The 135,796-nt window shown below is 43.5% G+C and overlaps 7 protein-coding genes and 1 long non-coding RNA gene across 18 annotated transcripts; 3 read left to right on the top strand and 5 right to left on the bottom strand.

Moving 5' to 3' along the window:
• Positions 1-8,108: 8,108 nt before the first annotated feature.
• On the top strand, positions 8,109-10,130 carry LOC139546967 (uncharacterized). The gene is made up of 2 exons (XR_011669300.1): positions 8,109-8,900; positions 9,296-10,130. It is a non-coding gene; the product is annotated as an uncharacterized lncRNA (long non-coding RNA).
• A 12,061-nt stretch (positions 10,131-22,191) lies between these two features.
• LOC139544432 (histone acetyltransferase KAT8-like) lies at positions 22,192-34,563 on the bottom strand. Its single transcript, XM_071351557.1, has 11 exons — positions 34,152-34,563; positions 33,778-33,852; positions 33,469-33,647; positions 33,265-33,318; positions 31,447-31,611; positions 31,154-31,243; positions 30,751-30,891; positions 30,057-30,150; positions 29,513-29,663; positions 24,787-24,941; positions 22,192-22,467 (listed from the first exon to the last, which is right to left on the bottom strand). Exons 1-11 carry the CDS (start codon positions 34,480-34,482, stop codon positions 22,403-22,405), a joined length of 1,500 nt encoding a protein of 499 aa, XP_071207658.1. The 5' UTR covers positions 34,483-34,563; the 3' UTR covers positions 22,192-22,402.
• Positions 34,564-37,739: 3,176 nt separating this feature from the next.
• LOC139563448 (carbonic anhydrase 6-like) lies at positions 37,740-40,238 on the top strand. The gene is made up of 4 exons (XM_071382170.1): positions 37,740-37,761; positions 38,376-38,552; positions 38,733-38,884; positions 39,976-40,238. Exons 1-4 carry the CDS (start codon positions 37,740-37,742, stop codon positions 40,096-40,098), a joined length of 474 nt encoding a protein of 157 aa, XP_071238271.1. The 3' UTR covers positions 40,099-40,238.
• A 3,956-nt stretch (positions 40,239-44,194) lies between these two features.
• On the bottom strand, positions 44,195-50,697 carry LOC139544283 (E3 ubiquitin-protein ligase RNF25-like). Of its 3 annotated transcripts, XM_071351267.1 has the most exons (10): positions 50,600-50,697; positions 47,803-47,871; positions 47,138-47,234; positions 46,643-46,710; positions 46,449-46,518; positions 46,149-46,220; positions 45,804-45,950; positions 45,536-45,625; positions 45,218-45,355; positions 44,195-45,100 (listed from the first exon to the last, which is right to left on the bottom strand). In XM_071351267.1, the coding sequence occupies exons 1-10, from the start codon at positions 50,614-50,616 to the stop codon at positions 44,297-44,299; spliced, it is 1,572 nt and encodes a 523-aa protein (XP_071207368.1). In that variant the 5' UTR covers positions 50,617-50,697; the 3' UTR covers positions 44,195-44,296. The 3 variants fall into 3 exon arrangements, with proteins under 3 accessions (XP_071207368.1, XP_071207526.1, XP_071207447.1); XM_071351425.1 differs by lacking the exon at positions 45,218-45,355; XM_071351346.1 differs by lacking the exon at positions 47,803-47,871 and having other exon boundaries at positions 50,600-50,647.
• An 8,202-nt stretch (positions 50,698-58,899) lies between these two features.
• On the bottom strand, positions 58,900-64,713 carry LOC139546345 (ras-related protein Rab-35-like). 4 transcript variants are annotated; one of them, XM_071354755.1, is made up of 8 exons: positions 64,276-64,713; positions 62,676-63,462; positions 62,363-62,522; positions 61,833-61,883; positions 61,543-61,666; positions 61,136-61,260; positions 59,826-59,950; positions 58,900-59,446 (listed from the first exon to the last, which is right to left on the bottom strand). In XM_071354755.1, the coding sequence occupies exons 3-8, from the start codon at positions 62,421-62,423 to the stop codon at positions 59,297-59,299; spliced, it is 636 nt and encodes a 211-aa protein (XP_071210856.1). In that variant the 5' UTR covers positions 62,424-62,522; positions 62,676-63,462; positions 64,276-64,713; the 3' UTR covers positions 58,900-59,296. The 4 variants fall into 4 exon arrangements, with proteins under 4 accessions (XP_071210856.1, XP_071210932.1, XP_071211019.1 ...); XM_071354831.1 differs by having other exon boundaries at positions 64,272-64,708; XM_071354918.1 differs by having other exon boundaries at positions 62,676-63,448; positions 64,272-64,708.
• Positions 64,714-65,037: 324 nt separating this feature from the next.
• On the bottom strand, positions 65,038-70,819 carry LOC139545475 (THO complex subunit 6 homolog). Its single transcript, XM_071353324.1, has 13 exons — positions 70,636-70,819; positions 70,208-70,299; positions 69,910-69,974; positions 69,599-69,702; positions 69,430-69,467; positions 69,214-69,262; positions 69,045-69,116; positions 68,730-68,832; positions 68,543-68,592; positions 66,608-66,670; positions 66,167-66,277; positions 65,666-65,794; positions 65,038-65,277 (listed from the first exon to the last, which is right to left on the bottom strand). The coding sequence occupies exons 1-13, from the start codon at positions 70,648-70,650 to the stop codon at positions 65,197-65,199; spliced, it is 972 nt and encodes a 323-aa protein (XP_071209425.1). The 5' UTR covers positions 70,651-70,819; the 3' UTR covers positions 65,038-65,196.
• A 3,596-nt stretch (positions 70,820-74,415) lies between these two features.
• LOC139543301 (serine/arginine repetitive matrix protein 2-like) lies at positions 74,416-88,189 on the bottom strand. 2 transcript variants are annotated; one of them, XM_071349518.1, is made up of 14 exons: positions 87,915-88,189; positions 86,429-86,683; positions 85,593-85,688; positions 80,726-80,911; positions 80,513-80,599; positions 80,356-80,418; positions 79,613-79,645; positions 79,412-79,525; positions 79,065-79,203; positions 76,861-78,902; positions 75,926-76,663; positions 75,698-75,793; positions 75,401-75,508; positions 74,416-75,086 (listed from the first exon to the last, which is right to left on the bottom strand). In XM_071349518.1, the coding sequence occupies exons 2-14, from the start codon at positions 86,674-86,676 to the stop codon at positions 75,032-75,034; spliced, it is 4,005 nt and encodes a 1,334-aa protein (XP_071205619.1). In that variant the 5' UTR covers positions 86,677-86,683; positions 87,915-88,189; the 3' UTR covers positions 74,416-75,031. The 2 variants fall into 2 exon arrangements, with proteins under 2 accessions (XP_071205619.1, XP_071205641.1); XM_071349540.1 differs by lacking the exon at positions 79,613-79,645 and having other exon boundaries at positions 87,915-88,144.
• Positions 88,190-119,721: 31,532 nt separating this feature from the next.
• On the top strand, positions 119,722-127,056 carry LOC139543500 (nuclear pore complex protein Nup214-like). 5 transcript variants are annotated; one of them, XM_071349994.1, is made up of 8 exons: positions 119,722-120,573; positions 121,208-121,303; positions 124,142-124,375; positions 124,548-124,707; positions 124,960-125,001; positions 125,109-125,714; positions 125,751-125,786; positions 125,892-127,056. In XM_071349994.1, exons 1-8 carry the CDS (start codon positions 119,986-119,988, stop codon positions 126,758-126,760), a joined length of 2,631 nt encoding a protein of 876 aa, XP_071206095.1. In that variant the 5' UTR covers positions 119,722-119,985; the 3' UTR covers positions 126,761-127,056. The 5 variants fall into 5 exon arrangements, with proteins under 5 accessions (XP_071206095.1, XP_071205838.1, XP_071205928.1 ...); XM_071349737.1 differs by having other exon boundaries at positions 125,751-127,056; XM_071349827.1 differs by having other exon boundaries at positions 125,109-125,786.
• Positions 127,057-135,796: the final 8,740 nt, after the last annotated feature.

Raw genomic sequence — 135,796 nt, 5'->3', positions numbered from 1 at the left:
CTTCATGTAATAATTTTCATATTATGAGCTGTTTGACACCATTTCTTCCACTGCAAATCTACCATTCCAGTGTTTTACTTGCTATATTGTATTTACCTCGCCACCATGGCCTTTTTTTGCCTTTACCTCCCTTATCTCACCTCATTTGCTCACATTGTGTACATAGACTTATATTATTGACTATGTTTTGTTTATTCCATGTGTAACTGTGTTGTTGTATGTGTCGAATTGCTATGCTTTATCTTGGCCAGGTCGCAGTTGCAAATGAGAACTTGTTCTCAACTAGCCTACCTGGTTAAATAAAGGTGAAATAAAATAAATAATGACGCGGTAGACTATGGAAGGCTAAATTACATCCTACTTCAAACATTTCATGTTTTATACATAGTTTCACTTATGCCTACATGGTATGCATCTTGTTTAAATCAATTTGGATGTTTAGTGCTTGTACATATGATGTTTATGGTTGTCAAACACCGTTGTATGCACATGCACTGGATGTCTGAAGTCTAGTATATCTACATATTTACTGCATCTTTGCAAGTTTCTGTAGGCTGGGATGTTTTGCGGCCTATATGGCCAGCAGTAGTGAAGCCAGGGTGTATCCTAGTACACAAGCCACACTGGCTACTCTCTGTGTGGTTCCACCTACGAGCTGGGCCTCTGGCTCTTATGAAATCATCGAAGGCAAACATCTTGGCGTAGACTCCAGGCCGGTTGCACTGAGCACAGCCCAGTCCAAAACTCACCACCCCAGCCTGGATCCATATCCCGTTTCCTATGGAAGAGGGCCTCCATAGACAGAGAACAAAAACATGTTTAGAGACTAAAAAATGTGTGTGACTGTGTGTTTGCCAAGGGAATTGGAATGTTTAGCTTGGTGTGTCTGGTTGTGTGTCCACAGGATGTCTACCGTCTCAGAGTCGTAAGACTGGATCTGATACATCCTGTGACAAGTCTGCTCCATGATGGGCACTGCCACTTCCTGTAGAGCTCCTGCACCTGACAGGGATACTGTGGGCATGCAGGGTAGGGGTTTGGGGAAATGGAAGGGACAGTTATAACAATGTTACTATCAGGGATGTGTACCGGTAAAGAACGTGGGATAAATCCTAAATGCTGGGTGGTGAGTATTGTAAACGTTAACAACACCAAGGTGTATGGCGTATTCCCTTTCCATCATCCACTATAATGTTTAGGGTGTGTGTCGTGACTCACCCTTTTGGGTGAGGATCATTGGCACCAGAATTTGTGAGAAGATGAAATGCAATCTTAGCCTTCTAAATGAGAAAATGTTTATCCAGTCAGTAACCACGCCCACGTGAGCACAGACATTATGCCAAACGTCATGAAACACCCCTTTTTCCAGAGTGCATAAAACCCCTTGTGAAGAATTAACATATCAGACCAAGCAGGCGGACATCACGAATGGTTAGACTCTACAAGACCAGTACACGGACAGCGTGAGCTGAAAGGTACAAAATGGTTAGAAACTCTGAAACTTTCTCGAGTGAAGAAGATGAAGACTACACAGGAACATTCCGTCTGCAGCTGTTTAAGAACTTTAGTCTAGTATACTTGACCGAGAACCATCGGTTGGTTCTCTGAAAGATCCATTTGAAAGAAAATTCCCCTATCAAACGACCATTGGTATGTCTGACGTATACATAATAACAGAGCCCACTGTACACGCTAAAACTACGAAAGACTTTGATCTCTGCTGGACAACAAGAGACTTTCTGTCGAATTACTCCCCGTAGATGGATAGAGCGTTTTCCACTTAGAGACAGCAAAGACATACACACGTAAATATGTACATTGCAATTCTTTCGAATGAGCGGCCATTCATATATGCAAGGTATTCGCATTTCCATGAGCATAGTTCTCAGCTGTATGTACGTTAGTGAAGTCCTTTATTTTTTTCTCCCTCTCTTTCATACATGCCCCTCGCATTCACTGTTGCCAACTCATTTTCAGGGGAAGTTGCTAGAGGCAGGTCGATTTGTTGCTAAAAGTTGCTAAATGACGTTGTGATGAAATTGCGTGATGACGTCATTACGTAATAACGCAAATCTGCGTCATTACGTAGAATAAACAATAAAGTGACTCTAATTGACTGGCCATCTCTGCAAAAAATATGATTTGACATTTGTTAGTTTAGATTTGTTTGTTTATTACATATTTTTATTTGTAAAAGTAATTTAAACACAACACATTTTATATGATCAGATATTTTAAATTTTTAAACACATTTTATTTATTTTCTTTTTAACTAGTAAACCTACACATTCTGAACAATTATAGTTTTAAGCAGTATTTTGGTAGTTAGTTAACATGCTACCTAACTGATCAACAATTATAGGTACAAGTTAATAACAAGGTATATTTATGCTATCTTATTGAACAAGCAATTCAACACAAATAATGATGTGTGCGCTAGGCATCTCTCTCCAGCTCTCTCCAGGTTGTTGTGCTGCTTGGCTGGCTAGCTGCTCAATGGTTTCCTCCAGATATTGCCACTGTTCTCGCTCACACTGCAGAGATACACTGTGTCTCCGCCAGTTCCAGAAAGTCCACTCTTTGCATACGTACTGTAAATATGATGAATCATTGATTGGCAAGGAAATCCTCTTCATCTTCACTGTCCAACTGCATTGTCACGGAGCTGGAACCAGCAGAACAGGATGGAGTGGCCTTAAAGCCGTATGCTGCTATGGTGCCAAACTGCTGCAGAACTTCACTTGGTAGTTTATGCTGGTAGCGGGTATCACCATTCCCTCTCTTTTGAATCCGCCATTTGGTGTTACAAGCCTTCATATCGGTTTAGTTCACTAGGGACTTTTCATTGCATTATGTAGTAATCAATGTGTAAGCTATTCTGTTTGTGTATTTATGTAATTCTGTGTGACTAGTTAGTTAGTTAGTTAGTAAATAAATAATTAAGCCTATTTGTCTATCGCTGATTCATCATTTATGCTTGGGTTCGTGTGTCACGTCCCTGACCTGTTTTCTTTTGTCTTGTATTTATTTAGTTGGTCAGGGCGTGAGTTGGGTGGGTTTGTCTATGTGTGATTTTCTATGTTGGGATATTTGTGTTCGGCCAGATATGATTCTCAATCAGAGGCAGCTGTCAATCGTTGTCCCTGATTGAGAATCATACTTAGGCAGCCTGGGTTTCACGTGTGTTTTGTGGGTGTTTGTTCCTGTGTCAGTGTTTGTGCCACACAGGACTGTTTCGGTTTTGTCACGTTTGTTGGTTGTTTTGTATTTTGAAGTGTTTTGTTGACTTTCATTAAATAATGAACACTAACCACTCTGCGTTTTGGTCCTCTCCGTCTGTCAGCGAGGACAGCCGTTACATCGTGCAAATATCCAAGAGTTTTGGGACATTCAGAATGAGACTGATAGAAGGTAACAATTAATTAATGACTGATTGATGACTGAAATGTAAGAGCTCTTTGTATCTTTTAGAGTTAATTCGGAAAACGGTAACTCGTTAAACTTTTTCCGTGGTGCCCCAAGATTGCTAATGAATTAATTGTTACAGGATTAATTTAATCATCGTAATAATTAAGCATAGTTAATTGATTTGATAAAATAATCGTCATCACATTCATGATAGTAAAGATACGACAGTATGTGTTATGAAATGTTTATTGGATCTGTCTAGGCCAGCATTGCTCCACCTCTTCATGTTACAGTGAAACCATTCTTAAGGTGTCAGTATCTTGATTAAATCAAACAACCCAATTCAAAATTCACAATAAGTGAATTTAGCTGATTTAAGATTATCTAACAGAACAAAATATATTCAGATCTCCTTAGCCTGTGTTTCCCACAGATCTTATTTTCGGCATTTATCCAAACCCCCTACAAAAATGGCATTAATTTTTCCAACGAACCATGGCGGGGTTAGTGCCTATAAAATCTCTATTTCAACTTGTCTAGGGATCGATATAATATTGGCTTCCAGTTCAGAGAAAGTCAAAATAATATGCAGACATTTAAGTAACTGACATATTTGTAAATGTATAAATTAATTGGGGCAATATCATCCACTTAATCTTTTAAAAGAAAAATAGGCACTGGGAAATTTGATAAATGACAAAACAGATCATTCATTTGTATGCTAGTGTATAGCACTTTAGTTTAAAGATGCACTATGCAGAAATTGCTCTGCCATTTCCTGGTTGCTAAATAGTTTGCCTTTCAGTTTGTGACAAAACAAGTAGTTATTGTGTAGAGAATCATTGTACTATCCAAACCGCTGTGAAATATCTTTTCCATAACCAAAAAGATTGTCTTTTCAGCTGTTTGAAGCTGTTGTACAAAACCAAAAGACCCAATAACGAAATTGATGTAAATTTGGTCGTGTCGCCCAAACAGTTACATATTGTAACTTTAAGCATCAATTTGTTCTCATGCTCTTATCCAAACTGCGTGCAGCACCTGTTAAACCTTGTAATATCCACAAAACATAGGGATATCGATTTGCACTGGATAAGTATTATCAATTGACCTGGAGTTGAAAAAATTATAATATTCAGATAAGGCAAATTCGTACGGGACTAAAATAAAGCATGTCGTGATTTGTGATCGTACACATAATTATATTACCCGACCTCCCCCAGTAAAATAGGGTTTTGCTCTATGCACGTAGCCTACAGATAAATTATCTGTTTTGTCATATAAATCAACTTTCCCAGTGCCTATTTCAATTTTAAAAGATTAAGGGGGTGATATTGTGCCAATTAACTGATAAATTGGCAAATAAGTCAGTTAATTAAATGTCTGCATGGTGATATTATTTTGACTTTCTCCAAACTGAAAGCCAATATTAAACCCTATTCCGACGGGACTAGATTTACTAGAGAAGCAGTGGCATAAAGTACTTTAAAGTAACTACTTTAAAGTACTTATTAAGTCGTTTTTTGGGTTATCTGTACTTTACTTTACTATTTATATTTATGGCAACTTTCAATTGACTATATTCCTAAAGAAAATAATATACGTTTTACTCCATATATTTTCCCTGACACCGAAAAGTTCTCGTTACATTTTGACAGGAAAATGGTCCAATTCACAAACTTATCTAGAAAACATCCCTGGGTCATCCCTACTGCCTCTGATCTGTTAAATTTATGAAAACACAAATTCTTTGTTTGTAAATTATGTCTGAGTGTTGGAGTGTGCCCATGGATATCTGTCAATAAAAATAAAATTGTGCTGGTCTGTTTATTATAAGAAATTTGAAATGATTTATACTTTTACTTTTGATACTTAAGTACATTTGAGCAATTCCATTAAATGTTGATACTTAAGTATATTTAAAACCAAATCAAATACTTAGACTTTTACTCAAGTAGTATATAAATGGGTGACTTTTACTTTAGTAATTTTCTATTAAGGTATCTTTACTTTTACTCAAGTATGACAATTGAGTACTTTTTCCACCACTGTAGAGATGTAAAAATTTCATAACCAACCACAGCATATCAAATCAAATAAATCAAATACAATTTTATTGGTCACATACATGTTTATCAGATGCTATTGCGGCATATGCGTTATTCCAGAACATAATTCAATAAGGATTCGTTTTTCCAAACTGCCCCCTGTAATTGCTTTTTTTTATTCAATTGATTCTTGATGGAAGCCTATTTATTTTATTTTTTTTCAGGCTGAAGATATTTCAACTTCATGTGTAGACGATAAAGGCTACACTTACAACTTTGCTTGGCTGCCAAATGTATAGGTGTCCCCATAATAATACAATTGAGGAAGTGTGATCATAATCATTATTTTAGCGATCCACAGTAGACATCCTTCCTAATGAAAATGCCCCTGATGTGAGCTGCTGAACAGCGCACTTGTACTTGACATGTGTTTATGGATGAGAAAGTGAACTTGCCATTTCCCAAAAAGTTTAGCTCAGTGGGGAATCGAGAATGCCCTAGTTATGTACTGTACATCTTCTGTGTGTTTGTTATGGTTTATGACAGTGTGCTGCTTTATGTACGAATAGGTTGTCAGAATGAGTGGCACATTATTAAATGTCAGAGTGATGTACAATGTGAAACCATGCAGACGTGCATTTTTCTACAGCGAAAATAGGCATAACATTGGCTGAATTAAGTTTACATCCACCGACACCATTTCTTGCTGTGCCTGGCGAACCACCAGTCCCGTGAAATAACTGGCTCGAAAGTTAACACTTTTCTCGAAGCTAAGGACTTTTCTACAATCTCTGACAAGCTGAGGACAGCACTGTTCCTTGACTGTCTCGGTATGGAGATACAGAGGATTTGCAGAGCGCTTGGATCGGCTCCTACATTCACCGCTGCAGTCAGCCTCCTACGGAACCACTTTGCCAGGAAACAGCGAGTGCTCTTCTGACGTTACCGGCTACGGAAAAGACACCAACGGCAGGTGAGCCAAATCAAAGCAACATGGCTAATCTGAGGGACTTGGCTAGCTCTTGTAACTAGGGGGCACTTCAAGATGAGATCATCAGGGATCAGCTGATAGAGGGGATGTTATGCAAAAAGACAAGGGAGAAACTGCTTTTGAAATTGGGCAATTTACAACTTGGAGCTATTAAAATAGCACTCCAGGTAGAAAGCGGCTTTAGAATGGTTTACAACAGAGTTTGTAAACCCAGAGGTGCAACGTATAAAAACTTATTGCAAAGCAGACCAGGCCGCGGTTTGGGGTTAGAGATGTCAATGAGAGGAGTTAAACATTCCTCCTTAGTTGTTCATTTTCTCAAAATCAACAGGCGCAACCTAGATTCGAGCCAATGTCTTAAGTAGTTGAAGATGTTAGTACTCCAACCTCGTGAAAGTGAAATTTTCGTCAAAAACAACTTTATATCGAAGGCGTGCCTTTGAGTTGACGGCCTGCACATGCGCAGTTCGGCGCAAGACGACCGTTGGACCCGGTGGCGTGTTTCTGTGCATGAGTTTAGCTAGCCAACGTTGCCATGACATCGCCTACAAGCGTGATTGGGGATTTGTATTGGAGAAGCAGTTTCTACTTATCTCCATACTGTAGGTTTTGGGCTCGCTATGCTAACAGACAGCTCTGCAGCATACACTCATACCCCAGCCATTCTCACACAGCAGCTTCAGCCCGCGCAAGTGCACTACAGCGATCACAAAGGTCACTTGGGAATAGTGAAGGTCAAGCAGCGATGTCGAGACCTCGTGTAGTGACAAGGCTTCGACCACGACATTGAAGCCCTGGTCAGGGAGTGTACTGTGTGCCTCCCCACCGCCCCTGTAGCCTCTCGCATGGCCGTCCCTCCCCTGGAAAAGACATCCATTTGGACATCTGTGGTGAGATCCATGGGAAAGCAGGCCCTCACCACCAGCGCTTCCTGGTGGTGGCATATGACCATCCTGTTCGCAAGGTGGGTTCTGCCCCTCACCACGGACAATGGGTCCCAGCTAACCTCTGCCGAGTTCTCCTCCTACCTCAGCAACAAGGGAATCAAACGCATCCGCACGGCCTACTACAACCAACAAGCTAACGGAGGGGTGGAAAGCTTCAACAAAAAGCTGAAGAAGGGCATCAGAGCACACCTAGTCCATGGGTGCATGTTCCAAACCGCTAATGCGGTTCCTGAACCAAACGCTAATGCACTACAGAGCAAGCAAAAACACAACACAGGTTTCATAGGGCATCTCTCATCACATCAGCGGTGCAACAAAATGGCCTCAATCTGGTCGGAACCCATCCAGGTTGCTCGACAACTGGGGCCCACCACCTTTATGCTGAGCAATCGATCACGCTAGCACGCCAGCCACCTCAGGAAAGTCCCGGCCCCTCATGGAATGTAAAATGCCCACTCTTCTCTCATGGGCATGTACAACACAGACATACAGAGAAACCACCTGATGCCCCTCCTCCACCACTACCACCCGAGCCCAAGTCTCTGTGGGCTCCCCAAGGGCCAAAGACACAAGCAGTGGTGGCTGAAGACAGGCCTGTGCGGGCACAGATTCGCCCTGCTCATTTGGACGAATACACAACTTCTTTTCACACTTAGGCTCCGTTAGGCTTCTTAGCTAACACAACAGGTTAATGAACTGAACTGTTGTTTAACCCTTTCATGCGTGAGTTCCAAATATCTCTAACGGTCACCCCGGCGTGAGTTTTTTTATGCACGTGATATTAGAACGTTCTCTCCATTCCAGAATGCGTTTGTTATGTAACAGTACATTTCATCCGCGCTGCCCTCAAACAAAAGCACGCAGCCTGTTTTTATTTGTCAATTTTAAATTATTTTCTAACAAGTTTTTTATTTTCTAATAACAGTTGAAATGAGGTGTGTTCCGCCTCATTCATTCACAAAAAAGTAGTCATTTTTACTTTTGCGGACCAATTAATTTTTTTGACATTTCTGACCCGGACAAAATTCCCCAAACACTTCTCAATTGTTTGTGCAGGACATTTACTCATCTGCCGTCCTGCATACACGTGTTCATATTATTCCACCTGTCGACTGCATCGAAATCAAAGTTGTTTTCGTTACCAATAATACCTTTGGAAATGTGTGCGTTTCTATCAAAGTGCCTTATTACGTTATAATAGTTTCTGCATGTCGTGTTATGTCGTTTCTACTGTAGCATCATGTTTTTGTGTATATTCCTTATAACCGCGGACACGCGATGTAACGTTACTCATTTTATAACATTTATGGTGTTATACTCAATGCTTGGGTAGCTAGCTACATTCTCCTATTAGCTCTGGAAAACAATGCTAATTGCGTCAGGGAAGTATTAGCATGTGTTGTATTTTGAAGCTACCCTGGCCTTATGACTCCCAAGTAGCACAGCGTCTCAGTGCTAGAGTGCTAGAGACACCCATCTTCAAATCAAGACTGCGTTTCTATCAAAGTAAGTGCCTAATTACGTTATTGTGTCGTGTTATACCGTTTCTACTATAGCTCACTGTGTGAATGGAGCATAATATATTTGTAAATATTCCTTATAACCGCGGACACGCGAGATAACGTTACTCATGTTACTCACCTTTTATGGTGTTATATTCAATCGTGCTTATGTAGCTAGTTACATTATTCTATTAGTTCTGTAAAACAATGCTAAATGCGTCAGAAGTATTGGCATGTTGTATTTTGACGCTACCCTGGAAAAATATCTTATACCACTTGGTCGTTTTGAGTGCATTCCACAAAGCTGTTTATCATCCACTGCCCCCATTTTGAGGTAATAGTCAAGCACGCAGTCTGGTTTGATGTTTCTCTGTCTGGTTTGTTTCTCTCTCCCGTCAGGTGGTCCACCTTCCCTGTGGCCTACATGGTTGCTGTATGGACAGTGGAGAGGACATGGACGTCTCGTTTGTCATGCCACTTTACTGCCAGCTGTTAACATTTCTTATTTTGTATAACGGGTCATTTAGGATGGTAGTAGCGTTGATGAAATGCAGTCATAGCAGCAGAACTAGAAAGCAGTCTTTACTGTCACCAGGAATGTATACATTTCACTAATTGTGGTTGTCCCCCACTCCTGGCTCTCTCTTATCCTGTAGCTCCAAGGCATAGCGATTGGTCTCTACTATGTCTCCCACCAGCTCCTCTGTCAAACAACTTGAAGCACTCTGCCTCAGTTGGAAATGGCAAGGGGCGTTGCACTCCAGACTGGGACTCATCAAAGCAAACAGCAGGGCCAGGAGGGGTGAAACAGCAGGGCCAGGAGGGGTGAAATGACTGGTGGCCTTCCAGCTACCACAGAACTCCTGTACTTCATCCACTGTTGGTATGCCTCCATCACTACCAGCATCTTCAAAGGGAACTGGGACTTTGTCAGTGGACAAGGGAAATTCAGATTCAGGGTTCTCAATGGCTACAAGGTTGGGGGGCAGCTCCTCACTGTCACTGTCAGAATCTGATTCCTGAGTTTCATACTCAGACTCATTGTCAGAATTTTAAAAAATCTCCAGAATTTCCACATTTGTTTGTTGTCTCCTTTTGAAAGACATTGCTAATGCTTCAGCTCATCTCACTAGCTACATACATAAACAACAACACTGAATGGTTTAGAGTCAGAGGGTACGTGGTTGACTGCCGGCACGTGCCACTTGTATCAATAAATCACTATCAGAAAATGTTTTGTGTGGCAATTATTTGTGTATTTACGGTTTTATTCACATGTTTTCAAATCTAGGTGACAAATCATGCATTCCGATTCTTGCACAGATTGTAATGGGCACATATTATGTGTGTAAAATACTTTTTTGAAGGTTGTACTGATTATGATGAGCTAAGCTAATTCCAGCTGTGTAGTCATGTTTGTTGATATTCAATGCATTCTGGGTTCACGTAATCGTCTGTTTGACCAAAGATGTTATAACTAAATGAGGTGAGTAAGAGTTCACTCGTTTTTTGAGGACTTCCGGAAATGAATGGTGGGATGTGAACGACGGTAGACGACACACCCCTTCAACATGCATACTATAAACAGACCAATCTCGTCTTCTCTTATTATCTTCGGTTTCTGTGAGGAAAAAAAATGCATGGCTGCGCGCTGAAACTAATCGTCGGATTACTTTCGATTTCTAAAAAGTGCTTTACCTAATTATTTCGATCAATGGTGTGCTCACCCGTGATGTGATTAATTATACATAGTAATTGCTATTAGCTAATTCATATTGTAGTTTGTCAGCCGAGAGTTAGAAAATATGACTGCTTGTGTTGGGTCAATCTTTCCTCAGTTAGCGCTAGGACAAATGTAGCCTACATTTTTCCGGTTAGGATGATTGTATTTTGCTATATATTCTTCTGTGAATATCTGAACATTGAATCCAAAAATAAACTGCTCACATTCTGGACAGAACTTTGTAAGGACTGTGTTTGTGTAAATAGTTTCTGAAAAAAGTGTGGCCAGCTCAAACGCTGATTGTTGCGTCATTCGAAACTGGCCGTTCTAAACGAGCGTTCTAAATGAGTGTTCTAATCACACGGGTGTGATCGTACGCTTCAGGGACCACTGTAGAACGATCACACCCATGTGATGGTACGTGTGAAAGGGTTAAGGGTGTAGTGTACGTCAAACTGTGCGGTTATTATGGTTTACAATGTGAAACTGTGCAGACGTGTGCTCTTCCACAGCTAAGCTAGATATAACAGCCCTGATTTGTGATCTATTGCCTACATCAACAGCTAGGGTTGAATTAAATAGGACCATGCCTAGGCACAACACTTTATTGCACATTTAACTATAATTAATTGGAACAAAATGTAGCATATAAACAAAAGTATTCACTGTGAAATTTGATAGGGGCTTTGTCGCACTGGATAAGAGCATCTGCTTAATGACTAAAATGACTAAAATGTCAATTACTCTCCTCTCTCCCAACTGGCCCAGAAACCAACAACCTTGATGTGATTTGCATGAGGTCAACTTTGCATGCCCGCTGTTTTGCATTGACAGGTTCTAGACAGGTTCAGGATTACTCCCATTACTGATCTGTAGCTTAATAGGAACAAGTAACCCCCACTAAGTTGATCTTTCATTCACTTCCTCTGTTCCTCTACAAAGCCCTTTCTCAACAATACTCCTCCCTGCAGCATCACTCCATCCTATACAAGAACTAGCCTAAATGTTCACTGTAATCACAGAAGTTTTTGGCATTGTTTAAATGTGCCCTGAGGTTAGGAAGTTGGGAGATCAACTCCATATTAATGCCCATGATTTTGGAATGAGATGTTTGGTCATGTAGTGTATGTGAATTATTCCAGGTAAATATTTTGTATATTTCGGACAATATTTCTAAAATAGGCGATTCAACCAGGATAAACTGCTGAGACAACCCAGGTTGGATCCCCGCCAATCCCACAGGCAGTAAGTAGTCTTACTTGGGGAAGCAGTGAACGGTGCACGGGTCCCAGTCCCTGGTGATGAGGGAACCCCCACATACATGTCCACTGGCCCCCATCTGAATGTACAACTGCCACGGCCATGCTCCTTCTCGAGCTGCACTTCCTCCCACAATGCGATTCCCCAGGGGAGGCTGTCCACACGCTGAATCAATCAATCACATTTATTTACTAAGCCCTTTTAACATCAGCCCGATGTCACAAAGTGCTATACAGAAACCCAGCCTAAAACCCCAAACAGCAAGCAATGCAGATGTAGATGTAGAAGCACGGTGGCTATGAAAGGCAGGAACCTAGGAAGAAACCTAGAGGAACCAAGCTCTGAGGGGTGGCCAGTCCTCTTCTGGCTGTGCCGGGTGGAGATTATAACAGTACATGGCCAAGATGTTCAAACATTCATAGATGACCAGCAGGGTCAAATAATAATAATAATCACTGGTTGTAGAGGGTGAAACAGGTCAGCACCACAGGTGTAAATGTCAGTTGGCTTTTCATAGTCAATCGTTCAGAGTTAGAGACAGCAGGTGCGGTAGAGAGAGAGTCGAAAACAGCAGTTCCAGGACAAGGTAGCACATCCGGTGAACAGGTCAGGGTTCCATAGCCGCAGGCAGAACAGTTGAAACTGGAGCAGCAGCACGACCACGTGGACTGGGTACAGCAAGGAGTCATCAGGCCAGGTAGTCCTGAGGCATGGTCCTAGGGCTCAGGTTCTCAGAGAGAAAGATAATTAGAGGGAGCATACTTAAATTCACACAGGACACCGGATAAGACAGGAGAAATACTCCAGATATAACAGACTGATCCTAGCCCCACAACACAAACTATTGCAGCATAAATACTGTAGGCTGAGATAGGAGGGGTCGGGAGACACTGTGGCCAACCAGGCAGGATATAACCCCACCCACTTTGCCAAAGCACAGCCCCCACATTACTAGAGGCATATCTTCAAACCACCAATTTACTACTCTGAGACAGGCCGAATATAGCCCACAAAGATCTCCCCCACAGCACGAACCCGAGTGGGGCGCCAACCCAGACAGGAAGATCACGTCAGTGACTCATCCCACTCAGTGACGCACCACTCTTAGGGACAGCATGGAAGAGCACCAGTAAGCCAGTGACTCAGCCCCCGTAATAGGGTTAATAGGTTTTTTTGAGAGACCATGCTCTTACAATGGGAAGTATAGGGGCATACTGAATTCTAGCTCCCAGGATGCAATTCCTATGGCTTCCACATGGTGTCAGCAGTCTATGTTCAAGGTTTCAGGCTTGTAACTTCCAAAACGAATAAGAAATATACGTTTTAGTGCAGGGACACAGTCTTGGAAATTAGTGTTTGGGTGCGCCATGAAGACAAGACGCACCTACTAAAATTCCTATTGAACATACTTCTTTCCGTAAGAAATATTATAGTTTGATTACATTTTAGGGTATCTGAGGAGTAAATAGAAACATATTTTGACCTGTTGAAACAAATGGGTAGATTTTCGGATTCTTTTCTCTGCATGTTGAACAAGTGGATTACTCAAATCAATGGCACCAACTAAACAGACGTTTTGGGATATAAAGAAGGATTTTGTCCAACAAAACGACACTACATATTATAGCTGGGACCCTTTGTATGACAAATCAAAGGAAGATTTTCAAAAAGTAAGTGGATATTTAATCGCTATTTGTGAATTTATGAAACCTGTGCCGTTGGAAAAATATTTTGATGTGGGGCGCCGTCCTCAATCGCACGGCATGCTTTCGCTGTATTAACTACTGTAAATCGGACAGTGCAGTTAGATTAACAAGAATTTAAGTTTTCAAACAATATAAGACACTTGTATGTACCTAAATGTTTAATATCCATAATTTTTATGATTATTTATTTGAACTGCACGCCCTCCAGTTTCACCGGATGTTGTCCCGCTAGCGGGACGCCTAGCCCTAATGAAAGGGATACTTCGAATACCCATAGACTTACAGTCATTGCGCTAACACTGCCTTCAGAAACTATTCACACCCCTTTACTTTTTTCCACATTGTTGTTACAGCCTGAAAATAAAATGTATTAATTGAGATTTTGTGTCACTGGCCTACACAAAATACCCCATAATGTCAAAGTGGAATTATATTTTTTGAAATGCTTACAAATTAATAAAAAATGTAAAGCTGAAAAGTTTTGAGTCAATATTTCTTCAACCCTGTCTTATGGCAAGCCTAAATAAGTTCAGGAGTAAAAAAGTTGCATGGACTCACTCCGTGTGCAATAATAGCGTTTAACATGAGTTTTGAATGACTACCTCCTCTCTGTACCCCACACATACATATAATTGTAAGGTCCCCCAGTTGAGCCGTGAATTTCAAACACGGATTTAACCACAAAGACCAGGGAGGTTTGACAATGCCTCGCAAAGAAGAGCACCTATTGGTAGATAAAACATTTTTAAAAAGCAGACACTGAATATCCCTTTGAGCATGGTGAAGTTATTCATTACACTTTGTATCAATGCATCCAGTCACTACAAAATATATAGGTGTCCTTCCTAACTTAAGTTGCCAGGAGAGGAAGGAAACCACTCAGGGATTTCACCATGACTTTAAAACAGTTGGAGTTAAATGGCTGTAATGTAAAAAAAATTGGGATGGATAAACAACATTGTAGTTACTCCACAATACTAACCTAATTGACAGAGTGTCACGTTCCTGACCTGTTTTCTGTTGTTTTGTATGTGTTTAGTCGGTCAGGGCGTGAGTTGGGGTGGGCATTCTATGTTATGTGTATCTATGTTGGTTAATGGGTTACCTGATATGGTTCTCAATTAGAGGCAGGTGGTTTACGTTTCCTCTGATTGAGAACCATATTAAGGTAGGTTGTTTCACATTGTTTGTTGTGGGTGGTTGTTTCTTGTGTTTGTATGTTCGTACCACACGGGACTGTATCGTTTGTTTGTAGTCTGTACCTGTTCGTGCGTTCTTCGTTGTATGTAAGTTCTCAAGTCCAGGTCTGTCTACGTCGTTTGTTGTTTTGTAGTTTGTTTAAGAGTTTTTCGTCTTTGTCTGTTTTGTAAATAAATTTCATTATGTCAAACTACCACGCTGCATATTGGTCATCTGATCCTTCTCGCCTCTCCTCGTCTGAGGAGGAGGACGAAGTAGACGTTCGTTACACAGAGTGAAAACAAGGAAGCCTGTACAGAATATAAATATTCCAAACATGCATCCTGTTTGCAACTAGGCACTAAATTAAAACTGTGAAAAAGTGTCAAAGAAATTAACTTTATGTCCTGAATACAAAGTGTTGTTTGGGGCAAATTCTACTTACAGTAGTACCACTCTTCATATTTTCAAGCATGGTTGTGGCTGCATAATGTTATGGGTATGCTTGTCATCGGCAAGGACTAGAGTTTTTTTTAGGGATAAAAAGAAACGGAAAAGAGCTAAGCACAGGAAAAATCCTAGAGGAAAACCTAGTTTAGTCTGCTTTCCAACAGACACTGGGAGACAAATTCACCTTTCAGCAGGACAATAACCTAAAACACAAAGCCAAATATACACTGGAGTTGCTTACCAAGACGACATTGAATGTTCCTACGTGGTCTAGTTACACTTTCGACTTAAATCAGTGTGAATATATGGCAAGACTTGAAAATGGCGGTCTAGCAATGATCAACAGCCAACATGACAGAGCTTGAAGAATAAACAAATATATAATCATGTGCAAATATAGTACAATCCAGGTGTGCAAAGCTCTTAGAGACTTAGAGCTCAATTCCTTGTTAATCATTGGCTCATTGGTGAAATTAGCATTATGACAATATCTCTAATTAAATCATTTAAAAACCTTTATTAATGCAATTGCAGACAGAAGTTGACAACAGGAACATAACTTATGTTTCCGAGTAAGTTCTGCATCATAGAAAAGGTGCAATGTTATTTTATTATTATATTATCACCAGCTCTAGTGATGTCACTGCCTACGTCATTATCTTTTACTTATGAGACCAAAACCATGCCTGCTCAACACTAAAACTATTGTTTATATAGCTATCTAAAAGCTTAGCAGTAAATGTCCAAGTTGATTTATGGTGGAATGTCTAACTAATCTCTTACACTGCCCTGCAGAGTTCTGTCTTACATTTACATTTACATTTAAGTCATTTAGCAGACGCTCTTATCCAGAGCGACTTACAAATTGGTGCATTCACCTTATGACATCCAGTGGAACGGCCACTTTACAATAGTGCATCTAAATCTTTTAAGGGGGGGGGGAGTGAGAAGGATTACTTTATCCTATCCTAGGTATTCCTTAAAGAGGTGGGGTTTCAGGTGTCTCCGGAAGGTGGTGATTGACTCCGCTGTCCTGGCGTCGTGAGGGAGTTTGTTCCACCATTGGGGGGCCAGAGCAGCGAACAGTTTTGACTGGGCTGAGCGGGAACTGTACTTCCTCAGTGGTAGGGAGGCGAGCAGGCCAGAGGTGGATGAACGCAGTGCCCTTGTTTGGGTGTAGGGCCTGATCAGAGCCTGGAGGTACTGAGGTGCCGTTCCCCTCACAGCTCCGTAGGCAAGCACCATGGTCTTGTAGCGGATGCGAGCTTCAACTGGAAGCCAGTGGAGAGAGCGGAGGAGCGGGGTGACGTGAGAGAACTTGGGAAGGTTGAACACCAGACGGGCTGCGGCGTTCTGGATGAGTTGTAGGGGTTTAATGGCACAGGCAGGGAGCCCAGCCAACAGCGAGTTGCAGTAATCCAGACGGGAGATGACAAGTGCCTGGATTAGGACCTGCGCCGCTTCCTGTGTGAGGCAGGGTCGTACTCTGCGGATGTTGTAGAGCATGAACCTACAGGAACGGGCCACCGCCTTGATGTTGGTTGAGAACGACAGGGTGTTGTCCAGGATCACGCCAAGGTTCTTAGCGCTCTGGGAGGAGGACACAATGGAGTTGTCAACCGTGATGGCGAGATCATGGAACGGGCAGTCCTTCCCCGGGAGGAAGAGCAGCTCCGTCTTGCCGAGGTTCAGCTTGAGGTGGTGATCCGTCATCCACACTGATATGTCTGCCAGACATGCAGAGATGCGATTCGCCACCTGGTCATCAGAAGGGGGAAAGGAGAAGATTAGTTGTGTGTCGTCTGCATAGCAATGATAGGAGAGACCATGTGAGGTTATGACAGAGCCAAGTGACTTGGTGTATAGCGAGAATAGGAGAGGGCCTAGAACAGAGCCCTGGGGGACACCAGTGGTGAGAGCACGTGGTGAGGAGACAGATTCTCGCCACGCCACCTGGTAGGAGCGACCTGTCAGGTAGGACGCAATCCAAGCGTGGGCCGCGCCGGAGATGCCCAACTCGGAGAGGGTGGAGAGGAGGATCTGATGGTTCACAGTATCGAAGGCAGCCGATAGGTCTAGAAGGATGAGAGCAGAGGAGAGAGAGTTAGCTTTAGCAGTGCGGAGCGCCTCCGTGATACAGAGAAGAGCAGTCTCAGTTGAATGACTAGTCTTGAAACCTGACTGATTTGGATCAAGAAGGTCATTCTGAGAGAGATAGCGGGAGAGCTGGCCAAGGACGGCACGTTCAAGAGTTTTGGAGAGAAAAGAAAGAAGGGATACTGGTCTGTAGTTGTTGACATCGGAGGGATCGAGTGTAGGTTTTTTCAGAAGGGGTGCAACTCTCGCTCTCTTGAAGACGGAAGGGACGTAGCCAGCGGTCAGGGATGAGTTGATGAGCGAGGTGAGGTAAGGGAGAAGGTCTCCGGAAATGGTCTGGAGAAGAGAGGAGGGGATAGGGTCAAGCGGGCAGGTTGTTGGGCGGCCGGCCGTCACAAGACGCGAGATTTCATCTGGAGAGAGAGGGGAGAAAGAGGTCAGAGCACAGGGTGGGGCAGTGTGAGCAGAACCAGCGGTGTCGTTTGACTTAGCAAACGAGGATCGGATGTCGTCGACCTTCTTTTCAAAATGGTTGACGAAGTCATCTGCAGAGAGGGAGGAGGGGGGGGGAGGGGGAGGAGGATTCAGGAGGGAGGAGAAGGTGGCAAAGAGCTTCCTGGGGTTAGAGGCAGATGCTTGGAATTTAGAGTGGTAGAAAGTGGCTTTAGCAGCAGAGACAGAAGAGGAAAATGTAGAGAGGAGGGAGTGAAAGGATGCCAGGTCCGCAGGGAGGCGAGTTTTCCTCCATTTCCGCTCGGCTGCCCGGAGCCCTGTTCTGTGAGCTCGCAATGAGTCGTCGAGCCACGGAGCGGGAGGGGAGGACCGAGCCGGCCTGGAGGATAGGGGACATAGAGAGTCAAAGGATGCAGAAAGGGAGGAGAGGAGGGTTGAGGAGGCAGAATCAGGAGATAGGTTGGAGAAGGTTTGAGCAGAGGGAAGAGATGATAGGATGGAAGAGGAGAGGGTAGCGGGGGAGAGAGAGCGAAGGTTGGGACGGCGCGATACCATCCGAGTAGGGGCAGTGTGGGAAGTGTTGGATGAGAGCGAGAGGGAAAAGGATACAAGGTAGTGGTCGGAGACTTGGAGGGGAGTTGCAGTGAGGTTAGTGGAAGAACAGCATCTAGTAAAGATGAGGTCGAGCGTATTGCCTGCCTTGTGAGTAGGGGGGGAAGGTGAGAGGGTGAGGTCAAAAGAGGAGAGGAGTGGAAAGAAGGAGGCAGAGAGGAATGAGTCAAAGGTAGACGTGGGGAGGTTAAAGTCGCCCAGAACTGTGAGAGGTGAGCCGTCCTCAGGAAAGGAGCTAATCAAGGCATCGAGCTCATTGATGAACTCTCCGAGGGAACCTGGAGGGCGATAAATGATAAGGATGTTAAGCTTGAAAGGGCTGGTAACTGTGACAGCATGGAATTCAAAGGAGGCGATAGACAGATGGGTAAGGGGAGAAAGAGAGAATGACCACTTGGGAGAGATGAGGATCCCGGTGCCACCACCCCGCTGACCAGAAGCTCTCGGGGTGTGCGAGAACACGTGGGCGGACGAAGAGAGAGCAGTAGGAGTAGCAGTGTTATCTGTGGTGATCCATGTTTCCGTCAGTGCCAGGAAGTCGAGGGACTGGAGGGAGGCATAGGCTGAGATGAACTCTGCCTTGTTGGCCGCAGATCGGCAGTTCCAGAGGCAGTTCCATCAGTCTTCAGTCACACATTTCTCAGACAGTTTCTTCATAAGAGGCAGAGAGCCTAGAAAAGTACTGTGGAACAATTTTAAACCTCATAATGTATATATATTGTTCATCTGTAGTCTAGGACCCTATAAATGTAAGGAGGAAGGGTCTTCTAACCCCTCCCCTTCTATTAATACAACATGAGCATAATCAATTATTATAATACATCAAACATTTGGTACAGCCTCTATCATGACCCCTAGGTGAACCACCTTCAATTGCCAATGGTGATTCTAACATGTATTGACTCAGGGGTGTGAATACTTATGTAAATGAAATATTTCCAGATTTCATTTTCAATACATTTACAAACATTTCTTAAATCGTGTTTTCACTTTGTCATGAAAGGGTAGTATGTAAATATGTTTAAAAAAGTGATTTATTTATTTGGGCTTTAACAATGGGACTCCCTAAATCTTTCTCAGATTATTACCAATCCCAGAAAAGGCTACTCTCCTCGATGTTATCCTCACAAATAATCCTGATAGGTATCAGTCTGGTGTTTTCTGTAATGACCTTAGTGATCACTGTTTTACAGCTTGTGTTCGTGATGGCTGCTCAGTGAAACGACCTGTCCTGATTTGTCATAGACGCTTGCTAAAAAAAAATTATGAGCAAGACTTCCTTCATGAACTAGCCTCTGTAAAATGGTATAGAATCAGCTTGATCCCCTCTGTCGAAGAGTGCTTGGACCTACTTTTTTATATTTTCAGTGGTATTGTTAACAAACACACCTCCATAAAGAAAATGAGATTATTAAACAGGTTCAGCCCCTGGTTCAACCGTGAGTTACTCCACCTCAAGAATTGCATTTGGCAAAAGGCTAGGCACATGCATGCTCAGGCTGACTGGATATTGTTCAGGCAAATGAGAAATAAGTACGCTCAGACTATCCGGAAGGTCAAAGTTAGATACTTTTTAAGGAGCAGTTCTCTCTCTGTGGGTCTAACCCCAAGAAGTTCTGGAAAACGGTTAATGACCTGGAGAATAAACTCTGCTCCTCAAAGCTGCCCATGTCCCTTAGCACATGGCGGAGCTCTTTAAACACCACTTTGTTAAGTCAGGATTCCTATTTGACTCAGCCATGCCTCCTTGCCCGCCCAACATTTCCTCATCTCCCACCCCTTCTAATGCGACTATCCCCGATGCCTCTCCCCCTGCACCGCTACAAAGTTTCTCCCTGCAGACGGTCACTAAAGGAGCTCCTTAAACTTGATCCCCCAAAAAACATCTGGATCAGATGGTTGAGACCCTTTCTTCTTTAAGGTTGCTGCCCCTATCATCGCCAAGCCTATCTCTGACCTTTTAACATGTCTCTCCTTTCTTGAGAGGTTCCCATTGCTTGGAAGGCAGCCACAGTTCGTCCTTTATTTAAAGGGGGAGATCAAACTGATCCTAACTGTTATAGGCCTATTTCTACTTTGCCCTGTTAATCAAGTGTTGGAAGAACGTGTCAATAATCTGACTGACTTTCTTGATGTCTATAGTATTATCTCTGGTAAGCAATCTGGTTTCCGCTCAGGTTATGGATGTGACACTGCAACCTTAAAAAGGTCCTCAATAATATCACCATTGCCCTTGATTCTAAGCAATATTGTGCTGCTATTTTTATTGACTTGGCCAAAGCTTTTGATACGGTAGACCATTCCATTCTTGTGGGCCGGCTAAGGAATATTGGTGTCTCTGGCCTGGTTTCCTAACTACTTCTCTCAAAGAGTGCGGTGTATAAAGTCAGAAAATTTGCTGTCTCTGCCACTGCCTGTCACCAAGGGAGTACCCCAAGGCTCGATCCTAGGCCCCATGCTCTTCTCAATTTACATCAATAACATAGCTCAGGCAGTAGGAAGCTCTCTCATCCATTTATATGCAAATTATATTCTTATACTGAGCTGGCCCCTCCCCGGATTTTGTGTTAAATGCTCTACAACAAAGCTTTCTAAGTGTCCAACAAGCTTTCGCTACCCTTAACCTTGTTCTGAACATCTCCAAAACAAAGGTAATGTGATTTGGTAAGAAGAATGCCCCTCAGGTGTTATTACTACCTCTGAGGGTTTAGAGCTTGAGGTAGTCACCTCATACAAGTACTTGGGAGTATGGCTAGACGGTGCACTGTCCTCTCAGCACATATCAAAGCTGCAGGCTAAAGTTAAATCTAGACTTGGTTTCCTCTATTGTAATTGCTCCTCTTTCACCCCAGCTGCCAAACTAACCCTGATTCAGATAACCGTCCTACCCATGCTAGATTACGGAGACATAATTTATAGATCGGCAGGTAAGGGTGCTCTCGAGCGACTAGATGTTCTTTACCATTCGGCCATCAGATTTGCCACCGATGCTCCTTATAGGACACATCACTGCACTCTATACTCCTCTGTAAACTGGTCATCTCTGTATACCCGTCGCAAGACCCACTGGTTGATGCTTATTTATAAAACCCTCTACGGCCTCACTCTCCCATATCTGAGATATCTACTGCAGCCCTCATCCTCCACATACAATACCCGTTCTGCCAGTCACATTCTTTTAAAGGTCCCCAAAGCACACAGATCCCTGGGTCGCTCCTCTTCTCGGGTTCGCTGCAGCTAGCGACTGGAACGAGCTGCAACAAACACTCAAACTGGACAGTTTTATCTCAATCTCTTCATTCAACCGGAATTCAGGTGTGTTAGAGCAGGGGTAGAGCAAAAGCCTGCAAACCGAACACTCTAGGAGGAGTGTTGTACACCCCTGCCTTCCCATTCAATTCCTTTAAAAACATATTATTATCCACATGACAATATAGACAAAGTCTTACGGGAATTTGTTGAGAAAATACCTAACGCCTCCATGTGAAATCTAATACCAACTGCTTTCTCTCACTTCATGTCATATATCAACTTTACATAATTGAGTAACAACTGTGCGCCATATAATACAATTGTAATTTTAAAAAAAATCAATAACAATACTGACGTTTTTTTTATTTATTGCATCCATGATTGTTATTACCAGTATTTTCAAAGCATATAGGAGTAGTCTTCACTCAGTCTTCATAGTAGTTGCTTCAGGTGCCTTTGCACCCCAAAGGAAAAATATAACTAAGAGAAACACTGCTATTGAGTCAAGTAGAAATTGCCAGTACAAATCACTAAGTTAAAGGAAAGAAAAAAGACCACCCAAGTGAATATCACTATCCTTGTTTATTAAAAAAAAAAATTAAAAAAATGAAAAGACTGAAAGACGTTAGTTATGTACATGTTGGTTCCTCTTTACAACAAATAGCTTAAACTGGGGACAAAGAACAAGGGGAGGGAAGGAGGCACTTCGAGAACGAATACCATGCGTGTGTGGGTTGGTTGGGTAGTCTGGCATGATGTCACTAGCACCTCCCCTCACTTCTTTGAGAACTTGGCTTGCTTATGTTTGGGCGGGGCCCACTTCAGACACACGGTGTCAACTGAGGAGACAGAGAAACACTCTGGTCAGGCTCACACACACACACACACATTGTGACAGTGTTATTACTATGATATCATCCTCACGAGACAACTGCATACTGTATACTAGTGCTGAGCGATTACTGCTTTGAGGTTGGTTTGGTTTTGGTACAATTACAACAACAAAAAAGAACATATTTGTTTAAACATTGAATGCTGTAACACAGAATAAAACTATTAATAAAAAAGTCTCATGATGGTAGTGACAGCCCATTACCACTTATCACACACACACATAATTTATTCGCATTACTTTACTTCAATAAAATATTTCAATTGTATATATTACATTTGTTTTATAACTTTATCATTTAATTCCAAGTCATCATCTCATCTCTAAAGAGCTGCTGCCTATGCTGTCTGAAAAAAAAAAAAAAAGGTTCTTCAAAGTACAGTGCCTTCGGAAAGTATTCAGACCCCCTTGACTTTCCACATTTTGCTACGTTAGACTAATTCAAAAATTGATTAAATAAAAAAATCCTCAGCAATCTACACACAAAACCCCATAAAAACAGTTTTTTTTTTATATATACCTTATTTACATAAGTATTCAGAACCTTTGCTATGGGACTCCTTTGCTATGGGACTCGAAATTTAGGTCAGGTGCATCCTGTTTCCATTGATCATCCTTGAGACGTTTCCACAACTTGATTGGAGTCCACTTGTGGTAAATTCAATTGATTGGACATGATTTGGAAAGGCACACACTTGTCTATATACTGTCCCACAGTTGACAGTGCATATCAGAGCAAAAACCAAGCATTGAGGTCGAACGAATTGTCCGTAGAGCTCCAAGACAGGATTGTGTCGAGGCACAGATCTGGGGAAGGGTACCAAAGCATTTCTGTAGCATTGAAGGTTCCCAAGAACACAGTGGCTTCCATCATTCTTAAATGGAAGAAGTTTGGAACGACCAAGACTCTTCCTAGAGCTGGCCGCCCGGCCAAATTGAGCAATCGGGAGAGAAGGGCCTTGGTCGGGGAGGTGACCATTGGGTTCCAAACCCAATGGTCACTCTGACAGAGCTCTAGAGTTCCTCTGTGGAGATGGGAGAACCTTCTAGAAGGACAACAGTCTTTGCAGCACTCCACCAATCAGGCCTTTATGGTAGAGTGGGCAGACGGAAGCACATGACAGCCCGCTTGGAGTTTGCCAAAAGGCACCTAAAAACTCTCATGACCACGAGAATAAGGATTCTCTGGTCTGATGAAACCCCCACGGGTAAGATTTGTTTTTGCAAAAAATAACTATTTTTGTGGCCTTGATTCCATCTGAAATACACAGCAAAATTATTGAATACTTTATAGAGTTTACCTCCCAGATTTGAAAAATGTGTTTTGCTATTGTGTAGGAAGACATGACTTTACAATATAAAATTAAGGAAAATGTATGAATTCTGGGTATTGTTAGTCGTTTAAAAAAAATATTGTCTAGGTTTAGACCTATACGATCAGGACTATTTTCTAAGAGAGAGAACATTAATCCTTCAACATTTTATCTGTCTTCATTACAGGCATTTCATTTGATTTATTTTTTGAATACATTTGCAAAATTTTCAAAAACCTGTTTTCGCTTTGTCATTATGGGGTATTGTGTGTAGATTGCTGAGGATTTGTATTTATTTAATGCATTTTACAATAAAGGATGTAACGTAACAGAATGTGGAAAAAGTCAAGGGGTCTGAATAGTTTTTTTCATACACAATAGCAAAACACATTTTTCACATCTGGGAGGTAAACTCTAAAAAGTATTCAATCATTTTGCTGAATATTTCAGATGGAACCAAGGCCACAAAAAAAACTATTCAGTCCTTTCTGATAAGTAATTACAAATGAGGGGACTAGGGTGCTATTGTCCCAAATAGCACCCTATTCCCTATATAGGGAATAATAAAAAACTGTGTGCTTACATTTGTTCTATTTCACATGTAGTGTATATTATATGCATGTTAAATCGGACATTTGTTTTTTGCATATCCCTGAAACACCCTCGGAGAGGGAGGTCAGAGCCAGGGATTCGCCATTATTGACTGCAACCCTGGAGCAACTAGTGCCATGCTCAAAGGCACATATTTTTAATGTAGTCGGCTCAGGGATTCGAACCAGCGACCTTTCAATTACTGGCCCAACATTCTTAACCGCTGGGCTACCTGCAGCCCTGGGGGGGGGGGGTGCATTAGGGCTCTGGTCAAAAGTAGTGAACTATATAGGGAATAAGGTGTCATTTGGGACGGAGCCTATGAGACGTGAAAAGGAGAAGTGAAAAGGAAACATGTCTACCTGTGATTGGCGGCTTCTTGTACTGGGCGCTCTTGAGGTGTTCCTCAACCAGTTTGGGAGTGACACATATGACATGCTGGCCCTTCCAGTATTTCACCATGTTGAGGGACTGTAGCGTACTGATGATGTCACCCTGGGTAATACTGGTCATCTGACTGTGGAGGGGGGAGAGCAATGAGAATCTGGGGCGTGGTCAAATGTGTGTGTGTGTGTGGTCAAATGTACAGTTGAAGTCGGAAGTTTACATACACCTTAGCCAAATACATTTAAACGCAGTTTTTCACAATTCCTGACATTTAATCATAGTAAAAATTGCCTGTCTTAGGTCAGTTAGGATCACAACTTATATTTTAAGAATGTGACATGTCAGAATAATAGTAGAGAGAATTATTTATTTCAGCTTTAATTTCTTTCATCACATTCCCAGTGGGTCAGAAGTTTACATACACTCAATTAGTATTTGGTAGCATTGCCTTTAAATTGTTTAACTTGGGTCAAACGTTTCGGATAGCCTTCCACAAGCTTCCCACAATAAGGTGGGTGAATTTTGGCCCATTCCTCCTGACAGAGGTGGTGTAACTGAGTCAGGTTTGGAGGCCTCTTTGATCGCACACGCTTTTTCAGTTCCGCCCACAAATTGTCTATAGGATTGAGGTCAGGGCTTTTTGATGGCCACTCCAATACCTTGACTTTGTTGTTCTTAAGCCATTTTGCCACAACTTTGGAAGTATGCTTGGGGTCATTGTCCATTTGGAAGACCCATTTGCGACCAAGCTTTAACTTCCTGACTGATGTTTTGAGATGTTGCTTCAATATACCCACATAATTTTCCTTCCTCATGACGCCATTTTTTTGTGAAGTGCACCAGACCCTCCTGCAGCAAAGCACCCCTGCAACATGATGCTGCCACCGTGCTTCATGGTTGGGATGGTGTTCTTCAACTTGCAAGCCTCCCCATTTTTCCTCCAAAAATAACAATGGTCATTATGGCCAAATAGTTCTAGTTTTGTTTCATCAGACTAGAGGACATTTCTCCAAAAAGTACAATCTTTGTCCCTATGTGCAGTTGCAAATTGTAGTCTGGCTTTTATATGGCGGTTTTGGAGCAGTGGCTTCTTCCTTATTGAGCAGCCTTTCAGGTTATGTAGATATAAGACTAATTTTACTGTGGATATAGATACTTTTGTATCCGTTTCCTCCAGCATCTTCACAAGGGGCTTTGCTGTTGTTCTGGTATTGATTTGCACCAAAGTACATTCATCTCTAGGAGACAGAACGCATCTCCTTCCTGAGCAGTATGACAGCTGCGTGGTCCCACGGTGTTAATACTTGCATACTATTGTTTGTATAGAATAGCATGGTACCTTCAGGCATTTGGAAATTGCTCCCAAGGATGAACCAATTTTTTTTCTGAGTTTTGGCTGATTTATTTTGATTTCCCCATGATGTCAAGCAAAGAGGCACTGAGTTTGAAGGTAGGCCTTGAAATACATCCACAGGTGCACCTCCAATTGACTCAAATTATGTCAATTAGCCTATCAGAAGCCATGACATAATTTTCTGGAATTTTCCAAGCTCTTTAAAGGCATAGTCAACTTAGTGTATGTAAACTTCTGACCCACTGGAATTGTGATACAGTAAATTATAAAGTGAAATAATCTGTCTGTAAACAAATGTTGGGAAAATGACTTGTGTCATGCACAAAGTAGATGTCCTAACTGACTTGCCAAAACTATAGTTTGCTAACAAGAAATTTGTGGAGTGGTTGAAAAACGAGTTTTAATGACTCCAACCTTAGTGTATGTAAACTTCCGACTTCAACTGTATACAACTATGACGTGGGAGTACTTGACATACACTACCGTTGAAAAATTTGGGGTCACTTAGAAAACCCTTTTGGAATTATGTTAGCACACCTGAAAACCGTTGTGCTAATTAAAGCAGCAATAAAACTGGCCTTCTTTAGACTGGTTGAGTATCTGGAGCCTCAGCATTTGTGGATTCAATTACAGGCTCAAAATGGCCAGAAACAAAGGACTTTCAGTCTAGAAACTTGTCAGTCTATTCTTGTTCTGAGAAATGAAGGCTATTCCATGCGAGAAATTGCCATGAAACTGAAGATCTGGTACAACGCTGTGTACTACTCCCTTCACAGTACAGCGCAAACTGTCTCTAACCAGAATAGAAAGAGGAATGGGAGGCCCCGATACCCAACTGAGCAAGAGGACAAGTACATTAGAGTGTTTAGTTTGAGAAACAGACGCCTTACAAGTTCTCAAATGGAAGCTTCATTAAATAGTACCCGCAAAACACCAGCCTCGGGCCTCCCGGGTGGCGCAGTGGTCTAGAGCACTGCATCGCAGTGCTATGCTGCGCCACCAGAGTCTGGGTTCGCGCCCAGGCTCTGTCGCAGCCGGCCGCGACCGGGAGGTCCGTGGGGCGACGCACAATTGGCTTAGCGTCGTCCGGGTTAGGGAGGGTTTGGCCGGTAGGGATATCCTTGTCTCATCGCGCTCCAGCGACTCCTGTGGCGGGCCGGGCGCAGTGCGCGCTAACCGAGGGGGGCGGGTGCACGGTGTTTCCTCCGACACATTGGTGCGGCTGGCTTCCGGGTTGGAGGCGCGCTGTGTTAAGAAGCAGTGCGGCTTGGTTGGGTTGTGCTTCGGAGGACGCATGGCTTTCGACCTTCGTCTCTCCCGAGCCCGTACGGGAGTTGTAGCGATGAGACAAGATAGTAATTACTAGTGATTGGATACCACGAAAAATTGGGGAGAAAAAGGGAATAAAAAAATTAAAAAAAAAAAAATTAAAAAAAACAACAAAAAAAAAACACCAGCCTCAACGTCAACAGTGAAGAGGCGACTCTGGGATGCTGGCCTTCTAGACAGAGTTCCTCTGTCCAGTGTCTATGTTTTTTTGCCCATCTTAATCTTTTCTTTTTATTAGCAAGTCTGAGATATGGCTTTTTCTTTGCAAGTCAGCCTAGAAGGTCAGCATCCCGGAGTTGCCTCTTCACAACATGCCATTGGAACACAGGAGTGATGGTTGCTGATAATGCCTCTGTACGCCTATGTAAATATTCCATTACAAAATCTTCCTTTTCCAGCTACAATAGTCATTTACAACATTAACAATGTCTACACTGTATTTCTGATCAATTTGATGTTATTTTAATGGACATTTTTTTGTGGATTTTCTTTAAAAAACAAGAACACCTCTAAGTGACCCCAAACTTTTGAACGGTAGTGTATGTACAAGTGAATGCAGGTGTACCCATGTTGTGGATTTGCAAGTGGATGGATATTCACATACAGTACCAGTCAAAAATTTGGACACCTAATCATTCCATTTTTATTTGTTTTTACTATTTTCTACGTTGTTGAATAATGGTGAAGACATCAAAACTATGAAATAACATATGGAATCAAGTAGTAACCAAAAAAAATATTTTATATTTGAGATTCTTCAAAGTAGCCCCCCTTTTCCTTGATGACAGCTTTGCACACTTTTGGCATTCACTCAACCAACTTCATGAGGTAGTCTCATGGAATGCTTTACCAACTGTCTTGAAGGAATTCCCACATATGCTGAGCACTTGTTGGCTGCTTTTCCTTCACTCTGCGGTCCTACTCATCCCAAACCCTCTCAATTGGGTTGAGGTCAGGTGATTGTGGAGGCCAGGTCATCTGATGCAGCACTCTCCTTCTTGGTCAAATAGCCCTTACTTAGCCAGGAGGTGTGATTTCGGTCATTGTCCTGTTGAAAAACAAATGATAGTTCCACTAAGCGCAAACCAGACGGTATGGCGTATCGCTGCAGAATGCTGTGGTATCCATGCTGGTTAAGTGTGCATTGAATTCGAAATAAAAATCACAGACGGTGTCTGCATCCTCCTCCATGCTTCGCATCTCACAAAGACACGGAGGTTGCTCGTGTTTCTTGGCCCAAGCAAGTCGCTTCTTCTTATTGGTGTCCTTTAGTAGTGGTTTCTTTGCAGCAGTTCGACCATGAAGGCCTGATTCACACAGTCTCCTCTGAACAGTTGATATTGAGATGTGTCTGTTACTTGAACTCTGTGAAGCATTTATTTGGGCTGCAATTTCTGAGGCAGGCAACACTAATTAATTGGTCCACTGCAGCAGAGGTAACTCTAGGTCTTCCTTTCCTGTGGCCGTCCTCATGAGAGCCAGTGTCACCATAGCGACTGCACTTGAAGAAACTTTCAAAGTTATTGAAATTTTCCAAATTGACTGACCTTCATGTCTTAAAGTAATGATGTACTGTCATTTCTCTTTGCTTATTTGAGCTGTTCTTGCCATAATATGGACTTGGTCTTTTACCAAATAGGACTATCTTCTGTATACTCCCCCCCTTGTCACAACACAATTGATTGGCTCAAACGCATTAAGAACGAAATAAATTCCACATATACAATTTTAACAAGGCACACCTGTTAATTGAAATGCATCACAGGTGACTGACTACCTCATGAAGCTGTTTGAGAAAGGGTGGCAACTTTGAAGAACCTCAAATATAAACACTTTTTTGGTTACTACATGATTCCATACGTGTTACTTCATAGTGTTGATGTCTTCACTGCTATTCTACAATGTAGAAAATAGTAAAAACTAAGAAAAACCCTGGAATGAGTAAGTGTGTCCAAACCTTTGACTGGAACTGTACATGATGGTGAGGTGAAAGAGGTTACGTGTGTGTGTGTACGTACCTGAGGTCCTTGATGGAGAGCGTGCCCCTGAAGTCCCTGAGGATCTCCAGCAGCACCCAGGACCAGTAGCTCCTGTAGCTCAGCTTGCCCAGGTCTGACAGGGGCTTCTCTGGAGAACCCACTGTACTCTCCAATTTAGACAGCTCATAACCTAGAGAGAGAGCACATGTGATAGTGTGTGTTAGAGCTGGGACGATAAACCAAAAATGGTCGTCAGTCACCAACCAAACCGGCCATTTATCAACAACATCTTACTGATATCGATAATAATGATAAGTAGCCTTTACTAGAAATGTGAAGTTTGAAATGGAATAGGCCTAAGCTGGCTAATATGAGCTATTGCTAATGGGAAAATTGCTAACATTCAATGTAGTAGTAGTAGTTGTTGTTTAAGGGGTATAAATAAAATAATTAGTGCTTAATAATTGTATTAACTTCTCACAATTTATCACTAACCTAATAATTCACAAAATTCATCGTAATATGGATTTTTGTCCATATTGCCCAGCTCTAGTGTGTGTGTGTGTGTTTGTATCCCACTCACTGAAGGCTATGAGGAACTTTCCGTATCCTCTGCGCTGGTAGGGCGGGAGGGTGAGGATACACGCCACATTATTCCCATCCGGCGACTCTTTCTCCTGTGGAACACACAAAACAGGCTCAGCTTTTGTAGGCCAACACTATACGAGTTATCCATTCTCCTAAAACAATGAACACTTTCCTTCAGATTTGAGACTTTCCTCAAGAAATAAGACATTTTTAGGTCCAAAAGGCTTCTTAACAGTTTCTATCCCCAAGCCATAAGACACCTGAACAGCTATCCAAATGGCTACCCGGACTATTTGCATTACATGTAGACATTACCTCGACTAACCACATTGATTCTGTACCGGTACCCCCTGTATATAGCCTCTTTACTGTTATTTTATTGTTGCTCTTTAATTATTTGTTATTTTTCTATTTTATGTATTTATTGTTTACTTCAGTTTATTTAGTAAATATTTTCTTAACACTTGTTTTTTTCCTGCATTGTTGGTTAAGGGTTTGTAAGTAAGAATTTCACTGTGTTCGTTGTATTCAGCACATGTGACAAATACAATTTGATTTGAATTACAATCATTAATGAAATATGTTACTAACCCTCCCCCAAAAGAAACCAGCTACATTACAGATATACATTTTTTCTTTGGACAAGTAGCCACCGATATCCCCATCCCTGTACTGGGACCAGTACTTACTTTGGAGAAGTATCCCACTATGTGTGCCCCCTGCCTGTTAACTTCAGTCAGGATGTAAAAGACAAAAGGCTCCACGTCAAAGTACAGCGTCTTGTGGTCCAGGAAGAGCTTGGCCAGTAGACACAGGTTCTGACAGTAGATCTACAGAAAGAGACATGGGTCAGTATTATCATCAATGGGTTTGTTTGTTTGTTTTAATACACTTTGCAGTTGCTCAATGAAGTTGAGTCAGGTGTGAGTGCTGGGATGGAACAAACATATGCAAATCAGGGGTACCCCCAAGACCTAAGTTGAAAGGTCAAGGTTGTTCTTGTTCCCAGTTAACTAACACCTGTTTAAATTGCTTTCAGGACACAGTTTGGGGTAATTCTCTGTGGTCTGGTCCTGCATCTTGTGTCCTTACCTTGTGGTCGCGACCGTCCACTTCGTACACAGAAATGTTGCTCCGCCTGTAGATCTCTTTCCCAGGAGGCTGCCTCCACTGACATTGGGACTGGAGGAACAGATAGAGAGAGGAAAGGTAGAGAGAGGAAATAGAGGTGGAGAACGATGAAACACAAGTATATGGTGCAAAGCATTTCAACTGTATATTGGTCAAATAGAAGTGTTGGTCTCAAATGCTAGATGGTAATAAAAGGCAACAGCAATGTTGAAGCTAACAGTGCTTTTAAACTGTTGAAGCTGACAGTCACCGACCAGGTGGTATCTGAAGGTCTTCTCGTACTTCATGTACTTGAGGCAGTACTCGCAGATCCACAGCTTGGGCTGCTTGCCGTAGTCCTCTGGGAATGGGGAGAAATACCAGGCGTCAATCTCGAAGTTACCAATCTGGATCTTGTCCACGTACTTCACTTTAGTAATCTGGGAGAGAAAGGCAAGGACACATTAATACTTTCCTCCCCCCTTCCCTCGGAACTGCATTGTTTTACTACTACATACAGTACGAGTCAAAAGTTTGGACACCTATTTATTCAAGGGTTTTTCTTTATTTTACTATTTTCTACATTGTAGAATAATAGCGACGACAACACTATGAAATAACACATATGGAATCATGTAGTAACCAAAAAAAGTGTTAAACAAATCAAAATATATTTTATATTTGAGTTTCTTCAAATAGCCACCCTTTGCCTTGATGACACCTTTGCACACTCTTAGCATTTTCTCAACCGGCTTCACCGAATGCTTTTCCAACAGTTTGAAGGAGTTCCCACATTATGCTGAGCACTTGTTGGCTGCTTTTCCTTCACTCTGCGGTCCAACTCATCCCAAACCCTCTCAATTGGGTTGAGGTGGGGTGATTGTGTATGCCAGGTCATCTGAAGCAGCACTCCACCACTCTCCTTTTTGGTCAAATAGCCCTTACACAGCCTGAAGGTGTGTTTTGGGTTATTGTCCTGTTGAAAAACAAATGATGTTCCACTAAGCGCAAACCAGATGGGATGGCGTATCGCTGCAAAATGCTGTGGTATCCATGCTGGTTAACTGTGCCTTGAATTATAAATAAATCACTGCCAGTGTCACCAGCAAAGCACCCCCACACCTCCTCCATGCTTCACGGTGGGAACCACACATGGAGATAATCCGTTCACCTACTTTGTGTCTCACAAAGACACAGCGGTGGGAACCAAAAATCTCAAATTTGGACTCGTCAGACCAAAGGACAGATTTCCACCGGTCTAATGTCCATTGCTCGTGTTTCTCGGCCCAAGCAAGTCTCTTCTTCTTATTGGTGTCCTTTAGTAGTGGTTTCTTTTCAAAAATTAAACCATGCAGGCCTGATTCACGCAGTCTCCTCTGAACAGTTGATGATGAGATGTGTGTTACTTCAACTCTGAAGCATTTCTTTGGGCTGCAATTTCTGAGGCTGGTAAGTCTAATGAACTTATTATCCTCTGCAGCAGAGGTAACTGGGTGTTCCATTCCTGTGGCGGTCCTCATGAGAACCAGTTTCATCATAGCGCTTGATGGTTTTTGTGACTGCACTTGAAGAAACTTTCATAGTTCTTAAAAATCCGGATTGACTGACCTTCATGTCTTTAAGTAATGATGGACTGTCGTTTCTCTTTGCTTATTTGAGCTGTTCTTGCCATAATATGTACTTTGTATTTTACCAAATAGGGCTATCTTCTGTATACCACCCCTACCTTGTCACAACACAACTGATTGGCTCAAACCCATTAAGAAGGAAAGAAATTCCACAAATTAACTTTTAACAAGGCACACCTGTTAATTGAAATGCATTCCAGGTGACTACCTCATGAAGCTGGTTGAGAGAATGCCAAGAGTGTGCAAAGCTGTCATCAAGGCAAAGGGTGGCTACTTTGAAGAATCTCAAATATATTATTGATTTGTCGAACACTTTTTTGGTTACTACATGATTATTTCATAGTTTTGATGTCTTCACTATTCTTCTACAATGTAGAAAATAATAAAAATGTAACAAAAACCCTGGAATGAATAGGCATCCAAACTTTTGACAGGTACTGTATATCAAAAGCTACACACACTTACCGCCTCATGCTCCTTCTCCAGGGCAGCTGTGGTGGGGTCCATCTCTGCGTACGTCTGGAGGGAAAGAGGAGTTCCATTAGAAAACAGAACAGAGGGAGCCCATTTAACATCTGAATCTAACTCATCTGACTGACAGAAATTGACAATGGGGATCTGATCCCCGCTGTGGGGGTATGTAGTCTGGAACCTCCTGCACTAGCCTACCTTCTGCACGTGGTTGATCTCATCATGTTTGCGTTTCTGGTTGCGGGTGATCTTCCTCTCGGGCTGCTCCCCCAGCTCGCCCCCTCCTCCACCCTCAGCGATTTTTGTCACTGCGTCCTTCGCCGTCTTGGTCAGTGCCAGGCGAGCCTTGCCCACCCACTCATCCAGACGTCTGTTAACTACAGGCCCAGGGGAGAGGTAAAGAGAGGATTGGAGGAGGAAGAAACGATAAAGGGAGGTGGAGGAAAGTAGAAGGAGAGGTGTGTGAAAAGATAGAGCATGGAAGTGCTGTGTGTGTGTCCCACTCACATCCAACATAGTGTACATAGAACTCCTCTCTGCCCTCCTGTTCGTTCAGCCTGGACTGGATAACCTCAGCAGAATCTGAAAGAAAGAGGTTGAGTTTTACTGAATTAACTGTAGCCATCTCTGTAAAAAGCACATCTAGCTTGCTAACTATAGCTTACAGCTCATAGAGCTTGATGGGCTTGAATGTAAACAATAAACAAAACCACAATTTAACAATAAAAAAAAACCTGCACAGTTAGTTACGAAATGTTTCTCTATCAGTCTTTAGATGCACGCAGAACAAGTCGGGACGCACTGATAAATAGTGCTCTGCCGCTGCCTCACAGCCTTTTCAAACGTAGCTAACTAGTAATGGTTTATAAACAAATACTTACGCCATGTCTTGTCGGCTCGCTGACATAAATACGTCTCTCCGATTTCGACTGACACCTCTTGCTCCCTGCCCAACAACACTCCTTCCCCGTTGCGCTGAGGAATCGAGCCCCCGGCTTCTCTTTCCCGATCAATGGCCTCCGACTCATCCTCCTCCTCACCACTGCCGTTAGATGAACAAGGGGCTTGTATTCCGGCGTCCAAGTCTTCCCGGTCAGTTACGTTGTGTCCTGGGTCAATTTCAACGTCCATTCGGTCATCTGGAAGATTGTTGTTATAGTTATTGTCTCGAATATGACGCTCATTCGTCGTTAGCACTGCTCCGGCAGACATCTTGTCTTATTTCAAAACACTGCCCCGGACAATGTGAGTTTGCGTAGTACACATGGGGGCGTACACGACTCTTCTTAGCAAGTTGCTCTTCTAACAGATCTAGGATCAGATTATCTACCCCCAGGGTTGGGCAGGTTACTTTCTAAATGTAATCCGTTACAGTTACTAGTTACCTGTACAAAATTGTAATCAGTAACGTACTTTTTGGATTACCCCAAACTCAGTAACATCATCTGATTACATTCCGTTACTTTTAGATTACTTTCCCTTTAAGAGGCATTAGAAGAAGACAAAAATGTATGTTACCAGTTGAACGACATCTATTGCAGGATAAATCAATGTTAAAGTTTATATAGCTGTATATGGATGTTACATTTTACTTTATGGGTTGGTTATGTTGGCTTCTTCAAACCCATTGCCTTCTACTACATATAATAATACGATTAAATTATATCTTTACATTAAAAATAAAAGTCTATCAGCATTCCAGTCATTCCAATAAATGTTATACCCCCTTGATTTTCAAGAATAGGACTTGGAAATGTGGAAGTATAGATTGGTCAAATTGTTTTACCTGCGCATAACCCCAAAACTAAGGATTTATACGCCACCCCTCCTCATTATTTATGATTTTGTTGTCATGGAGGACTGATTGGGCTCATTGATTCGAGTTGAAAAATAAATGCTGCTCTCATGGAATGGCATGCTTTAAGCACTACAGAAAAGTGCTATTTACATGTGAAAAATTAATGCCATATGCTGCATGTGCTATAGGCCTATTGTTTACCTTTTTGTTGGTGCGACTTTGATATCTTGATAATATGCAGCTGTTTAAAGGGCAAATCCACAGATGAAACAATAACAAAACGGACTAAGATTAAGATTATTAATACTCAGATTAATAGACAGAGCTATGGATGCAAGGACTGACCATCCATGATATAAAAGTATTGTTTTAACCATGTTATTGGGCTATACAGTGTTTGTTAACATTTACAATGTTTACAAACATTGGAATAAAACAAGCTTATATGTTGGTTTCTCATGGAGTGTGACAGATTAACTAAACTCATGAGCGATTTAAGTTATATTCTTCAAGAATCAATAGATATATATATATATATATATATATAATTTATAAGTCAAATTGATGTAGAAACTACAGATTGCCCCTTTAAGTCTATCAAAAGTGTACAAGTTTGAGCATGCGTCCATTAGGCCTATGGATTTATTTATTTTATCAGCATGAATTAGATTGAGCAATAAAAACTCCGCGTTTATTCCATAGGCTTGGATCCGCACTATGCAGCTGTTGCAAGAGCGCATTTTTCATTGGCTGTCCACTGGTTTCAAAAACAATGATTGGTAGGCAGCTTAAACTTCTTGAATTCAACCATTATTAAATACACATTTAGATTGATGAACAGCCATCCAAAACAACCACAATCCGTAAGGCGCAAATAGACAAATGAGAGAGCAGCAGTGTGATTCACAGTGCGCATGTTACGTGTTGCTTGTCCTATGTTGCGCTGGGTGTGCTCACTGCTCATTGATTGTCTGTATTGTTAGTGTAACTGTTTTTAATAACCTGCCCAGGGACTGCGTTTGAAAATTAGCCGGCTGGCTAAAACCGGCACTTTTACTGAAACGTTGATTAATGTGCACTGTCCCTGTAAAAATTAAAATAAACTCAAACTATGTAGATATCAATAATAAGTGATATCCGTATCGCCGTAGACTACATATGTAAAGACGTCATCATTTCCTAGTCAAAGTTCGTACGACAGATGTAGGCGATCATTACAGGGCTCTCCAACCCTGTTCCTGCCACGCTACTCTCCTGTAGGCTTTCACTCCAATCCCAGTTGGATTCATTGATTAATTTTATAAACCAGCTAATTATTAGAATCAGGTGCGCTAGATTAGGGTTGGAATGAAAACCTAAAGGATGTTAGCTCTCCAGGAACAGGGTTGGAGAGCTCTGCTAAAGAATATGCATCAAGTGCATACTCCAATTGCAACGTCTGCCTATGCCCACATATTGTCACAAGAAAATGTTGTATTTTTAATACCCTCAAACACCAAGTTAGGCATACCTCATTTCAAAATAGGCCATCATCACTGTCAATCGTGAATGCTAATTAGGCCTATTCACGTTTTACCGGTGAAACCGCATCTGCATGCCAATAGTTTAATTGATCTCAATCAGTTTCATGGGAATAGCCTATGCATTTTGATCTTCTTGAATTACTGTTTTCATGAGCGAATTAGAGCAGATGGTGTTATCAAACTATGAGCCTTGTATTTTGTTTCAATCAGCATATATCCTGCCTTGTGGCTCTGTTGAGTTTTGGCGCAATAATGTTTTTTTTTTTACTATTCAGTTTCAGCTAACCATCTAAAAAATCTCATTAGAAATTAGGTGTTTTGGCGTAACAGAGTTGAACAGTAACGTTATAGGCCTACTATGCTATGCTATTAAATTCGCTTCTGTTACGTTACCGTTATGTGATCTTGCGAGACATTGATTAAGCTTTGATCTAACTTTACTAAACGAGCACCATTGTGAGAAGTGATCATCTTCAATTTGTAATAATAATACATGATGAGTAGGAAGCACTATTAGGCGTAGGCAACAGATCGTGATGAGTGTTATTTTAAATTATTAGGGCGCCCTTCGTGGTTGTTAAAGGACAGCGCTAAATAAACTTTTATTTGATTCGCTTGAACACATGGTTGCAGTATACCCTATTACAGAATAAAATAAAACAGAGGTGAACTACCAATTCATATAATTAATTTGCATAGATTTGATCATCAAATCAATTGACCAAGTAGTGAACATAAATCATTACTAGACGACATAGAACTTTGCAGGTGGCCACTGGTTTGGGTGTCCTCCGCAGAACGTGACAGTAACCAAGTGGTCACATCGTTTTCCGTTCCACTGCGCAAGAGGGGTCGGTGAAGTTTTATGAACATCAAGGCAGACATGGTGAATTTAGATTTTTTTTGTTTTACCTTCTGATTGGCCAAATTTGTCAAGCCTCCAAAGGGCTTCCGCAATGCCCACATGTAGCCTATAGTTCTTCACCATTCTCGCCTCCGCCAGAGAGAAGGCAGGGAAGAAACCATCCTTTACCTACCTCTAGGCTGCTAGACGACATATTTATTTGGTTTGTCATTCTATAGTTTTTTATGGAATTTTTGTGATAATTAAATATCATTTATTTAGAATTGATTAGAATAAATTGTCCATGTATTTTCAAATTGAAAAAGGTGAGGCTCGTGCTCCCCCAGCACTACACACTTGTTACAACGTTCCACATAGCATTGAAAAGTCGTTTTGGCGGTTGGGCAATGCAGGCTGTAGCTAGGCATATAAGAACATGTATTTTCCATATTAATGTGGTTATTAATTCAACTCATGAAAATATGTTGTACAAGTGGGTAAGACATCATTTTTAAAATCATACATTTAGGGATCTTGATATGGCTACATTTTGACAGAAATCTAATCATAGAGATAACAGATATAGTTTCATGCATCTTTATGCTACATTGTATTTATATTTGCTTTTCAGACATCTGTGTGTATTATCCTCTATCTCTGTTCACGAGCAATAGCAGGTGCGTAGCCTTCCAAAACAACTTTTTTTTTTAAAGTTTCATGAATATGAATATATTTTCTATGAATTATATGTATTTTCAAATGTGTTTCTTTTAGACCAGCCCTGGTGTCACAATGGCTGTGGTAAGACTTCACTAGTTCTGACTTCACCTCCATCCATTACTCTTCAGTCATCTCATAGCTGTGGTGTGCTACACCAACACAGTTCAGAACGGCAAACATTTAATCTGACAGAGGCTTTCTTTTTCTCTCTGTCTTTTAGAGAACAGCCCCTCTTTCTGGCCCTCCCTTCCCAACTCTCAGTGTGGGGGGGTCAGACAGTCGCCGATCAACATTGATACTAACCAGCTGACCTTTGACCCCAGTCTCCGCAACCTCACCTTCAGTAACATCACTAATCCACACAGCATCAAGTTCCTCACCAACAATGGACACACAGGTAATCTTGTGGTGAATCTCCTTGGTCCTGTACTTATAGTGTGTCTGTAGGACATGTGTTGTCTAGTCTTCTTTAAAGTAATCTCAGTAGCTCAGGACACAGGTATAATTTACTCATTAACAGTTGTTACTGAATACACAATACCATATTAATGTATACTACGGTAAAACGTCCTCCCAGTGAGCTGTGTGTTAGAGGGCCTGATTGAGGTGAAAGGAGGGGGGCTCCCTCATGGCTACACGGCCGTCATGATGCATTTCCACTGGGGAGGCGACTCACTGTGCCACCCAGGCTCTGAGCACACAGTGGACTCAGTCAGATACCCCATGGAGGTGAGATACTGTACTAGAAGAGAGAGAGTGTGTGTGCAGGAGAGGTGTGTGGGTAAAATCACTTGGGAAGCCAAGCCCCCCCCCCCCCCCCCCCCCCAAAAGCCATATTACAAACTATGTGTTGTAATAACTGTGTTGTTTGCTCTATAACCTGTTAATTCATATGTCTTGCAACCATGACATATAGGCCTAAAGGCAGAGACAATAAGAAGACAAAGTGGCAGAATAAATTCAACCACACCTTTGTTTTATCACAAAACCTGATAGCAACCTCTGTTCAGTGAAGTCCACAAAGCATATTGCATGTACAGTAAGACAGTTAGTTACATAACCTACAGCTTGGTCAAGCAAGTTAATATTTCTGAAATTTTTGGACCACAAAACAACTATTTAGTTTTTACCAAAGAGAGTTACCACAAGTCACAAAGGAAACAAGAGCTGCCTGCACTATTCCAGCACCATTTAAACTTCAACATGTCAACATCATTAAATCACCTCTAATACAGTGACAACTAAAATATACCAAAAACAATTTAGTCCAATCAATATAAGCTAAATATGATGTGGCTGCCCATGGTTCGGATTTCTCTGTGCGTGTGTGTTTGCGTGCGCGTTTGTGCAAGTAGAAAAACATGTTGACTCACCCAACTTGTAGAGAAACACCAATGCCATCCTCCTTTCTTTCATGTTGACGAAATGGTCTATATCTCTGTCATACAGTACACGCTTACATTTTTTGTTGAACTTCCATCCTCTCAGGCCAGGGGCACAATGTATGAATTAATGGTTGCACCAGAATCGCCGTGATAATCATTGGCCAGTACAGAGAATTAAGTAAAACCACAAGTCCAAATCCCTATCTCCATCCATGGCTAATTTAGCTTTCTCCTCTGAGATACAATCAGCCTCTTGCGAATTGAAGGAAAATGTTGAAACACAGAGACGAAAGCTAAATTATTTTATGCTTTATTTATTTTTTCTTGGTCAAGTTTTTTGGGAAGCCTGGCTTCCCTTGGCATACATGAATACACATCACTGTGTGTGTGTGTGTGTGTGTGTGTCCTATATGATGTGACTCTGTTTGATTTCAGATCCACCTTGTGACACTGAAGGAAGGCTTGACAATGGAGCAGGCTAAGACTGACCCGGAGAGGATAGCAGTGTTTGGATTCTTCATAGATGTACGTCTCTACGTCACAACAGTTCTACACTGATGATGACAATACTATGACAGAGTTATGATTCTTGACTTAGTAATAGGAGTTATGGCAGAATACCTTGTTATCAGAGGAGGCCGGTGGGAGGAGCTATAGGAGGACGGGATCATTGTAATGGCTGTAATGGAATCAATGGAACGGAGTCTAACACGTTGTTACCGTGTGTTTGATGCGTTCCAGACGTTATAAAGAGCCCGTCCTCCTATAGCTCCTCCCACCAGCCTTCACTGCTTGTTATTCATGCTATCATCAACACATTCCATGGATTCCAGGTGACAGGCGACCAATGGCATGTGGAATCCTGGAGGACTTTGACATCATATCTGCTGAATATAACAGAGAAGGGTGAGGAGCAGTGGTGCCAGCTAGCCTTAAAGTACTTTTTATGCCAATGTAGCTAATTTGAATTTGCAGAGACGGAGAGAGCAAGAGCAGAGTGAAACCTCCATTGCTTTTAGGGCACTAACAAAGGGAGAGCTTCCTCCCTTTGGTGGTGATGTTACTAGTATTTTTCATACTACAGCCCTCTCCTTATGTCTCAGGTTCATCAGTTGACATAGTGCAGCCACTATCCATCAGTGATCTGCTAGGAAGTGTGGACCTCACCAAGTTCTACCGCTACCAGGGTTCTCTGACCACCCCCACCTGCGATGAAGTGGTGGTATGGACCGTGTTCGAAGAGCCAATCAAGTTACGGAGAGATCTAGTTAGTGGTAACCTAACATAGCAGGCGTAAAAGAAAAGCCTGAGCGGAGCTGGAAGAAACGGGAAGCATCCGGTTTGAGTCTTCACCTCCGCTTCCTGAAAACCGTATGCTTACGGTTTCTTTCAACCCCGCTGAGGGTGAGTGAGTGGTGGTGGGCTGACTTGTCGATTGGTTGGATTACACTCCAACAAGCGTTCTCCTTAGTAAAATGTATGTCAAATAAAAGATGAGTGTGCAGCTTTATTATATTTTCCTGAGCCATTGAAGAAGCCTAAGGGAGCGGTTGAAATTTACACAATTGTTACCCAGAGGAAAATGGGGGAGGTTCGTGCTTTTTCACTTTCAGTCAGGGAGAGTGTTTCATATGTTTTTATTTAGTCATGGGGAGGGTCATGTAATTTGTAATAGATTAAATGTCATATTGCTCAGTGTTTGAGAATGGGTTGCTTATTTCTCGATGTGTGCCCATTGCTGCCCCTCATCCCTGATTCTCTGCTGGGCGCGCAATATCAAGTACGCCTAGTGTGGTCTCAATCAAGTGATCCATAGCCTATACTATAGGCCTAGGCCAGCGTTTCCCAAACTCGGTCCTGGGGAAAATGTACTGGGAGTGTGTATATAAAACTAGGCTACCACAATCATGAGCCCTGGCCTGCCCTGCTCTTGCTGATGTAAATCATTTTGTGCTGCCTAACCAATGGCGGTGCTGTATACGGTGGCCCTTCATGAAGAAAGTCAAAGGCATCTTCTGCAAAAAAAATTGTATTTGTCCCAAAAATTCTATATCTGTGCGTGCGGACGGACTAGGCCTTCTGATGTCCTGTTGAGAGAGAGAGAGAGAGAGCGCGAAGATGAGGACTTCGACTATCCAATTTTTTTATATTCGCCTGTATAGAAATCAAAACATCTCAGATGCTGCAGCATGCATTAATTCTGTTGTGGAATTTAAAAAGATTCTGCTCGTCTCCAGTCATGTAAAATGACGTAGAACTGCATGAAATGCGTCTATACAAGGCAATTTTTTATTGGGCCGCAAATAAGAAGATATACTGTATTCATGTAGTGCTTTTACTGAAATGGAGATCTTTTCACCTCTGTCAGCAGTGGTCTGTGAATTCTCAACCTGGCTACTTTGCCATGTAATGCTTACAAAACGAAGAACAGTTTCTAAAACTGCATATCTAAGGCTCTGGTCTGTCCTAGGAGTGAGGGTAAACGGTAGGCATGTTCTCTGCTATCCACTGCAATATGTTACTTTTTGGGTGACCAACAAAATTCAAGTAGAAATGTGAGTTATAGATCTGTCATTCTCAGTGAAAGCAAGTCTAAGAAGTGGTAGATCTGTTCTTTTTTCTATTTCTATGCTTCCTGTTCTTAAGTTTAATCTTTGCGTCTTTTACATTAGGTTTGGTACACCAGCTTCAAACAGCTGAAAATACAATACTTTTGGTTATGGAAAATACACTGTATGTGGACACCCATTCAGATGAGTGGATTCGGCTATATCAGCATCACCCGTTGCTGACAGGTGTATAAAATCAAGCACACCGCCATGCAATCTCCATAGACAAACATTGGCAGTAGAACGGCCTTACTGAAGAGCTCAGTGACTTTCAACTTGGCACCGCCACCTTTCCAACAAGTCAGTTCGTCAAATTCCTGCCCTGCTTGAGCTGCCCGGGTCAACTGTAAGTGCTGTTATTGTGAAGTGGAAACATCTAGGAGCAACAATGGCTCAGCCGCTAAGTGGTAGGCCACACAAGCTCACAGAACGGGACCACAGAGTGCTGAGCTCGTAGCACGTAAAAATCGTCTGTTCTCGGTTGCAACACTCACAGCCAAGTTCCAAACTGCCTCTGAACTGTTTGTCGGGAGCTTCATGAAAGGGGTTTCCATGGCCGAGCAGCCACACACAACCCTAAGATCACCATGCGCAATGCCAAGCGTCGGCTGGATTGGTGTAAATCTCACCACCATTGGACTCTGGAGCAGTGGAAACGCATTCTCTGGAGTGATGAATCACACTTCATTTGGCAGTCCGACGGACAAATCTGGGATGCCAGGAGAACGCTACCTGCCCCAATGCATAGTGCCAACAAAAATTTGGTGGAGGAATAATGGTCTGGGGTAGGCCCCTTAATTCCAGTGAAGTAAAATCTTAACGCTACAGCATACAATGTCATTCTAGACGATTCTGTGCTTCCAACTTTGTGGCAACAGTTTGGGGAAGGCCCTTTACTGTTTCAGCATGACAATGCCCCTGTGCACAAAGCGATGTCCATACAGAAATGGTTTGTCGAGATCGGTGTGGAAGAAATTGACTGACCTGCAGAGCCCCAAACTCAACCCCATGGAATACGTTTGGGATGAATTGAAATTCCGACAGCGAGCCAGGCCTAATCGCCAAACATCAGTGCCCTCACTAATGCTCGTGGCTGAATTGAAGCAAGTCCCCCAGCAATGTTCCAACATCTAGTGGAAAGCATTCCTAGAAGAGTGGAGGCTGTTACAGCAGCAAAGGGGGGGAACCAACTCCATATTAATGCCCATGATTTTTGGAATGAGATGTTCGACAAGCAGGTGTCCACATACTTTTGGTAATGTAGTGTATATTTCACAGGCATTTAGATGGTACTATGATTGTCTACATTGCTTGTTTCGTCACTGAAATTAAGCAACTATTAGAATGTTTGCAACCAGGAAATGGCGGAGCGATTTCTGCATAGTGCACTTCTTAATTATTTGGGGTGTAGGGGAGGGTCACTTTTTTCAAACATTCAGGGAGGGTCAGGTAAAATTATATTTTACTGAAGTGAGGGCCATCCATTTTTATTTCAGACGACGATTTTCTCCAGGTATCCCTCATAAATAATGTACAGTGCCTAAGCTAATCCTTTCATACCCCTGTCCCACTCTCAGGTGGAGCTGTTTCCTAAAACCCTGAAGTACAGAGACATCTACCGGCCAGTGCAGCGCCTCAACGGGCGCCCCATCTACGCTTCCCCCGGGGTGTCAGTGTCCCCACTGGGCCCCGTTAGCAGCGGCCAGACTTCCAGCAGAGGGGCTCTCTCGCCCGGCCTATTACTACTGCTACTACTGGGCTGGGGGGTGAGGCTGGACACCCAGGGGAGGGGAGGTATGCATAAATAAGGGGTGGAGGGAAAGCAGGAGGGGAAAAAGGAAGAAAATAAGTTGAAGTGTTTGATACTCAAGGGAGGTCAATTTCAGCCGATTTCTGTCAATAATAAATGTGCTGTATGTTCCCTCAGACAAATGTGCCCTGTCATTAGTATCTTATGCAGCAAAAAGAATGCTTCAGCGTAAACTAAACAACTGCCCACTGACGACAACAATTCAAACGGCAATAGGAAAGACAGGACGCACCGGTTCACTTACGTGCCAGACAATGCAAAGCTTTATTTGAGGTGTGTCGAGAATGTAAATGGAGGTATAGACATAGTTGTTCGTAGTTCCTCCTTTGTCCCTTTGTCATAGAGCAGCACCCTCTCTCTCCACCTCTCCCTCTACCACACTCTGATGGAAGCCCCTCCCACCAGCCATGTGAGCTCTGCCACGGGGGGAGTTGGCACCTCCCCTGCTTCGCTGACCTCGCCCGTCCCAGTAGCGATGGTACCTAACCCCCCGAGCATCCCATTGGTCCGTTCCTCTGAAATACCTCTCTTGCCATTGTTCAGGCTGTTGCGCTGAACCGCGAGGGCCCCTCCTCCTTCCCCTCTCTTTATGGCCTCGCCCAGGCTCCATTTCCATGCCGTTGCTAGGTGGGATGTCCATTTTAGAAGTGTCCAGGCTTGATTTGCTTATTGGCTGACCATCTTTAGGAACTGGAGCCTCTTGTTGGCCTAGCTCCGTACATCCCTCCCCTTCTTCCTTCTCTAATTGGCTTAACTGTGCTTGTCCCAGTTCCGGGTGGCTAGAGTTCTCTTGAAGTCTGGCTTTGATCGGTGCGTCGTGAGAGTTGGCAGGAGGAGCACTGTGGAAGTTGTCATGTTTCTCTGAGGACAGGGAGAGTTTGTCCAGATGGTCAGTGGGGGGGACAGGTGTCCCTGGGTGGGTGTGGGGCCTGCCTCTCCCTCCCCTCCTCAGGCCCCTGAAGTGACCCTGTGGCCCTTGGTGCCAGTACTGGTGACCTGTCCTTCCCCTGCGATGCGAGTGGCCAGCGTGTTGCAGCTTTGGTGCTGTAATCTGATTGGTGGAGGCAGGGGGAAGGGAGGGCAGTGATTGGCTGGGAGAGGCATTCCCGTCAGCGCTGACGTTGTCCGAGTCGGGAGGCGGCTGTGAAAAACAAGTCGCAACATTGTTTAATTTAGATACATTATCAGGAAAGTGCGCGCTCACGCACAGACACACTTCAGCTAATATCGTTTGCTAAGCCCCTCCTTGCTTCCTTACCTCATTAATATGTATGAGGAAGCGGTTAGACTCCGCCTCTGTGTCAATAATCCCGCCTTTTGCTTTCTGACGCTCCAAAAGGTTCTGGAGGTCAGCCCACTTCTGCCTGAACTCCACCCCTATCACCACTCCCTCCAGCTGAGTGAAGTAGAGGTCAGCACAAATAGATGTATTTGCAATAGCAGCCACTATAATTGAAGGTGGTGTAGTTGAAATTGCAAGACAAAATATGACAGTACTGTAGAAGGAAAAAAGAACAACTACAAGGAGCAACATAGCAGTACAGTGTGCTGTCAGTGGGTGCAGTTGTGTCTTTACCTTTGGAAAGCTAGGGGCGGGATTGGACAAGAGCTCGTCAACGTTGTAAGTCAGAGGTTCTCTACACACGGGACACACAACGGTTAGCTCCTACAGGGGGAGGGAGAAAGAACCGCCAGTCAAAATGACCACTAAGTGAATCACAGTAAAATCTCCAGGAATATAGAAAAATAAAATAATACATTGACATCCCCCTCCCCAAAAAATGCAGTTTCACTTCAGGAACTCCCAGTCAATTATACTGCTGCATATGGATACTTGATCTCACCTCATCGTCGGTCCTCTCCCGTGTCTTATCCTGCTCCAGCTCCTTCTCCCTTTCCTCGAGCTCAGTCTCGGAGTGGGTGATGTAGCGGCCTAGGCAGTGGGAGTGGAAGTAGTGGTAGCATCTGGTCTTGGTGAACGCCTCCCCATCCTGGGACAGACCAGAAAGACAAGGGAGGACAAGGTTTACATCACACACACTGCTGCGGTCCCATTTTGTGTCCACTTGCTCACTCCCCCTCGCGGATTTCAAAAGCATTGGATTGGTGTTAACATGGGCTACAGAGAGTTTCAAACAGGAAGACTAGTCTTATGTGGACTAATGGAAATACTAATTAAAACAGATCACCTTAAACCCGTAAAGGCAGATGACGCAGTTCCCATGGGGAATATTGCTCTCCGTCAGGATCTCTTTGGCTTTCTGAGAGAGACAGAGAAAAGAGGGACCGAGTCAGGTACTTGATATTCATCTCTATTTATACATTCCTAAAAAAAAAAAAATTTTTATCAGGACAAAGGGAATCCTTGATCCACAGTTCTAATTATAATATCACAAATACAGTTCTTAAATTACTGTAGTCTCCAACTAAGAGATTTCAAATAAGAACAGAGAGAATGAGAGAAACGGGGAGAAAGAAAGAGAACTGGCCTCAATGAGCTGGTACAACACAGGGGAACCCAGGCAGGACTCCGCCTCTGTCTGCAGACATTTCTGCACACTGGGAGAGAGAGAAATCTTGGAGCAATACAAGCAACAGGGGACATAAACAAAATTAAACTACCCTTCATCAGAGCAGACTACAATGAACCTAAGATGGAGGACAACAGATTTACTCTCGTTACCTGCACAGCTTGTCATCAGAAAGACCCCGAGGGTTGTGGATGGAAATGGAGGGAGGAGAGGAGGGATACTTAGGAAGAGAGAGAGAGATCAGTGTATAACATTTGGAAGTGGCATGTCCTGAGAATGAAAGGGCCAGGGCAGGGTTCTAAGGACAGGAAATTATGAAAGCACGAGGAAAAACTTCCACAATGACAGGAAGTGTTGCTGCTACATGGAGGGCTGTCTCAAATCTCACACAGGGACCCCTCAACTCTGGTCCTGGAGAGCTACTGGGTAAGCAGGCGTTTGTTACATCCCTGCACCAATACACAAAAGTGTACACACCTTGTAGGTAGCTCTCCAGGAGAAGGGAAAGCCAGTATATTTAGGGAAAACACCATTTAAAAAAAATTACACAAGTAATTTAAATGCATGACCTAAGCCAGGGGACGGGGAATCATTTTTTCCAATCAAATGGATTGCAAAGGACAAGGAAGAAGGGAATATGAGCATACCTGCAAGTCGAGTGTCAAAGTTAGGGTGAGTCGCACAAACTGAGAGAGGGAATCTTCACCCGTGGAGGGATATAGAACCAAACTCACCTCCCATCCCCTATAAGAGAGCGCAACAGAGAATGTCAATTAAACACACGCACCCACTTCGAAGCCCGAAGTCTATCAGCTATTCATCTAGTCTTATCTGTTGGCCGGGGGAGGCTAATCAGTCATAGTTATAGTAAAACACCCGGGATAGAAAAGAGAGCAGAAAGAGATGTCTGTTTAAGTGAGCAGTTGGGAGGACAGGATGTTGAATACAGAGGGGGGAACGCAAAACATCAGCTGAGTATGATGCAACAGACCTGCAATATCACTCTCTGGTCCAGCCTCGTGACACGACAAAAAACATAGCTAACTAGCACAACGCACACTTGGATACAATGGCGTGTGGTGTTTGTGTGCCTATAGTATTATAGTCTGGTCACAGATCTGTACTGTATGTGCTTAAGGTGAACCAAGTTACTTTGTCATTTGTTGCTATGCCACACAAGGGCACAAACAGATCTGCAACCAAGCTACAGCTGGTATTTATATAGATTCATGAGTCAGCAAAATCCTGCTACCATCAGTGAGGTCTTAGTGGTGTTCTGGGGCATGGGTTATCATCAAACTGAGTGGCTCACCCATCTCTCCTGTTAATCTGCAGCTCATCCAGATAGATGGACTGGAGAACCTCAATCTCAGACAGCACACTGTAGAGAGGGGATGTAGCCAATGTCAATGAGTGACGCAACAATCTGGACGTTACTGCAGAAATGGCTTGAACTGTAACGCATTAACTTACTGCAGAGCAGAATCATTAACTAGCTAAACCAAATGTAAAAATGTAGAACCTGCATAGCTCAGTTAATCATGCGTAGTAAATTATCAAGCTAGCTATAAAATGACAGCAGGGTCGTTTAACCTCACAAAGCACACGAAAGAGGATTAACACCCACCATCTCAGATTGTTCAGAAATGATTTTGTTCGAAATATAATTTGATCTCTGAAAAACTAAAGTAATTGATTGCACCCAAATTGGCTATTTTAATTTATAGGATTCATATAATAATCGAACACCTGATTTGGACCAAACCTTTTTCCAACAATGAGTATATAGTATTAGTTCTCTGAATGACATGTAGTATTTTTCTGCGGTTCAGAGTATTGTTTCTTCATCCTATGTAATGTATTCCCAGTGAATTTGGTGATGGTCTTCAAAACCCTGTTCAGAGAAATAAGTAATTAAAGTTGTTAGGTTTATGTTCCATCCTACAGCATCAGGTTCTGACCACTAGACGGTGGGGTTCGAGACGTTTTATAAGAACCCTCCCATGCTTCGGTTGTTGTCCACTAACTTAGTATTTGTCATTGAGCTACATAAAATACTCCATAAAGTCAAAGTGAAAAGACAAAATGTAATAACTCAAATTGCCGTCGCATAAGTATTCCCCCAATTTGTTTATACAAGCCTAAATTAATTCAGAAGTAAAATTTGGCTGAACAAATAACATAAGTTAGATGGACTCACTGTGTGTGAAATTGGTGTTGACATGATTTTTGAATAACTACCCCTTCCTCTGTCCCTCACACACAACATCTCCCTCAGTCAAGTATTGAATTTCAGCACAGATTCAACTAAAGAACAGGGAGCTTTTCGAAAGCCTCATAATTAAGGGCAGTGATTGGTAGATAAAGCAGCCATTGAATATATCCTTAAGCATGGTCAAGTTAATAATTATGCTGTGGATGATGTATTAAACTACCCAGACACAAAGATGCAGACATACTTCTGAACTGAACGTACTCGGTAGTTGCTTGAAAATCTATGGCAAGACTTGAAAATTGCTGTCAAGCCATGATACCCAACACCTTGACAGAGCATGAAGAATTTTGATTTAACTAGGCAAGTCTGTTAAGAACAAATTCTTATTTACAATGACGGCCTACTCCGGACGATGCTGGTCCGATTGTGCTATACCCAATGGGACTCCCAATCACGGCCGGATGTGATACAGCCTTATGAGACTAACCCAAGAAGACTCACAGGCGTAATCGTAAGTTGTTTCTAACTGACTCAGGGGGGTGAATACCTATTTAATTAAAGTGTAAGTGTTTCATTTTTCATTCATCATAAAAAAAAATGAATTTTTCTTCCACTTTGACAGAGTACTTTGCGTAGATCGTTGACAAATGACAATTAAACCATTTTAATCCCACTTTGTAACAAAATAAAATGTGAAGAAATCCAAGGGCGTGTAGACTTTCTGTTAGGCACTGTCCCATTGACTTGCATTGGATTTGTGTCACAAATCCTAAAACGTTAGCATTTGAAACAGTGGCCAAGTAAACAAAAGCATGGGTTGCTGTCATACCTTGTCCATAAACCACTTACAGGGTAAGGAAACCAATGTAATTGTGATTTTGATTAACTATCCCTTTAACATTGAGGGGCTGTTTAAAAAGAAATAAGCATCACCTACTAGCAGGAACACCACCATCTAGTGGTAAGAACCTGGTAATATCAGAATTAGGATAGGACATAAAACTAACAATTTCAATTACTAATTTCTCTTAACAGGAGGAGAAAAATAAAAATCAACTAATTCTATGAGAAAACATTACATAAGACAAAGAAACAATACTCCGAGTCGCAGCTCCTTACTACTTGTCACTCGTTGTTGCGGTGGGTTTGGTACGAGGGGTCCATGGCTGGCGTTTGACCATTTCCTTGGATTCGTCATGACTTACTCATTGTTAGAAAAAAGTACGGTCAAAACCGTTTGTTAGGTACTATATTTATTGGATATTATGAATCCCATACATTTAAATTGCCAATTTGGGTGTAATCAATCTTGTTAATTGCTCAGATCAATTACATTTCAGCAAAGCAATGTGTCAGAAATGCTAGTGTTATCGGTTTATAACTACGGAAATTATTTCAGAACAATCTGAGATGGTGGGTGTCATGGCTTGCTGAAATGACATGGAACGACGTAGCACTGAAACAGAATTTGGTCGATTCTCCTCGCCACGTTCAACGTCTCCTTTAAGGCCAGATTCTGGTTCAAGCCGATATAAACTTTGTGTATTTTCCTAAATGGATGTCAGCTAACTAGCACTGGATGTAATGTAATCTCTTTGGTAAATTACAATGTTGAACAAACAGCTTGCTTGCAAGAGCCTTTTCGTATGATCACAACATGCATCATACCCTGCATGGCATCACCCCCTGCACTCAGCTGTGTCGTTTAGTTAACTGAGTGTAGCTAGCCAGCTAGCCGCCGGAGCTAGCGACACATAGCTTGCAAACCACAATCTACAACGTACATATCATTTGAAGATATGTTTTCAATTAAATGGTACTGAATATGAATGAACGTATTATACAGGTATTTGACACATAATCTCTACCTACACGCTCTCATCAACAAACTCACTCGCTTTCAGCTGCCATCTTCGTTCTGCCGACCGGGACTACTTCTTCTTCTATGGTTTATTGGCGATGGCACATTTTAAATGTGTACCCCGCCACCTACTGTGTGGGATGGAAACAGGATTACCAAAAATTGAACTAAATACCCCCCCAAAAAACTTCCAAATGACCCAAAAAATGTATTAATAAACTAAATCAAACAACATCTCTGTTAAAAAAATAAAACAGATCTGATCCCTACACAGGCTCAAGGGGAACCTGGGAGGGCGGGTCTTCCAGCACCAGTACCCCTTGCAAGTCTTTAGATGTAAAATCCTTAAATCCCCCAAACTTTTCTGCCACAGCCACAAAAATGTCCAGTTTCTTAGACTTCTTTGAGACTTGTGCCATACAGTTTATAACTGTGGCAATGAATGCCACAAAATCCACTTTTTTATAACACAACAGGGTGTCTTTTGACTGGCAGCAAACATTTACTACAGGCTGTGGTGCATCCACTACCATATCTTCACTAGCATCACTTGTTTTCTCAATTATTTTTGCCACCTCAATCTCCTTCACTCTTACAGAGCACTCCAGGAACACTGCTCTTTCCCACCTGGACAAAATGAACACCTATGTGAGAATGCTGTTCATTGACTACATCTCAGCGTTCAACACCATAGTGCCCATGAAGCTCATCACTAAGCTAAGGACCCTGGGACTAAACACCTCCCTCTGTAACTGGATCCTGGACTTCCTGACGGGCCGCCCCCAGGTGGTAAGGGTAGGCAACAACACATCTGCCATGCTGATCCTCAACACTGGGGCCCCTCAGGGGTGTGTACTTAGTCCCATCCTGTACTCCCTGTTCACCCACGACTGTGTGGCCAAACACAACTCCAACACCATCATTAAGTTTGCTGACGACACAACAGTGGTAGATCTGATCACCGACAGCAATGAGACAGCCTATAGGGAGGAGGTCAGAGAACTGGGAGTGTGGTGACAGGACAACAATCTCTCCCTCAATGTGAGAAAGACAAAGGAGCTGATCGTGGACTACAGGAAAAGGCTGGCCAAACAGGCCCCCGTTAACATCAACGGGGCTGGAGTAGAGCGGGTCGAGAGTTTCAGGTTCCTTGGTGTCCACATCACCAACAAACTATCATTGTCCAAACACACCAAGACAGTCGTGAAAAGGGCACGACAAAAGCTTTTCCCCCTCAGGAGGCTGAAAAGATTTGGTATGGGTCCTCAGATCCTCAAAAAGTTCTACAGCTGCACCATCGAGAGCATCCTGACCCGTTGCATCACCACCTGGTATGGCAACTGCTCGGCATCCGACCGTAAGGCGCTACAGAGGGTAGTGCGTACAGCCCAGTACATCACTGGGACCAAGCTTCCTGTAATCCAGGACCTATATAATAGGCGGTGTCAGAGGAAAGCCAATAAAATTGTCAGAGTCCCCAGTCACAGACTGTTTTCTCTGCTACCGCACGGCAAGCGGTACGCCTAGTCTAGGACCAAAAGGCTCCTTAACAGCTTCTACACCCAAGCCATAAGACTGCTGGCTAATTAATCCAGACTATTACATTGACCCCCCTCCATTTGTTTTGTACACTGCTGCTACTCACTGGTTATTATCTATGCATAGTCACTTCACCCCTACCTACATGTACAAATTACCTCTAACCTGTACCCTCGCACACAGACTCAGTACCGGTACCCCTGTATATAGCCTCGTTATTGTATTGTGTTACTTTTTACTTTAGTTTATTTGGTAAATATTTTCTTAATTCTTCTTGAACTGCACTGTTGGTTAAGGGCTTGTAAGTAAGTGTAACGGATGTGAAATGGCTAGCTAGTTAGCGGGTACGCGCTAATAGCATTTCAATCGGTTACGTCACTTGCTCTGAGACCTGAAGTAGGGTTTCCCCTTGCTCTGCAAGGGCCGCGGCTTTTGTGGAGCGATGGGTAACGACGCTTCGTGGGTGTCAGTTGTTGATGTGTGCAGAGGGTCCCTGGTTCGAGCCCGGGTATGGGCGAGGGGACGGACTAAAGTTATACTGTTACATTGATGCTGTTGACCCGGATCACTGGTTGCTGCGGAAAAGGAGGAGGTTGAAAGGGGGGTGAGTGTAACGGATGTGAAATGGCTAGCTAGTTAGCGGGTACGCGCTAATAGCATTTCAATCGGTTACGTCACTTGCTCTGAGACCTGAAGTAGGGTTTCCCCTTGCTCTGCAAGGGCCGCGGCTTTTGTGGAGCGATGGGTAACGACGCTTCGTGGGTGTCAATTGTTGATGTGTGCAGAGGGTCCCTGGTTCGCGCCCGAGGTCGGGGCGAGGGGACGGTTTAAAGTTATACTGTTACATAAGCATTTCACGGTCTACACTTGTTGTATTCGGCACATGTGACAAATAAAGTTAGATTTGATTCGATTTTTTCTCAAAGTTGCCGGGATGTCACGTCTGCTGCTTATATCAGTACACTCATAACAACTTAAGCATTACAAAACTTCTATTAGATCAAATAAACCTAATTTAGTAAATATGCCATACATTATTTTGGTGACCAAATTCAACACTCTCTCATTGACCTCCATAAAAAAACTATTTGCTTGGTGTTTGAAACAATGAAAAAACGCCACCTGCTGGAGGGAGACAGATTTTCCACCGAGTTCAGCCTCTCTCTTCCTCTCTGCTGCAGTCGACTGCATGTTGCTAAAGTTGCTCTTCACCAACTTCATCCTGAGGGGGTTCAAGAAAGATGGCGGCGAGTGCAGATGGGATTTTATCTTGCTCCGAGTAACTTTTATCCCTCTCAAACTTACTTAAATGTAACAAAACTTGGTTTATTGTAAACACAACAGAGAACAACGCTCAGTAGATCGTTAACTTGATCGGAAACTTGGCAAAAAAGAAGAAGGCAGTTGCTAACTGACCACTCATACACCAGAGAGAAAACACCACCTGACTCCTCAGGAGAAGAAATGGAGGAATCTGGACATTCGGTTGATTCAGAAACTCTAGTCAATAGTCCTGCACCCAAAAAGACAGAGACAGAATTGTCTTTGCGCGAACTCCAGGTTAACATAATCGATGCTGTCACTGTAAAGATACACGAAAGAGCCAATGGTCTGGAAAAAATGATACACGAAAACACATAAAAAATCGTTGACCTCGAGACCACCCTGAATCATGCATATGAGAGTATCGGAGAGCTTAAACGTGCAAACACTGCAACCTCTGATAAATGTACTGCAGAGGAGAAGACCATCGCCGATATGCAAGAGCGCTTGTCGGAAGCAGAGTGATACCGTAGATGGTGGGGGCTACGGCTTTGTGGTGTCCCCGAGGACCAGGGTGAGGATGTGAAGCGCATAGTAAGAGACATCTGTAACCGTGTGGTTCCGGACTTCCCCGAATGATATATGGACATGGCTGTGGATGCCGCTCATCTTATTGGAACAAAGCAAGATGCCATCGGCAGCCGCTCGATCATCATTCAGTTTGCTTTCCGCACAGCGAGAGATGCAGTTTGGGAGAAAGCAACGGAAAGCGCCTTTCTGAAAGAGAGAAAATGTTGATTCGGTGAGGACCTGACTGCAGCAGACAAGGCAGCAAAGGCAAAGTAGTGACCTCTCGTCCAACAGACCCGAAATCAAGGAAAGGGTGGATACTACAGGGGAATATGAGCCTTTTTCGCTGACAAAAAATTAATTAGACTTGGGGGATTTGCTCCACCGTTAGCCTTATAAGGTAGCGCCTTCCCCACAACAAACTGAGCATTCTAGTTTTGAATTGTGGTGTTATGGTTTACAAGTTAAGACTTCTGTTAATACAATTATGAAGCGCATTTTTATAGAGACGGTAGAGTTGAGATTGCATTGGATTTTCCTTTTTGTTTTGTATATATGGACTTGAAGTTTATGTCAATCAATGCCAATGGGATACGAAACATGTTGAAGAGGAACGCTTTCAACAGGAGGACTGCAACGCAGATCTTGTATTCGTTCAAGAAACACATTCATGCAAAGAGAACTATAATTTTAGGAAAAATCAGTGGGGCAGTGACATTATCTTGGCCCACAGGACTAATCATTCAGCTAAGGTTGCAATTTATTTATATTTTTAACTTTTACCCCTTTTTCTCCCCAATTTCGTGGTATCCAATTGGTAGTTACAGTCTTGTCTCATCGCTGCAACTCCCGTACGGACTCGGGAGAGGCGAAGGTCGAGAGCCACGCGTCCTCCGAAACACGACCCAACCAAGCCACACTGCTTCTTGACACAATGCCCCCTTAACCCGGAAGCCAGCCACACCAATGTGTCGGAGGAAACACCGTACACCTGGAGACCGTGTCAGCGTACATGCGCCTGGCCCGCCACATTTTAGCAGACAATTTCAAAGGGACATTTTTGTTTACTCAAATAGACACCAATGGACATTTGCTAGTAGCGGTCATCAACCACATGGACAGATTATTTGTGTTGTGTAATGTACTGTATATAGATACTGTTCTAGTCCTCCAAATTACTTACTCTAGAGGAAATTGAGGACATTTTAAAAAGTTTTCTGAGAAAATATCCATCCAGTCAGATTATAGTTGGTGGGGATTTTATTATTTTAATATAATTTTAATCTGGTTTATTATAATGAGACTGATAGATTGCCCCATAGGCCTAACATTGGTGTGAACAAATTGGTGACTTTCTGACAAATCCTGGACTTAATTGACATATGGAAAGTTAAAAATCCTGGAAACAATACACATGGAGTAATCGAGATCGTTCACTACAATCAAGAATTGGCTTGTGGGTGATAACCTCTAGTCTTGAGCCCAACACTGTAGAGGTAAAAATACTGCCTGCAGTCCTGATGGATCATAAAGTCAAATGGCTGACTGTAAGAATGTGCAGTAATGATGATAAGAAATACTCTGATGGGTATTGGAAATCGAATAACTCATTGTTATTGCATGGTGATTGAAAATCTGTGATTAAGAATCTAATTTCTGTTTACTGGAATTTAGCTACCTCTAATGCAGAATAGGGAAAATATTGGGAACTGCTGAAATTTAAAATCCACTCAGCCTGTATTACTTATGGGAAATGGCTTACTTTAAGAAGGAGATGTGAAGTAGCCGAGCTCTCTGAGAAAATAGCTGATATCACACTTAATGAGAAAGAATCAACTACAGTAGATACATTTTATGAGGAAAAGGCAAGCGGAGCCTTCATATGATCCAGAAAACAATGGCTTGAAAAAGGCTAAAAGAACAGTAGATACTTTTTAATTTTGAAAAGAGGAGAGGGGAACTCAACATACTTCGAATAATTTAAGATTAATGGGGTAACCTCTGAGGATAGAGAGTTGTTATCAGACTTTACCACTAAGTTTTATGAGAATCTTTACTCCTTAGATACGTTTGGTTCTTCTTGATTCTATAGAGAATGTTAACTCGGTTAGTGAAGGATTCAATCGGTCTTGTTGTCAAGATTTATCCATTATGGACATCCGATATGGGGTTGCTCGATTAAAAAGAACAAATCTCAAGGTTGTGATGGATTAACCTCTGAATTTGACAAAACCTTCTCTGAAAAAATAGCAAAATTTTTACTTGAAGCCTTTAAGGAGGCTATAAAGAAGGGAGAACTACCTGCCTCTCTGAAGCAAGGGGTTATTACTCTCATACCTAAACCACACAAGGATCTCTTAATTATTGATCATTGCTGTCCAATCACACTCCTAAATGACGATTACAAAATGATAGCCTAAATCTTTGTGAAAAGGTTAAAGATATGCTTGAATGATCTGATTGATGAATGTCAATCAGGATTTATGAAAGGGCACCATATATCTAATAATCTAAGGCTAGTGTTAGATTTGGAGTATTGTGATCTATTGGATAACTTCCCTGTTACCTGATTTTTAAATTTTCAGAAAGCATTTGATACCGTAAGTTACAATTTTATCTTTGATTGTCTTAAGCATTTGAAGTTTGGTAATTTTTTTGTTGATGGTAACTCTGTATAATGGTGGCAATAGCTGTGTCAAACTCTGTCATGGAATATCCTCAACGTTTAACATTTACAAAGGAATACAACAAGGTTGTCCAATCTCACCTTTTTTATTTTTGTTAGTATCTCAAACCTTATGCTCATTAGTTTATCAAAGTAAATTTGAAGGTATTACATTCCAGGCCAGAGAGATCAAGATATCCTAACTGGTGGATGACACCTCACTTTTTTTTGAAAGATGTCACAAGCTAGATTAGCATTGGATATCGTGAAGCTGTTCTTCAAAATCTCAGGTCTAGATTTAAATCTTTCCAAATGTGAGATGTTTGTTCTGAAAGGAGCTGTCAATCCAGCAGATTGTAACATCTCTGAAAAAGATACTGTAACCTGCCTTGGTGTAAAGATTTCTTTAATTAGATATGTCAACTGGGTTAAAAGGTACTTAAAAAATCCTCATAGTTTCTGGAATATTGTACCTCATTTTGTTTTTCAGAAGCTCGGAGGGCTTCATTTTTTACTACAATGTCCCTATATTGTGGGTAAACTTCCTGTGGAATTGGCAGCTTTTCACAAGCAGGTTTTAATTGTGTTTTGCTGTATAAACACAACTTTTCACCTCATCATCCGGACAGCTGAAGAAGTTCTGTGTTTGCACAACCAAAGAATTTCTATACAAACTGTCAGAAACCATCTCAGGGAAGCTCATCTGTTTGCTCGTCGTCCTCACCAGGCTCTTGACGTGACTGGAGTTCTGCGTCGTAACCGACTTCAGTGGGCAAATGCTCACATTTGATGGCCACTGGCATGCTGGAGAAGTGTGCTCTTCACGGATTAATCACAGATTCAATTGTACCGGGCAGATGTATAACGTTGGTTTCCAATGCTTGTTCAATGAACCATAAACAATTAATGAACATGCACCTGTAGAACGGTCGCTAAGACATGTCACAGTTATGAAAACTTAGGACACTAAAGAGGCCTTTCTACTGACTCTGAAAAACACCAAAAGAAAGATGCCCAGGGTCCTTGCTCATCTGCGTGAATGTGCCTTAGACATACTGCAAGGAGGCATGAGGACTGCAGATGTGGCCAGGGCAATAAATTGCAATGTCCATACTGTGAGACGCCTAAGACAGCGCTACAGGGAGACAGGACGGACAGCTGATTGTCCTTACAGTGGCATCCGAAATTCACAATTGCGGGACAGGCACAAGATGGCAACAATAACTGCCTGAGTTACACCATGCATGAACGCACAATCCCTCCATCAGTGCTCAGACTGTGCGCAATAGGCTGAGAGGCTGCACTGAGGGTGTGTAGGCCTGTTGTAAGGCAGGTCCTCACCGGACATCACTGGCAACAACGTCACCTATGAGCACAAACCCACCATCGCTGGCGTCAGACAGGACTGGCAAAAAGTGCTCTTACACCGAGGCGTTACACCGAGGCCTGTACTCTGTCGCGGGATCGATTTGGAGGTGGAGAGTCGTTCATGGTCTGAGGACGACCATGTCTCGTCAGTCACTGGTACAGAAATGGTTGAGAAACGCTGTACTGTACTGCCAATGTTTTGTCAGCACTACTGCCTGTGTCTAAGTAGGGTGTGTATGGGAGGTGAGTTGGCGCCGCTTGCAATGATGTGGACTGGTGTGGATAAAATGCCAGTCCGCCCCTAGCTCAAATTATTGGTCTGGCTATCTCTGGCCTCTCCATGCACGCAAAACCTTCGTAGCAGGTTAGGAGAGCATTTTCACTTACCCAAACACTTTTTCTAACCTTAACCTCAGTCTCCTAACCTGCTGCGTAAAAGTAATTTCCGTATAAAAGTGGCGTGAAAAGAGTGTTTCTCAAACCGCTTGAGCAGCCAGGGATGCAGTCAAGATAATTGAGTAAATAGTTACTGAACATTGGCGTTAGAGGCACAAAATGCATCATTGTGTAAAAAAAGAAACCAATTACCAGTCTTGCATTCATATTTTGCATCACCTATGGCTTTGTAAATAAACTGCTGGTATAGTAGCCCAAAGGCCAGCAGATGACAATATCGAGTCGTTTCATTTTACCGTCCAAATGGAATGTTTTCAGGCTGCAAAAGTGTCGACTTCCTCCTTAACTTGATTTAAGGTGGGGAAAAACTGGGAAAATATGCGTACTTTCTTTATGAAACAGCATTTTCCACCACCAATCTAGGGTGGCTAATGCTACTTCCTGACATTGCGTACAGCATTCACACCAAGGGTAAATAACACTTCCAATGTGTTCGCAATGGTATATCGCATATAAAAGGCACACACAGATCGACTTTATTGCTCACTGTTTATTTAGACGTTACATTTTTCACGACAGTCTTTTTCATTACAAATAAGACAGATACATCACTCTAGTCACTTTTGAAGTCATTAGTGTATTTCCTAAATTAGGGGTTTTAATGACAGTTTGACACAGTGGGGATCCAGTTTCCCTTTTAATGATAAAATGCCATTAATATGCATTCATAAAAAATAACTGCTAAGGTAAAAATTCGGCACGTAACAGTGGTTCTCTGTCCTTACCCTCTTGTAATCTTGTCTCAGTGCAATGTCAACATGTAATGTCCTGGCTCTTTCCCCATGAGTACAGACATACTTTAGATGCTCGACTCTCCATTGGTCTGTCCTGTTCTTAGAAAATCTCCTTCCTTTCTCTCCCTCTCTCCCTCAGCAACACTTCTTCCCCCTCTTCCTCCTCTCTCTGTGTCTGTGAGAGTTGATGTCGACCGTTTCCTTCTCTCGTTCCCGCTCTCTCTCTGCACGACTCTGACTCTGCTTCTTTGTCCGAAGGACCATGTGAGTGAAAGCCATAAACATCTGAGGGAAGGAGAGATGGGGAGAAGGAAAGAGACAGGGCAATGACTGTAAAATACATACGCACCCGGATACATACCAGTACACATGGAAGTGCTATTCCTTGGAAAGGGAATTCACCACCAGGTCTAAGTTGAAATAAGTTAACCGTTTTAGAGATTCTAGAGAGCCACAATTTATTGGCAGTGTAATTATTATATATATTTTTTTTCATTAAAAAAAGCATAATAAACTGATAATTCCCTGTGAGAGCCATATCAGGTCTCAATCTCAGCTTTCCCAAAAACATCTGGGATATTTGAGGCTTAGTTTTATTTTATTATTATTACTGAGGAAGTGAATGAGGTACACCCTGAATTTAGAACATGGCTGCTAGGGTCACCTCTTCCACGTTGATGTTTTCTTTGGCGCTCGTCTCAAATACCCGGACGCCCACCGACTCCCCGAAACGCATTGCATCCTGGGAGTCCACCTGCTTCTTGGAGGGGTCGTCATTCTTGTTCCCCACTGAGGGAGGGCGAGAGAGAGAGAAGTGGGGATGAATGAAAGATGTTTTGGACAGCATAGTACACTACATGACCAAAAGTATGTGGACACCTGCTCGTCGAACATCTCATTACAAAATCATAGGCATTAATATGGAGTTGGTCCCCCCCTTTGCTGCTGTAACAGCCTCCACTCTTCTGAGAAGGCATTCCACTAGATGTTGGAAGATTGCTGCAAGGACTTGAATCCATTCAGCCACGAGAGCATTAGTGAGGTCGTGCACTGTTGGGCGATTAGGCCTGGCTCGCAGTCGGCGTTCCAATTCATCCCAAGGAAAATCGATGGGGTTGAGGTCAGGGCTCTGTACAGGCCAGTCAAGTTCTTACACACCGATCTTGACAAACCATTTCTGTATGGACCTCGCATTGTGCATGAGGGCATTGTCATGCTAAAACAGGAAAGGGCCTTCCCCAAACTGTTGCCACAAAGTTGGAAACACAGAATCGTCTAGAATGTCATTGTATGCTGTAGCGTTAAGATTTCCCTTCACTGGAACTAAGGGGCCTAGCCCAAACCATGAAAAACAGCCCCGGCTGCTCAGCCATGGAAATCTATTTCATGAAGCTCCAGACGAACAGTTCTTGTGCTGACGTTGCTTCCAGAGGCAATTTGGAACTCAATAGTGAGTGTTGCAACCAAGGACAGATAATTTTTACGCGCTTCAGAACTCGGCCGTCCCATTCTGTGAGCTTGTGTGGCCTACCACTTCGCGGCTGAGCCGTTGTTGCTCCTAGACGTTTCCACTTCACAATAACAGCACTTGGAGTTGACTTGTTGGAAAGGTGGCATCCTATGACATGACCGTGCTATGTTGAAAGTCACTAAGCCCTTCAGTAAGGCCATTCTACTGCCAATGTTCACCTATGGAGATTGCATGGTGGTATACTCGATTTTATACACCTGTCAGCAACGGGTGTGGCTGAAATAGCTGAATCCACTCATTTGAAAGGGTGTCCACATACTTGTGTATATATAGTGTATGTCTATCAGTTCACAATCAGGCATAATACTAGCACATTGGACTGGAAGTCAAAGTCATTCCTCAGTGAATTTTCTTAATTCCTAATTTTCTATCTATCCATTCATCCAATCTACTCTATCTATTTTACTCTTCATCCATCCATCACCTCAGCATACCAAACTCACCTAGGATCTTACAGACGTTGTCACAGTTCTGAGTGATCTCATTAAGCCACCTCTTCACGTTCACAAACGACTCTGGGTTGGTGACGTCGTAAACAATAATCACGCCGTGGGTATTTCTGTAATACCTGGTAGGAGAAACAGGGAGAAAGTGGAAAATAGCAACGGATTGTAAAGAGTACTGTATAAAAACAGGTTGATAGTTTTTCGGGTGATAGTTATCGTTGGCTGGCACTCTGTCCCGGGCTGGTATCAATAGCACTTAACTGAGTTAATGACTATAAAACTGAAAGAACGAAACTAACTGAAATTGAGCCTAAATCCGAACCAACTATGGTGAAAAACAGCATTTGTATTGATATATAGCTTCTATACGTGTAGATAGATCATTGATATAGATGATAGATTACGTCGAGGTGATGGTCCTAAAGCGCTCCTGGCCCGCCGTGTCCCAGATCTGCAGTTTGACTCGCTCCCCGTCGATGTCCACCGTACGGATCTTAAAATCCACGCCGATCGTAGTGATGTAGCTACCTGCAGGCCAAAGCAGCAAGGTTAGAAATACACACACACATACACACAACATGCTAAGCACACATTCACAATCTTGAAGAAAACATTTTAAAAAACAGTTCCTAACCACTCACACATTCAAATCGTTTAATAGTATATATTGACCAGATAGAGAACAGCAACTCACCAGAGAAGGAGTTATCTGCAAATCGTAGTAGTAGACTGCTTTTCCCTACATCTAGAACAGAGGTCAGACAGGGATGAGAGGTTAGGTGATTAGGCCTTTCTTCATTCACTTCTGAGTAGACAGTATCAGGCTACTTACTGTCCCATTACTAGTAGCCTACATATGGCAAGTCACATCACTACAGCATGGGTAAATGTTTTAAAATCTATCATATTGTCTGAAGAGTTAGAGACAAATAAGTCTCCTTTGTAAGTCATCAGAGCTGTAAGTTTGGTGAGTAAGCGAGGCATGTTCATCATAATCACCCAATGATAAACAGATTGACTGATATTTGCTGTGTTACTAAGGAGATTAAGCAGTAATATTAGCCTAATTCTTTAAATCACAACTCACACAATATGAGCTGCCTGCTAAACATCAGTGTAACAGCACAGCACACTTGAATTACACTACTATTTTAAACGCAGACAGAGTAAGCACTAAGGGACCACAGGAACTTTGTATGAAAATGGAAGTTAAGATGCACTGACTGGAGTCTCCAATGATGAGCAGTTTGAAGAGATGGTTGTAGTCCTTTCCCGGCCCCGCCATTTCTGCAGACAGTGCTCTGTTGGTTTCAGTAAATGCAGTTCCACAGGAACAGATTCCAGTCTTCCCAAATCCCAGGATGAAACAGTCTCCCCCCCAACGCTACCAGTTCAGAATGGAAGAAGATTTTGTACAGAAAACATCCACAAAACACTTACATTGCAATTTTATTTCCAGTTGATTTCCCAGATCAAGTCCAGAATTCTTATTCAATATTACAAACTATTCCTGTTACCTCGCAAGTGCAATAATTACCAGTTAAATCAAGTGTATTTCCAGTTTAGTAGATGGCATTCCGTTGTCGTGCTTAGGCCTCGGTTGGTTCTGGTTCCACCTCAGTTCCAGTTCCTCCCACTAACTCCAGTAGGGGATTCCCAGTTATTTGCAGCACCACATTCCGACTCATCACAGGTTTACCTAAGTTCTCTTTCCATCTGTCCAGTAAAGTGTTTTTCCCCCTTAAAAGTTGGGCTGCAGTGACAGACGGTGAAGGACTTCTGTCACGTTAAACTCTACACAAGAGCAAAGAGACTATCCTCATCAAATTGCGTTCTGGCAGTCAGTCACTACATCCATGAGCGTCTGAAAGTGCTCAGTTGTTGGTCTGTGTCCAAGGTAGACGGATTGTTGTTGCTTGATTAGCTAATACTTAGATATTCCAGTGGGTGGCATATGGATGTAAGGATTCACGTCACTGCTCTTCTCAGTTAGCACTTTTGCTTATCCCACAGTCTCACTGTCATCTCTGCGTCAAGTTAACACGCACCTCTTACAAGAAACAAAAGAACAGGCAGAGGGGCCTGAAAGGTTGTACAAGCAGAGATCAAAAGCAAAAATCTGAGAGGATGAAGTTCTTCCTCTTTCAATCTACAGTCCATGCAACGTTTTCATCCATTGAACTGCTTCGGTCTCAATCCCTTGGTTTCACTTCCTCTCTGAGCTATGGGCGGAGAAATGGTGGGCGCACAGTACTTCACAGTATTTGGTTTGTTTCAGGCTTTCCTCAGCTCCCTTCTTTGGACCATACCCTGAAAAAGAACGTCTGTATGGAACATTTATCAATGACAATATACAGGGACAGAGTGAGGAGACAACCTGTCATTGTCAAAACTTCCCTGACTGTATGCCAACCCTGTCCCTGTATGCACCCTCCCTTCCCCGTTCACTAGAACAGCTGTGTCTCTAAATTTAACGTTTCCAACCGTTTGCCCTCTCTCCACACACTCATTAAATATAGGCCTATATGAACCACAAATATAGGCCTATATTAACCACATGAAACATCAGCCTGCCTGTATGGTTGAAGGTGAGTTGGATTAGGAAGAAGTTAAAACAAATGTTGGGGGAAATGTTAAATGGTTAAATAGTAGAGAGGATATAGGCATCATAGAAACATACTTTTTCTTTGATCTTCACTAAGTGACCAAACTATTTTCAGGGACAACTCAAGAATCCCTCAAGTCTGTCCGCGTCGCCGATTTAGGGCGAAAGAATAGAAAAGACTGAGGACAGTTTTGTGTTCCATAATAAAAACAGGAAAGAGTACATGGGGCGACCAAGTTAGTTCTTGAAATTGAATCCTGACACATTGGTACAAAGTTAAAATATTTGCTAGGGCTTCTTCTTCTTCATCGTGATTATCAATTAAAACATTACTGAAAATCCTGGGAAAGTGTCCCTCCCTAGTCCCTACAATCGTCAGCTGTCTGAGAAAAACAAGCTGGCTAGGTCGCAACAATAACACTCTTCGTAAATTAGGTACAATCGCAAACTACTCAAAAACAGTTGATGACACAAACCACAACGTTTGATTTAGTTTAAACCCTAGAAATGTGGGTTTAACACACTTACCTACCATGTAACCAGAGGACATTATCAGCAGCTAGGATCAGCAGGGACTGTCTGAGCTGAGGCTAGATTCGTTTGTATCCGGGATCTTTGGGGATTGCCATTAGTAAACCGCTCGCCCACAGACGAAGTTAAAAGTTACTTTCTCATGGAAATTTGATAAACGCAAAACACAACTCGGCTAGATAACGGTATAGGAATAATTCCTCTAGAGTAGCTAAGTTTCTATGCGTATTTCAAACGCGTCGTGCTACAAAATGATCAAATGCGATCACCAAAACGATGACTTGTGCAATTGGTCAGTCCGAAGAAGAAATACGAGAATCTGTTGACCGTTCCAGACGTCTTGGTTCCGGGGGGTTGACTCAGGAAAGTTCGGAGCCTTAGACTGGTCCACGGCCCGACGTCTTCAAGCCACACCTGAGTGTTGTTGAGTCACTTTCATCCAAATCATGTGCTTCTCCCTCCTCTCTGTTCATCCCATCTCCCTTCTTGCTCAATGTGCTTTATCTTGTCTCATCAATACATACAAAAAACGAAATAGGGCTGGTTGTACTATACTTGTTTAATGGGATTATTGTAGTATTTGGCAGGGTTACTTACACTCGCTGCAAATATGAAATAGGAAAACTGGGGAGGGAACCCAACATTCTAGAAATCTAAATAGAATAATCCAAGACTTTATGTAGACAAGACATACAGATATTTCAGACAATTTATTCCTTCAGAGCATAAAACCGGGGCAAATTTATCAAGACTGAAGCACAGATATGGAAAAGTGATCAAAATATTTTATTATCATAAAAAACATGAATCCTGGAATGGGCATCCTTTGAACAAGAGAGGCATGAGTTATGTACAGAATAGTGTAGTACAATTATCCAAGACAGCACATTATGAGCTTAAATGGGGTTGTGTGTGTGTGTCCTCAGAAAGACAGAGAGAAGGTTCTGTAGGACAGGTTGGTGAATACGTCTATCTGGTGACTGCTTCCACCTACTGTGAGCACCTGGAACAGCAAAGACAACAGAAGACAACCAAGTCCTTCATACACTGAAAACCACCACTGTCCCTGCTTAACAAAACTCAACCATATCAACAGACCATATCAAAACTGAATATCAATTATACCATGTACTGAAGCTTTGATGTGGACAAAACTATTTATTACATTGTAGACGCTCTATACCACAGTGCCTTACAGTAGTGAGTGCATAATTACTTTACTTTATCGTACCTACAACCCTGGGCGTTGCAAGCGCCATGCTCTACCAACTGAGCCACACAGGATTTGTGAAAGAGAACAGGAAGACCACAAGCGGGACGAGCAAAGAAGGACATTTAACCTGAGGGGTTGGATGAGTAGTGTTCAGATGGTTTGTCTAAATGACTCTCACCCTGTTATCAGTGCTGTTGAGGTTCAGTGCCAGCGTGTTGAGGGAGTGGGGGGTACAGGGTATCTGAGCCTTTACATCTCCCCCCAGGAGACAGTGGGACACACACTGGCCCTCGCCCACCGACAAGATCTACAGGCGGGAGAGAGGTCACAAATACACACAGACAGACGGACTAGTGTCTACAGTTAGAGAAAGACAAACCAATAAACTCTTTCTCCCTTCACACACACACCCTGAAGATTACACACACACACAGTCTGACCCACACACACCCTGAAGATTACACACACAGTCTGAACCACACACACCCTGAAGATCACACACACACACACACAGTCTGACCCACACACACCCTGAAGATTACACACACACCCTGAAGATTACACACACACACAGTCTGACCCACACACACCCTGAAGATTACACACACACCCTGAAGATTACACACACACACACAGTCTGACCCACACACACCCTGAAGATTACACACACACATCTCACCATGTCCTGGTAAAAGTTGGCTTGTCGCTGGCATCCGGAGAGAGGGAAGATGGAGGTGGGTGACATGGAGCGGAGGTGCCATAGAGAGAGGGATGGGCCTCCTCCACAGAGCTGGTGAGGGAAAATAAGGGACAGGGGTTAGGGAGAATTATTTAATTACATTAAAGGAGATCAAATTACAGGAGGAAATGCTGAGTAATCTTACAGTATCTGCATTGCAAATACTTTCATCCTGAAGGAGTAAAAGACAACTGCGCGAGGCATTCCACAGGTGGTTGACCTTGGCGACTGTTCTAACGCATCGCCACGGCAGCCACACTGATAACATAAGTGCCACATTTCAGACTGAGGTACTGAACAAGTCATTACAATTTCTAGAAAGAGAGCTCATCCTATGGTGAAGGGACTGTTGACTAATGGCATGGGCTGCCCTTTCCTCACCATCCAATCAGATTCTGTCGTCAGGCAGCTGATCCACTTGCCATATTGGGGGCGGGCGCATTCCTAGGAAGAGAGGGGGAGTGAGACAGAAGTGAGAAAGATTTTGTTTGTAGTTTGATGTGTATTTTGTCCAGCAATCTGCAGAAAGGTGCCATATAATATGGATGTCAAACGTTCAGCCTGCTGCACAGGCCCTATGCAGGCTCTAGTGTAGACCACCTGTCTGGTTAAATTGTGTTTAGGAGCATTTTGTCATCACTAAACAAGTGAGAAATGTGATAATTGAAAAAAATCTGTTTTCTTGATTTACTATCATCCTAAATTAAGATAATTATTTTGCCATTTACATTTTATTAGATATTACCCAACCTACACAAGCTAATGTTTTGACCACATTAAATTGGGGGGGAATTACACATCCTTTTACCTCAGATTGGTGATGTTATTATAAAAAAAATTATAGTCAACACGATGACAAAAGATCAATTGCTTAAAACATATCAATATGTTTGGTTTTGTACTGCTGATTTTGTCGTACGCGCTGGGGTTCGCAGGACTTAGACGGCAGCCATCATTTTCTTTCTGAAATGGCATGGATGATTTGGCAGTTCTCTATAAAAGACGCTAACCACACACCAATGCACAAATTTGACAGTCAAACTATCACTTAAATAGCAGCCAACCGTTGATATCCTATGGAGGGTTGTGATTAGTTGAAGTTAACCCCCCCCCTTCCATGATGGCAGCCTCCTGAAATCAACATTCCAAAATATAGATAGAAGCCTTCTACACATTCTCATCTAAACAACAATGTATAGGTTATTCCAAGTTTCCGTGTGGCCTTGAATAGTGTTTGATCAAAACAGTGCGACACCCCAAACGTTTGCCCCGTTCTATTGATTTCAGCGTGATATCGATGGAATTGATTAACAAAAAAAGTGTGGCGTTACACTTACCGCGTTGGCGACACACTTGAATAAAAATACAACTTCAAAATGTAGCTAGCTGTCTCCTACAAATTGTCCTCTAACCAGTGATGTATACATTATTCCCAGATTCCGTGTGGTTTTTGAGCTGTGTTAGTTTTAACAGGACATGCAAAATTATTACATTTTAGTAATTTAGCAGACGCTCTTATCCAGAATGACTTACAATAGTGAGTGCATACATTTTCGTACTTTTTTGTACTGGTCCCCCGTGGGAATTGAACCCACAACCCTGGCGTTGCAAGCGTCATGCTTTACCAACCTCACGAGACCTCATCCTCCCTCCTCTCGTGCAACAATTGATTTCAACGTGATAATCGACAGGAGTGACTGACAAAAACAGTGTTGAGTTTGTCTTTCTGTTTTGGTGACCCCTGTACCAAATTTCTACATTGCAAAATGTAGCTGACTGTTCTGCAGGTTTTCCTTTAACAAGTGATGTAAAAACATATCCAGTTTCCATGTGTATTTTGGCCGTGGTTGTTTCAACCGCGCATATACCCCATTGATGAGTGATTTAATGTCACTTGACAAAATAACAGGGTTTTTGGTGCATGTGCAGTTTATAAGGTGCTCCTTGATTACTATTGTTGCACATGTATCTGTAGATTGGGCTACCAATATGTCTTGTCAACAGGAAGCTACAACAGCATCAGTTTCAACTTAGTTTTAGGAATATTTAAATTGAACTTTCAACATTAATTTCCAATGGTATTGTACTTAATCAGGTAACAACTGCTTAATTAGTACAAAAATAGGCTGTGATTTATTTATTTTGATGATATACCAGAAATCACCAAAACAGGTTTGCCCTGCCTACATATAAACACGTTTTTGGTGAAGTAAAAAAAGAACTGAAATATACTTTTGTATGTAAGAAAGATGCTACATTATAACTTCTGTACATATGGAGGGTAGGGGCAGGCACCCACCGATCCCAATATCTTACCTCATATTTGTAGACTTCAATGCAGTGCACGGATTGGCCGGTCCTGTGGTCTGGAGGCGGAGCTCAGAGAGTGAGATACATGACAACACTACAGTATAACGTAATACAGCCATGCATTGATTCCAGATGTGTCAGTGACTGACAAGGGAACCTGAAGCAGTAATAGGTTGCTTCATCCGTCACTCACCCCATATCCTGACAGCGCCGTCCTCACTCCCAGAGAGGATCTCCCCCTCCCTCTCTCTCACACTCAGACAGTGGATGTAGTCTGTATGACCCTGCAGAACTGACTGGGGAAGGGAGGGAGAGCAATAAAGAGATTGAACATAAAGGTTAAGTGTGGGATAGCGAGAGAGAGGGATGAAGAGAGAGATAATTGTAAGAAAGAGGGAGAGAGGAGAGAAATTAAAAGAGATGTAGCAACGAAGAATATTTATATAAATGGTCAACATCACATTGCTGAATCTTGAGAAAGAATCAAATAAATTAATTTCTCTCAAACCTTAAAGACACCACTTTCCAGATCCATTATGTGGATGTTATTGTCCCCTCCACCAATCACTAGACTGTTCTCCTGAGAGAGAGAGAGAGAGAGAGAGAGAATTAAATAGAGAACTTGTCTCAGTACAGTGAGGTACTTAATGAATCTGAAAAGGTGTCTGTGTACTCACTGTGGGATTGACAATCATGGCATTGATCTCTGGGATCTCCAGGCTGGATCTGCAAAGAGGAGCATTTATGAACATACACACTTGTTGGCTACAAGCATCAGACAGCAAAGACAAACATCTGGAGATAAAATAACCAACACAAATGTACACAGTCTACACACAGACAAGATTTCTTGTGTTTTCTCAAAACAAATGTACGGCTGATTGGTGCCTTACTTGTAATTTGGCCTCCTTGTCCAAGCAGCCTTGGTATTCTGGGAGAGAGAGAGAGAGACAGAGACTTGGTCCATCTCACATACCCTCATAGACTGTATAGAAATACATACTGTTCACACTAAACAGCCATTCATTTTGGTAGGCTTGCTTTATCTTGTAACGGCCTTACCCGCTTGATAAGTTCAGCCCAGCTCCATGCACTAATCTCTCCATTGCCGGCACTCAGGAGGTGAGAGTCCGTGGAGAAGAGAGAGAAGACGGGCCCCTCGTGAGCTGAGAGAGAATAAACGAGTGAGGGCGAGAAATACAGAAAATTAAGAAATAGAAGAGGGGTAAGAGGAGCAGACTGAGAGACAGGTGTCACAATCTAGGGATGAAGGGTGAGATACAGCATGTCTTGAAAGCTATTTCACACTGGTGTTCTACCATAAAGTAGCAAGTAGAGAATGTTTCAACACATCAAAGGAAAGAGAGACTGACCAGTAAATGTGAGGATGGGTGTCTGGCTCAGATCTGTAGCATCTGGGCTAAGCGCTGAGGAGAGACTGGGGAAAATGATTAAAATAGCAAATTACTGTAAAGAACCCAAGTAAATAAGATGCATTGGACTTGGGCGTTTCAGATAAAAATGTGCTTTATCCATTCAAACATTTAAATTATAATTTTTTATTGCAGGAACAGGCTGATTACATAATCTCTGTTCAAATCATTGTATTTGTCACTACTCAAAGTGCAAGCAGCCAGTAAACTACATGTCCTCGACTTCGCTCGGTCTCACCTGAACACCGCTATCTCGCCGTAGTTGTTGCCGGCGGCTAGGAAGCGACCACAGGGAGAGAAACTCTGGGAGAACACTGACATGTGGAGGTGCTGGACGAAGAACAGTGACACATAGTTAGTGTAATTAAGATATCAGATTTTTAAAAACAATAGCAACATTTTAAAACATATTGAATGGGTATGATACAAGTATTGCTAGCTAGATGTTTAACGTTACAGTAACATTAGCTAACTAATGTAGATAGCTAGATGACTAATAACATGTCTGTAAGCGTTCATGTAGCTAGTGCAAACTAACTTAGCTACGATCACATTGCTAGCAATCGTGTAATCGGAACAGGCGACTTGATTGCCGTTGATTGCATGACTATTCCTGATATGGCCAGAAGAAAACAGTGTAAATGCATAAATGGTAGAAACTGTTACCTCGACAGGACCCATTGCGCATACGAATATACAGTTTTAAGCGTCAAAAAATATAAATATTGTTGAACTCAACTAATGTTTGAGAATGTCGTGTTTCCCATTTAAACCAGTCGCCAAAATATGACGTCAGAGCACATTTTACAAGCATTCTGGGACATGAAATCACTGATGCGATAGAAGCCACAGATAGAACAATGAGAATGAGACAGATAATAGAATCCTTTTCCAAAGCGTCTGGTTTATATCTTAACATTAATACATGTGAACTCATAGCTGTCAAAGATTGTGTGACACCTTCATATTATGGTATTCCAGTAAAAGAAGAACTTACATATTTAGGCATAACCATTACAAAGGATCAGAAGTCTAGAGGCTTACTAAATTTTAACCCTTATTAAAAAAAAACAGAAGAAGCTAAATCAATGGCTACAGAGGGACTTATCTTTAAAAGGTAGAGTCCTAATAACCAAGCCTGAAGGTACCTCTAGACTAACATATGGCGCTCTATCTTTATATCTTGACAGTAAAATAAGCAAGGAGATAGACCAGATGCTTTTCAACTTTCTTTGGAGAAACCGTACCCATTACATTAGGAAAATGAGAATGGTGGGCTGAATAATACTTTAAATAATACTTTTAAGATCAATTGGATAAAACTATTCCTAAGAAGACCCACTTCTATCTGGAATGTTATTCCTCATCATGTCTTCTCTACTTTTGGTGGCCTTAACTTCATGTTGTTTTGCAATTATAATATTGACAAAATTCCAGTGAAACTCTGCTTTTCATCGGCAGGTTTTCTTGTCATGGTCCTTAATTTATAAACAATTTTTCTCCACACAGATATTATATATGGAATAATTGGGATATATTGTATAAAAATTATTATTTGTTTTTAGAATATTGGTTCCGAAATAATATCCTATTGGTGAGCCAACTGGTAAATCCAGAGGGTCTTTTACTCAGTTCTAAGGAATTCTTATCACTTTACAAGGTCCCTGTAACACCTAAAGATTTTGCAATTGTTTTAGATGCCATTCCCTCAGATGTTGCTCTGTTATTCAGGAACGTGTCAAGACCTGACCCTCAGAGCCTACCTTCTATTGACCCTGTTGACTCATCAGTAGGAAAGATTTGTTTCTCTTTTGGTCCATTCAACAACAGAGCGATACGCGCCTTGTTTCAGCAGGATGTTGTATCTATACCTTATGTCATGCCTTATTGGAAAGGATTTATTGATTATATCTGTTGGGGGAAAAGTTTGGATGTTGCCACACACATACCTACTTGTTAACAAAATTAAGGAAGTTTCCTTTAAAATTATTCATAAATATTATCATGCCAACCACTATATGAAGAAGTTTAAGAAAAACATCAACTCAAATTTCTCCTTTTGTAATGACCACCCAGAAACAGTGTTGCATCTTTTTTGGCATTGTATTCATGTAAGAAAACTGTGGCAAGACATCAGTAGATTTATAATTGAACTCATTTATGAAGATTTTACACTATTGTGGAAAGATGTACTGATTGGATTCTTTACCAACAATAGAATGTATGTCCCTTAAGGTCCTTGTGTAATGTGATATTGTACCCAATTGTCCTTTGTATATTATTTATATATAATTGTGTTCCCACATGTACTTCCTATATTGATTTGATGTTAATAAAAAAATATGAAGGGAAAAAAAAGAGAATGAGACAGATATTTCACCGGATGTATTAATGTGAAGCATCCGGTTGGCGTTTCCATTCACTACCACATATGGTGATGACAGGAGTGCACGTGGAAATGACAGGCTCTGGTCTATCTTGGATAAAACATATTTGTAGAGGCTGTGATTGCACTGGAAAAACTATAAGGAGTTGCATTTTACCATCAGTAGCTAGGTTTCCATCCAATTGGCGACAGATTTTCATGTGAATGTTCTAAAATCTGCATAAAAACAATATGCACATTTTCCCAGAAGAGATGTTTCCATCAAATTGACTTGTTGCAGATAAAAATCTGTGCGTGATGACAGTGCACATAAAAGTACTTTCGCCGGTGAAATTCCCATGTAACGAATAAACAATACAAGTGAAATGGGTTTTCATCGCATTTTCAACTCTGATGGTTTTGTCGTAAAAAATGTTGCGTTATATAGCAAGTGCGCCCACTCTGGTATTGGCACGTGGGCTCTAGCTAACAGCTCACAGATAAATGCGGGTAGGCCAGCCTAATTCGTCAAACGACAGCAAAGCATCGATGATCAAATCTAATTTTATTGGTCACATTCACATAGTTAGCAGATGTTAATGCAAGTGTAGCGAAATGCTTGTGCTTCTACTCCCGACAGTGCAGTCATATCTAACAAGTAATTTAACAACTACCTAATACACACAAATCTAAAGGGATAGAATAAGAATATGTACATGTAAATATACGGATGAGCGATGACCAAGCAGCATAGGCAAGATGCAATAGATGGTATAAAATACAGTATATACATATAAGATGAGTATGTAAGATATGTAAACATTAAAGTGGCATTATTATAGTGACTAGTGATCCATTTATTAAAGTGGCCAATGATTTCGAGTCTATATGTAGGCAGCAGCCTCTCAGTGCTAGTGATGGCTGTTTAGCAGTGTGATGTCCTTGAGATAGAAGCTGTTTTTCAGTCTCTCGGCCCCCGCTTTGATGCACCTGTACTGACCTCGCCTTCTGGATGGTAGCGAGGTGAACAGGTAGTGGCTCAGGTGGTTGTTGTCCTTTTGGCCTTCCTGTGACATCGGGTGCTGTAGGTGTCCTGGAGGGCAGGTAGTTTGCACCCGGTTGATATGTTGTGCAGACCCGCACCACCCTCTCGAGAGCCTTACGGGTTGTGGGCAGTGCAGTTGCAGTACCAGGTGGTGATACAGCCCCACAGGATGCTCTCAATTGTGCATCTGTAAAAGTTTGTCAAGGTTTTAGGTGACCAGAATTAGACCTTCAATATTTATTGGAAAGGAGCATCAATTGAGCTCATCACCTTGCACTTTCATCACCCTGTGAAATTCATTTATTTAATCTGTAGCCTAATAATCTGCATGCTTTCCCAAGTGTGCAACTGCAGCCTGCATGTGGATATTCCTGCATCTGCAGGAAGGCCCCCTTCCCTCTCGAGCACCACCTTGTTTTCGGCATGAACGACCCCACTCCCTGCCTGCTGTGTACCGTACTAGCAGGCTAAACTAGCAGTGTCCTTCGCGCCTGTCTGCCGAACACCTGCCATTCGCAGAATTGCTGCGGGGAAAGTGCCCGCCCCTTTTGTGGAGTTCAGCGGTGGCTGGCATCTAACGTTCTTGTGCATTAACGCCACCTATTGTCCTGCCACTGCCTGTCCTAGATTATTATTGTGCATAAAAGCATTTCCGCCTACAATTCAAGCAATAATTAATTTTACTCACAAAAAGATCCCACCTTGTCTTGCGTGTTTTGTCGACATTTGTTAAGTTTACCTACAAATGTTATGTTTCCATCGGTCCCGTTTCCATCAACACAGTAATTTAAGTACAAATGAACTTAACAAAATTAAATCAAAATCAGTACGTTTCTCAAAGAAGATCAACCAGATTACAGTAGTTTACTCGCATAAAACGTGTGGATGGAAATCTGGTAATTGCACTTTTTACTTACAAATTAATCCGTTGTGAACAGACGTATTTAACATAAAATGGAACGAGATTTTAGTTCTAGGTTGCAGAGATTACTTACAAATGGTTGCATGGTTTAAAATCAATCACTGCCAACACAAATGAAGATACAACTTTTTATTTTCACAAAGAGAAACAAACCAAGAGTTGCAGTTTCTAGTCAACATATATGGAAACAGCACGTAATCCATTCGGTGATAACCAAAATACAGATGAGTCATATCTACATGTAGAATGCACAAATACAGAGGGGGCAGAAAAAGCGCAGTGAACATTACTTTGTTGTTGTGAGATAATTTAATAGGACTGTGTGTGTGTGTGTGTGTGTGTGTGTGTGTGTTTTGATTATGGAATGCTTCACTCCAGTCTATATGGGTCTGCACAGAGGTTACTTTCCTATCACGGACTCTCACCTACCATTTACAGTTACTTCCTTACAGTACAGCATAAAACAAAATGTACAGAAACCCTTGACTAAAAGCAGACCTCTTGGCCTCTGTTGGGTTTCAAATTCTGCCTCTCTCTTCCTGTGGTGCTATCCTCATGCCACAGAATCAACAACAACGCTTAATTCACTCAGTCATTCACAGATCAAATGTCCATAACTTCCCCCTCCCTATAATATTCAATGGTACAGTCCAGTTCAAACCAGCCCAGAAGTGTTTAGGAAAAATCTGAGGATTGAGGGGGAAAGTTAGTTACATTTCAGAGTGAAGGGTCATTTTCTTCTCCTACTGCTTGGAGATCGGCTTGGGGACTGCCTGCTGCCACTCCTAGAAAAAAGAGGAAGAATAACCAAATAAATCAATACAGATAACTCCACAATCACGATTGACATACACAGTAGTTGCTAGAGTAGTTTATTTACATTTTAGTCATTTAGCAGACCTTATACAACTAGTGCATTCATCTTAAGATGGCTAGGCGAGAATCACATAAATTTTCCCTCAATAAAACATTAACATGTACTTATTTCTCTTAACCTGTACCTTCTGTTGGAGTTAATCATTTGAAATATTAGTCTGTTTTGTCCAATAGGAACACAGAGAAATATGTTTGCCTTCAAATTGGCTAGTTGGCTACTGACCTGCGGGTGGGTGGGGAATGTGCAGGTCGCCTCTGTCTGGGTGGAGAGTAGCTGAGGGAGCGCGAGTCTCTCAGCGAATCAGCTGGCACTCTGTGAGGTCGCGCCGGGCTGAAAGAGACGACGAGAGATGTCAAATGTCAAAGATCAGAAATATTCCAGACTTTTTGAATAACAATAAATAACATTGTCATTTCCATGAATCATAACTAGAAGCATTAAAGTATAGGAGTTCTGGTCACCAATCAATGGTAATAATAGATCTGTAACAAATAGTTAACATTATGTCAGCATCATTACCTCTTTTTCTTGTCTTCCTTCTCGCTTTCAGAAGAGGATGATGAGGAGGACGAGGAGGAGGAGGAAGAGCTATGGGCAGCCGCTATCCTGGCACCTCTGGGAGGGAGAGAGGAGGGGGACATTGTAAAGAGAGGAATCATGTCAGCTCTATTTAGGACATCTCTATCCGCAATGTTCAATATATTATGATCCAAATGTAAAACATGTCAGTCATTTAACACTCCTTACGCTTTTCCGTGCTCTGCATCAGAGTCAGAACTGTCTGATGAAGACGAAGAGGAAGATGACGAGGAGGAGGAAGAAGATGATGATGATGAGCTGGGGCTGCCCATCTTTCCTTTCTTTTTCTCTTTGGCCCCCTTCTCGCTCACACCGTTTTCAGTCCTGACTGGTCGGTCTGTGGGGTGGGCAGAGCCGCGTGAGGGGAGCACCGCAGGTGATTGGGTCCTCGAGGTATCTCGTAGAGAGACTCTGGTCTCTGAATGGCTGAGGGCCTGTGGCGACCTGGAGCGGGGCGGGTCAGAGTGCCGTGTTTCTTTGGGGTGGGCTCTGATTTCTGATTGGCTGGGAAGGGGACTGGTCTCCTTGGAGGGGAGCGGTGAGGAGATGGAACAAGCCTTCCTTCCTCTGTCTCCCACTTTCTCTCGCTCCTCTCTATCACCTCTTCGGTCTTTCTCTACCGTTGGTTTCATCACCTTTTCTACAGGCGTCTCCTTTCTCTCTCGGGCCGGAGAGGGGGATGAGGAAGAAGAAGAACCAGAAGAGGAAGAGGGAGAGCGACGGGGTGGGGGGACCTCTTTAAGAGGTTGGCGCTCTCGCCTCTCTTGCTCTTTTTCACGTTGCCGCTCTTTTTCCCTCGCTCTCTCCAGCTCTCTATTCTTCTCTCTCTCCTGGTGTCTCTGCCTTTCTCTGGATAGCGAGTGGCTGCTTCTCCTTTGTCGAACGGGAGAGGGGGATCGCCGGGACCTGTGGGACGTGAAAACAAATACACAAATTAAATAAACAATTCAGAATCTGGTTTGGCAATCTGAGGTCTTGGCAGATTTGAATTGAGTTATTATTGATTTATGTACGCAGGAAGTTGCCCCACTGTGTGTGATGTTTGATTGATGTGTGTATAGTTGAGTTGCATTTGATTTGGTGTGAATAGGTCCTGTTCCTACCTGTAGAAGGGACTGCGTCTTCTGGGACTCCTCGACCTGCTCCTCCTGGCTCCTCTGTCTCTGGAACGATCTCTCCCTCTATCCCTCGCTCTCTGCCTCTCTCGGTTGTGCTCTAGCTCCCGGCTGCGGCTCCGCCGTGGGGCGTAGTGGCGAGTCGGGGAGCGGGAAGGAGGGGAGGCTCTCCGGGTGGCGGCTTGTCGTCGGGGACTGGGGGAGCAAGTGGGGGGGTCCTGGTACTGCCGTGGGGGGGTGCGACGAGGGGGGGAGGGCCGCGGGACAACTGCTGCTGCGGGGGCTTTTGGGGAGGGCGCCCTCCTCTCCCACTCTCTCTCCTGCTCAGAGGGGCTGTACCGCTCTGCCCTCCTGGCCTGGCTCTTCACCCCTCCCTCTCTCTCCTTCTCTCTTTCCACTTCAGTGGGGGAGTACCTCTCACCTCCGCCTTGGGGGGCTCCTCTTCTGGGAGGAGAAGGTGGAGGGCTGGAGCTCTCTACCTCAGTGGGGCTGTACCTCTCCTGTCCCTTCCCTCGCTCCTTCTCTCTGTCTGTGGGGGGGTAGCGCTCTGCAGCAGAGGGGAGTTGGGAGACAGGTGCTTTTTGGGGAGCAGGGGGCGGGTTTTCCCTTTCAGAGAGCATGGACCTGTCCCCTCCTGTTCTCTCACGTTCCTTCTCTCTCCCGGTAGCTCTCTGTCCGTCACTCTCTGAAGCGCTCTCTCTGCCCCCATTGGCCAGATACTTCTGGAAGGCAGCACCTACAGCGGGAGGGGAGATGAGAGCGGGGGGGGATTTTTTCACTGGGCCGCTCTTCACCACTGTTCCCTTTTTCTTCTCTCCCTCGGAGGACGAGGAAGAAGAGGAGGATGATGATGATGAGTCGGAGGATGAGGAAGAGCTGTCGCTGTCACTCCCACTGCTACTGCTGCTCTCCTTCGCTTTTGGTTTCTCCTTCTCTCTTTCCTTTGCCCTCTCCAATTCCTTCTCCCGCTCCTTATCCGGCAGGCTTCGGTCTCTGTTCTCCCGCCTGTTGTCCTCCTCCGCGTGTCTTTTTTTCTCCCTCTCTCTGTCCCTCCTCTCCCCCTCACCCTGTCGCTCCGCGCGGAGGTCTTCAGACAAACAGGTAGACGGATGTTGTTGGGTAGAAGACAGTCTGCCGGACCTCTCGCGCTCTCTCCCTCCATCTCGGTTTCGCTCCCTCTCTTTTTCCCTTTCGCTCTCCCGCTTCCTCTGCTCCTCTTGTTTCTCCCTCTCTTTGCTTAATTCCCTCTCCCTCTCTTTCCCCCTCTCCTCCGGTTTCCTCTCTTTCCCCCTCTCCTCCGGTTTCCTCTCTTTCCCCCTCTCCTCCGGTTTCCTCTCTTTCCCCCTCTCCTCCGGTTTCCTCTCTTTCCCCCTCTCCTCCGGTTTCCTCTCTTTCCCCCTCTCCTCCGGTTTCCCCTCTTTCCCCCTCCTTCCCTCGTGCTCCCTTTCTTTCTGTCGTCCGTTGATGAGAGGTGACTGAGGGACAGGGGATGTGGAGTCGCGGGATGAGTTTCTACCTCTCCCGCCTTCACTTTTCCGACTAGGGGGAGATCCTTCTTTCTCACTCCCTCTCCCCCTCTCTCTGTCAGCTGGGGCTCGGGCATTTCTTTCCTTTCCTCGCTCCCCCTCTCCACTCCTTCCTCTCCTTGCTCCCTCTCTTTCTGGAGATGGAGACAAGGAAGAGTCTCGTCTTTGTGGTTTGTCCTTCTTTCCGCTCCTCTGTTTCCTGGTGTCCAGTTGTTTCGGGGGTGGAGAGGGGGATGAAGAAGAGTCGTGTCTGCTCCTCTGCAGCATTGTTCTCTCCTTTCCTCTATCCTTCTCTCGGTCCCTCTCTCCACTTCTGGAGCGCCTGGCTTTCTCTCGTTCCAGTCGAGGAGGAGAGGGGGAAGAGGAGTCGTGTCTTGTTCTGGTAGGCTTCACTTTCTCACGCTCCTTCTCTCTTTCTTTCTCTTTGTCCTTCAGTCGCTCCTTCTCCCGTTCCTTGTCTGCCCTCGGTCGGCATTCAGGGGAGCTGGGATACCTGGGAGATCTCTGAGAGGGAGAGGAGGAGAGGGAAAAGGAGGTAAGGAGAGAGAGGTGAGCAGAAAATGGAGAATGTGCATAATCAATGGCCTCCAACACTCGCTCAATCGGCACAAAACAGGTTTTTAAAATGGGGGAGCTGATCACCAGACCAATCACAGGTGGTCTTACCGCTCTGCCTCCCGAACGCTGTGGACTCCCGTCCTCGCGACCACGCTCCCTCCTGTCTGGAGATGGCCCCTTTCTCCCCTCCTCTGCTCTCTTGACAGGCTGGTTCTTCTGCCTCTCTCTCAGCGGGGCAGGGGATTGGCTGATCAAATGAAGATATGGCATGAGAGATGGAATAACAGCATGGGGTGCAACTCAAAACTGCCTTGACTTTTAAGTTACTGAATTGAATAACTAGAATTTATGCGAGTAGGATTGCAAATTTTCGCTAACTTCGACAGGGATTTGTGGAAAACCTGGGAATTTAGAGTAAGTTACAACCCAAAATTGTTCTGGTGACCCGGAAGTACCTGTGAGCAGAGCTGGAGGACCCACTTCTATGGCGCCGTGTCTTACTCTGGGGCAGAGTCTCATTTTCACTTCTCTTGCGTTTTTTCTTAGACGCCTGCTTCTCGTCTGAGGAGCTGAGATGGGGAACAAACAAAGTATTTTAGTACACACACACACTATGAACCACGTTCTGTAGGACCCACGTTCTGTGTAGGACCCACCTATCTTTGTCATCCTTTTCTTCCGACCCGTCCCTAGAACAGAAAACACAAAGTCTTTGTTCATTAAGCTGAAAAAGGTAAAGGCTCGCACACATCACACCGAACGTGAATCTAGCGTTTGTCTGTCGATCGTTCAGCACGCTTTGTTTTCAGGGAACACCCGCTGTACTTGATTCCACATGTACAACTACTGTGATTATTATTATTTGACCATGCGGGTCATTTATGAACATTTGAACATCTTGGCCATGTTCTGTTATAATCTCCACCCGGCACAGCCAGAAGAGGACTCCACCCCTCATAGCCTGGTTCCTCTCTAGGTTTCTTCCTAGGTTTTGGCCTTTCTAGGGAGTTTTTCCTAGCCACCGTGCTTCTACACCTGCATTGCTTGCAGTTTGGGGTTTTAGTCTGGGTTTCTGTACAGCACTTTGAGATATCAGCTGATGTACGAAGGTCTATATAAAATAAATTTGATTTGATTTTGTAAAACCGGTACGCACCCAGCTCGCAAATTACGATCAGAGGTGCTAAGTACTCTGGGCCAGCAAATTGTATTGGTGTGTCTGAGCCCTAAGGAGTCCTCGCTAGCACAGGTGATCATCAAGCAGTAAGCATGCACATCTCTAACACAAGAGGTTCTGATCCACTACAATTGAGATGTTCTGAAATAACTAGCAATGTTATGACACTACGCTGAACATGAAGTCCATTCACTGACTGCAAAATGAAAAATGACTGGAAACCTTTTCTTTTTCTTCTTTTTAGTTTTTTTCACCCGTCTAGGAGAGGGGGAAGGGCTCTCTGAACTGAAGAGAAGAGAGTAAAGTGATGTCAATCAAACAAGCTATGCATTATTTTTACGCATGCACACGAAATAGGACTTTCTCCCTCTTCTCTCACCTGTCTCTGTTCTTGTTTTTCTTCCTTTTCTTCTTGCGGCTCTGTTTTCGGGCTGGGGAGTCCGAGTCCTCTGACTCTTCTACCAGCCTGAGAGAGACGGCGAGGAAGAGAGAAAAATAAAGAGATGGTAAGTAACAGAGGGGATAAACAAAGGAAAATCAGAGTTACACGAGAAAGGCTAGCTAGCTAGGAGACCCCCCCCCCCTGACTTACGCATATTTCTGCTGCTGTTGCTTCTCCCTCTCCAGCTTCTCCTGCTCCCTCTTCTCCTTCTCTCGCTCCTTGCGCTCCGGATGGAAGGAGGAGCCATCTACATAGTCCGTGGCGATGCCGAACGCCGCCTTCAGCCGGTCGTTCTTCTGCTGATTGGCTGCAGCCAGGGCGTGAGTCTCTGTCGCCCTGAGAGAGAGAGGGGGTATTTTTCAATAGGTCCTATTATTTTCACGCTAGGTTACTCCCCAAAGAGTGGAACAGTGGTGTTTCACCACCTTGTTCAATGGCCAGCAACTGTAGGAAGAGCCACGTCATTAAGCAACAGAACAGTGTACTGCCGCGACGTGGTCAGTCTTTGTGGCTGGGACTGCAAGTTTGTGTCCCGGATTTCAGTTAGCTGCTAGCCATGTGGAGCAGGCAAACAACACTGGTGGGCTAGCACAGCTGATTTCATCCCAGGCTGGGCACAAATGCTTCAGGTGTGAGATGATTCCCACACAATCACAAGATGAAGATAAGGTGAAAGTGGAAAATGGACAAGGATTAGTCTGCCCTAAATGCACCACCATCAAGCAGCTTAGGGAAGAGATCCTCCGGCTGTTAGCTCGGCTGCGAGATAAGAAAAACCTGCTTTCTATGTACACCGACCTTGCTGTAACCCAGGCAACCCAAATCTCAGTTTTAAATGCCTGCTATAGCTAAGCTGTTGAGTCGGGCAGCGTTGATCTGTCCAAATCCAACGGACAGATGTGAAGCTCAACTCCGCGGCCCATGGGAGACTGGACACAGGCGTAGGAGATCGGGGATGCAGTTAGGCCACCCGTCTATCCGAGAAGATCCGATCCAACTATCAAACAGCTTTGCCCCGCTTGAGATGGACCTAGCAGCCCCGGGAATCCGCACGGAGCATGGGTGTATACCAACAGCTGCCCAGCGGCAACCTCCCCTACAGCCATCACAGTTCAGCAGGTCGTTTCCCCATCGGATTCCATCACAACTACAATCATTGTGGGCAGCTCGATGGTGAGAGATGATGGCCTGCCTACGGTCTGTGGACCGACTAAGGTCCACTGTCACCCAGGAGCATGTGTCCATGACATCAACTCTCTTCTGCCCACGGTTCTGGTCAACTACTCCAATAGATACCATCGTCACTCACGTAGGTTTAAACAACCTTCGTGTTAGGTGATCTGAGGGAGAACTAGAGATTTTTTTTTTTTAAGACCCTTGCTAGCAGAGGGAAGATAATTATCATCTCTGGCCCTCTCCCGTGCTATCGAAGGGGTTCGGAACGTTTCAGCCGACTCTTTGCCCAAAACGGGTACCTGAAGAAACTTTGCAACGACAGGAATGTCTTTCTGTGGGCGCAACCAGCACTTTTAAAGAGATGGGATTCCCCCTAATCGCAGGGGTTCCAATTTCCAGCAACATCAAATGTTTTAGAGACTGACAGACTGGGTCTGGTAGGGCTCCAGTTCTCCCTGTCAGAATAAGCAGAAGAGGAAACCATAACTCCTACAACAATGGCACTTTGGTTATTGCAAGTAACCTAATTTTATGTTCCTTTAACTCTGTATGAACTCACTAGAAAGCAAACTCATCTCCTACCATTCTGATAGGTTGGAGACTGTCAGAAAACGTGGCTATAACGTTAATAAATTGGTTGTTATTCCATTGGTTACCTCTAGGCAGATGCCCCAGCTGAAGAGTGGCCCACACATTGAATACGGCACTCTTAAATGCAATCACTAGTAAAACCTCTCTCGTGAATGACCTCATTACTGGGCGCAGTAAGTTGATTGCATGTTTCTCACTGACACATGGCTGTCTTCAGACTGTAGAGCCTCTCCCCTAAGACTACAGCTTTTCGCACTCTATCATTAAAGGGAAAAAGGGTGGGGACAGCATCTATTTTTATTTATGCTCTCAGCTGTAAGGACATTTCATTTGGTGACTTTGGGTCTTTCAAGCAGCATGCTATAGTGTTTCAATTTCAGCCACCGGTGTTGGCCATAACCCCGTATAGGCCACCAAAGCACTGCTTTACCGATTACACCAAGGGTGAGGCCAACCCACCTCTCCAATCTGTCCTTGGATTTAAGTGGTGCATTTGAGACTGTTGACCGAGACTGGACAGATTGGAGGTTGTTTGGCCTCTCCGGTCCAGTTCTAAATTGGTTTAGGACCTATTTAACCGGTCGAGTCACCCTTGGTGAACATAACTCAGAAAATACTTATCACGGTGCAGGGTTCCACAAGGTTCAATTTTGGGTCTGGTACTGTTCAGTTTACACAGTTGAAGTCAGAAGTTTATATACACTTAGGTTGGAGTCATTAAAACCCACTTTCCAACTACTCCACAAATTTCTTGTTCACAAACTATAGTTTTGGCAGGTCGGTTAGGACATCTACTTTGTGCATGACAAGTCATTTTTCCAACAATTGTTTCCCGACAGATTATTTAACTTATAATTCACTGTGTCACAATTCCAGTGGGTCAGAAGTTTACATACACTAAGTTGACTGTGCCTTTAAACAGCTTGGAAAATTCCAGAAAAATATGTCATGGCTTTAGAAGCTTCTGATAGGCTAATTGACAATTTGAGTCAATTGGAGGTGTACCTGTGGATGTATTTCAAGGCCTACCTTCAATACCAGTGCCTCTGCTTGACATCATGGGGAAATCAGCCAAGACCTCAGAAAAAAATTGTTGACCTCCACAAGTCTGGTTCATCCTTGGGAGCAATTTCCAAACGCCTGAAGGTACCACGTTCATCTGTACAAACAATAGTACGCAAGTATAAACACCATGGGACCACAGAGCCGTCATACAGCTCAGGAAGGAGACACGTTCTGTCTCCTAGAGATGAATATACTTTGTTGCAAAGTGCATATCAATCCCAGAACAACAGCAAAGGACCGTGTGAAGATGCTGGAGGAAACAGATACAAAAGTATCTATATCCACAGTAAAACGAGTCCTATATCGACATAACCTGCACATGGGGACAAAGATCATACTTTTTGGAGAAATGTCCTCTGGTCTGATGAAACAAAAATAGAACTGTTTGGCCATAATGACCATTGTTATGTTTGAAGGAAAAAGAGGGGGGCTTGCAAGCTGAAGAACACCATCCCAACCGTGAAGCATGGGGTGACGGCATCATGTTGTGGGGGTGCTTTGCTGCAGGAGGCACTGGTGCACTTCACAAAATAGATGGCATCATGAGGGAGGACAATTATGTGGATATATTGAGAAAACATCTCAAGACCTGTCAGGAAGTCAAAGCTTAGTCGCAAATGGGTCTTCCAAATGGACAATGACCCCAAGCATACTTCCAAAGTCGTGGAAAAATGGCTTAAGGACAACAAAGTCAAGGTATTGGAGTGGCCATCTCAATCCAATAGAAAATTTGAGGGCAGAACTGAAAAAGCGTGTGCAAGCAAGGAGGCCTCCAAACCTGACTCAGTTACACCAGTTCTGTCAGGAGGAATGGGCCAAAATTCACCCACCTTATTGTGGGAAGCTTGTGGAAGGCTACCCAAAACATTTGACCCAAGTTAAACAATTTAAAGGCAATGCTACCAAATACTAATTGAGTGTATGTAAACTTCTGACCCACCGGGAATGTGATTAAAGAAATAAAAGCTGAAATAAATCATTCTTAAAATAAAGTGGTGATCCTAACTGACCCAAGACAGGGAATTTTTACTCGGATTAAATGTCAGGAATTGTGAAAAACTGAGTTTAAATGTATTTGGCCAAGGTGCATGTAAACTTCCAACTTCAACTGTATATTTTAACCCTTGGCAGCTTTATCAGAAAGCATAGCATTGATTTTCACTGCTAAGCAGACTATACACAATTTTACATTTCTGTCACAAGAGGATTTTAGCTCCAAGACAAGACCGAGGTACTTATTTCTGGAGCCAAAGCAGAGTAAAGAGTAACTGGCCGCACATTTTAATTCACAGGCAATTAAGACAAAACACCAGGTAAAAAACCTAGGTGTTATATTAGATTGTGAACTCAATTTCGAATCACACATTAGGAATGTGACCAAAATAGTATTTTAACACCTGAGGAACATTGCCACAGTGCAGCCATTTCTCTCTCAGGCGGATACAGAGACTCATCATCCACGCTTTTATTACAAGCAGGATTGACAACTGTAATGCTCTCCTGTCTGGTCTACCCAAGGATGCCATTGGTCAACTGCAAAACATACAGAATGCTGCTGCATGGGTACTGACCAAGACCAGACAGAACACTTTACACCGGTTTTAAGGTCTCTGCACTGGCTGCCTGTGAGTTTTAAAATACATTAAGAATATTCTATTTGTTTTTGTATCAATCCACAACTGTGCACCCAAATACCTTAAAAGCATGTCTAACATGTATGTACCCAGTAGGTCCCCTGGCACTTGCCGGTTAACTATACCAAAGACTAGGACCAAGAGGCATGGCCAGGCAGCCTATAGTTACTATGCCCCCAGCCTGAGAACCTGAGGGGGGCTGAAACTTTTGACATTTTTAAGAGATCTTTAAAAAAATAAAAACCTTTTTAGCTTTACTTTTCCATAGGGTGCTTTTTAGTCATTCAGTGTTTTAAATGTATTGTTCTTTTTTTATCCTCTTTTTTGTTGAGTAAATATTTCAGTTTTTATTTTCTTTGATTTTTCCATGTCTGAAATGTGCTGCATAAATAAATAATTTGAGTTGATTTAAAGTTTGTGCAGCCATGCTGGTCTGTAGTAGTTTGTGGTGGTCTGCAGTAGAAATGTCACTGCTCCGTAGTGATGGCTAGACCAGTGGTGGTTTCACTAGTTTCATTACTCTACAGTGATCTGTGGTGGAGTGTACTTACGATGTTCTCTCGGTGGGGGCCGAAGGTGGCTCCTGCTTCTCCTGCAGCATCATGCGGAAGCTGTTCACCTTCTCTTCAATCTCCTCAGCGGAGTACCTGTCATCAACACACACACAGACAGATCAGCAGATAAGATAAGACTCAGCAGCTAACTCTCTCTTTCTGCACCCCATATCGATTCCTCTCAGAGAGGAATGGGAGGGACTGAAATATTTGGCGAGAAAGGGTGAAGACCCTTTAGGAATGGGGGGGGACTGAAATATTTGGAGAGAAAGGGTCACCCTTTCTCTCCAAATATTTCAGTCCCTCCCATTCCTCTGAGGGGAATCAATTAAAATGGTCCGACTGCGTGGAGTTTGCACTGGGTGAAAAGTGATTGCATTCGTTTTGAAACTGGGCTGCTTCCCTGGCGTGAACCAGGGCCTCCACTCTGGCAGACATCGCTTCCCCCCCAAAAAGTGATGTTGGTTAAGCATGTGGAGTAAGAAGTAGGATTCTGTGTTCACATATGAAAATGATTGCTTCACCTGCCTTCCCAATGGAAACTAGCTTGAAAATGTGAACATATACATTTGATAAAAAACAGATGTATGTTTCTAAACAACACGCTGCATTGTTGACAATATGACAGAGTGGTGCAGATTACCGTTCAATTTGACCAGGGCACGCCTTCCTCAACGGCTTCATCCGGTCACGTGACGGGCCATAGCCCAGTGCAACCCGGGCCAGCTTAATTAAATCCCCTCTCTCATTCTTACTCCCCCCCCCCCACCCCTGCTCCTCTCTACCTACCTGCCCACCCCTCCCTCCCTCACCTATCCACCCCTCTCTCTTACCCCTGCTCTTCCATCATGTCCTGCAGCTCTGCACACTTGACCTCCAGTTGCCTCTTTCTCTGGTGTTCCAGGATCTCGGCGTTGGGCTGACGGTTCAGCTGGCTCTCCAGCCTCTCACGGTCCTTCTCGTCCCGCTCGCCGCCGCGCTCGTCCCGTGGACGCTTTGCCCGCACGCTCGACAGGTTGCGCTGCACATAGCCGTTGGTGCCGCTGCCTCGTGGCGTGGTCAGGCCAATGCCGTTGTACATGGCTCCTCTGTGGAGAGACAGACAGGACAAAGGTCAGATAAGTTAGAGTATTAAAATGATGAGGACTGGAATGGTAAAGGGTAGGCCTATTTGTCAGTCCCGAACAGACAGTCTACAAACAGGTCACAAAGTCAACCACATTAGGCTGGCAGACCAGTCAATTCAGGAAGTACAGTTGTAAAACAAATGTTGGTCATAGTATCATTAGCCATCCACTCTGCACTATGGAGTTAGGCATGCCAATAAAGACTAAATGGGAGTGGATTGGGTAGGTACAATGCACAAATAGTTAATTAAAACAATCCTCCCCTATAAACCATATTGATGATATAGAAGAGATTCCAAACTAGGCCACACTGTAATAAACACCAAACACATAGTTGACAAGTTCGGGGTCAATAATGTTTTAATTCAGGAAGTATGATAAACATTTGGTATTTGAAATTCTTTTTACTTCCTGAATACAACAGTTAGCTTAGTAGAGCATAATATAGTCACCGGTAGCTAGCCAACGTTAAGTTTTAAAAAAACACTGACCTGTTTTTGAACCCACCAATATCTAGGTAACCAACTAACGTTGACTAACTACTGCTGTACCATACCACAACACTTTGCAACGGGAAAGAGACAAACAAGCCTAGCTAGCTAACGTTAGTAGTATGAGATTTGTCAGAAACTGAGATAGCTAGCTAGCTAACTTATTTAGCTAACGTTACGCACTAAACTAGTAGTAGAAACAAATGGCCGGCTACAAGGAATCGTGCCTAGTTAGTTAGCGAAATAACTAACGTTGGCGAACTAGCGCGGCAATACGTCGAAATCAGTTGTTAACGTTACCTGACTAGCTAGTTAATGCAATTATAACAACAACGTTTTGACAAACACACACTATTTGTGAGCGTCATCTCCACCAGTAACCACAAGGATCGAACCGAGGCTTGGAACGAGCCCCCTGCCTTACAGGCCAAACTTTGGCCCAAATAGGCCTTCTATCTAGGCTAGCTAGCAACTAACGTAGCTAACTACCGTGCGCTATACACTTGTGAAATGCATCAAAATAATATAGGTATCTAACGTTATTTGTACAGCAGTCAGGTCATTATATATTTTTTGTCGGCTATAGTAGCTAGATATCGAAATAGTTTAACCCCGCATGGTAGCTAGCAACTACCGTGGCTAACGTAACGTTTCACAATTAGCAAGTCAATTTAACATGCTACCCATCTAGCTAACGTTACCTCTGAGTTCCCCGCGAACGGAGACGATGAATGGAAGCAAATACACTGGCAAAAAAAACTAAATAAAACGACAATCGAAACAAAAGCAAATCTACTTCAAGTACTTCTTCGTAAAACAAACACCTAATGCCTGCGGAAATCGTCACTGGTTGAACATCGGGGGAAAACCACGCGTGATGATGATGGCGACCCCAGACTCCGCATCTAAACTACATTTCCCATCTTCTTCTTCTATGAGGTTTAACGGCGGTGGGCATTCAATTTGTTGCATTACCGCCCTACATTTCCCATGTTTCCCATGAACACTTTCCTTCTTCCGCTTCAAAGTTTTCTGGCCGACAACACACCTATTGCTGTATAAACTTTTCACCTTGTTGATTTGATACCACAAGGAACAACAACCCTTCGTATGAGTTTATCTGCTGTATGAGTAGCCTAATGTGAAGACATATGCCATGAATGACAGCCCCCTTGTATCTTCAGGTTATCTAGTTCATTTAAAGGCACGATCTGTAATTAATGCATTCCTGCCATCTTGTATACAATAAGGTAAATGATGGGGCTGGGGAAATTACACCTATACTGTCAAATTCATAAGTGGACAACTATTTGCATATTACTGACACCCATGAATCAAATCAAAGTTTATTTGTCACGTGCGTCGAATACAACAGGTGTAGTAGACCTTACAGTGAAATGCTTACTTACAGGCTCTAAACAATAGTGCGGAGAGAAAAAAGTATGTGTGTGTAGGTAAGTAAAGAAATAAAACAACAGTAAAAAGACATTTGAAAATAAGAGTAGCAAGGCTATATACAGACACCGGTTAGTCAGGCTTATTGAGGTAGTATGTAGATGTGGGTATGGTTAAAGTGACTATGCATATATGATGAACAGAGAATAGCAGTAGCGTAAAAAGAGGTGTTGGCGGGTGGTGGGACACAATGCAGATAGCCCGGTTAGCCAATGTGTGGGAGCACTGGTTGGTCGGGCCAATTGAGGTAGTATGTACATGAATGTATAGTTAAAGTGACTATGCATATAAGATAAACAGAGAGTAGCAGCAGTGTAAAAGAGGGCTTGGGGGGGAGCACACAATGCAAATAGTCCGGGTAACCATTTGGTTACCTGTTCAGGAGTCTTATGGCTTGGGGGTAAAAACTATTGAGAAGCCTTTTTGTCCTAGACTCTGCACTCCGGTACCGCTTGCCGTGCGGTAGTAGAGAGAACAGTCTATGACTGGGGTGGCTGGGGTCTTTGACAATTTTTAGGGCCTTCCTCTGACACCGCCTGGTGTAGAGGTCCTGGATGGCAGGCACCTTTGCCCCAGTGATGTACTGGGCCGTACGACCTACCCTCTGAAGTGCCTTGCGGTCGGAGGCCGAGCAATTGCCATACCAGGCAGTGATGCAACCGGTCAGGATGCTCTCGATGTTGCAGCTGTAGAACCTTTTGAGGATCTCAGGACCCATGCCAAATCTTTTTAGTTTCCTGAGGGGGAATAGGCTGTGTCGTGCCCTCTTCACGACTGTATTGGTGTGTTTGGACCATTCTAGTTTGTTGTTGATGTGGACACCGAGGAATTTGAAGCTCTCAACCTGCTCCACTACCGCCCCGTCGATGAGAATGGGGACGTGCTCGGTGCTCCTTTTCCTGTAGTCCACAGTCATCTCCTTAGTCTTGGTTACGTTGAGGGATAGGTTGTTATTCTGGCACCACCCGGCCAGGTCTCTGACCTCCTCCCTATAGGCTGTCTCGTCGTTGTCGGTGATCAGGCCTACCACTGTTGTGTCGTCAGCAAACTTAATGATGGTGTTGGAGTTGTGCCTGGCCATGCAGTCGTGGGTGAACAGGGAGTACAGGAGAGATTGAGATTGCATCATCTGTGGATCTGTTTTGGCGGTATGCACATTGGAGTGGGTCTAGGGTTTCTGGGATAATGGTGTTGATGTGAGCCATGACCAGCCTTTCAAAGCACTTCATGGCTACAGACATGAGTGCTACGGGTCGGAAATCATTTATGCAGGTTACGTTAGTGTTCTTGGGCACAGGGACTATGGTGGTCTGCTTAAAACATGTTGGTATTACAGACTCAGACAGGGAGAGGTTGAAAATGTCAGTGAAGACACTTGCCAGTTGGTCAGTGCATGCTCGCAGTACACGTCCTGGTAATCTATCTGACCCTGCGGCCTTGTGAATGTCCTACAAATTGTCAGACTCCAGCCACTCTAGTCATAGACTGTTCTCTCTGCTACTGCATGGCAAGTGGTACCCACTATAGATGCCAAATTGTTGCCATACCAAGTGGTGATGCAGCCAGTCAAGATCCTCTCGATGGTGCAGCTGTAGAACTGCAGCTGAGAATCTGAGGTCCCATGAAAAATCTTTTCAGCCTCGTGGAGGGGGAAGAGGCCTTGTCGTGCCCTCTTCACGACTGTGTTGGTGTGTTTGGACCATGATAGACCCTTAGTGATGTGTGACGACCCTCCCACTCTGTCTGCCAAATTATTTTTCTTTGCTCTTGTTTTCCTTAATAGGATGTCGGTGGGCGGAGCCGGGAGGGTCGTCAGCGAAATGGGACACACCTGGGCTCGGGTGTCCCGGGATAAATACACCACTTTCCCATTTATTGAGGAGACTCTCTCCATGCAGACACACTGATAGAGTTTGGTTGTGGCATTTTTGTGGTCGTTTTGTTTGTTTGCTTTGGCACCTTTCAACACCCCTCATTATCACATTTATGCACGCAAACACTCACTTACACTACTGATTACTGACTACACACACCATTGTTAATTGTATTTAGTTTACTCCAGTTAATAAATATATTTTGTTATTCCTTATCTCCACTTTGTTTCCTTTTTGTTATGAACTTTGAACCGGTTCGTGACAGATGTGGACACAGAGGAACTTGAAGCTCTCTACTCAATCCACTACATCACCGTTGATGTGAATGGGGCCGTGCTCGACCCTCCGTTTCCTGTAGTCCACGATCAGCTCCTTTGTCTTCCTGACGTTGAGGGAGAGGTTGTTGTCCTGGCACCACACTGCCAGGTCTCTGACTTAATCCCTGTACGCAATCTCATCGTTGACGGCAAACTTAATGGTGGCGTCTGAGTCGTGCATGGCCACGTAGTCATGGGTGACCAGGGAGTACAGGAGGGAACTAAGCATACACCCCTGAGGGGCCCCCCTGTTGAGGGTCAGTGTGGTGGATGTGTTGTTGCCTACCCTCATCACCTGCGGGTGGTCCGTAAGGAAGTCCGGATGCAGTTGCAGAGGGAGGTGTTCCGTCCCAGGGACTTTAGCTTAGTGATGAGTTTCAAGGGCACTATGGTGTTGAACACTGAGCTGTAGTCAGTAAACAGCATTCTCACGTAGGTGTTCCTTTTGTCCAAGTGGGAAAGGGCAGTGTGGAGTGCAATAGAGATTGCATCCTGTTGGGGGCGGTATGTGAATTGGAGTGGGTTCAGGGTGTCTGGGATGATGGTGTTAATGTGAGCATTGACCCACCTTTCAAAGGATTTCATGGCTAAAGATGTGAGTGCTACGGTGCGATAGTCATTTAGACAGGTTACCATGGCGTTCTTGGGCAAAGGGACTATGGTGGTCTACTTGAAACATGTAGGTATTACAGACTGGGTCAGGGAGAGTTTGAAAATGCCTGTGAAGACACTTGCCAGCTGGTCAGCTCATGAGTCCTGGTAATCCAGGTCCCGTTAATAGAATAATCTCGAACGGAGCTCATCTTTTCATTGTCTCAGTGTCAGGGATTAGGGCCTGGTCCCGGTTGAACAGTATGTTCTTCGCGGCCGAGTCATTGAAGTAGAATTCTTCATCCAAATCGAGGTTAGTGATCCTTGTTCTGATGTCCAGAAGCTATTTTCAGTCATTAGGAAATGATGACGGAAGCATTATGTACAAAAAAAAGTTATGATCAATGCAAAAAAAATGCAAAAAAGCATAATTGGTCAGGAGCCCATAAAACGGCCGCTGTACTTGCCGGCGCCATTCTCTTAGTTACACCAGAGTTACATCAGAGGTCTGTACATTCCCACACGGTTCCACCTCGGTGGAAGAAAGCAATCATCACCCCTCTTCCCCAAAAGGCTCCTCCCAAAGAAAACAAAGACTGTATACCTGTTGCTCTGTCCTCCGTTGTAATCAATTGTCTTGAAAAGATCATGGTGTCTAAGCGTCACTCAGACTCAACACACTGTTGGACCTGTATCCGTTTGCTTACGAATACAAGCGTGGCACTGATGAAGCAATCTTCAGCATAGTGCATCTCATCCTGCAACATCTGGAGAACCCCAAGGCTTATGCTCGACTGCTATTTGTGAAGTTTAGTTCAGCCTTTAACATCTTGCAGCCACACATCCTCCTCAGTAAACTCAGACAGATTTCAGTCAAACCCTATACTATCAGGTGGTATCACTCATTTCTGACCAACAGGAGCCCAAGGTCCATGAGGTGCCCCCCAAGGCTGAGAGTTCACCCATCCTATTCACACAGTATACAAATGAATGTACAAGTAGACACCCTGATAACTATATTGTCCAGTTTTCTGATATTTCCATTCTCTGTCTAATGTATAGACACTGACACTACTGTGTATATGTCAGAGATACAAAGGTTTGTGTAGTGATGTACTGACCACCACCTCATCCTAAATGTCCAGCAAACTGTGGAAATGTTTTTTGACCCCAAATCTATTGGTGACCACTCACCTGTGGTGGTCCATAATGTGGACAATACTCAGGTTCACTCTTACAAATGCTCTAGTGGCCTACAATGCCTTTAATTTCTGCGTAGGTTCAGGGTTTTTGGAGTCAAACAGAAGCGCATGCTCCTACTTGGCAACTTGTCAGTTACTTTAAAATAACAAATCAATTGCCTGGTACAGACAGCAATGAAGGTGATACAGTAGGTGTGAGGTAGCTCTGCATTGCAGACTGTGTTTATGAACAAACAATCATGAGACTAACCCTCCCATGTACTCCACCTAGAGTTTCAGCTTCTCCCCCCAGGCAGACGCAACAGGGTTCCTCATTGTAAGCTGAACAGATATAGGCACTCCATCCCCGTCAGTCAAACTCCTAAACAGCAGTATATACAGTATATAGTAGATATACACTGAGTGTACAAAACATAAGGAACAGTTCGTTCCATGACGTAGACTGACCAGGTGAATCCAGGTGAAAGCTATGATGACTTATTGATGTCCACTTCATTCAGTGTAGATGAAGGGGAGCAGACAGGTTAAAGAAGGTTTTTAAGCCTTGAGACAATTAAGACATGGATTGTGTGTGTGCCATTCAGAGGGTGAATGGGCAAGACAAAAGATTTGAGTGCCTTTGAACAGGTATGATAGTAGGTGCCAGGCGCACCGGTTTGTGTCAAGAACTGCAATGCTGCTGAGTTTCACACGTGTGACACCCCAAACCTCACTTTGACAACCACTGATCTATGAGGCATTTATTCAGTGATTCTCTTCTTTGTCTAATCTGTATGTGTTTATTCATTCACCACTAGGATGTTGCTGGGCCCAGTACAGGCAGTGTGGTCCCCTTATCTTCTGGTCCCAGTGACGCTAGACTATGCACAGACAGCTCAGCTCCTGCAGCAGAGTCAAGTGCAGTGGAGGTAGGAAGACAAAACAGAGAGAGAGACACACACACTGACACACACACGCGGTCAATCCTGCTGCTACTATTTACTTTATTGCACATACCAGCATATTCTGTAGTATTCATAGTATATTCATAGTTTATATAACAGGTGGGTCTAATCCTGAATGCTGATTGGTTAAAACTGCACTCCAGCAGGTGTCTATTCCACAAGTTACCACAGGCTAAATCTAGACCTTAAAATTACTATTTACTCTGTTCCATCTGACTGCGCAATCCCCTGTCTCATCAGCCCAGCCAAGCAATTTATAAACTTGATCTCCACTATAAAAAGCATTTCGACATTATCTCACATTTCTTTTAGGCTAACATTTAGTTTTTTAAGACAGCGGAGATTTGTATAAACCTTGAAGTCTGTCTCTCCGACATTTGCAACATTGTTTCAATATTCAAAATCTGTCCCATAGTAACGAACGTGTCGGGAGTCGGGATGAGACAGACAGGCAGGCAGTGTTTCTCAGCCAATCGAAATCCTGAATCAGCTGGCATAATTTTTATGGATATATACAAAGAAATGTAAATTAGAAAAAGGTGAAAGTTTTGCAGTCTTTCCAGCTTCAGTTTGAAGTGATTGTGTTAGCTAGCTCCTCTGAACAACAGTGTCCTGACGAGTGAGCACATTTTATATGCCAGGCGAAATCATTAGCAAATTTTTATGGATATATCCAAATAAATGTCACTAGAAAACAGCTTAAACAAATGCAAATGCAGCTACTTTGCTTTTATTCTGGCTGCACTTTTTGACGTGACTGTAAGTTAGCCGTAGTTGGCTAGCAAGCAAGGGAAAAGAACGTTGCCAGCCAGTATGGCAATGAAACATTAAGAACGAATGACTAGGTCGCGTCCATAGATACAGAACAAAAAGACTAAATGACTGGGTCGCATCTCTAGCAACTGAACCAATAGAACAAATGACCAGCCTGCTTAGGTAGCAACCCTAGATTTGTGTCGGGACTATATCTTGTGGAAGGAAGAAATAGTATGAATATATTTCTCAAAATAATGTTTTTCATGAAAATATGTCAATCATTATTTGAAAATGTTACCCGTTGTATAAAAATGACAATGCCCTCGAAGCCGGTGATGGAGGATATATCGGCACAACACCCGTGCCAATTATATCCTCCAAACACCGGCTTCTCTGGCATTACCACTTAAATATTCAACATATTCCTTGTGTATACAGTAATCCCTCGTTTATCGCGGGGGTTACGTTCCGAAAATGACCCGCGATAAGTGAAATCCGCGAAATAGAAAACTTTTTTTTTTTTTACAATTAGCAACTATTACATGTATACAAATACAGTGACTCACGTGTAGGCCGTTTCGTCGACATTATGGGTTTAGGAGATGTTCGAAATTACAAGATAATTTGGCCAACTTAATGTAAATTTGCCAAGCTGTTTTATGTACGTACACATAACTGCACGAGACGACAAAATGATAGCACAATTCGTAGCATGTTTTGATACAAGAAGCGGGAGTGAGTTTTTAGCGAATCAGAATGCAGAGCACAATGCACCAAAAAAAAAAAAAAAATGCATTATGAAAATCCGCGAAATAGCGAATCCGCGATAAGTGAACCGCGAAGTGGCGAGGGATCACTGTATACAGTATTTCTATTACCCTTCCTGATTCTTCTTTAAAAAATTATTTGTCTATTACTTGGTTGTATTTTTGTATCAAGGCACAAGGCGAGACCCAGATGCAGACACAGGAGGCAGATGGTTGGAGTGTTACAATGTTTATTAATCCAAAAAGGGGTAGGCAAGAGAATGGTCGAGTACAGGCAAAAGGTCAAAACCAGTTCAGAGTCCAATAGGTACCGAAGGGCAGGCAGATTCAAGGTCAGGGCAGGCAGGATGATCAGGCAGGCAGGAAAGTAGTCCAGAGTCAGGCAGTGGTCAAAACTGGGAAGACTAGCAAAAGAGAATAGAAAAGAAGTACGGGGAAAAACATGCTGGTTGACTTGACTAAACATGCAAGATGAACTGGCACAGAGAGACAGGAAACACAGGGATAAATACACTGGGGAAAATAAGCGACACCTAGAGGGGGTGGAGACAATCCCAGGGACAGGTGAAACAGATCAGGGCATGACATTTTTGTATATAGACACAGTGCATTCGTAAAGTATTCAGATCCCTTGACTTTTTTCACATTTTGTTATGTTACAGCCTTAATCAAAAAGTGATAAAATAGTTTTTTCCCCTCATCAATCTTCACACAATACCCCATAATGACAAAGCAAAAACTGATTTTTATAAATGTTAGCATATTCAAAGGTTTGTGGTTACTTACATTAGAAAACCATTTTGCAATTATGTTAGCACAGCTGAAAACTGTTGTTCTGATTAAAGAAGCAATTAAACTGGCCTTCTTTAGATTAGTTGACTATCTGGAGCATCAGCATTTGTGGGTTCGATTTCAGGCTCAAAATGGCCAGAAACAAAGAACTTTCTTCTGAAACTCGTCAGTCTATTCTTGTTCTGAGAAATGAAGGCTATTCCATGCGAGAAATTGCCAAGAAACTGAAGATCTCATACAGCGCTTTGTACTACTCCTTTCACAGAACAGCGCAAACTGGCACTAACCAGAATTGAAGAGGAGTGGGAAGCCCTAGTGCACAACTGAGCAAGAGGACAAGTGCATTAGAAGTGTCTAGTTTGAGAAACAGACGCCTCACAAGTCCTCAACTGGCAGCTTCATTAAATAGTACCCGCAAAACACCAGTCTCAACGTCAACAGTGAAGAGGCGACTCCGGGATTCTGGCCTTCTAGGCAGAGTTGCAAAGAAAAAGTCATATCTCAGACTGGCCAATAAAAAGAAAAGATTAAGATGGGCAAAAGAACACAGACACTGGACAGAGGAAGATTGGAAAAAAGTGTTATGGACGGACGAATCGAAGTTTGAGGTGTTCGGATCACAAAGAAGAACATTCATGAGACGCAGAAAAAATTAAAAGAAGCTGTAGGGGTGCATGACGCCGTCTGTCAAGCATCGTGGAGGCAATGTGATGGTCTGGGGGTGCTTTGGTGGTGGTAAAGTGGGAGATTTGTTCAGGGTAAAAGGGATCTTGAAGAAGGAAGGCTATCACTCCATTTTGTAACGCCATGCCATACACTGTGGACGGCGCTTAATTGGAGCCAATTTCCTCCTACAACAGGACAACGACCCAAAGCACAGCTCCAAACTATGCTTTAGGGAAGAAGCAGTTAGCTGGAATTCTGTCTATAATTGAGTGGCCAGCACAGTCACCAGATCTCATCCCTATTGAGCTGTTGTGGGAGCAGCTTGACCGTATGGTACGTAGAAGTGTCCATCAAGCCAATCCAACTTGTGGGAGGTGCTTCAGGAAGCATGGGGTGAAATCTCTTCAGATTACCTCAACAAATAGACAACTAGAATGCCAAAGGTCTGCAAGGCTGTAATTGCTGCAAATGGAGGATTCTTTGACCAAAGCAAAGTTTGAAGGACACAGCCTCCCGGGTGGCGCAGTGGTCTAGGGCATATCCTTGTCTCATCGCGCACCAGCGACTCCTGTGGCGGGCCGGGCGCAGTGCGCGCTAACCAAGGGAGCTGGGTGCACGGTGTTTCCTCCGACACATTGGTGCTGCTGGCTTCCGGGTTGGAGAAGCGCTGTGTTAAGAAGCAGTGCGGCTTGGTTGGGTTGTGTTTCGGAGGACGCATGGCTTTCGACCTTCGTCTCTCCCGAGCCCGTACAGGAGTTGTAGCGATGAGACAAGATAGTAATTACTAGCAATTGGATACCACGAAAATTGGGGAGAAAAGGGGGTAAAATTAAAAAATAATAATAATAATAAGTTTGAAGGACACTATTATTTCAATTAAAAATCATTATGTATAACCTTGTCAACGTCTTGACTATATTTCCTACTCATCTTGCAACTCATTTCATGTATGTTTTCATGGAAAACAAGGACATTTCTAAGTGACCCCAAACTTTTGAACGGTAGTGGAAGTGTTCAGACCCTTTACTCTGTACTTTGTTGAAGCACCTTTGGCAGTGATTACTGCCTCGAGTCTTCTTGGGTATGATGCTAGAAGCTTGGCATACCTGTATTTGGGGAGTTTCTCCCATTTTTCTCTGCAGATCCGTTCAAGCTCTGTCAGGTTGGAAGGGGAGCTCAGCTTGTTTTCAGGTCTCTTCACTCCTGTGTTGTCTTGGCTGTGTGCTTACAGTCGTTGTCCTGTTGGAAGTTGAACCTTCGCCCCAGTCTGAAGTCCTGAGCACTCTGGAGCAGGTTTTCATCAAGTCTCTCTCTGTACTTTGCACCGTTCATCTTTCCCTCGATCCTGACTAGTCTGCCAGTCCCTACCACTGAAAAACATCCCCACAGCATGATGCTGCCACTACCATGCTTCACCGTAGGGATGTTGCCAGGTTTCCTCCAGACGTAACGCTTGGCATTCAGGCCAAAGAGTTCAATCTTGGTTTCATCAGACAAGATTATCTTGCTTCTCATGGTCTGAGAGTCCTTTAGGTGCCTCTTGGCAAACTCCAAGCAGGCTGTCATATGTCTTTTACTGAGGAGTGGCTTCTGTCTGGCCACTCTACAATAAAGGCCTGATTGGAGTGCTGCAGAGATTGTTACCGTTCTGGAAGGTTCTCCCATCCCCACAGACGAACTCTGTCAGAGTGACCATCGGGTTCTTGGTCAGCTCCTTGACCAAGGCCCTTCTCCCCCGATTGCTCAGTTTGGCCGGGCGGCCAGCTCTAGGAAGAGTCTTGGTGGTTCCAAACTTCTTCCATTTAAGAATTATGGAGGCCACTGTGTTCTTGGGGACCCTCCAATGCTGCAGACATTTTTTGGTACCCTTCCCCAGATCTGTGCCTCGACACAATCTTGTCTCGGAGCTCTATGGACAATTCCCTTGACCTCATTGCTTGGTTTTTGCTCTGACTATCAACTGTAGGACCTTATATAGACATGTGTGCCTTTCCAAATCATGTCCAGTCAATAACATTTTGACTCCCATCAAGTTGTAGAAACATCTCAAGGATGATCAATGGAAACAGGATGCACCTGAGCTCAATTTCATGTCTCATATCTAAGGGTCTGAATACTTATGTAAATAAGGTATTTCTGTTTTTTATTTTGAAGAAATCTGCAAACATTTCTAAAAAACGGTTTTTGCTTTGTCATTGAAGGAAAAAATTGTTTATTCCATTTTACGTAGCAAAATGTGGAAAAAGGGAACGTGTCTGAATACTTTCCGTATGTGTATGGCACTGTTACAGAGAGCCTGAAAACAGCACATTAGTTTATAATGTGTGTTCCCTATAATTGACTAAAAGGATTATTTATTCACAACCAGGATGATGCTAGTCCTAACAGACAGTGAACCAGATAATGTTGATGCTCAAGCCCATCATCAAGTTGAGGAAAGAGCCAAATGCCCCAGAAAAGTCAGAGGACAACAAGGAGAATCACAGAGAGTGACAACAGAGGAGCTCAAGTGTGTGGGTGCAGTAATGTGGTGTGGGCTGGTGTGGCTAAAATGTCAGGTTTGAATTTTTGTCCCAGTCTGCCCCTGATGCTGGTTGAAATTAGATGAAAACGGTGCTGGTTGATGACTTTTGCAAATCCAAATGTGTTTTATATGTAGACTCCACGTCACAATACGTTGACAAATTACGCTGAAACAATGTGGATTCAACCAATTTGGCTATAACGAACTAACATTCGAATTGGAGTTGATGACAACGCAATACATAAAATACACAACTTGAAGCAATGTCACGCTGTATTACGATAGGAGACAGGCGCAGGAATACGTAATAGGGGCTTTTATTTGTCCGTCCAAAATAAAGTACGTCATGAAAACTACGGGGACGAAGCCCAAAACAGACAAGTAAATATATAACACAGGGATGTAATCCAAACAAAAGAGTGAGGTGTAAACCTCTAAATAATACATGGGACGAGACCGGTAATAACAAGTGCACAATAACACAAAAGCCGATACAACAGAGCACAGGTACTCACAAGACCAACGGACATGGGGACAATAATCGACAAGGACAATTGGGAACAGAGGGCACATATATACACATACTAATCAGGGGGAATGGGAACCAGGTGTGCGTAATGAGACAAGACAGTCCGTGGTTGGTGGTAATGAATCCAATTCAGTGACGACTAGAAGGCCTGTGAAGTAGACCTCAGGAGCTGGTGAAAGGAATGAGCAGCAGTACCGTGACAAACAATCACATATTTCGCCATGGAGCATGTTCTGATTGTCCAGTGATGGGTCAAGCCTCAACACGTCTATAATGTATTTATTCATCAAAGCCAAGCCCTTTCGTGCCGCAACCAGCTGCTAAAACCACAATTCCAGCTGTGAAAATAGCTAAAATATCTCTGCCACACCTGAGTGTGTCTATAGCGCCACCACCAGCGCTTAGATTTACCTTTGCGTTTTTTCCAAAGAGAGTATAGAGTACATGAAAAGTTCCAGGAACTGCTTCTCCAATATAAATCCCCCGATCACTCTTGTAGGCAATTTCATGGCAACGTTATGCGCAGAAACACGTCATCAGGTCGTTTCAAGCTGTCAAATTGAAAGCACTCTTTTGATAGAAAGTCGTTTTTGACCATATTATGAACTTCACGAGGCTGTAGTTAGGACATGCTCAGCTACTAGTTCTAGTTGCCATGGTGCCCTAGTAGCAGCCTAAGCACAGAGCGCTATAGAAATGAATTATTATTAATTATTATTATTACTTAAAGTAACTGTCCAATGTTTCCAGATTTCTATGAAATATGAACTAAAATGTACCCCAACAACATAATGGTGAGGGCATATACCGTCATTAAAAATATTAATACGAGTAGACTGCTGATTGGTCAGATCTGTTTAAGATACAAGTTTGAGGTGTTTTTTAAGAAGTTTTTTTTTCTCCAATTTATGCTTTGGCCACATATACGAGTAGGCTATAGGGCGAGTCAACAACATTATTTGGGTATGAGTTAATAGAATATTAACTTTTAAAAGTGAGATGTTCACTCGACAGTTACTTTAAGAAATTGGCTCGATTCTAGGTTTTGCATTTAGATTTTGAGAAAATTAACATCTAAAGAAGAATTTGTCACTGGTCTGTTTGGTCCGCTTGGAACTCTGGTTTTAAAAACTTGTGGCTTCACCTGTTCCTCTCTGGAATGTAATTGAACCTTTATTTAACTAGGCAAGTGTAACGGATGTGAAATGGCTAGCTAGTTAGCGGTGGTGCGCGCTAATAGCCTTTCAATCGGTGACTTCACTTGCTCTGAGACCTTGAAGTAGTGGTTCACCTTGAAGTAGCGGCCTTTGTAACGATGCTTCGTGGGTGACTGTTGTTGATGTGTGCAGAGGGTCCCTGGTTCGCGTCCGGGCGAGGGACTAAAGTTAAACTGTTACACAAGTCAGTTAAGAACAAAGTCTTATTTACAATGATGGCCTACCCCGGCCAATGCTGGGCCAATTGTGCGCCACCCTATGGGACTCCCAATCACAGCCGGGTGAAATGCAGCCTGGATTCAAACCAGGGACTGCAGTGACAGCTCTTGTACTGAGATGCAGTGCCTTAGACTGCTGAGCCACTCGGGAGCCCAAAATAGTCATAGGGTGTCTCCCAAATGCCACCCTATTCCCTATATAGTAAAATACTTTGACCCTATGGGCCCTGGTCAAAAGTAGTGCACTATATATTGTAGAATAGGGTGGCTCAGTTGGTAGATCACGGTGGTTGCAACGCCAGGACTGTGGGACCATCTATGCAATGGTCCCACAGTCCTGGTCCTGGTCCTCCCGCTGGGACCATCTATGCAAAAGTTTATGCATGCTTGAATGTAAGTCACTTTGGATAAAAGCGTCTGATAAATGGTATACATTATATATACACACTGTATATATTATATAGGGAATAAGTTGCCATTTGGGACTATGACTATCCCTTACGGGAAAAAAACATATGATTTCACGTGAAATGTACATGTTTTGCACATGTGAAATTGTGTGAAACCATGTGGTTTTCACATGTGATGATATTTCACATGAACTTTCACACGTAGATTGTCACGTGATCACATAACCTTTCACATGTGGATTAACATTTTTACATGATGCCCTGCAAACAAAAAATGTTAGGATGTCCCCGGAACATCACGGAATAGCCGCAGTGTTTTCCACTTACATATTTGACACACACGATTACATTGTGTATGTTAAATTATACAGTAATCATTATTCAACATTCCGATTTTCCTGCTACCCCTGCATACCATTTAATTACTTTCCTTACAAAAAACAAATAACTGTTTTCACATGTGGAGCTGGCATTTTCACATGTGAAAACAAAAGAGACAGTTGTTCACTTGTGAAACCCTATGTTCACATGTATTTAATATAGAGTTAACATGTTAACACCACCTTTAACACATGAGGAGAATAACATGTTTTTACCTCACGTGAATTGCAGATGTGAAAATCGAATTTGCACTTGAACTAGAATTGTGTAGTATACTCCAGAATACTATACTACACACTGTAGTATCCCTCGATTATGTAGTGCTTACTATAGAATGTTGTAGTACACTGGAGAATACCATACTAGACACTGTAGTATGCCTTGATCACATCGTGATAACTTGAGACTTTTAAGATCAAATGAACTTCTAGCTAGCTTTACTGCTAGTTGCTAGCTTTGTCAATGCTGTTTTGATTTGAACGTGCTGTCCTTGGGGAGCTCATGCCGAGGTTCCCCCTCGATTGTGTAGTGCTTACTATAAAATGTTGTAGTATAATGTAGAATATAATACTCCACACTGTAGTATTCCTTGATTGATTGATTTTATTTGAATATTTAATAACACAACACAACTACAAATGTGTATACAATGCATTTAGAAATGTGTCGAGAATAACACAATAAAGTTTCAAATGTATTTCCATTGTGGTCCTAGCGACTCATTTACAGCTTACCCACATGGAAAAATATTATTGTATACTACGGTCTAAACCAGGGAAGGGCAACTGGCCCCCTTTTGTAGGCTCGCGGATCAATTTCCAAAAGCTATTTTCTATCTTCAAAATATGGTTGTCCATCAGCAGTTTTTCTCTTGTTATGTAAGTCACTGACAATCACTCAATTAGTCCATGTCGGCTACCATTTTTTAGATCGGTGTCACGCCCTGACCTTAGAGTTCCTTATTATTTTCTATGTTTGGTTAGGTCAGGGTGTGACTCGGGTGGGAAAGTCTATGTTTTCTATTTCTTTGTTTTTGGGCCATGTGTTTCCCAATCAGAGGCAGCTGTCTATCGTTGTCTCTGATTGGGGATCATACATAAGTTGTCATTTTCCTTTTGGGTTTTGTGGGATCTTGTTTTCTGTTTAGTGTTTCTGCCTGACAGAACTGTGCGCGTTCATGTTTGTTATTTTGTTTGAGTGTTTTTGAAATAAAAGAATCATGAACACTTACCACGCTGCGCCTTGGTCCACTCTTCATACCACCAAGGAGAGCCGCAACAATCGGTAAATTAGTCTAGCTGCCGGGGGGCACTGCTTTTGTTAGTCACTCTCAATCAGATGTAATTAAAAACTGCAAATATTTCTCTCCACCCTATGGCAAATTGTGTACAATTGCAGGAAATAAGCTGTAAAACTGCACACAAAAAATCTCTGCCCCATTGCTAATTAGGTGAATTGCATGACATTTCTTATAAAATTGCAAAATCTTCTCTACGCCCTATTGCAAAATGTGTAGAATTGCATGAAATTTACTATAGGTGGGTTGGCCGCTAAAATGTTTTGCTCGCAAGGTGGTGGGGGCGCTTAAAGCACCCAAAAGGCTAGGGCCTGTGTGGGTAAGCATGTGGGTAAACAGACCAGCGAGCCACTGCGGCCCTCATGAGTTCAGATTTTGTGGCCCCTACCTCCATCAATGTTGCCCATCCCTGGTCTAAATAATGTAGTATTACTATATTTATACTGAGCAAAAATATAAACGCAACATGTAAAGTGTTGATCCCATGTTTCAGGAGCTGAAATAAAAGATCCCAGAAATGTTCCTAAAGCACAAAAAGTGTATTTCTCTCCAACTTTGTGAATAAATGTGTTTACAATCCTGTTAGTGAGCATTTCTCCATTTCCAAGATAATCTTTCCACCTGACAGGTGTGGCATATCAAGGAGCTGATTAAACAGCATGATCATTACACAGGTGCACCTTGTGCTGGGGACAAGAAAAGGCCCCTCTAAAATGTGCAGTTTTGTCACACAGCACAATGCCACAGATGTCTCAAGTTTTGAGGGAGCGTGCAGTTGTCAGGAATGTCCACCAGAGCTGTTGCCAGAGAATTGAATGTTAATTTTTCTACCATAAGTTGTTTTAGAGAATTTGATAGTACGTCCAACCGGCCTCACAACCGCAGACCACATGTATGGCACCGTGTGGGCTAGCGGTTTGCTGATGTCAACGTTGTGAACAGAGTGCCCCATGGTGGAGATGGGGTTAATGGTATGCGCAGGCATAAGCTACAATTGCATTTTATCTATGGCAATTTGAATGCACAGAGATACCGTGACGAGATCCTGAGGCCCATTGTGCCATTCATCCACCGCAATCACCTCATGTTTCAGCATGATAATGTACAGCCACATGACGCAAGAATCTGTACACAATTCCTGGAAACTGAAAATGTCCCTATTCTTCCATGGCCTGCATACTCACCAAACATGTCACCAATTGAGCAAGTTTGGGATGCTCTGGATCGATGTGTACGACAGCATGTTCCAGTTCCCGCCAATATCCAGCAACTTCGCACAGCTATTGAAGAGGAGTAGGACAACATTCCACAGGCCACAATCAACAGCCTGATAAACTCTATGCAAAGAAGATGTGTCGTGCTGCATGAGGCAAACTTGATACTGACTGGTTTTCTGATCCATGCACCTACCTTTTTTTAAAGGTATCTGTGACCAACAGATGCATATCTGTATTCCCAGTCATGTGACAATCATAGATTAGGGCCTAATGATAGGGAATAAGTTGAAATTGTTGTGTTTACATATTTTTTCAGTATACATACACTATAGTACTCACTGTAGTGTTTTGCGAACACGACTGTAGTATATTGTAGTAACACCTGCCGACCGGGGTTAGCTTAAATGGCACAACTACCAGACTACGCGAGTTACTGTTTAATGAGGGGAACACCTCAACCAGAACATTAGACACACAGGTTCGTGACAGTTCAACTATTGAGTTTGGTCAACAGTTCTGACAAATGCAACGGATCAAACACCTTAGCAAATATATATATTATAATTATAATATATTTTTTTTAATTAAAATTGTAATATCGAAAAGTTCGACAGGTTCTAGACCCAAGAAAACCTCCCTGGTCTTTGTGGTTGAATCTGTGTTTGAAATGTACTGCTCAACTGAGGGACTTTACAGATAATTGGATGTGTGTGGTAGAGAGATGAGGTATTCAAAAATCATGTTAAGCACTATTATTGCACACAGAGTGAGTCCATGCAACTTATTATGTGACTTGTTAAGCACATTTTTACTCCTGATTTTATTTAGGCTTGCCATAACAAAGGGGTTGAATACTGAATGACTCAAGATAGTTCATCTTTTCATTTTTAATTAATTAGTAAAATCGTGAAAAACATAATTCCACTTTGACATTATGAGGTATTGTGGGTAGGCCAGTAACAAAACATCTAATTGGTTTCCATTTTTAATTCAGGCTGTAACACATCAACATTTGGAAAAGGGGTGTGAATACTTTCTGAAGGCCCAAAGAAAGTCTACACCCCCCTTGCATTTCTTCACATTTTATTGTGTTACAAAGTGGGATTAAAATGGATTTAATTGTCATTGGTTATCAACAATCTACACAAAATACTCTAAAGATTAATGCAAAGTAAAACACTAATATATCTTGATTAGATAAGTATTCATCCCTAATGCATGTTAGAAACACCTTTGACAGCAATTACAGCTGTGAGTCCCCTTTGCACAACTGTATTGTACAATATTTGCTCATTATTCTTTAGAAATTGATTCAAGCTCAAATCAAATTTATTCATAAAGCCCTTCTTAAATCAGCTGATATATCAAAGTGCTGTACAGAAACCCAGCCTAAAACCCCAAACAGCAAGAAATGCAGGTGAGAAGCTCTGTGAAGTTGTTGGAGATCATGGCTAGATAGTAATGTTCATGTCTTGCCAAGGATGTATGTCAAAGCACTTCACAAGTTTTCTTGGTAAGCAACTTCAGTGCAGATTTGGCTTTGTGTTGTAGGTTATCGTCCTGCTCAAATGTGAATTAATCGCCCAATGTCTGGTGTAAAGCAGGTTTTCCTCTAGGATGTTGCCTGTACTTAGCTCCATCCCATTTCTTTTCATCCTGAAAAACTCCCCAGTGTTTGCCCATGTCAAGCATACCCATACCACGATGCAGCCACCACCATGCTTGAAAATAAGGAGGCACTTACTCAGTGATGTGTTGTGTTGGATTTGCACCAAACATAAGGCTTTGCCTTTAGGCCAAAAATTACATTCCTTTGCTGTGTTTTTTTCTTCTCAGTATTACTTTAGTGCCTTGTTGCATGTGTTGGAATATTTTTATTCTGTATATTTATAATTATTCTATTCACTCTGTCATTTAGGTCATTATTGTGTGGTCACTACAATGTTGTTGATCCATCCTCTGTTGTTTTAAAATCACAAATGACCTCATGGTGACATCCCTAAGCAGTTTCCTTCCTTTCCTGCAGCTCAGTTCAGAAGGACGATTGCATCTTTGATGTGTCTGGGTGGTTTAATACATTATCCACAGCATAATTATTAACTTGGCCATGCTTAAAGATATATTTCATGTCTGATTTATTATTGTTGCCCATCTTTATTATTGCTGCCCTTCTTTATGAGGATTTTGAAAAGCTCTCTGGTCTTTCTAGTTGAATCTGTGCTTGAATTTCAATACTTGACTGAGGGACCATACAGATTTTGTCAACCCCTATTATTTCACACAGAAATATAATGTAACTTATGTGATTTGTTAAGCCAAATTTTACTTCTGAACTAATTTAGGCTTGCCTAAACAAAGGGGTTGAATACTTATGCAATGACTATATTATTATTTTTTATTTTTTAAACATTTGTAGAATTTTCTTTTCACTTTAACATTATGGAGCAGATCAATGACAACTAATTACAATTAAATGTGAAAAAAGTTCAAGGGGGTGTAAACTTAGGCACTGGAAAAATGTACCTCCCTATCTGTAGAGAGAATCCTTCCTAATCTATTCCCTCCCTGCAGATCTGCCAACCAAAGCCATTAGTCCAGAGCCAGCAGGATGACAGGCTGTTGAGATTTGCAGGGAAGGACTAGATTAGGGGGGGATTCTCTCTCTCTCTATTCCAGTGAAAACCCGAGAGGAAGCATATGGGAGTGAATCTCTCACCAGCTCTCACACAAGCACATTTGATCTTCATTACAACAGGCTATTTATTGGAGGTTTTAATTTGGTCGTTTAGGAACCAAATTGCTCCTTTGCTCCTATTACCAACACACTCATAAACCAGCATTGATACACACACACAGACTTGCTCACTCACACACAAGCAAACACAAAAACATACATTTAAGGTCAATAAATGTTTTTTACAGAACAGTGAAAGGAGACTGTAATTCAGAGCCAGGTCAACAGAAGGGGCAATGGAACACACAACAGTATCGTCCGCACACAAATACAGATTATAAGACAAACCAATATTGTTAATATACAAAGTAAAAAGTACTGTCATATATATGTATATACAAAAAAATATATATATAGTCCAACTCAAGGTGTCATAAAAAGTATTTTCCATGATCCTCCCCTTGTACTGTAAAATATATTTAACACCCTCCCCCCTCATAGAATTAACACAAAATAATGTTTACGACCACAAATAATAATAGCTGTAATAATAACTGGAGCGACCCTGTGTTTATGCTGTAAATGTGGATATTGACTTTGCCACTTCAGCATGCTTTTGTAGTAGAGGACAGGCCACACAGGGCTACAGGCCAGAAGGTTGAGAGTTCAGACGAGCTCACTCTCCCTGCCTGTTTCATTACACTAGGGTCAGAGCCAGCTGCAGACAATGATCAGTTAGGGGGAAATCAGATTTTCAAAATTTTGATGCCAAATTTTACACCAACAGGTTTCTGTGCCAATGCACCACACAACCAATAAACAAAGCATGCCGACTTCAGGCACTTCAATATCATGGTTTGTGTTTTCAACACCACAGTAAATAGATTATTTCAATCTCGACAAACAGAAAATACATCCCTCCCTACCTTGTAGGCTTACCCATTATCAAAGGCTTTACTTCACAATCTCTGAATGTCAATAAACTTTTTGGTGATTTGCAACGGATGTCTCCTTCCATTCATCAATTGGACGATGGACAGTTTGGATTGATTGACTGATTTTATTTGTCAGTTAAAAAAATGCATATATGGTTGATTTTGCAAATACGGCACTTTTGGATGGAAAATGTTTTGGAAAATGAAACCTCTTGAAACTGTTTTTTTTATCTGAATATTTTCTTCACTCTGTCTGGAAACAAGATCTAATAGTGGTTGAAACCATACTATTTAAGAATATCAAGATTTTTATCGGTTTCCCCAAATACCCGAGGGGAAATGTCCTTACCACCATTGTCACGACTTCCGCCGAAGTCGGTCCCTCTCCTTGTTCGGGCGGTGTTCGGCGGTCGACGTCACCGATCTTCTAGCCATCGCTGATCCATGTTCATTTTCCATTGGTTTTGTCTTGTCTTACATCACACCTGGTTCCAATCTCATCAATTACATGTTGTGTATTTAACCCTCTGTTTCCCCTCATGTCCTTGTCGGTGATTGTTTGTTTGTATGTGATGTGCAAGTTATGTTCTGGTGCGCGACGGGTTTTGTACCCACTTTTATTATTTTGTATATTTTGGTTTTCTGAGTTTTGTGAGCACTTATTAAACGACTCCGTTTATACCAAGTTCGTTCTCTCACCAATTACAACCATGTCATAAAATGTGCTATTTTAGTTGAAAAGGAAATTACAGAAATTGTGCCTAAGGTATTTTATATGACAATTCACATGAATTGTATTTTGTATGCCTTCTAGGCAGAGTTGCAAAGAAAAATATATCTCAGACTGGCCAATAAAATGAAAAGATAAAGATGGGCAAAAGAACACAGACACTGGACAGAGGATCTCTGCCTAGAAGTCCAGCATCCCGGAGTTGTCTCTTCACTGTTGACATTGAGACTGGTGTTTTGCGGGTACTATTTAATGAAGCTGCCAGTTGAGGACTTGTGAGGCATCTGTTTCTCAAACTAGATACTCTAATGTACTTGTCCTCTTGCTCAGTTGTGCACTAGGGCCTCACTCCTCTTTCTATTCTGGTTAGACCAGTTTGCGCTGTTCTGTGAAGGGATTAATGCACAGCGCTGTAGGAGATCTTCAGTTTCTTGGCAATTTCTCGCATGGAATAGCCTTCATTTCTCAGAACAAGAATAGACCGACGAGTATCAGAAGAAAGGTCTTTGTTTCTGGCCATTTTGAGCCTGTAATCTAACCCACAAATGCTGATGCTCCAGATACACAACCAGTCTAAAGAAGGCCAGTTTTATTGCTTCTTTAATTAGCACAACAGGTTTTCTAATGATCAATTGGCCTTTTAAAATTATAAACTTGGATTAGCTAACACAATGTGCCATTGGAACACAGGAATGATTGTTGCTGATAATGGGCCTCTATACGCCTATGTAGATATTCCATTAAAAATCAGTCGTTTCCAGCTACAATAGTCATTTACAACATTAACAATGTCTACACTGTATTTCTGATCAATTTGATGTTATTTTAATGGACTTTTTTTTCTTTTTTTCTTTCAAAAACAAGGACATTTCTACAGTAAGTGACCCCAAACTTTTGAATGGTAGTGTATGTATTCATCATTGTCATGTCTAAATGTCCATATTCAGTGCCTTCGGAAAGTATTAACATAAGTATTCAGACCCTTTACTCAGTACTTTGTTGATGCACCGTTGGTAGCGATTACAGCATTGAGTCTTCTTGGGTATGACGCTACAAGCTTGGCACACCTGTATTTGGGGAGTTTATCCCATTCTTCTCTGCAGATCCTCTCAAGCTCTGTTAGGTTGGATGGGGATTTTTTTTATTTAATACATTTTATAATATAGCTGTAACATAACAAAATGTGGAAAAAGTCAAGGGGTCTGAAAACTTTCCGTATGCACTGTATATTTAATTGAGAAAAAAAATTGTATTTCATAATAACATCCTTTTTGTTCAGTAGGTGCTCAACATAACAACAGGTGGTGGTGTGTTGTACACAGTCACTCATATAAAGGTCTATAGCATTGATGCCAAATAGTTAGCTCACGTTAGCTAGCTAGTACAGATGGGCTATCTGTCAGCTAGTTGGCAGCTCAAAGCTGTCACCTACAATCAAATAACATGGCATAGTTGTTGGCCATGTTGTTGGCCAGAGATCTTTTGGGATTAAATATCAAGACAATAGGGAAGAGGCTTGGAAAATGGAAAATGGCTTCCGTTGAGAGAGCAAGAGCGAGATGTATGTTAGGAGAAGTACAATATTATCATAAGGAGACATATAATTGGAATATGGAGGAGGAATGAAGAGAAAAAGAGAGGCAGAGGAGGTCTAAGAGGGAGGAAGAGGGTGAGCTTGGGTTGGGTTAAAATGGTGGAAAAAAGGGAGATGGTTTGATTAATAATAATGGTGGAAAGTGTAAGCAGAGTAAGCCGTACACCGGATCGAGGTCTGTAGAAGAAATGGAAGTGAATGTGGGCGGATTATTAGAGGTGGCAGGTGTGGTGAAGTCGTCAGAGCCCGAGTCTTGCACCGATGGTCAGGATAAAGGTGAGTCTGTGACAGTAAGAGTGACATTTTTGGAGAAAGTGGACCCCTGCCTTTTGGCTAAACCATTTGTGTTTTCAGGGTGGGTGTAAAAGGAGTTAGGTTCTGTGGAATCGGTGAAGGTAACCCGAAGTGGTCTTGTGATAATTGTTTGTGTTTCCACTGGTCAGAAGGAGCAGGCACTTTGCGTCAAACGAATTGGAGCAAGAGATGTGACTTGTTTTGCTCTCAAAAAAAGGGCGCCATTGAAACAAGTGATTACTGGGGTAGTGAAAGTCGACCAACTGAAGGGAAAGATTCCCGGTGTTTGTGATGCTCTTCGTTTGCTGCGACGCAGACAGGGTAGGGTGAGTGGTGAAACAGAAGAGTCATTGTCTGTTCTTTTGAGTTTTGATGTTGAGTCTCTGCCTGTCAAAGTGATATTTCAGTTACGAGCTGATGTGCAGAATACACTACGTTGTTACAGGTGTCAAGCTTATGGGCATGTGGCAGGAGTGTGTAGGAGGGAGGCTCCTGGTTGTGAGAAGTGTGCAGAAGGGAATGTGACCAAGGAATGTGTAATATAAGGTAAAGAAGCGCTATGTGTTAATTGTAGACGTGCCCATGGGGCTGGAGATCAGAAATGTCCGGTGCCAGAGAGGCAGGTTGAGGTTACCAGGGTTAGAGTAGAGCAGAGGGAGTTGTATGCTGAGGCAGCGAAGAAAATGTAGGAAGATGGGTCAAGTGGGAGCGATCCTGAAAGGATTCGTGTGAGTAGTAGATCTGTATCTGTACAGAGGGATAGGCCAATGAGTGATATATGCTTCAGTAAGATTGACTTTTCAGTGTTCATATCAATGGTTATCAACTGTACTGCAGGGATGGAATGTAAGTCGCAGAAAATAGAGGTTTTGGTGGCAGCTGCAGAGAAGTGTTTGGTTGTACTAGAATTTATGTCAAAGGAGTGACAGGGTGTGTTGAGTGGTGGTGTCCCATCCTTTCAGGCTGTTGGCCTGAGGTAGGACTAGATACTGTAGGTTAATGTTGGAGTAGGATGGTGAGTTTTTATGAGTGTAGGGTTAGATGGTCGGGTATTTGTTGATTTAATTTCCTTTTTTGTTTTGGTGGCTGCAACATTTATTGGATGCCAACCGCTGTTAAACCTCATCGAAGAAGAGTTGACGATGACGACAGAGGGAACGTTAGGAATTTGAGGTAAGATCCTGTGTTGAGCTAGTGAATATGCATTGGTTGCACAGCCTAATGTTTCTTAGAAAAGCAATTTATTTTCCAAGCTACAATTTGATGTTGTAGTTGGCTGGCAGTGTTTGTGTTGTCTTACCGTAGCTAGCTACCCCAAGCTAGTTTGACTATGGAGTGGCTCGCTAGCTAGCTAGCTAGTTTGGGTTGAGTAATGCAGAGTTACTAGTTTTGTGTTGGCTTTGAATTTATCAAGCTAGCTTGAGAGGAATGGGAAGAGGGTATGGCTGCTACACATATAGATCTCTCTTTCTTTGTGGAAGAATATGGGATATATCGTCAACATTGAGTTGTGGTGTATGAATGTGCACACCACTGTTTGGTTATCATTGTTAGCTAGCTAACCGGCATTAGTAAGAACTAGCTAGATGTGTGACGTAGGTCAGCTGTTGTCTGACTCTGTGGCCGAAGTAAATCAGCTAGTAACCAGGACGCTGTCATTGAATTGTCTCCGGTTATGTTTACTTTTTGACGCTATGAAGTGTCGTCTTTCCAAGCGCCAGTGTTGTGCAGTTTCACCAGAAAATGCACATTAATTGGGAATGTATGATCCCAGAAATGCTTGTTGATGCGTAATTGGGCCTGCATGATCCCGGAAATACTTGTCACTGCATGGTCATGACTGTTCAGCGATCTGCACACACATTTGAGAAATTGGCGCTCACATCAAATTTCACTGAATGTGTACAGGTTGGAAAATACCCGGAAACACCTCTTTTCATGCAGTGGTTTGTATAGAATTTCTTTTTTTTTACACTTCCGTGTATACATGTACCACTTGTGGAGCATTCTCTTTCTCTTCAACTTGGCAGTGGGCCAAGGTCAGTCCTAGGTCATCTTTGAGAACACATTAAAATGGTTGCTCTTTTTACGTTTTATTCCATAATAAAATACATCAAAGAATATTGTACTTTGATTTGGATTTGGTTTATTTGGGGGATAGATTCCATGGTATAAGTAGCAGAGAACAGAAGGAAGTACAAATACATAGATATACCCAGTAACACCCTCCTAAAAACTAATAAGACAGGGTTTCCCAAACTCCGTCCTCTGTGTCACGTCTACTCCCGCTCCTTCCCTCCAGCGTTCGACGACGCCAGTATACTAACCACCGGTCCTGGCAATCCATCTTCACGCACACCTGGCAACTACCACTTCATTACTCCGTGATTACTTACCCTTCATTTAGCACTCTTTTGTCATCAGGTAGCCTTGTTTGTGTTTCCATGTCAGACACTTCACTTGTTTTGTATCGTTCCGTATTCGTCGTTATTAAACTCACTAACTGCACCTGCTTCCTGACTCCCTGCGTCTACGTTACAGAATACTACCAGCAGTTAATCAGGACATCTCCCAGATGGTCAGCGAACAGAGACACCTACTTCGCCAACACCACGTCCAGCTGGCACAACTGGGGACTGCTATGGAAGAGGGGCGTCACCTCCAACAAGCGTAGGATTCTCCAGTCGACCCAGCGAGCAAGCACCCCAGCCCATCCCAAAAGTCCACCCAGGTCAGCGATGCCCGTTTGTTCCTCCCGGAAAAAATAGGATGGGTCTCCATCCAAATGCCGTGGCTTTCTACTCCAGTGCTCCCTCTATTTCACTCATCAGATGGGAGCCCCCACCACCGAGAGGTCTAAGGTTGCCACGGTTATTTCCTTGCTGAACAATTCAGCAAGGAAATAAGTGGGCTACAGCTTTCTGGGAGAGAGGAGAGGAGGACCTGGGTTCCTATGAGGGCTTCATGACTCTGTTCAGGGGGGTTTTCGACCATCTACCGGAGGGCAGAGAGGGGGGTGAGCGCCTACTTTAACTACGGCAGTATGGCTGGACCACGGCGGAGTACGTGCTCACCTTTCGGACAGTAGCAGCATCCAGCGGATGGAATGAGCCGGCGCTCTGCACCCTATTCAGAAGAGGATTGCGCAAAGAGGTCCAGACTGAGTTGGCCTGCTGAGATGACAATCTAAACTTGGACTCACTCATCGTGATAGCCATCTGTCTGGATAACCTTCTCCATCGCTTCTCTCCCTCCTTCTTTGACCGTTCTGAATCAGAGTCTGAACCCATGGAGTTAGGGGGCACACACCTCTCCGCGGCAGAGCGGCATCGCCGGGGAGGCAGCTCCTGCTCTGTCCCTATTGTGGCCAGGAGTGGCACCAGCTTCAGTGGTGTCCGATGAGCCCTAACCCAGAGTCCACTAGAGCAGAGGGGACTCGTGACCTTCCATATCCCAGGGTAGGCGTGAGTATCCCATTTTCATTGTTTTCCGCCAAACCCTTTACGGTTCATATTTCATTGGCAGGCTGGCCCTCAAGTGTTGGCTCTACAGCTCTAGTGGACTGTGGTGCCGCTGAACACTTCATTGACCAGGCCCTCGCCTTCTCCTTGAACTGAACCTCATCCCCGCTTTCCTCTCCTTTTCTTATCCAAGTTCTGGACACACAACCATTGGGATCCAGCACAGTGATGCACATCACCGCACCACTCACCCTCACCGTGGGACCCATGCACCAGGAAAGCCTTCATGGAGAAGCTGGGGATCACGGTCAGCCTCACTTCCGGGTACCGGCCTCAGTCTAACGGGCAGGTGGAGAGGATGAACCAGGAGCTGGGGAGGTTCCTGAGGAGTCACTGCCAGGACCGGCAGGGGTAGTGGGCCCAATTCCTTCCTTGGGTGGAATACGCCCAGAATTCATTGTGCCATTCCTCCACCGGGCTGACTCCCTTCCAGTGTGTTTTGGGTTACAAGCTAGCCCTGGCCCTGTGGACTTCGAGCCAGATCAATGCTCTTGCGGTGGACGAGTGGTTCAGGCACCCAGAAGAGGTGTGGAACAATGCTCACGTGAGGCTCCAGCGCGCCGTCCGCAGTCGGAAGGAGCAGGCGCATCGCCACCGCAGTAGGCGCCCGTGTTCCATCCTTGTGATCACGTCTGGCTCTCCACCAGGAACCTCCCGCTCTGCCTGCCCTATAAGAAGCTGAGTCCCCGGTTTGTGGTGCCGTTCAAGGTCCTACGGACGCTCAACGAGATAACATACAGATTACAACTCCCCTCTAACTACCGGATCTCACCCTCTTTTCACATTTTCCTCCTCAGGCCGGTGGTTCTTGGTCCCCTGGCTGATGCCGTCCCCCACGACATCCCTCCACCTCCCCTGGACATTGAGGGAAGCCCCGCCTATGCAGTCAGATCCCTCCTGGACTCCCGACATCGTGGGGATCGGCTCCGTGCTTCTACACCTGCATTGCTTGCTGTTTGGGGTTTTAGGCTGAGTTTTTTGTACAGCACTTCGAGATATTAGCTGATGTACGAAGGGCTATATAAAATTAACTTGATTGATTGATTGAGTAACTCGTAGACTGGGAGGGGTAGAGGAGCAGTGTTTGGTTCCAGTGGACGACATTCTAGGGTCCACTAGAATCTAAATCCCAACATCATCCGAGATTTCCACCTTTGCCGCCCGGCCCGCTCCTCGCCCTCAGGGCCGTCCCCCTGGCTGGGGTTGTTCTGCGGCTGGAGCCTTGTGTTGGGGGGGAGGGTACTGTCACGTCTACTCGCGCTCCTCCCCTCCAGTGTTTGATGTCGCCGGTCTACTAACCACCAGTCCTGGCAACCCATCTTCACACACACCTGTCAACCACCATTACGCACACCTGCGTCTCATCAGTCACACCTGAACTTCATTACTTCCTGATTACTTACTCTTTATTTAGCACTCTTTTGTTACTAGTCATCAGGTTTTGTTTGTGTTTCCATGTCAGACACTTCTCTTGTTTTGTATCGTTCCATGTTCGTTGTTATTAAACTCACTAACTGCACCTGCTTCCTGACTCCCTGCGTCTACGTTACACTCGGGACCCCAAGGGGTGCACATTTTGTTTTTTTGCCCTAGCACTACACAGCTGATTCAAATAATAAACTAATCATTAAGATTTGATCATTTGAATCAGCAATCAGGGCAAAAATCTAAATGTGCACCCATTGTGGTCCCGAGGACCGAGTTTGGGAAATGCTATTATAAGATATTCCACTGGGCACACTAGGTCATTTCAATGTGGATAGTTGGGTAATATTTGGTTGAGACGTTGATCAATGAGATTACATTCTATAGGTCATCTGATGCAGCAATCCATCACTCTTCTTGGTCAAATAGCCCTTACACAGTCTGGAGGTGTGTTTTGAGTTGCCGCAAACCAGATGGGATGGCGTATAGCTGCAGAATGCTATGGTAGCCATGCTGGTTAAGTGTGCCTTGAATTCTAAATAAATCACCAACAATGCCACCAACAAAGCAACCCCACACCATCACACCTACTCCTCCATGCTTCACGGTGGGAACCACACATGTGGAGATAATCCGTTCACCTACTCTGCGTCTCACAAAGACAGGGCTGTTGGAACCAAAAATCTCAAATTTGGACTCCAGACCAAAGGACTGTTTCTTGGCCCAAGCAAGTCTCTTCTTATTATTGGTGTCCTTTAGTAGTGGTTTCTTTGCAGCAATTCAACCATGAAGGCCTGATTCACACAGTCACCTCTGAACAGTTGATGTTGAAATGTGTCTGTTACTTATCCTCTGCAGCGGACCTCATGAGAGCCAGTTTCATCATAGCGCTTGATGTTTTTTGTGACTGCACTTGAAAAATCTTTCAGAGCAAATGTTGGCTACTTTGAAGAATCACAAATATAAAATATATTTGGATTTGTTTAACACTTTTCTGGTTACTACAGTGTTATTTTATAGTTTTGATGTTTTCACTATTATTCTACAATGGAGACGTGAATCCAATATATAATTTGTTAACTTGTCAACAAATGCACTTTAAATAAAGTTTTATTTGATTTAGTCCTATTCTTTAACTTAATTTTTTTTGAGATGGAGACATGAATCCATGTCACGATCGTCTTGCTGAGAGAGAGTGGACCAAGGCGCAGCGTGTGCAAAATACATTCTCTTTTATTTTAGAGAAAAGGAAAAAACACGCAACGAACACTTTAACAAACTGAAACCAAAACGATCGTGAAGCTAAAGACGTAAGTGCACACACAAGCTACAAACGTACAACATAGACAATTACCCACATTAACCTAGTGCCTATGGCTGTCTTAAATATGGCTCCCAATCAGAGACAATTAATGACATCTGTCTCTGATTGAGAACCATTCAGGCAACCATAGACACAGCTAGACACCTACACTAAACACAAACCCATCTACTCTACTTAACCCCCTAAACCATATAATTACATTTGAAATCAACCAGAGCTTGAAACCCTAGGACTGTTGTATTGTCAATTTTTGTTTGAAATCTGGGTTGAATTGAAACAATGGCTGATGATGACTTTGCAAATGCTATATACTGTAGGCCTAAATGTCATCATTGATTATTTTAGTTATAAAGTATGGTTACATTTAATTTTCTTTGTTAAAAACTTATTCGGGATCGGTGTCCCTTCCACGGGACAGTTGAGCTATAGTAGGCTAATGCGATTAGCATGAGGTTGTAAGTAACAAGAACATTTCCCAGGACATAGACATATCTGATATTGTCAGAAAGCTTAAATTCTTGTTAATCTAACTGCACTGTCCAATTTACTGTAGCTCTTACAGTGAAAGAATACCATGCTATTGTTTCAGGAGAGTGCATAATTCTGAACATGAAAAGAAATTAGGCACATTTGGGCAGTCTTCATATTTTTAAATACAATGGTTCATTGGATCAGTCTAAAACTGTGCACGTCCACTGCTGCCATCTAGTGGACAAAATCTAAATTGCACCTGGGCTGGAATAATACATGATGGCCTTTCTCTTTCATTTAAAAAAACAATACAAAAGAACAGTTGTTTTTTCTTTGTATTATCTTTTACCAGATCTATTGTGTTATATTTTCCTACATTCCATTCACTTTTCCACAAACTTCAAAGTGTTTCCTTTCAAATGGTACCAAGAATATGCATATCCTTGCTTCGGGGCCTGAGCTACAGGCAGTTAGATTTGGGTATGTCATTTTAGGCGAGAATTGAAAAAAAGGGGCGGATCCTTAAGAGGTTTTAAACCTACTCTTTGGAATGGCTTCGATAGAAACAGTAAATCTATTTAGTTTTTAAGTAGAGAACTCTCAACAATCATTCATGATAGCACATTGAAAATAGTTACTGACAAATACCATAACTAAGCAGGGCTGGGTTTGGTTAAAATCCTGGATGGGAGACCAAAGTGTATCTTTAGATAGATCACAGTGCTCCCTATTGTTTTGTTTTTCTGATAGTGGATATAATGTTGAAGATCTGACGTTGTTTTAAAGGTACAAATTCAACATATTTTATACAAGGTTTGTCTATGTAAAAATTTGGCTAACACGATGACATAATCCTGTGGTTGAAATTTCACTTTAAAAACAAAAGTTGATTCAAATTGTTTGAGTTACAAACTATAAACAATCTATGAATAGCTGAGCTCCCACAAACATGCACATGTAATAGCACATGTAATATGTTTTGCTCTATGACGCTCAAACGCTACTCAAGAGTCGTTAGAAGATCATAAGGAATCCTAGGACATAGTATCTATAATACTGTAATAACCTCACATAGTTGCTGTCACAATCTAGTTGTCACTGACTAGTTGGATATTAATTAATTTTTTGAGCAAACCATTTCTGTAATTACAGCATATATGAATATACATTTCTTTGGAAGACCTTAGTTTTATATTGACAATTTGTCAATAAAACTCATGAATGCAAATGTTGATGCCAAATTGTTTTGTGTTCTACTTGTAGCCCTGGTTGTCTTAAAAATGTATATATAAGAGCTGGACATGCAGATAAATGAAAGTCAGATAAATGAAAATACGATTTTTGCTGGGGTCTCGGGACTGATACAGTTAATGATATTCTCTGCTGCCAATTTGGTCTTTATCCCAAATCTGCGACCTCATCGTGTACATTAAAATAAGAATACATGTATGAGCGGAACTGAAAGTGAAAATAGATATCGCATTGTACTTACACTGAGTGTACAAAACATTAGGAACACCTGCTCTATTCATGACAGACTGACCAGGTGAAAGCTATGATCCCTTATTGATGTCACTTGTTAAATCCACTTCAATCAGTGTAGATGAAGGGGAGGAGACAGGTTGAATAAGCATTTTTAGGCTTTGAGACATTGATTGTGTATGTGTGCAAGACAAAATATTTAAGTGGCTTTGAACGGGGTATGGTAGTCGGTGCCACGCGCATCGGTTTGAGTGTCAAGAACTGCAACCCAGCTGGGTTTTTCACGGTCAACAGTTTCACGTGTGGATAACGACCGCTTTCGACACCTTGTAGAGTCCACGCCCCGACGAATTGAGGATGTTCTGAAGGCAAAGGGGATGCAACTCAATATTAGGAAGGTGTTCCTAATGTTTTGTACACTGTGTATATGTAATCAATTTTCAGAGTAAATACAAACTTAACTATGTATTCTATAAAATAATCTCAAGAGTTCATAATTTAACTGCGTACACATCTGTTAAATTTGTGACAGTAAGAAGAAGCTGCATATATATGATCATTAAAAAAGCCTCAAACTATACAAAGAAAATGTCCATTACCATATTCGGTATGTTGAGTAACAATATACGATAGAAAGAGAATAATAGCCACATATCAGTAGATGTGTGGAAACTTGATAACCCTACAGAAGTTAGAGAATTTTATATAAACTTGAAACGGTTCCGTAACGACAGACGCTGGGAAACGGGAAGCAAGTACAGGGTGAGGATTTTATAATAAATAGAAACAAAGCCAGAGCAGCGTCTGGACAAGAGAAACAAAACAACATCAATGCAGACACGGGAATGAAAATGAGGAAGTGACAGATATATGGCAGGCAATCAATGACGTGATTGAGTCCGATGAAGCGCTGGCGCGCACAACGTTGGTGACAGGTGCGCGTTATGACGAGAAGCCTGGCAACCTCGAGCGTCAGAGAGACAAAACTAATGAACAATGTGACCATACCCACAGTGAGTCAGGATTTCAAGAGAAATGAAACTCTTTTTTTTTTTTTACACTATGTTTGCGTTCTCTTCAGTCAGTGAAGTACCCACCTCAGTTCTGTATTTTACGCTCTAGGCTAGTTACCGCACACAACTTGGTTAGCTGTAGATCAGACACAATGTCGAGTAAAATGACAGCCTCTATCTCATTGGAACAGGACCTCTTCAACTGTCCCATCTGTCTAGACCTGCTGAAAGATCCGGTGACTATGCCTTGTGGACACAGTCACTGTATGGGCTGTATCCAGGGCTTATGGGAGCAGGAGGACCAGATGGGAGGTCAGATCTGCCCCCAGTGCAAAGAAAGTCTTACACAACCTTGGCCCACTCTGAACCGAAATACTATTCTGGCGGAAATGTTGGCGAAACTGAAGAAGACAGAACTCCAAGCTGCTCCTCTTACGGAAGATGTGGTTGCATGTGACTTCTGCACTAGAGGAGCGAACCAAGCTGTCAAGTCCTGCCTGGTGTGTCTGGCCTCGTACTGTGAGACTCACCTAAAGCCCCACTATGAAAACCCTTCCTTTGGAAGGCACAAACTGTTGGATGCCACCCGACGATTACAGGAACGGGTTTGCTCAACTCATCACAAACTGCTGGAGGTTTACTGCAGAACCGACAAACTGTGTGTGTGTGTGAGTTGTGCACTGTACGATCACAAAGGCCATGTCACCGTCCCTGCATCAGATGAAAGAATGGAGAAGCAGGTAGGTGCTAAAACCATAGACATTAAAACCAGTAGATCGTGGTAGCGCTGACGTCATCCACGATTTTCCTATTGAAAACTACTGATGGCGATGTAGTCCTTTTCATCCTGCCTGAGAGAGTCAACCTAACCCAGCGTGGTCCTGTGTGATGACAAATGTAGTAGTCAGAATGGATCACTACTTAATAAAATATCTGAATTTGTAGCTAACTTTAAAATAATGAATCGTGGAGATCGAACTTGTTCTAATGTTAGAGGCCCAAACGGCCGTAAAATGTTGTTTCGTTTGGCCGTTCTGGCGATTGTAATTTACATAGGTTTTATAGAGCAGACCAGAGCTTTGGGCAGTGCACCACTTGGTTGCTACGCAGGCCTGGCTAAAACTCATTGGGGGAACATAATTTAGCTTTATGTAAAAGGTAATCTGAAGCGCTCTGGCACAGTGATTTAGTTCTGCCAATTAGCCTAATCTTGTAAATCACATCCTGATCTATGCTGGTTATCACATATAGTATCACGTGTGTCACTCTCTGTTCAGCTCTACTTATCATGTTTCCTTTGTTGCTATTAGTGCATTTGTTTGTTAAGAAAGTGGAAAGCTCATGTTGAGTTGTCTGGGGCTTCTCTGCTCACAGAAAGAGACAGAAGCCACAAGAGGATCATGTCGACAGAAAGTCAAGGAAAAGGAAGAGGAGGTGGAGCACCTGAGGGGAGCTTTGATGTCGTTTAAGGTGAGATAGGATGTTTTGGAAGAGATGGGCTACTGTATATGATCAAGGTCAGAGAGAGGGAGTGGTGGTGGTGTTTGAAGTTAACTTAATCTGCCATAACTTTATCTGTACACATGTTGTACTGCATTGAATCTGTTATCGCCATCCTATTAGCTTTCTAAAGTACCAGTGCATCTTTAATGAGATTAGATTGATTTGATTAGATCACCTTTATTATCCCACCAGGGATATATTAATTTGGTAATTTGCTTAAAAAAACAAAATACATAAAAACTCAGAATATTACACAATATATTTTATATGATTTACAGTGCAAGTGCAATATATATTTACTGTACACACCTATCAACTAGTCAACAGTCCAATTAGACTATCCATTGTACAGCCTAATGGCTGTTGGAATTAAAGAGTCCTTATATCTGTTTTTCCTGAGCTTCTTTTTTAAAGAAGTCGTCTTCCCCTAGTCAGGCTATGACTGAATTTCGGGTGAAGGGGATGTGTACTGTCCTGTAAAATGATACATTTTTAGAGGATGAGTTTTGTGTACAGGCTGAAAGCAGCTGATTCTTGGTCCATACTACCAATGATCTTTCCCACCGTCTTGATCAGGCGCTGAAGCTTGGCCTTGCGCTGACATGTTGCCAAATGCATATCAGACCAAAGGGCAGCACATTCTGCAGGACATATTTGTAAAACATATGTGGGATATGACGATTAACATTAAAATGATTTTGCATTAAATAAAACTATCTGTTCTAGTGAATGTTTCTTTACAAGTGTCACGCCCTGGCCTTAGTTATCTTTATTTTCTTTATTAGGTAGTTCGTGGGTGATTGTCTATGTCATTACGTAAGTTGCCTGTGTCTGCACTTGTCGTAGTATAGCTTCACGTTCGTTCATTTGTTGTTTTGTTAGTTTGTCAAGTGTTCTTCGTTTCGTCTTCGTTCAATAAATAGAAGATGTATTGTTATCACGCTGCGCCTTGGTCCTCTCTTCATCCAAACAACGATCGTGACAGAATCACCCACCAACAAAGGACCAAGCAACGTGGTAAAAGGCAGCAGCAGCGATCGCAGGACTCATGGACTTGGGAGGAAATTCTGGACGGCGGAGGACCCTGGGCACAATCTGGAGAATATCGCCGCCCTCGTGATGAGCTGGAGGCAGCTAAAGCCGAGAGGCGGTGGTATGAGGAGGCAGCACGGAAGCGTGGCTGGAAGCCAGAGAGGCAGCCCCAAAAATTTCTTGGGGGGGGATAAAGGGGAGTGTGGCGAAGTCAGGTAGGAAACCTGCGCCAACTCCCCGTGCTTACCGTGGAGAGCGAGAGTACGGGCAGACACCGTGTTATGCGGAAGAGCGCACGGTGTCTCCTGTACGTGTGCATAGCCCGGTGCGGTACATCCCAGCTCCTCGTATCGGCCGGGCTAGAGTGGGCATCGAGCCAGGTGCCATGAAGCCGGCTCAACGCATCTGGTCTCCAGTGCGTCTCCTCGGGCCGGTGTACATTGCACCAGCCTTACGCATGGTGTCCCCGGTTCGCCAGCACAGCCCAGTGCGGGGAGGTGGAATAACCTGCTACGGGGAGCATTCAACCAGGTAAGGTTGGGCAGGCTCGGTGCTCAAGAGCTCCAGTACGCCTTCACGGTCCGGTCTATCCGGTGCCACCTCCTCGCCCCAGTCCAGTACCACCAGTGCCAACACCACGCACCAGGCTTCCAGTGCGTCTCCAGAGCCCTGTTCGCCCTGTTGCTGCTCCCCGCACTAGCCTTGAGGTGTGTCCTTAGCCCGGTACCACCAGTTCCGGCACCACGCACCAGGCCTACTGTGCGCCTCAGCAGGCCAGAGTCTGCCGTCTACCCAGCGCCGCCTGCGCTACCCGTCTGCCCAGCGCCGCCTGCGCTGCCCGTCTGCCCAGCGCCGCCTGCGCTGCCCGTCTGCCCAGCGCCGCCTGCGCTGCCCGTCTGCCCAGCTCCGCCTGCACTGCCCGTCTGTCCGGAGCCGTCAGAGCCGCCCGTCTGTCCGGAGCCGTCAGAGCCGCCCGTCTGTCCGGAGCCGTCAGAGCCGCCCGTCTGTCCGGAGCCGTCAGAGCCGCCCGTCTGTCCGGAGCCGTCAGAGCCGCCCGTCTGTCCTGAGCCGTCAAAGCCGCCCGTCTGTCCTGAGCCGCTAGAGCCGCCCGTCAGTCAGGAGCCGTCAGAGCCGCCCGTCTGTCCGGAGCCGTCAGAGCCGCCCGTCTGTCCGGAGCCGTCAGAGCCGCCCGTCTGTCCGGAGCCGTCAGAGCCGCCGTCTGTCCGGAGCCGTCAGAGCCGCCTGTCTGTCCTGAGCCGTCAAAGCCGCCCGTCTGTCCTGAGCCGCTAGAGCCGCCCGTCAGTCAGGAGCCGCTAGAACCGTCCGTCAGTCAGGAGCCGCCCGCCAGTCAGGAGCCGCCCGCCAGTCAGGAGCCGCCGGAGCCACCCACCAGTCAGGAGCCGCCGGAGCCGCCCGCCAGTCAGGAGCCGCCGGAGCCGCCCGCCAGTCAGGAGCCGCCGGAACCGCCCGCCAGTCAGGAGCTGCCGGAGCCGCCCACCAGTCAGGAGCGTCCGGAGCCGCCCCTCAGTCCGGTTCTTCGTTTCGTCTTCGTTCAATAAATAGAAGATGTATTGTTATCACGCTGCGCCTTGGTCCTCTCTTCATCCAAACGACGATCGTGACAACAAGGGCACAGACATTGAAATGCTGTTTGTTTATATTGGTATTTATGTGGTCACTCTATCGACTGACTCCCTGTTGATCTTTGTCGGGGGGTAATTAAGTACCAGAACATTGAGGCAGGGTCTAAATCACTATATTCCTTTCGATCAGCGCTCTGCAAGGGAAGCTGTTCTGGACAGCACCAGGACCCTCTCAGAGCTGAAAGTATACCTGGAGCGGAGGGGCAACGAGGTGAAGGAGCTGATCAGGGCTCAGGAGAAGGTGGAGGTGAACCGGGCGGAGGCCCAACTGCAGCGTCTGGAGCAGGAGATTATTGCGCTGAAGAAGAGAGACTCTGAGCTGAAGAAACTCACACTGACCCAAGATGACGCATACTTCCTTCAGGTATAAGCACTTCTTTGTTTAATACTCCTTACACAGAGTAGTAGAAGTAGAAACTGGATTATCTTGAGGATAATCGGTTTTGCAGAATGATATCTTTAAATGAACAGACATAGTTTGCTGCCCTGGAAGTTCAGCTATATGTGAAGCCGTTTTCTTTCTTCAATCTTTCCAGCACTACCAAGACCCCAGTAGCTCTCCTGTATCTGAAGACCTGCTGAGCATCAACATTGACCCGCTGTGTGGTTTTGGGACAGTGAAGAGAGCTTATACTCATTTCAAGGAGCAGTTGGAATGCTTCTGTGATGGAGGAATGAAGAGGATATTGAACACAGGTAGAATTTCAGAGGTTCCCCACTGGGCACAGACGTCAATTCAATGTCTATTCCACGTTGGTTCAATGCAATTTCTTTAAAATGACGTGGAAACAACGTTGATTCAACTAGTGTGTTCCCAGTGGGTTAAGACTGCACGTGAGATGTGAATGAGGTACTGTATATCTTTTGAAAACCCTTGAATTGGGAGTCTGGGTTTTAAAAGCTTGTAAGAAATAATAATAATGTGTGCATCTGTGTCCATTTCCACAGTAAAAGCCATCCATATGCTTCAGTCACCAAAGCCCAGCCAATGTAAGTGTGTTTATAATCTCAGCATGCAGAATTTTTCCAGGAAAAAAACTCACTAAATACTGTAGCCTATGTGAGCTAAAATGTTTGTGCAATTATTTCACTTTCAGCTCCAAAGACAATTGGTCAAGCCAATGGGAGCCCCCCAGCCTTCAAGCCCGCCCTGGTAATGGGGGAACCTGCAGTAACCTGCGACACTCCCCTTTCCCTCTGTACAAAGTCCTCTATCTTGAAGTGCTCTTCCATGAGAAAACCTCCAACTGGCACAGCGATCCTATTCACCAAAAAAGGGCCATCGAATGTCACTAAACCTGCTGCTAGAGTAGAGGCCATCCTCACCAAACCCTTGTCCACCACTGACAACCTTCTCTTGACCAAATCGGCATCTAATATGAACATCAATCCCCTGCTTACTAAATCCTTATCTAACACTGAAGGGTTCACCAAACCTGCATCTGGAGCTGGTATAGCAGTCCTTAACACTGAACCTGCTCCTACAACAAGTAGCAGCATTTTCAATTGTCCTGTCGGTGTTTGTGGTAAGCCTGCAGTTGACGTGGATGATTTTTGTAAGGCAGCATTAAACACTGACAGCGGTCTTTTCACCAAACTATCTGACAACAATAGTAGGGAAAAGCCTAGCACAGGTTTCTCCTTTGGCAAGCCTAAATGTAACGCAGGCTCATCCCTCTTTGGCAAGCCTGAATCTAACACAAGTTCACCCCTCTTTGGCAAGCCTGAATCTAACACAGGTTCACCCCTCTTTAGCAAGCCTGCATCTAACACAGGTTTATCCCTCTTTGGCAAGCCTGCATCTAACACAGGTTTATCCCTCTTTGGCAAGCCTGAATCTAACACAGGATTCTCATTTGGCAAGCCGGAATCTAACACAGGTTTATCCCTCTTTGGCAAGCCTGAATCTAACACAGGATTCTCATTTGGCAAGCCGGAATCTAGCACAGGTTTATCCCTGTTTGGCAAGCCTGAATCTAACACAGGTTTATCCCTGTTTGGCAAGCCTGAATCTAACACAGGTTTATCCCTCTTTGGCAAGCCTGAATCTAACACAGGATTCTCATTTGGCAAGCCGGAATCTAGCACAGGTTTATCCCTCTTTGGCAAGCCTGAATCTAACACAGGTTCACTCCTCTTTGGCAAGCCTGAATCTAACACAGGTTTATCCCTCTTTGGCAAGCCTGAATCTAACACAGGATTCTCATTTGGCAAGCCGGAATCTAGCACAGGTTTATCCCTCTATGGCAAGCCTGAATCTAACACAGGTTTATCCCTCTTTGGCAAGCCTGAATCTAACACAGGTTTATCCCTGTTTGGCAAGCCTGAATCTAACACAGGATTCTCATTTGGTAAGCCTGAATCTAACACAGGTTTAGCCCTCTTTGGCAAGCCTGAATCTAACACAGGTTTATCCCTCTTTGGCAAGCCTGAATCTAACAGAGGATTCTCATTTGGCAAGCCGGAATCTAGCACAGGTTTATCCCTCTTTGGCAAGCCTGAATCTAACACAGGTTTATCCCTCTTTGGCAAGCCTGAATCTAACACAGGATTCTCATTTGGCAAGCCGGAATCTAGCACAGGTTTATCCCTCTTTGGCAAGCCTGAATCTAAAACAGGATCCTCCTTTGGCAAGCCTGCAGACCAGCCTGGTGTCGTGGAGATTTCTATTTTAGAAAACGAAACCAAGCATTCTCCTATCAATGAAGAAATGCTGTTATCAGGGTTACACATCATGGGATTACACTAGAAATTGTAAATAAATAATAATACAATGAGTTTGCCCATGTTAATATACACGTGTACTTTGCTTTGTTATGCAGTACCAATACTGTGATGGATTTAATGTTCTCTGTACTGAATTAAATGTATTTCATTCACTGATTTAATATCTGTAATATACCCATGATAATTTACCAATTTTCTGCCAGAAGATGGCATTCAAACAACAGTCTCACTCTTATGCAGTCCCTAAATTCATGTGGTATGTTTTGAAAAATATGTGTTCTGACCTCAATGGGACATTCTGGTTAAATAAATACAAATGTGACAACTTGATATTATGTTGGTGCAATTGTAGTTTCTTACATATTGTTTCTGTATTTACCATTAAGTGCAATATGTACATCGCACTTAACACATGGATCTCACATAGCCATTTTTATGTATTTGTTTGGTGTGTGTGTGTTGCTGTTTTCATACTGAAGGCATACCAATCAAATCAAACTTTATTTGTCACATGCGCCGAATAAAACGGGTATAGACCTTACCGTGAAATGCTTACTTACAAGCCCTTAACCAACAATGCAGTTCAAGAAAGAGTTAAGAAAATGTTTACCAAATAAACTAAAGTAAAAAATTCTAAAAAGTAACACAATAACGAGGCTGTATACAGGGGGTACCAGTACTGAGTCAATGTGCGGGGGTACAGGTTAGTCAAGGTAATTTGTACATGTAGGTAGGGGTGAAATGACTATGCATAGATAATAAATAGCAAGTAGCGGCAGTATAATAACAGATGGGGGGGTGTGTCAATGTAAACAGTCTGGGTGGCCATTTGATTAATTGTTCAGCAGTCTTATGGCTTGGGGGTAGAAGCTGTTAAGGAGCCTTTTGGTCATAGACTTGGCACTCTGGTCTGCTTGCCGTGCGGTAGCAGAGAGAACAGTCTGGAGACTTTGACAATTGTCCTCTGACACCGCCTAGTGTATATAGGTCCTGGATGGCAGGAAGCTTGGCTGTACTGGGCTGTACGCACTACCCTCTGTAGCGCCTTACGGTCAGATGCCGAGCAGTTGCCATACCAGGCGGTGATGGAACCGATCAGGATGCTCTCGATGGTGCAGCTGTAGAACTTTTTGGGGCCAAATATTTTCAGTCTCCTGAGGGGGAAAATGTGTTGTCGTGCCCTCTTCAACTGTCTTTGTGTGTTTGGACTATGATAGTTTGTTGCTGATGTGTACACCAAGGAACTTGAAACTCTCGACCCGCTCCACTACAGCCACGTCGATGTTAATGTGGGCCTGTTCGGCCCACCTTTTCCTGTAGTCCACGATAAACTCCTTTGTCTAGCTCACATTGACGGAGAGGTTGTTGTCCTGGCACCACACTGCCAGGTCTCTGACCTCCATCCTATAGAGCGGCAGGTAGCCTAGTGCGGACGGCAGGTAGTCTAGTGGTTAGAGCGTTGGACTAGTAACCGAAAGGTTGCAAGATAAAATCCCTGAGCTGAAGGTAAAAATCTGTCCTTCTGCCCCTGAACAAGGCAGTTAAACCCACTGTTCCTAGGCCGTCATTGAAAATAAGAATTTGTTCTTAACTGACTTGCCAAGTTAAATAAAGGTAAAATAAAAGAATATTTCCCAAATGGGACAATATAGACATTGATTGAGTGGGATTGTAACCGAAGCAACAGGCAGATATATTTACCACACACATGAGAGTTCAGGATAAAATAATACTTTAATGGAAAAGCTTACATAAAGTTCCCCTGTTACATAATTATAGATATATTCATCTTCTTCTTTTTTTAAAAAGTATTTACTGTTTAGCGTTTACTATATAGTGTCAGAAATTATTACACTGTGACACTGTACACTCACACTGCATACACACACAGTATAACTGTTACAAACTCTCACACACACCATAAAACGCATACCCACAGGCAGCATACAGAGAAAATATTCTAGATCCCTTAGAAAACCCTTAGGTGCAGGTAATACGTAGTATATCTGTAAGCAAATAGCCCCTTCATGTCTACGATACAAACCACTTCTTTATTCATAAAACATTAACTTCAATGTCCTCTTTAGACCACAAGTGTCACGTTCCTGACCTGTTTTCCCTTGTTTTTGTATTTATTTAGTATGGTCAGGGCGTGAGTTGGGTGGGTTGTCGATGTGTGATTTTTATGTTGGGATTTTTGTGTGTTCGGCCTGGTATGATTCTCAATCAATCGTTGTCCCTGATTGAGAATCATACTTAGGCAGCCGGGGTTTCACGCGTGTTTTGTGGGTGTTTGTTCTTGTGTCAGTGTTTCGCCACACGGGACTGTCACGGTAGTTATTTTGTATCACATATTGTTTTGTTATATTAAATCACTATGGAAACTAACCACTCTGCGTATTGGTCCGATCCTTCTCGCCTCTCCTCGTCCGAGGAGGAGGAAGAAAATGACTATCGTTACAGAAACACCCACCACCAAAGGACCAAGCGGAGTGGAAAAGGGCAGCGACAGCAGCAGCAGAAACAGACACAGGACTCCTGGACTTGGGAGGAGATCCTGGACGGAAAGGGACCCTGGGCTCAGCCAGGGGAATATCGCCGTCCCAAGGCGGAGTTGGAGGCAGCGAAGGCAGAGAGGCGCTGGTATGAGGAGGCAGCGCGGCGACGCGGTTGGGAGCCCGAGAGTCAGACCCAAAATTTCTTGGGGGGGGGGGTACACGCGGAGTGTGGCAAAGCCGGGTAGGAGACCTGAGCCAACTCCCCGTGCTTACCGTGGAGTGAGAGGGCGTCGTACTGGTCAGACACCGTGTTATGCGGTGGAGCGCACGGTGTCCCCAGTACGCGTGCTTAGCCCAGTGCGGGCTATTCCACCTCGCCGCACTGGTAGGGCTAGGTTGGGCATCGAGCCGGGTGTCATGAAGCCGGCCCAACGCATCTGGTCTCCAGTGCGTCTCCTCGGGCCGGCGTACATGGCACCAGCCTTACAAATGGTGTCCCCGGTTCTCCAGCATAGCCCAGTGCGGGCTATTCCACCTCGCCGCACTGGCAGGGCTACGGGGAACATTCAGCCAGGTAAGGTTGGGCAGGCTCGGTGCTCAAGAGCTCGTGTTCTCCTTCACGGTCCGGTATATCCGGTGCCACCTCCACGTACCAGTCCTCTGGTGGCAGCCCCCCGCACCAGGCTGTCTCTCAGTCTTCTCTCTCCAGTTGCTCCCACCTGTCCAGCGCTGTCAGAGCCTTCCTCCTCTCCAGCGCAGCCAGAGTCTGAGCTGCCTGCCTGCCCAGCGCTGTCTGAGCTGCCTGCCTGCCCAGCGCTGTCTGAGCTGCCCGCCTGCCCAGCGCTGTCTGAGCTGCCTGCCTGCCCAGCGCTGTCTGAGCTGCCCGCCTGCCCAGCGCCGTCTGAGCTGCCCGCCTGCCCAGCGCCGTCTGAGCTGCCCGCCTGCCCAGCGCCGTCTGAGCTGCCCGCCTGCCCAGCGCCGTCTGAGCTGCCCGCCTGCCCAGCGCCGTCTGAGCTGCCCGCCTGCCCAGCGCCGTCTGAGCTGCCCGCCTGCCCAGCGCCGTCAGAGCTGCCCGTCTGTCCCGAGCCGTCAGAGCTGCCCGTCTGTCCCGAGCCGTCAAAGCTGCCCGCCTGCCCAGCGCCGTCTGAGCTGCCCGCCTGCCCAGCGCCGTCTGAGCTGCCCGCCTGCCCAGCGCCGTCAGAGCTGCCCGTCTGTCCCGAGCCGTCAGAGCTGCCCGTCTGTCCCGAGCCGTCAGAGCTGCCCGTCTGTCCCGAGCCGTCAGAGCTGCCCGTCTGTCCCGAGCAGCCAGAGCCGTCCGCCAGACAGGAGCAGCCAGAGCCGTCCGCCAGACAGGAGCAGCCAGAGCCGTCCGCCAGACAGGAGCAGCCAGAGCCGCCCGCCAGCCAGGAGCAGCCAGAGCCGCCCGCCAGCCAGGAGCAGCCAGAGTTGCCCGCCAGCCAGGAGCTGCCAGAGCCGCCCGCCAGCCAGGAGCTGCCAGAGCCGCCCGCCAGCCAGGAGCTGCCAGAGCCGCCCGCCAGCCAGGAGCTGCCAGAGCCGCCCGCCAGCCAGGAGCTGCCAGAGCCGCCCGCCAGCCAGGAGCTGCCAGAGCCGCCCGCCAGCTAGGATCTGCCCCTCAGTCCGGTGCTACCCCTTGGTTCAGTGGGGTTGATATGGAGGGTGGTTGTGGTTAGGAGGTCACGGGGGCGATTAAAGAGGCGGGAAAAAACATTGTTTAAGTGGGGTCCACGTCCCGCGCCAGAGCCGCCACCGCGGACAGACGCCCACCCAGACCCTCCCCTAGAGTTTAGGAGGTGCGCCCGGAGTTCGCACCTTAAGGGGGGGGTTCTGTCACGTTCCTGACCTGTTTTCCCTTGTTTTTGTATTTATTTAGTATGGTCAGGGCGTGAGTTGGGTGGGTTGTCGATGTGTGATTTTTATGTTGGGATTTTTGTGTGTTCGGCCTGGTATGATTCTCAATCAATCGTTGTCCCTGATTGAGAATCATACTTAGGCAGCCGGGGTTTCACGTGTGTTTTGTGGGTGTTTGTTCTTGTGTCAGTGTTTCGCCACACGGGACTGTCACGGTAGTTATTTTGTTATTTTGTATCGCATATTGTTTTGTTATATTAAATCACTATGGAAACTAACCACTCTGCGTATTGGTCCAATCCTTCTCGCCTCTCCTCGTCCGAGGAGGAGGAAGAAAATGACTATCGTTACAACAAGTTCCTGTATATTGCTGGTTGGTTACTATTAAAACACTGTCCACATATAGGACGTCTCAAACACAGAGCAGGACATACCAGGATATGGAAACAATGACGCTATTCATATAACATCTGCATTTCACAGAACAATTAATATCTCAAACATCAGGAAAATGCAGAGGACTCATGATAAACATGTCCTCCTTGGAGATGACTGACAATGCCAACGTTGAAAACCTTGACACTGAGGGCCAGTCTGGGGTAGCTCTTCATTCAGAATGTAGCTCTTCATTCAGGTAAGACAACACAACAACCCCATACTGTACAGGCACAGATGCGTTTGGAAGGTATTCAGACCCCTTGACTTTTTCCACATTTTGTTACGTTACAGCATTATTCTAAAATTGATGAAATTACTTTTTCCCTCATTAATCTACACACTATACCCCATAATGACAAAGTGAAAACAGGTTTTTAGACTTTTTTAGACTTTTTGCTAATTTCTTAAATTAAAAAACAGAAATAGCTTATTTACATAAGTAATCAGACCCTTTGCTATGAGACTCGAAATTGAGCTCCGGTGCATCCTGTTTCCATTGATCATCCTTGAGATGTTTGTACAACTTGATTGGAGTCCAGCTGTGGTAAATTCAATTGATTGGACATGATTTGGAAAGCCACACACCTGTCCTTGTCACAATTTGTGTGTATAGGTGGCAGGGAAGTCAGGCGCAGGTGAATTAAACTTGGTAAAATGGAGTAATTTAATAAAAAAAGCATAACTCCAAAACCATAAATACAAATGAAACAAATTGGGTACGAGGACCCGTCGCGCACCAAATACAAACAACACGACACTGAACATAAAACAATCTCTGACAAAGACATGATGGGAAACAGAGGGTTAAATACACAACAGGTATTGAATGGGATTGAAACCAGGTGTGTAGGAAGACGAGACAAAACCAATGGAAAATGAAAAATGGATCAATGATGGCTAGAAGACCGGTGACGTCGACCGCCGAGCACCACCCGAAGAGGCATCGACTTCGGAAGAAGTCGTGACAGTCCTATATAAGGTCCCACCGTTGACAGTGCATGTCAGAGCAAAAACCAAGCCAAGAAGTCGAAGGAATTGTTCGTAGAGCTCCGAGACAGGGTTGTGTTGAGGCACAGATCTGGGGAAGGGTTCCAAAGAAATTCTACAGCGTTGAAGGTCCCCAAAAACCCAGTGGCCTCCATCATTCTTAAATGGATGAAGACTCTTCCTAGAGCTGGCCGCCCGGCCAAACTGAGCAATCGGGGGAGAAGGGCCTTGGTCAGGGAGGTGACCAGGGAGGTGACCAAGAACCCGATGGTCACTCTGAGAGAGCTCCAGAGTTCATCTGTGGAATCTTTCAGAAGGACAACAATCTCTGCAGCATTCCACCAATCAGGTCTTATGGTAGAGTGGCCAGACGGAAGCCACTCCTTAGTAAAAGGCACATGACAGCCCGCTTGGAGTTTGCCAAAAGCCACCGAAAGACTCTTAGACCATGAGAAACAAGATTCGCTGGTCTGATGAAACCAAGATTGAACTCTTTGGCCTGAATGCCAAGCGTCACGTCTGGAGGAAACCTGGCACCATCCCTATGGTGAAGCATGGTGGTGGCAGTATCATGCTGTATGGATGTTTTTCAGTGGCAGGGACTGGGAGACTAGTCAGGATTGAAGGAAAGATGAATAGAGCAAAGTGCAGAGAGATCCTTTATGAAAACCTGCTCCAGAGCCCTGAGGACCTCAAACTGGGGCGAAGGTTCACCTTCCAACAGGACAACAACCCTAAGCAAACAGCCAAGACAACGCAGGGGTGGCTTCGGGACAAGTCTCTGAATGTCCTTGAATGGCCCAGCCAGAGCCTGGACTTGAACCCGACGCTCCCCATCCAACCTGACAGAGCTTGAGAGGATCTGCAGATAAGAATGGGAGAAACTCCCCAAATACAGGTGTGCCAATCTTGTAGCGTCATATCCAAAGAGACTTGAGGCTGTAATCGCTGCCAAAGGTGCTTAAACAAAGTACCGAGTAAAGGGTCTGAATACCTAATGTGATATTTCTGTTTTTTATTTCTAATACATCTGCAAAAATGTATAAAACCGTTTTTGCCTGTTTTATTGATTGATGAGGGGGGAAAAACAATTTAATCATTTTCAGAATAATGCTGTAACATAACAAAATGTGGAAAAAGTCAAGGGGTCTGAATACTTTCTGAATGCACTGTACGTGTGTACTTGTTCCTACCCAACAAGGTGTGATCTGACCTGGAAACCTGTCAAATGTGTTGATTTCAGGAACTGCCAGTGCAGAGAGGAGATTCTACAGGGTGCATGCTGTCTGCTTCGGAATGCTGTGTGTTATACAAGTGACTCTCAATGCTTCCCTACGTGTCTACTGTGTTTATTACTCATAACCTCAGCAGAGACAAAGTAAAACATTTTCTGAAAACATTTTCAGAAATATCATGAAAACCTTTATTAATAATCCATTATAAATTCCTGTAATGGCAATTAATGTTTAAATGCTGGAATAATCACAAATTGTTCACTCACATTTTATAAACGGTGTAACAATGGCTTATTATTTGGTCATTATAAAGTCTTACCCTTTAAAAAACATTATGCCACCACTGACAGTGTTGGGGTAGTTCTGCTTCAAGTAATTCAACTAGTAATTTAACTACATTTTGCAGTAGCTTGATGCTAGTTTAACTAAATTCAAATCTTTGATTTCATGGTTAATGAAAAAATGTACCCACTTTTTTAAATGACAAGCATTCTGTTACAGTAATATCTGACTCCAGATTGATCTGTTTTTGCAGTCATGTTCCATGACTTTGTATTGAATGACATTTCATATAGATCATTTTTCATGAGCCAGTTTTGAAAGTAGCTTTAGATATCGGTAAACAAACTATATTTCTCTTATGGGTAGCTTTACTGTAGCTCAACTTCTTCCAGTGTGAGGTAATTGGTAGCTTGGTAAACTATATTTTCAGAGTAGCTTCCCCAACACTTACCGCTGACATTTCTTTTTACCACGAGCAGATGTGGTCTAAACACTACAGATAGACAAAGCAAAGTTTTCCACTGAGCTTGTGGCTGGGTACAGTTTTCACCCCCTTTTTACCCTAACCAAAACGTACTTGTTCTTCAAGTCTACAGTTACAGAGAAAGTCATACACCACAGATCTCTTACACCAACCTTACCAATGGTATGACTGCTGTGTATTGATGTGGCGTACTGATATATGACATCCCCACGTCAGTAAAGGAATGCGGGGCTTGTTACACGGACAGTGGTGGTGTAAAGACGTGGAAGTTTACCTCTGAGTCTGGTCGATTCAATTCAGTATAATATCCTAACTTAGCACAAGTTGTGAGTATAGGATTTAACAATGTCGACATGTCGCAACCTGACTAAAACTATTATTGTAGGAGTCTTTCTCATTCACTCTGTTACAGGTCAAAACACTCTCAGTTCAGGTTAGTATTTGTTGTGTGTAAATTGCTCTATGAATGACGCCTGTTCTAATGTGCACTCTGACAGGGCCGACCTGTACCCAGGAATGGTGGACTATGGATTCTGGCTCTTACTTTATTTCCATTGAGCAGAAGTCCTGGTGAGCCAGCAGACCGAGCTGCCTAGAGAAAGGAGCATCCCTGGGGATCATCAACAGCAGAGAGGAACAGGTCATAGATGGGAATGAAATGAGAGCGGGGCCCTTATTTACAGTGCCTGGTGAAAGTCTACGCACACCTTGCACAGCTGTCAAATGCTGCTGCCTTAAAATTATATATACAGTACTGTGCAAAAGTTTTAGGCAGGTTTGAAAAAATGCTGTAAAGTAAGAATGCTTTCAAAAATAGACATGTTAATAGATTACATTGATCAATTAACTAAATGCAAAGTCAGTGAACGGAAGAAAAATCTAAATCAAATCCATATTTGGTGTCACCACGCACCCTTTTCCTTCAAAACAGCATCAATTCTTGTAAGTACAATGCTCTTCCATTTTCACTTTCAGTTCTGCTAAAATCGTAAGTGATCATACATTTCTTTTTCTTTTAATGGGCAGGATGAGGTCACAGATTTGGGATGAAGGCCAAATTGTCAGCAGATAATACCGTTAACCCCATCAGTTCCGAGACCCCAGAAAAAAAATTACTTTTCATTTATCTGACTTTCATTTATCAGCATGTCCAGCCATTACATTTAGCCTCACAATTAAGTGTTTTACCATTTTCTTTTCAGGACAACCAGGGCTACAAGTAGAACACAAAACAATTTGACATCAAGTTTTCTTAACAAATTGTC

The sequence above is a fragment of the Salvelinus alpinus genome, chromosome 1, assembly GCF_045679555.1.
Source record: "Salvelinus alpinus chromosome 1, SLU_Salpinus.1, whole genome shotgun sequence".
NCBI classification, from domain to species: Eukaryota; Metazoa; Chordata; class Actinopteri; order Salmoniformes; family Salmonidae; genus Salvelinus; species Salvelinus alpinus.
The sequence above is the reverse complement of the archived record's forward strand: the minus strand, read 5'-3'. Positions and strand labels throughout refer to the sequence as shown.

Excerpts from the sequence above, each read along its gene's own strand:
- LOC139545475 (XM_071353324.1), bottom strand. Across the intron at positions 69,975-70,207 it reads GGCGAGATAGCGGTGTTCAG|TCTCTCCTCAGCGCTTAGCC; the intron begins GTGAGACCGAGC and ends CATTTTCCCCAG. Across the intron at positions 69,468-69,598 it reads GGGCTGAACTTATCAAGCGG|AATACCAAGGCTGCTTGGAC; the intron begins GTAAGGCCGTTA and ends TCTCTCTCCCAG.
- LOC139543301 (XM_071349518.1), bottom strand. The coding sequence starts at position 86,676 with ATGTACAACGGCATTGGCCTGACCACGCCACGAGGCAGCGGCACCAAC. Across the intron at positions 80,600-80,725 it reads CAACAGCAGCAGAAATATGC|GCTGGTAGAAGAGTCAGAGG; the intron begins GTAAGTCAGGGG and ends CGTCTCTCTCAG. Across the intron at positions 79,204-79,411 it reads TCCTCCAGCTCTGCTCACAG|CCAATCCCCTGCCCCGCTGA; the intron begins GTACTTCCGGGT and ends TCATTTGATCAG.
- LOC139563448 (XM_071382170.1), top strand. The coding sequence starts at position 37,740 with ATGTATTTTCAAATTGAAAAAG. Across the intron at positions 38,553-38,732 it reads CACCAACAATGGACACACAG|TGAGCTGTGTGTTAGAGGGC; the intron begins GTAATCTTGTGG and ends ACGTCCTCCCAG. Across the intron at positions 38,885-39,975 it reads CAGTCAGATACCCCATGGAG|ATCCACCTTGTGACACTGAA; the intron begins GTGAGATACTGT and ends GTTTGATTTCAG.
- LOC139544283 (XM_071351267.1), bottom strand. Across the intron at positions 45,951-46,148 it reads TCTGCCTTTACGGGTTTAAG|GATGGGGAGGCGTTCACCAA; the intron begins GTGATCTGTTTT and ends GGTCTGTCCCAG. Across the intron at positions 45,356-45,535 it reads CCGCCCCTAGCTTTCCAAAG|CTGGAGGGAGTGGTGATAGG; the intron begins GTAAAGACACAA and ends TACTTCACTCAG.
- LOC139546345 (XM_071354755.1), bottom strand. The coding sequence starts at position 62,423 with ATGGCGGGGCCGGGAAAGGACTACAACCATCTCTTCAAACTGCTCATC. Across the intron at positions 61,667-61,832 it reads TGCAGATAACTCCTTCTCTG|GTAGCTACATCACTACGATC; the intron begins GTGAGTTGCTGT and ends TTTGGCCTGCAG. Across the intron at positions 59,447-59,825 it reads AAAACATCAACGTGGAAGAG|ATGTTTATGGCTTTCACTCA; the intron begins GTGACCCTAGCA and ends TCCTTCCCTCAG.
- LOC139544432 (XM_071351557.1), bottom strand. The coding sequence starts at position 34,482 with ATGTCTGCCGGAGCAGTGCTAACGACGAATGAGCGTCATATTCGAGAC. Across the intron at positions 33,319-33,468 it reads AGATCAACCACGTGCAGAAG|ACGTACGCAGAGATGGACCC; the intron begins GTAGGCTAGTGC and ends CTTTCCCTCCAG. Across the intron at positions 31,612-33,264 it reads TGGAGAAGGAGCATGAGGCG|ATTACTAAAGTGAAGTACGT; the intron begins GTAAGTGTGTGT and ends TTTCTCTCCCAG.
- LOC139543500 (XM_071349656.1), top strand. The coding sequence starts at position 119,986 with ATGTCGAGTAAAATGACAGCCTCTATCTCATTGGAACAGGACCTCTTC. Across the intron at positions 121,304-124,141 it reads GAGCTTTGATGTCGTTTAAG|CGCTCTGCAAGGGAAGCTGT; the intron begins GTGAGATAGGAT and ends CCTTTCGATCAG. Across the intron at positions 124,708-124,959 it reads GAAGAGGATATTGAACACAG|TAAAAGCCATCCATATGCTT; the intron begins GTAGAATTTCAG and ends CCATTTCCACAG.